At 32.7% G+C, this 134185-nt stretch overlaps 3 protein-coding genes across 3 annotated transcripts in view; all 3 read left to right on the top strand.

The window, feature by feature from the left end:
• Positions 1 to 35903: 35903 nt before the first annotated feature.
• LOC134689849 (uncharacterized) lies at positions 35904 to 37442 on the top strand. Its single transcript, XM_063549818.1, has one exon. It carries the CDS (start codon positions 35904 to 35906, stop codon positions 37440 to 37442), a length of 1539 nt encoding a protein of 512 aa, XP_063405888.1.
• A 3633-nt stretch (positions 37443 to 41075) lies between these two features.
• On the top strand, positions 41076 to 118767 carry LOC134689848 (uncharacterized). The gene is made up of 4 exons (XM_063549817.1): positions 41076 to 41166; positions 42508 to 42852; positions 45024 to 45998; positions 118628 to 118767. Exons 2-4 carry the CDS (start codon positions 42522 to 42524, stop codon positions 118765 to 118767), a joined length of 1446 nt encoding a protein of 481 aa, XP_063405887.1. The 5' UTR covers positions 41076 to 41166; positions 42508 to 42521.
• Positions 118768 to 132606: 13839 nt separating this feature from the next.
• Positions 132607 to 134185, top strand: part of LOC134689847 (uncharacterized) — a 2775-nt gene continuing 1196 nt past the window's right edge. The window contains exon 1 of the mRNA XM_063549816.1: positions 132607 to 134185. This exon is cut by the window's right edge and continues 1196 nt beyond it. Within this exon, the coding sequence (XP_063405886.1) occupies positions 132607 to 134185 (1579 nt within the window).

The following is a 134185-nucleotide window of genomic DNA, read 5'->3' as shown; positions in this document are numbered from 1 at the left end:
GTAACACGCTGTGCGGACTACAGTGAAGAAGTTACGAATAACTACAGAAAGCATGTACATCCTATAGCTACAATGACACTGAATGAAAAGATGAGAATAGCAACTGTTAGTAACGTGGAGTACAGCAAACAATCATCATTAATACCAGATGAACTCCAGCTTGAGGTGGAAAAGCTCGAAATGACAATACCGCATACTGTTATGTCTCACTGTCTTAGATTTCTATGCTTTCATCATCTTGGTGATATGTCCAACAGAAAACAAGTATTATATGATTTGAGCGTATCTGTGGACGATAGACATTCTGTTGCACAGAATACCTTATCTAATTCAATAACAATACTTGGAGTTTGCTATGAGATATCCGGTGATAAGGATACAGCCTATCAATGTTACGATGAAGCTTTACAATGTAATGGTTATATATGCCCATCAGCAGAAGCGAGAAAATCCAAACTTCTAGAAATATGATATTATAAAATTGAGTATGGAAATGGGGAATGTGTCAAAGCGACAACAACCCGACCATAGAGCAGACAACAGCCGAAGGCCACCAATGGGTCTTCAATGTAGCGAGTAGGTGTCCTTCAGCTGGCACCTAAAAAATATGTAAACTAGTACAGTGATAATGGACGTCATACTAAACTCCGTATTATACACAAGAAAACTAAAATTTAAAAATCATACAAGACTAACAAAGGCAAGAGGCTCCTGACTTAGGACAGGCGCAAAATTGCGGCGGGGTTAAACATGTTTATGAGATCTCAACCCTCCCCGTATACCTCTAGCCAATGTAGAAAAGTAAACGCAGAACAATACGCACATTAAAATTCAGTTCAAGAGAAGTCCGAATCCGATGTCAAAAGATGTAACAAAAAAAATGAATAAAATGACAATAATACATAAATAACAACAGACTACTAGCAGTTAACTGACATGCCAGCTCCAGACCTCAATTCAACTGATTGAAAGAGTATGTCTCTATCATATGAATATCAAGCAAATCCCTCCCGTTAGGGGTTTAGTATCATACTATCATAAAATATATGAGAAGAACATAACCCATGTCATGCCAACAACTGCTTTTTTTTTAATAAAAAATTAACAACTATAGTTTGTCATTTTCAACAGTATTTGGAACTTGTTATAGATTATTAGTCACTAAGGATACTGGGAATGCTACCAGTAGATAATATGTTTATTCTGATTCATCTATGGTTCCGACTGATACGGTGGGTACTGGTAATTCTAGATACCATGCTTATTATTCAGTGGTTGTCGTTTATGTGTTACATATTTGTGTTTCGTTCATTTTTTTTTTACATACATGAGGCAGTTAGTTTTCTCGTTTGAATTGTTTTACATTGTCTTATCGGAGCCTTTTATAGCTGACTATGCGGTATGGGCTTTGCTCATTGTTGAAGGCCGTACGGTGACATATAGTTGTTAATGTCTGTGTCATTTTGGTCTCTTTTGGATAGTTTTCTTATTGGCAATCATATCACATCTTCTTTTTATATTATCCTGATTTATATACGATTTTGACTGAAACGTTGATTGAAGGCATTTTCATGAGCACTTTGCATACTCTGCACTCATCAGTTATACTAAAGGTTTTATAACTGCAGGTAGAAAATACATGTAGAAACATTAATGTAAATCAAAGTGTACGTAATTAACTACCTTATAGAACATTTTTGTATATTTTATATGTGGATTCCGCTTGTAAAATGACATCTGAAAATAAAGTAAAAAAGGGGAGTAACCGTTTTTGTTTTCCAGATACTAGCTGATGAAATAAAAACCATGAAACGCCAAAATTACAAAGGATATATTAAGAAAAATCATAAAAAGGACATATAAGGAAAATCATTATAAAGGCAGATATTTTTACTTTATCATGATTTTCTTATTTTTTTTGGTCCACAGAATTGTTTTAAAAAAGTTAATGCAATTCCAAATAAACGACAAATTCATTGGTGCAAATAAAGTCTTTTGCAACCGTGCTAGCGTTCCAGCTATATCCTCTGACAATTTGATCATAGGCAGAAAACTTTAAAATATTCGGCGACGTTATTAATGTATATTGTAATGTCACCATTTCCACTCTATAACGCTATTATACCGTATAGTAAGGTAACACAGTAAGTGTATTGCCAATGCTTAAGTGTAAAAGATTGATACGGAAATAAACGGACCAAGTTGTAAGGATATTTCTGCTGCTTACAAAAAGGATAATTAGAAAACACTTATACTGCAAGTGAAAGAAAGTAACTGTATAGACTTTAAGTCCATCTTTTATATACTTAGTATTTTGTTCAACATCCTTTGAAACGTGTGTATTGTTCTAAAAATTATGGATCAAATATGAAGTTTGAATTGTCCAGAGTAGTACGGAGTTGGCAGAAGGCATAATTAAGGCATAATTAAGGCATAGATCTAACAACGCCGTGCTACTATGGACATATCTTAAAATTCGGTTATGATATTTGGATCGCGTATGCATGTATTTTTGAGAATTGTTTTTTGTGTCTTTGTATTTTTAAAATGTATAAATATTATTGTGCATCTTTGTATCATCACTACTTCTAACATGTCTAACGCTATTCAATATATTGCGTACAAAACCAATTATGTGTGTCACGTTCATATATGTTGACATGACAAGAGAGAGGGTTAGCGCTATAGAACCAGGTTTAATCCACCATTTTCTACATTTGAAAATGCCTGTACCAAGTCTACAAGTTTTTAAAAAAAAATGTCACGTCTCAATTGCCTTCTTTAACTACACGACAAAACATGATATAATGTTTGCTCTGAGAATGTTCGTTGGAGTTTCGGTAACAAAGAAATGATTTCTTGACCGTTATTTGTTGAATATCCACGTGTGCGGCTCAAAAACATAAGATATATGCATATTTTCTTGAGATTGTGTATGATTATAATAAGGTCAAATAAGATCCGCAATATGAATTTTAGATGAAATAAAATAGTCGGAGTTTTTCTATATAACTTTCCATTGCACAGCATTGGCTGTGTTATGACTATGCATTGTGTATATTGTAAAGCTCTAGCCGTATTGTAAATATTCGAAAGCCTTGTGTAAGTAATGGAATATCCAAGGAAAATTCAAATCAGAAAATCCGTAATGAAATGGTATACATGTAAATGGTACCAACGACAAGGTAGAAATGGAAAGGACAAGGTTTTTTTTCAAAAAAAAGGTAGATATACTAACCGTTGTAATGTTTTTTTAATAAAAGCCCAAAACTTTAGTTTGATAAAATGCCAGAGTAAGATGGTCCGTTTACAAAGCTTCTGTTTTTGAGGACCACTTGGAACATTAATCTTTTGTTTTATTATTTGTTTTTAATGGATACACGCCTTGGTAAGTTAACAGAATCGGTTTCAATAGGAAAAGTCCGGTTATTTGTAGGTACATGTACTTATTTGAAAAGGTTATAGGTCAGTTAAACCAATTGCTTATACATCAATTATTTAGTCTAACACAGTAACAGGGTCACTAGTTACGAGATATATTAAAACATTAAAGTATTATTTGTTTTTAATGGATACATGCCTTGGTAAGTTTACAAAATCGGTTTCAATAGGAATATCCAGGATGTTTGTAGGTACTTATTTGGAAAGGTTATTGGGCAATCAAACTAACTACTTATACATCAACTATTTATTATAACACAGTTACAGGGTCACTAGCTACGAGATATATTGAACAATCAAAGTATGATTTTTTTTGGTTAAGTTTTAATTAAAGTAAAGTAATGAAATAATGATTCGTGTTGTCAAATTCAAAAAGAGGGAAAAAGATACTATAAGGACAATCAAACTAATGGATCAAAAATAGAATGACAAAGACATGGCTGAAAAAGAAAAAAGAAAAACAGACAAATAATAGTACAGAAAACAACATAGAAATGTAAAGACTAAGCAACACGAACCCAACCAAACACTGAGGGTGGTTTCATGTGCTCCGGAAGGGTAATCAGATCTTGCTCCACATTGAATATGAATAATTCGACCTCATTGAATCCGTATTGCTGTGAACTTCAATTAAACCCCATAGCTAGATCTGGATAACGCATGAAAAGTATTTGTTTTCGGTTATTTATTAGTTTTCTTGTGAGGAAATCATGAACGGAAATGCAAGCACGGGTATATTGTATCAAATGGGATATATAATCTCAGTATGCAGTCGCTGCTGGAATGTGGCTAAATATATATGGAAAATTTACAATTGGTAAGGTGATACATACATGACATGAGGAGTAATTTGTGAAATATCATGCGATATATATTCAGACTATCACTGTTAATACACAGACGAAATATGGCACAACTATAGTATACATTCTTGGATATTTTAATGAGGCCCGTATACATTTCAAAGTCTGTAATACTGGTCAAACATGTCTTTAATGGCACAAGAAAACACCAAAGGACATTACAATCTCAGAGGCCAATATTACAGACTGAGAAAATTTTAACACATATTATACATGTTATAAAGACTACCCTTTTTAATACATTAATTAAATGATTCAGTAGCCGAAATTTCATTCTCAACAACTTATGTATATAAACTACTGTTACAAAGACTCTATAAATACAAACGTTTTCAGCTATCATTTCGGATCTTAAAATCCTCATAAATACGGCAAATAATAATATCATATTTCACAATTGGAAGGATACATTTTGAATTTAGACAATAACATACATTGTACATACATGACACAGTTAATTAGATGCCTCATTTTGAAATACTATTACAATTTTTTTTCATTCATATAATGTGCAGCCGTCTTTTTTCTCCTCCTTTAATTAAATCATATACATATATTAAACTGATTGAATTAAAAGCTATCTAGTACGACCGTTAATTGTTTTACGTTTATTGTACAGCAAAGAGTTACAATAGAAAATAAAAAGTGTCAGCCCCAGAATATGTTCAAGTGCCTTTCCCTAGACAGGCCCCTTGCAGCAATGCCATGTTATACCTAAATGATATTTTTTATTCATGGTTATTATTTTATTGCATTCGTGATTTCGGATTCTCTATAATTAAACCCTATAGAAAATAATATGATTATTCTTTTTATTTGATTCACTACCTGCATTAAATGTCCATATATGGTACTTCTTATTCGGTGAAGTTTCCCTTTCTCTTTTGAACTATTGAATCATCCATCTTACAAGACTTTATAAAGTGAAATGATACAAAAATACCAAACTCCAAGGACAATAGAAAATAGGAAGCCCACGAACAATTGGCAAAATCAAAAGCCTAAACACATCAAGTGAATGGAAAGGAACTGTCATATTCCTGGCAACTCTTTATGTAGACATGCTGTATAAAAACAGGTTTTAAAGCTCGTTGAATCTCTCACTTGACAGTTGCATACAATTCTTAAATTTTAAGAACAATATGGAAATAATAAAACACACATAAAATGGTCATAAATAAGGGTACAACAGTCGACTTTGTACTCTCAGATGTGTACCAAGTGTCTTTTTGTTGTTGGTATGTACAAGTACCCGTCCACGTCCACCTGTATTTTTATCCATCTGATGAGTTAAGCCTTTTTCAACTGATTTTGTTTTGTGCTTTCTTATGCTGTACTGTTATACCACTATCTCAGGTTAGGGAAGGATTCGGATCCCGCTTACGTGTTTAATCCTGCCACATTCTGGATGAATGTGCCTGTCCCAAGTCAGTAGCCTGTAATTCAGTGGTTGTCGTGTGTTTATGTGTTTCGTATTTGTTTTTCCTTTTTTTGTGCATAAATAAGGCCGTTAGTTTTCTCGTTTGAATAAATATACATCTTCATTTCGTAGCCTTTTATATCTGACTATGAGGTATGTTTTTTGCTAATTGTTGAAGACCGTACGTAAAGTTGTAAATTATTTGTCATGTTGGTCTCTTGTGGAGAGTTGTCTCATTGGCAACCATATACTAATCACATTAAAACAAACAAAATGTCAACAAAAAAAACAAAAAAAACAAAAACGGCATATAGACTAAAGACAAAAGCAAAATTGGAAGCCAATTTAACAAATAAGAGCACAGCACATGAACACAATGGCTGGGTGTAAAGGTGCCGAGCAATGCAGATAGGAGTTTACCAAAAATTTACCAACCAGTATAGGTTATAATTACTGGTGCTGAAATGGCCGCTTGAATCAGATTTCAGGTATCAGTCTAAGAAAAAGACGTAAGAAATCGTGTCTGTTGTCTCTTTAATTTCTATTCTTGAAGGATATATTTATGGAACCCAATCAGAAACATTTCGAATGTTATTGGAAAGAACATTATCAATATATCTGAATGTGATATTAAATCCTCTGCTTTCTTTGAACTTTTTGTTGCTAAAGGAACTCTGACTCATACGATAAACCGAAATGGTCGACAAGAAGAGGCGCATAAATCTTTCCTATAGAAATGCCAACAATGTAACGAAATAGGCTACCTCAAAATTCACAAAAAATGTTTGAGAATAAGCATACTGAGCATTGTTCCTATGGGTAACATGTTTTACTTTTTTGTTCGTGTTGGTTTTGTACGTTGGATTACCTGAGTGCTTATTTATTCTGATTTCTTATACCAGTCACTGGTATTATTAGGATTTACTTACAAGCATTACTATTTAAAGCTTTGTATGCTGGAACAACAACATATTTATCTTGAAGACATGACAGACAGTTCACATCCTCTTCGTCTTCAAAATCGACCTTTGGTCGACTATTCACACAGGTTTTGGACTGATGAATTCGGCGTATTATCAGAGACTAGCTCGGTTTGACCCATTCTGACAACGAGTTCTCTTCAATTTTTTTACTGTTTAGAGTAACTGTAGGGTACAATAAGGACAGACTTAAACATAAAGTAGAGTTTTAGATGTTACGTGATGACAAATGTAGCTTATGTTTATTGCATCAAATCCTTTATTTGAAAACTGAACATAAAGGAATTTCAGCTTTTAATCATGTAAAGGCTTTTATCTTACTGGTGAGAAAAGACTGAAAAGAGCCACATAAAAAATTATACTGACGAGTCTGTTAATTGTGCTAAATATGTTTATGTGTCCCTTATCAAGAACATCACCGAAGCCGATGACGGAGACCTTACATTTGGCCGTAATGGTAATGTTTTTCTATGACGACGCTGGTGTCTAAAAGTCGCTTTAAGGTAACAATACAAAGATTTCATAACTCCAACTCCCAAGTTTTAAAATGCTGTAACTTTCTTAATAATGCTTGATCATTTATAAAAAACGCCAGCAAGTAATTCTTTCAAGTTAATGCAATGTTAGTATTTTTAAACAATCATGTTACCCATTATAATGTTGACTGTGTCTAAAATATTTTTCACAAAATTTCCACTTTCAAATGAAATTAGCTTCTGCATAGGTATTCCAAGAGGGTTGATTTTTGTATATGTTGTTTCTATGGCCATTATCTACAGTTTCTCAGATTTCAGATAGAATGTATAGAACAAATTGTACACCTAATCAAATATTATCTTCTTGTATGAGGTAAGGATGTTTACACCAATTAGAGATTAATGAGAGAATGGATTACCATAGGGACAATTTGAGAAACCCTTTTGAAGCCCATGATGTGTTGATTAAGATTTCGTTAAAACATTCTGTCTACAGATGAGTGCGGTCCTCACCGTGACAAAAGTTAACTTGGAGCAGACTTGTGGACTGCTTTCTAAGTTAACCTGAGAATTTTTAAGCAGATTTTGTCTTCCAATATTATTGCTTGTGGTTCTACTAAAATGTGAACAAGAGCACCAGGACAAGACATAAGCGGTGCCAAGTCAAATTGATCCCAACATTAAAAAAAAACCTTCTGATTTATAATGCAGCCATATAAATTTACAAATTAAAGTGCACATAAGGTCAGTTTTGGTCAATGCGGTCACATAATTTTGTTGTTCAAGTCAGCAGGATGTATAAAAACAACTGGAATTTTGTTACGTATCAATAGTTTGAATGAAAGGAGGACCCTTAATTTATGCGAACAAAAATTTGTCCATTGTATTATACATAGAATCCTGAACAAAACAAATATGGCTTATTAATCATGCAGGTATATAGATTTACAAATGTAAGTGCACATATGGTCAGTTTGGGTCAATGCGGTCAAATAATTGTTCAAGTCAGTGTGAGGTATAAACACTACTGAAATTTTGTTACGTATCAATATATTTAATGAAAGGAGAACATGCTGGCACCCTAAATTTATGTGAAGAAAAAATTTTTGTTTTTGTATTGCAATATTGCTGTCCAGTGTACAAATGTATTGTACATTGAATCCTGACACAAACATACGGCTGATTATTATGCGGGTATACATGGTATATAGAGTTACAAATTTAAGTAGACATATGGTCAGTTTTGGTCAATGCGGTCAAAAAATTTTGTTCTACAAGTCAGCATGAGGTAACAAAACTACTGAAATTTTGTTACATATCAATATTTTGAATAAAAGGAGGTCATTCTGGAACCCTAAATTTATGCGAACAAAAATATGTTGTTAGTGCATTGCAATATTGCTGTCCATTGTACAAATGTATTATACATTGAATCCTGACATAAAAAATATGGCTGATTTACTATGCGGGTGTACATGGTATATAGATTTACAAATTAAAGTGCACATATGGTCAGTTTTGGTGGAAGCAGTCAAATAATTTTGTTGTACAAGTTAAAATGAGGTATCAAGACTACTGAAATTTTGTTACGTATCCATATTTTAAATAAAAGGAGGACATTCTGGAACACTAAATTTATGCGAACAAAAATATGTTGTTATTGTATTGCAATATTGCTGTCCATTGTATTATACACTGAATCATGACATAACAAATATGGCTGATTAGCTATGCAGGTATATAGATTTACAAATTAAAGTGCACACACGTCATATGGTCAGTTTTGGTGAAAGCGGTCAAATAATTTTGTGGTACAAGTCAGCAGGAGGTATATAAAATACTTAAATTTTGTTACGTATCAATATTTTGAATAAAAGGGGGAGATGCTGGCACCCTAAATTTATGCGAACAAAAATGTGTTGTTCATGTTGTTATTGTATTGCAATATAGCTGTTTCTTGTATTATACATTGAATCCTGACAGAACAAAATATGGCTGATTTACTATGAGGGTATATAGATTTACAAATTTAAGTGCACATATTACATATCAATATATTGAACAAAATGAGGACCTCCTGGGACTCTCAATTTGTGCAGACAAAATTTTGTAGTCATGTGATTTAATGGTGCTTTCATTTTGTGTAATAAATTCCCTCCTGTAATTAAAATATTGCTGATTGTAGCTTCATAGATCAAGGACGTATAACTAACATCTAATATACGTCCTTGCATAGATATACATAATAAAGTGCAAATATGGTTGAATATGAAAGGTGTTGGAATAGATATTCAGTGCCCGTTATCATTGTAACCAAGATATTTTTTTTTAATTAATAGATTGGCAGATCACAGATATATTTGTGTAATAAGCAACATTTTATGCGTACTTTATTTTCAAATATTTGTATTTAATATTGTCAATATAACGGAAGTATTAATTTTACTTTATTTTCGATTTTTATACTAAGAAACAAAGATATTAGAAAATATTTAAAAAAAATCGATGTAGAGCGGTCCTGGCTATAAGTTAACTTAGTGTTGAGCAGACCAGTCAAAAGTTAACTTGGGAACAGGTCTGGTTGCGATAGGATTTGTCAAAGCAAAGGTTACCTTATGTTAAATTTGTGGCAAGACTGGTTTCGAAGTTTACTTGTGTTAACTTTACGACAGGACGGGTTTCGAAGTTAACTTCTGTTAACTTATGACAGGACTGGTTCGAAGTTAACTTATATCAATAGCGGACCTGTTATAAAGTTAACTTTGTGGCAGACATAAAAACAGTCCTAGGACCAAGTCCGCTTTTCAAGTTAACTAGATTTTGGTCCCAGGACTGGTCAGAGCAGTCCTAAATCCGGTCACAGGTTAACTTTGACCAGTCCAAACGACTGGTTATCAAGTTAACTTGCTGTACAGGTTAGGACTGCACCCATCTATAGTGAAAGAGATGATAGAGCTAAATTCATTCAGGTGAACTGACTGAGATTTTGCCACTAATTACATAATAATTAGTTACATAATGATTGCATAACACAAATATTGCGTTCATTTAAAAAAAAATATCTTTTATCTATCTATGTATACCTCGTTTACTGTGTTTTATGCATTCATAAGAAAGTTACAGTATTTTAAAGGTTAGTAATTGGAAGTAAAAAGATCTTTGTATTGTGCTACCTTAATTTAACTTATTACATTAATATCAGTACAGGCTAGACTTGATTGTTCATTAAACCTTGTGAAGGTGCTCCTTGTTAGCGCCATGATCTGTAAAATGTCGTATTTGACCGATATATGGTTACATGTGGATATTGTAAACCAACTTTGTTTCCCGGATACTATATTTCGCGTTAAGTCTTATCATGCCAATTTCGCAAGATTTTAAGATTATCTTGATTTAGTTCAATAAGGAAATATCTAATTTCAAAAATTTCGCAACGATTTATATTCGCCTAATTTGTCTACTCGCGAAAGTTGCGAAATAAATCGCTTGCAAACATTAGTTGGTTTACAGTATTTGATGCACATAGCATATTCGTTACCTGAAATCGAAATATTTCTACGATGAATCCTTTTGTTTTGACTATTCCTTTAAATCAAGAACTTGAATAGTAAACAATCATATGTGTTTAAACAACAAACATGTCAAAACCAGTTACAGTGATTTCATCATATTAGGTTAGATCCATAACAAAGTCTTTCTTTAACAATTATTAGAATGTAAAAACCATATAAAACAATAACCTAAATGGGACTACAAACATTTTATTTTTGGATTTACGATTCTATTATACTCGGTATTTTATTGACGTATGAATTAAAACAAAATATCTCTTACATTTTCATTCAACATTTGATAATAACAGGGACGTATTTAGTTTAATTTTTTTTTATATATTTCCTTGTGACGTATTTAGACTGACAAAAGAAGAACGTTTCTAGGATTGTTAGTCTGGAATTTGTTTGCCTTTGCTGAGGTCATTAATGGAGGGTATTCATAAATACTAGAACACACCCGTGAAATCGCTGGTCCGTGACTGAATCAAAGTATATAACTATGTGTAAGCCTTATTTTAGCCTGGATATTTAGCATTGATATTTTCATCTGATAAAGTCATGCTGATTACAAGATGCACAGTTTTCTCTATTTTCAAAATCTTTCTGTTTGAAACCGTCGACCTGGAACTTATCAATTATTGGTAATATTAACTATTTGAAAAACAAAAGGGCCTGGAATGGAGTATTTTTTTATCAACAGCATTGTCCAATATTAGTTATCAATAAAATTGAATTCTTTGTTTCACTGTTTTGCTTCATGCCGGCTAACAAATTGGAAACTGTACCTATACGCCTTATTTTAAGTATTCGTATTGTCATCTTTTAAAGTCATACTGATTAAAATACTACAATAGGATACATGTGACAATGATATAATTTAGTAGTGTCAACCCTGTGATTATGACCCGTGTATATAGCAAATCCTAAATACACCGTTTGGTGGTGCGCCTGTAAGATGTGGAACGTACAGATAAGGTATAGGTAACTTGTGATTATACTATTGATATCGGTATCGGTTTCGATCCGGAACTTGTTTATTATTGGCAATATTAATTATGTGGAAAACAAAAGGGTCTGGAGTGGTGTAATTTTAATCAACACCATTCTCCTATATTAGCTATATATAAAGTTGAATTCTTTTCTTTGTCGTTCTTACCTGATGACAGCTGATAAATCGGACCTCGTTATTTTATTATTATAGATGCATCATCATTGGAAATGTTAAGGAATTTTCAATTGTAACACTAAGTTTGATACCCGTTTCAATTTTGTTTTGACACGACTAATATACAGATTGGATGTTTCGTGATCTACATGTATAGTACATTCCTTCACTGTTATTGAGAAAATAGTTAAACTATTTTCTCTAATTCTAACAAATTACTCTAATAAATTGTCAACGTTTAATCTTACAGGGCGATGTATCATGTAATGATACTGTAAACTACAAACTATAATATATAACAAGTCAAAAAGGGTATATATCTATATGTGGATACCCATTTACAACCAAAACTAAAATTATGTTCCGGGTGGATAGAAATAAATGAAATATTACATTATTTTTTTCAAATCATGTAATTAATCTTATTTCAAAATATGTAAAATAAAATGCATTGTTTTTAAATTATAATATTTGACATCTTAACGATTTAACACTTCTATATGGAAAAGTAGAAACATAGACAGTAGGTAAAATACGGATAATGTAATTTACTTTATTGGACGGTTAAACCGTGTATATGTCACGCACGTTCCGAAACTTGAATCTAAAATAATCATGCATCTGAAGTTTTACAATTTAGCTGTAAATATTTCCTATATAGTTTCAATGACGTATGGATATTGGAAGTGATATCTGGCATTTGCATTCAATTTTTGTCAATAACAGGGACAAATTAATTTGTAACATAAAACACACATCAAGATGTCCTTGTTCTCAAGTTATAGATTGACTGACTGCAGAAGAACGCAATTAGGTTTGTGAGTTTTAAATGTATCTTATTTAGCCAATAATACACATTGTCTTAATTCTATACCAGGACCCCTTGTATTCCGACTTACCAAATTGATCTGATGTATTTTACTCATTTAAGGTTTAAGTATTAAATGAAGAAATGTATTGTTCTACAACGTTGTATGAGTTTTTTTTTTCAAACACTTGTGAGCTTCCTACCGTCGATGAGTTTTTCGATCAACGTTCTTTATGAATGTAGATCAACATTAGAAATGCACAGGAATCTCTAGTTTGGGTCTATGACTTTATTATAAATTGCTATTATGACTTGAAATAATTGATATATATACCATAAAGAAGTTTTGGGCGCTAACTATATAGTGCATTCCACAACATTTTATCGAGAAAAGGATTAAACAATTGTCCCTCATTTTGTAATTAAAATTTTACCAACATCAGTGACGCTTCTATATATATATTAAAAACTAATCCTCCCTCCAACAACAAATCATTTCCTGTAATGCAATATTAGATAGATAGACAGAGGAATTGCACTTTATTTATTTTTTCTTGTAAATCTATTTTTGAATGCAAAATATGTACATTTTACAACAGTGTGATAGTGCTTATTTAATTAATCAGAGAACTGAACGTCAAAGCAAACAAATATTATAACCTTGCAAGACGATAGTGGTTTCTTCCGAAATTCAGTTATTAACTATATGATAAAAAGGCACTGGAGGTAAAGCAATCATAGTTCGGGAGAACCAATGTGAATACAATCATATGCATCTAAATAGCTATATATAAAAAAGAAGATGTGGTATAATTGCCAATGAGACAACTGTCGACAAGAATGACAAAATATTTGTTTCAGATGATTTTCTTTGCTATCAAATATTTGTTAAGCAACCAGTTAGACCAGGGAATTAGATAAGGATTATGTGTCTGATTCAAAAAAGGCATATTTTTAGTTAACAATCTATGACATTGTAACGATTCAACACTTCTATATAGAAAAGTTGAATCGTTACAATGTCAGAAAAACAAATGCTTTCATTCGGATATTCACATTTACTTTATTTGACGGTACTTGAAATGCAAATATGTAATTTGTGTTACACAACTGGAATATAAAATAACTATGCATCTGAAGTTTAACGATTTTATTGCAAATATTTCCTATTTAGTATCACCCTTTTCAATGACGTATGGATATTCTTTTCGACCTCCGACATTTGCATTTAATTATTGTCAATAACAAGGACTCATTTATTTGTTAAATCACACTTTAATATTTCCTTGTTATCCAGTAATAGATTGACAGAAGTATAATGCAATACGTTTTGTGAGTTTTTAATGTATTCTAATTCATTTTAAAAGACAATATTATTTTTAGCAATTTCACACTTTTAGCGAAAGTTTTACGTTGTTGTATTTCAATATCAGGACCTCTAACATTCCGACTAACCAAAATGATCTGGTATAATTTACCCATTTAACTTTCAATTGTGTAAATGAATAAATGTGGTGTTCTACAATGTTTCATATATGTATATGTGTATATTAATTTATTCAAGATAATTATAAGGTCCGTACCTTTGATAAGGTTTTCGATCGGCGGTCTTAATGAGTAGGCATCATCATAAAAAATGTACAGAAATCTCCAGTTTAAAACCCTGATATTATTATAAATCGCGATTATGAGATGACATGTCTGATAGATTTTGACGCCTATTATATAGTGCATTCCACTATTTTTTTTTCGAGATAACGATTAAAAAATTGTCCCTCACATTTTCATTTAAATTTTTCCAATAGCAGTGATTCGTCTATATATACTAAAACTGATCCTCCTTCCCCAAAACAAATCTTTAATCGTAATGCAATATTTTATTGAAAGATAAAGGAATCGCAACTATATTTATTATATGTTCGTGATTTTTTTTTCTTGCAAAACAAGTATAAGAGTTCAAAACTAAATAGTGTGCTCAATTCAAAAAGGTAAATTTTTCCATTAATAATTTATGAAATTGTTACAATGAAACACTTCTATATTGTTTAGAAGAAATATAAACAATACTTCAATTGGGAATTCTAAATAACTTTTTTCGGACGTTTCTTGAACTGCTGTCACATAATGCACGTTACAAAACTGGAATTGAAAATAACAATGCATTGGAAAATTTACGATTTTGTTGTAAATATTTCCTTTCTAGTATTACCATTTTTAATGACGTATGGATTTTAGAAGTGATCTTTGATATTTGCATTCAATGTTTGTCAATAGCACGGACACATTTGTTGATTGAAAAAAAAATACACTTTAATATTTCCTTGTAATCTATTTACAGATAGACTGACCGAAGAAGAAGAACGCATTAACGTGTGTGAGTTTTCAAATTATGTTAACTTATTTCAAAAAGATTTTTTTTCTCTGCAATATTACACATTTAACGAAAGTTTTACATTGATATATCTCTACTATGGGACCTGATATATTCTGACTTATCAAAATATTCTGATATATTTTACCCATTTAACTTTAAGTATCTAAATGAATATATATGTAGTTCTACAACGTTTTTATATATTTTTTAATTCAAATATATCTAAACTTCGTCCCTTAGGTCCGAGTAAACAGTTATTTCATAGAAAAAAATACCACCTGCGCTATAATAAAAATTTACAGTGCTATGTACTACTTTTGGGACAAATTATATCAAAATTTTAGAAGACTTCATCGGCTCTAACTTTAAATATGGACAATTTTATGTTCAGAGGGTCTTGAAATCTTTTGACAGCTTCCGAAATACTTATTTTCAACCTTTTTCATCTGGACAAAATCACGACTTTACTTTGAAAGTCACAGTGTAATTTTATCCCCATACTTGCTATTAGAGGCATACAACAGGTAAAAATAAATTTGGAAGGAGTACAAGTAACACAGTCCACACCAGGTGCTAACTGTATACTCAGACTCCTTAGGTTAATTTATCAGCGACCTTTTTTTAGTATGTATCAGCATTACAAATCCACAAAAATGTCCAGTTTGGAACCCTGGTTTTATTATAAATGTCTATTATGACTTGAAATTTCTGATAGATGGGAGTTTTTGGCGCTTCCAATATAGTGCATTCCACTAATTTTATCGAGAAAAATAATAAACAGTTATTCCTTACATTACCATTTAAATTGTAACAATGGCAGTAACTCTCCAACAATATTGAAAACTGATATTCCCTCACAAAACAAACCTTTTCCTGTAATTCAATATTAAAAAGATAGACGGAGGAACTGCAACGTTATTTATTTGAATTTTTTGTAGGGCCACAATGGCCTAAAATGGCCCCAGATTTACAAGATAATAAAAATTCTAACAGAGCAGATTTTTCTCCATAAATTTTAAGAATATGAGTCAATGATTAAAAAAACTGTTTTGAAAATCCAGTACGATTGTTTTGTAGTAAAGGTAAGGTTGTCTTATCATTAATAGAATTTTAAAAATCATTTGGGGCTAAAACGCCTTGATTTTTTGGGTTGATTTTTTAATCATATCATAATGTTACAACTAATAATGTAATGAGAAAAATTTGTTATGAATTGTTTTTGTTTGTACCCACGAGCCTCCTTAAACAGTAATATTCTAAAACATTAAATTACATATTACTTTGATATCATGAATGAAACGTTATTTCTTTGTCTATATTTTTTTTGCTATGCTGCTGTCCGTTGTACTCTTTTTGCGTTTGACAACATTTACCCTCGTAAATCCGAATGAACAAAAGTAAATATTATGACGAAATAATGATCTTTCTGTTTTGTATCCAAATAATTCTCAGCATTTAGAAATATTACAATAATGTTATTAATTTTGATACAGTTAACCTGCGTTTTGACAACTTTACACAGAATGTTTGTTGTAATGTGTCATAATCATATTTTTATAAAGTATTTTTTTTAAAAGTAGAAGTGTAATAGAGCGATACAAATAGAAGACTTGATTTACTACGTAAATTAGTGATGGAAGTTAATTTTGATATCGAAAGTAAATATTCCTGTTTGACTTGATTTAAGCGTCAATTTGTACAGATAGCTTTACCTAGCTCTTGAATGAAAGTGACAAAATTCAATTAAAATGAAAGCAATGTGTGACAAAACCAACAGACATAAAACAATGTAGGTAAAATGTAAAAAAATAGGATAAGAGTTGTAAACATTGTGATATAATCTTAATCACCATAAAACAGTTATGTCAACAAAGAATAACATAATGGTTTATAGACAATGCAGATAACCTAAATGAGTAACAATAATACAAAAAATGACAAACGCACAATCCATTAATGGATGAATATATAAGAACCGAGACGCACCAAAAGGAATTTACCAAAACAATAAATTAAACAGTCAAAGTTTATAGTTTTAAAAAAGTAAATAACACGACACTGTGATTTATAATTCATATATACTTCATTCTGAAGATGAATATTATATATTCACAGTATGCACTATAGATTAAATTCACATAATTTACAGCCAATCACGAACCGAAACTCGAGAAAAGATGAAATAGATAACGATCAGAATGTTCATAGATTGAGGAAAATAACGTACTGGGAATAATATGGCGTCAAACGTTTTCCTTACTGTGGAAGTCGCAGATACTCACCATGTGTTTACCAATCAGAAGACAGAGGGATCATTATCTCAAATGACGTTTTCGGATTAACCATTAGACAATTTGAACGAAGGTAAAAAACGTGTTTAAAAAGAAGAAAATCACAAGAACAATATAAACTGAACCTAAGTTATCCTGACAAAACATTAACCGAATATATGGAATACTTAGAGAACAGTAAATATTGCCAAGGTATAATTGCGACTTTATATACAACAGTAGTTGTTTGTACGAGTTTTATTTCATACAAATTAAAAAACAAGACAAAAGTTAAAATGCCACATGTTAAGAATGACAGTAAACATAAATTCGTTACACAGTGTGCTAATGAACTAATACGATATATGCGAGGTCAGTTAATTCAATATGAGGTTCAAGTTTGGCTTTAACCCAATATATCGTAATATGAAACTAGTACATTGTGTTACTATCAGAAAGGGGACATTTAAAGACGTATCGTATCCGTTTCTGATACCACTGGTATTAAAGAGATAATAGTAACTGCAATTACGATTATCCCAATATGGCGACGGCAGATATAGGTAAAATCTTTACAGTCATTTTACTCAAATGTAGCATGCTTTTGTCACTAGTTACTCAGCTGCATGGTTTTTCTATACCATAACATCATATTTGAATCGTAACGGTGCACTGGAATTGTGTAAGCGCTATGAAAATTGCCGTTGAAAAATTCGGGATGATAATCGTTACTCTGAAAAAAAGATAATCGTAATTATGGTATTAAAAATTGCGAAGATAATCGTAACTGGATAGTGTTCTATTGATATTGACACTTAAAACGTATATCTGATAGCACATGATGAAATTATGGTGATGAATTAATCACGTTTCAACATCTTATGGCATATCTTTTTGTGCATATATTATTAATGGTTCTAATGCCGAAAAACAGCTACATACTAATATATCATAAAATTAGAAGGGTGACCATTCTTTAAGAAAATTTGGGAAAAACACGAACTATCTTAAAATACAGAAACTCCCAAGAACTAGGAATGTCACAAATATGGGAATGAGCGATGAGGCAATTTTATAGGAAGTTATGATATATAGCAATACTTGTCAGGGGAAACGAATGTGTCACCCTACATCAGATTTGTGATTATTAAAATAGAGAATGGAAATTGGGAATGTATCACAGAGACAACAACCTGATTATAGAAAAAACAACAACAGAAGGTCACCAATAGGTCTTTAATGTCGCGAGAAATTCCCGCACCCGGAGGCGTCCTTCAGCTGGTCCTAAGACTGTTAAAGAACATTGATTTATCCTGAATAATTTTAAATCATTTAATGCAGATGGCTATGTGTGGTACTTCTTCCCCCAGGAAGCGACTGCTGGTTCAATTCTAGTCCATACCCGTTATGCCATAATGAAGTAATGAAAGACGTTTAGTATTCGCCAGAGACAGCTTGACGAGAAATAAAAAACAACAGTTTTGCACTTTTGGGATTTGGGATAATGCTAATCCCCCTCCATTTTCTCCAAAACAAAACCCACCTTAAACGCGCACATAACATTGAAAATTTCAAAACAATAAGAATATCTACTTACCACAATACCTGACCCGACAGCTGCTTCGTTGTCAATATATTGAACAAGTACGTAGATATAGGAAGATGCGGTGTGAGTACCAATGAGACAACTCTCCATCCAAATAACAATTTAAAAAAGTAAACCATTATAGGTTAATGTACGGCCTTCAACATGTATACATAAAAAGTTAATGCATATTGTTGTCAATTAAAAGGGCATTTTTCAATAAAAGTGCGAATTTCAGACCTAACAAAATTAAAAATCAACTTGTCGAAATTTTTATTTCTAGAGTTATTTTGAATACCTCTATTGTAGACCTGTTTGTAAATAAAAAGTGCAATCTTAAATACTCTTTTAAATGATATCATTTTCATAATGTATGTACTGTTTCGCAGGGGACATTTGTCCACTACGAAACCGCTTTTAAACACATCTTATTGCATTTTAATGTCTCCTATAGACATTCCAGTTTGTTTTACTTTATAAACTAGAAAGATCTCATTTTATTCTCAATGTGAGAACCATTTTTTATTGATAAATATTAGACAGTACTTCACATATGAACGTACAACTTATGTTACGTAGTGGACATTTTCATGAGTGTCAAGTGGGAAAAAAACGTTTGGATCGTAGTGGACAAAACGTTTCGTAGTTGACATCAACCCTATACTATGCTGATAACATTCTGAAAATTACATGAAACCCTTGCTATTTGTTTTGCACGAATAGAATTGAAAAAAAAAAAATCTTCAATACTTGATTCGTAGGTGACCGTTTTGTAGTTGACATTTGTACATGTTTTTTCCCCACAATCTTCATATTGCAATAGTAACAAGAATGATTATATTCATCAAAACACGTATTAAGCTGTACACTGATTTTGTCTCATAATTTTAAAACCGGATACTGTTTGAGATTTGAACCGTTTCGAAGTGGACATTAACAAAAATACGATATCACTCTGGACTATTTGATGTGCCTTATTTGTCAACAATTAAAGTGCCGTTATTAAAACATCATTTCTTTTGTAAGACCCTTATGTTTATATCTCTTGGAAACATTGAGCATGAATGTTGAATAGGGCGTCTAGGGAAATGCCAGGAATCCATAGCTTATTAGTCCCTCTAAAAGTAGTATGTTTCTTTGCTTAAAAATGTTAAATCTAATTCCATGTACTGAATGCACAAAACATTACTTGTAAAGATCAAAAACCTTTTTTTAAAGGGCTGGGACAAAAAAAATACGGTTTTGTAAAAAAAAACGCCAATAAATCGAGAGATATATAAGTAAATTTGTTTTAAATATTAACCTGCAAGTTTCTTCATTTGTTTTTATTCAGTTCCGTTAATGTCATCAATTGACTGTACATTTGCATTTTAATACATACAATACCATTGAAATGCTGAAAGACGCATTTAATTTTTCAGTTACTATTATCCGATAAAGAAATTACGATTATCAAACAAGAAAAATTCCATAGAGTTACGATTATCATCCCGAATTTTTCAACGGCAATTTATAAAGCGCTTAGACAATTCCAGTGCACCGTTACGATTCAAATATGATGTAATGGTATAGAAAAACCTTGCAGCTAAGTAACTAGTGACAAAAACATGCTACATTTGAGTAAAATGACTGTAAATATTTTATCTATATCTGCCGTCGCCATATTGGGATAATCGTAATTGCAGTTACTTTTATCTCTTTAATACCAGTGTGATACGTTGACTTATGAAAGATATCTATGTGTTATTGTTTAATTTTGCATGACAGTTTTTAATTTATGATTACTTGTTTATATCTAAACACTCGATATTTAAATCATCAGCACTTACGTCAGTTATGAATTTAAGATGTATGAGTCCTTCTGTAGTCTTCATTACGAAATGTTTGAAAATCGAAACAGCAAAGATTTAATAGACATTTGCCATATATTGCATATTTACAGGGGAAACTTCGTTCTGAAAATCGGGACTTTGTGGTCAATATAGTTATAATCTACCGAGTTGATGACAAAGAGATTTTTATTAAAAAATTGATGTGCTAGCCTAACATTTATTGTTAACAAAAAGTCATTAACAACTGTTCAAAAACAAAACTCGTATCAATTCACCAAGGTTAAGCGCACCCTAGAAGGTGAACTTTGCTTCATGTTTGAAAAAGGATTGCCTGCTAATTTCTAAACTTATTATTATCGGTATCAGTAATCAATTCGATTCATATGATGTGGATGATTCAATTTTCCCTTTTATTAGCAACTTTAAAGTATGAGACTGTATACTAGTGTTATCATTACCTTTATAACTTCCCACCTGGGTAGTTTTCATGATTTAAATATCAAGGTTTAAAACATATACAAGTATAAAGTAGGGATGGCAACGAGTACCCGAGTACTCGGGTACTCGATCGGAAGACCGAGTACTCGAGTACAGTTTTAGTACTGGGATACTCGTTTGCTTGTTAAAAATCTTCAGATTCATGTTGTTCTCTTCAAATTTCCACTCACTTAAGTTCTGTTGAAATTTCCCCTTCGTAATACTAAATAAGATCTATTTACAATAAACATATGTTTAACTTTATCATGAGATGTCTAGTAGTACCTACGGGGCGCCGAATGGGACTCTTGTGGTTTTGTACAAAATTCAATTCTGTCATAACAAAATCATTTTTGTCTTACAAAACTATGTGCTACAGACTTGTTTTGTGAGAACTTCAATTTTGTGATGACAAAATTCATTTGTGTAGACAAAATTCATTTTTGTCATGACAAAATTCATTTTTGTAGACAAAATTCATTTTTGTCAATTTTGTCTCACAAAAGTCAATTTTGTGTAACAAAAGTCGATTTTGTATGCAAATTAGTTCACAGAAACCAAACTAATTTAAATACAAAATTCACTTTTGTCGCCCAATTTTCAAATAAGGTAACAAAATTCAAGTCTGTGTAACAAAAATGAATTTTGTCATGACAAAAGTGACTTTTGTCCGCTGTTAGATAATTTTGTATGACAAAATTTTAAATTAGTAGTTTGATACAAATTTTGTTAAACTGAACTCATTTTTGTTGAACAAAAGTCACTTTTGTCCGTACAAAATCGAATTTTGAGTACAAAACCACAAGAGTCCCATTCGGCGCCCCGTAGTACCAGCAACGTCCTTTCCTTACGAGGGAATGTTTTCATGTGCACAACTTGTAACAAAAACTAGAAAGGCAAACAGTCTTTTGTCTGAAATTGTTGACCAGATCATATTTCTAAACAAGAACAAAATAACCTGCAACTGATTAAAGACATTTCCAACGGTGTTTGTACACGGATTAACACTTTCCGGGATTAATAATTAACTTATCACAAGCCGTTAAAACTTACTTTTGTTTGTTGATCAAAACTTTTATGTAATCGTAATTGGTATGAGATGTACATTTATCTTAATTTAAATACTCTGCATTTGAAACTTAACTATAATTGTTTAATTTACAATTCTAATATCGGCGAAAATACGAGAGTGATATTCAAACCCAAAAAGATGAAATAACTGACAATGTCATGGTTAATAAAAAACGAAAATCGGATAACGATAGTGCAAAAAAAAAAAACACAGAAAAAGTACAGGTACAAGTAAATTGAAGTCCAATATTGTTGTTATTACCAACTACTCAGGAACAGATGAAACATATATTGTCTACTTTAAATTGTCGGACTTTTCATGAAAATATTCTTGAAGTAATTGGAATTTTGTTCTTGAACACGTACACAAACAAAAATTGCTATTATGATAGGTTATTGCAAAAACGGCTGTCGTTTATTCATTGTTTAATTGACACAACAAAAACCAGAGGAGCAAGCAATGTTTGTAAATCGTTTGTCTTTCGTTAACATGTTTAAGAAAGGTGATAACAAAAACCCACCGAAAATCTAAACTTTCAATAGACGTTTAAGATTCATCCGAGTACTCGCGAGTACTCGAGTATCATGACCGAGTATCCGAGTATTTAATTTCCGATCTTTTGACATCCCTAGTATAAAGATTGACAAGAAAATCATCTGATAGTTATATGTGTGTAAATATAAGCTTCTGCTGTCGTCCATGCAATATTTTCATAATTGTATCTAAAGACTTGATAAAGTAAAAACATCACTTTTAGGGCAATACATATAATTGAGTCCAGATTTTGACATACAAGTAACAAGTATGCAAACACAATTAATACAAGAATTATACAATTGATTAACATTATAAAACGAACAATATATATATATATTAAAAATGAAAGAGATCAAAAATTTGCATCACCCTTTCTCCTTTCTTTTCCTCTTTTTCTCGATTAGTTAACATGGTTAATAAGCACGTAATTAATCTGTTAAATGAAAAACCCATATATATGTAGGACTAAAATCTATGGCGGGTTTCCAAATCTATGGCAGGTTCCTAATCTATGGTAAATGTGACGTTACAATTGCCAAACAACTCAAATCTATGGCAGATTTTTGGTTTTCTCCAAATATATGGCAGATATGGAGGAGAGTTAACATATAACGTCACAATTGAATAAATCCATATTACATCTTCGCCACCGCTAACGATGGCGGAACCCATAGATTTGAACACCATTCAAGATGAAGTTATTTTCCTGACAAAAATTGTCGGTGGTTTAAAGGAAGATGTGACGTACTACTCCGAAGAGGGACACGTTGTGCTGTACAGGTCAATACCCGCAATGAATAAGGACACCGCTATTTTCAGTATTGCATATTTTTGAAAAGAAGTTTTTGTAGTAGTCTATATAAAGTGAAAGATCAAATTACCAGATACAAATTTGATTAACATCCACATAAAACAGATATCGGGCACAGATTAAAACATGTTTATTTTTTACAGAGCACATCATTTGATCTTGAAGTCTATATTAAGGTTTATGAATTTTACAATTTATGACTTTTTTTGGTTGACCATTATCTAATATTTATTCACAAATGATTATAAACATGTTCCCGTTGTCGTATATTTCCTCCTTTTTAAGACAAGTCATTTGTCGAAAATATACCGCATTGTTTTCAATTTGAAAAAAAATTGCAATAGATTTGAAAACAATTAAAATCCGCCTTAGACATGTTAGATAAGGAAACTACAACACTTTCAATAGATAAGGATTGTAAAAAAGCTGCCATAGATTTGGGATGGCATGACGTCACATTTACCATATATTTGGAATCTGCACTAGATTAGGAAACCACCATAGATTTTAGTCTACATATATATATATAGTTAAAATACATCAACGTATTAGATACGGATACGTTACGTCTTTAAATGTCCCACTTCTATCAAACCTGTTAGACAAATCACTATTGATGATTATTGATAGTCGCTAGTCTTTAATTGTTTTATTATGAAATTTAAAATGTACTGTTGCAAATCTTCGATGCTACATAAGAAATATTATGGGTTTTTAAAAAAAAAGTGTGTTTAAATAATACGATTGTTAATTATTTTACAATATTCACGACGAATCAACCTATGCAATATGTTGCTGTTACTATTCCTCTGGCTTGAAGGTTATCATCCATATAATATAAAAAAAGAAGATGTTGTATGATTGCATAAAAGACAACTGTCTACAAGAGACCAAAATGTCACAGAAATTAACAACTATAGGTCACCGTACGGCCTTCATCATTCCGCACAGTCACTTTAAAAGACTTCGAAATGACAATGTAAATAATTCAAAGGAGAAAACTAACGGACTTAATTATATAAAAATTGAACGAAAAACAAATATGTAACACATAAATAAACGACATACATACATAATGTGGCGGGTTTAAACATGTTAACGGGATTCCAACCCTCCCCTTACCTGGAGCAGCGGTCTAAAAGTACAACATAAGAACGAACTATAAAAATCGTGTGAAAAAGGCTAAACTTATCAGAGGGACAAAAATACAAGTGGACGTATATAACATACTTTGACATGTTTGATAACTGTTCGATATTCTTGGTAGACAAGTGTCAAGTTTTGTATGAACTAGTATGTGACAATGTACAGTGACATCCCCACAGACAATGAATTTGAAGTTTTGAAATATTCCGTGGCTGCAATTTACAATCATACAACATATATTGACCGGCTATATGGAAATGTAAAAACAAAAGTATTGAGATATACATGATATAATAATATTGAGTTCTCTTAAGGAAGTACAAGGCTGATCTTAGGAAATGATAATGATAATAAAACTGGACTAAATATTTTATGAAGTAAAATTGAAATTGAACTTTCTGTTGAAAGATAAAAGTAATAGTTGTAATGCATCTGTTCAAAAGTTGCAAATGAATTGAAAAAAAAACATTGGTTACAAACTAATACTTATCAAAGGTATCAGGATAATAATTTAATACGCTAGACGCGCGTTTTGCCTAAATAATACTCTTAAGTGACCCTCAGATCAAAACAGTTATAATGCCAAACAAGTACATAGTTCAAGAGCTTTGAGGACACAACATTCCCCCAAAAAGGTGTGCCAAATACAGCTAAAACCGAGGAAAACTCATTGACTAGACAATGTAAGAGGAAAACAACGGATCGACAAAATTATTGAAGTGCAACCAAAAAAAAAGCCAATGCAACATTTATAAAACCAACTATTTGAATTTTCCTTTTGACTAGAGACTTCCTTTGGAGTTTAGTATTTTTGTAATATAACCTCTTTGATAACAACTGCTATATTCCTGTCTACCATATGACAATTTAAGACAAAGTGGTGGGTTGAACGTTGGTTTCTTGGCTGGCCAAACATCCAGCTTTTATGTCAATGGTAAAAATATAGCTATAATGACAACAATACGTGACAGAAATACAGTACAAATACAATAGTAGAGCACTCAGGACAGAGCATCACATTAGTCGATAAAAAACCTCGAAAATTTAAATTGGTCTATGTGTATTTGATTATTTCTGACACATTCAAAATATCAAAATGACTTTTCGATTTGTTTCAATTCAAAGTATTCTGCCTCTTAGATATTAATCCACAAAGAAACATGAACAACATGTATCAACATGATTAACATTTATTTGATGATATTTGTTTTCGCAAATGTAGGAAATGATTTTTGGCAATTATTAACATTTAAAACAACTGTCTCCAAGAACAACAACTGAACACAATCTACAAAACCATATACAATGTATATCATTCGGTTTTTTAGGACTATATGATCTATATTTCAGATACGTTTGATCAGACTCCCGTTTCCATAGTCCTTCCTTTATGATGCCATTCCCACCAACAGAATTATACTAGGAAAGACAAGTAAAATCACTCTGTACTTTTCATCATCCCAAACCATCTTTACCATGCGTATGTGTTTAAAATAACTAACAACATTTCTACCACGTCTTAGATTGTGATTTTCCTTTTACGTGGTCGTATCTTTTCAGTTTTCAATATGACAATATTCACGAATATAACTGTTTAGCTGAGTGCCAATTCAAATTACTATTAGACGCGTCTCTGTATCTGCACACCCAATATTAGGTATTACGTATGTTTTATTCCATTTGTATATAGTTTTATGTCTAGTCGGCTGTGTTTTTATTTTAGTCTTATTTACTCTATATATTTGTAAAAGAAAACAAGATTATTCACCTAGTTCATTTGTATGATTTCTATTGTAAAACAACTATATGCAAAAAATGATGCAGGTTATTTATTTGTATAGACACAGTTTAATTTAGAAGAATAACAGACATGGTTAGAAAATACAATTACAAAATGTAATTACACCAAAGGAAACGATGATACAAATGATACTATTTGTTCGTGTCACTCAAAAACATGTACAATAGACTTTTTTGTCGATAGTTGTTGTACGTCATTTCATAAGTTTTTAATTTATAATTTTCTGTTCTTCCTTACTTTTCATATTTTTGTCTGTCCTAACATGCCTAAGTATTTAACCCTTTGCTGTTGCATCGCACATGCTACAACATGAATGACAGGTTTTAATATCTTCTTTGGAAAAAATCGTAAATACAAAATGTATTCCTGATATCTATGATGAGTTCATTAATTTCTTACCGCTGACGTTATATACCTTTCAGCGCAATAAATATTGATATGACACTTTACCGAGAACGTTTGACGATTTTTTTAGGTCAAATACTGATCAAGGCTATAACGAAACGAGGTTATAAAACTATCATTCAAAGGATATCAATTTCACATTCACATGAAGTAAAAAGTGGACTATAAACATAAAAAAGATCCAATCGATATTGCTGGCATTTTTTGAAAAGAATTGCTTAAACCTCCATTTTCGTTTTAAATAGGGGAAAGTTATTGAGTCATATCATGCATATAGAGATATTATGATTTCCCCGACCTTCATAAGCCTCAAAATATTGTTTAAAATGAATAGAATTCGATTTCTAATACTCAGATAGTTTTGTATCGTGTCAATTGATGCATTACGACTTAAGGGAGAATTCTGTATAATCTTACAAAAATGATCACATTTATTTGAACAGGTTTAAAACTTAAATCTTTCTTACTTAAAGGGTTTTGTTATAAAAAAGAAGAATTTACTTTAAATTCGCGGTTTTCTTAAACAGTAAATATTATGTTGTGATTATATATTGACTGCGGTTTTTCTTTCTGTTTTTCTCTTTTGACAAGTTGATGTTTGTTTTCCGTCATCTTTTCCGAATGCATTAAAAAAAAGTTACACATCGTACGATTCAGCCTTAGGACGAAACGGTATTGATTGAACAAATAAACTCTCATGTCTTGTTTTACCTAAATTTATTTGTATGATTGAATATCTAATCATAGAAGTTTAACATAGCAATAATAATATAAACTTTAAATTACTATTAACCTTTGAATGTCTCAGTGAGTGATAGGGTTAATTTGTATAACAAAAGTTGAAATTCCTGTTGTATTCGATCCAAGCGTGCATTTTTTTTAAATACCGGTAAGCATATATTAAGACAAAGGTAATTTTACTGTATTTTTCACACAATGAACAACATACATTGTAACTCATATTGAAAACAATTTGATTTAAAGTTTGATATATCTAAATCCGTCATACCGAAACAAATTTCAAACAAAAGTAAAACAAAACTCCAGGGCAACTTAGATAAGAGATGTCTAATAAAACTTACAAAACCTTAGACTGTATGATTCAACGAAACAAATGAAAATAAATTGTAGTTATTCTGACTGCTTCAGATTTGTATGATTGTGTTAAGAAAACCAATTTGTACTACGGCAAGACTTTTGCATCATAAACATGAAAAATTAGCGTTTATTTGTTTTCAATTAATCATTTATTAGTTTTATACTAGTGTTATATTTGAAAACAGGATGAAAACATTAAGATGAAATACGAATTGTTCGTTTCAAACAGTTATCATAACCATAAATGTATTACAATATGAAATATTAAATTGTATTTCTTTTGTCGTTCTTACTTTTGCTGCCGTTTTATATCGACTTCTCCTAAAATTAGGTTATTCAAAGTGTACAACGTTTGAACAACATTATGACAACATAATGTTTTTTTGTTTTCCTATCGGCGAATCTTTATATCTAAATAAGTAAATGTTATTATCATGATTATATATGGACTGTTGTTTCTCTTTCTGGGTTTTTTTTCTGATGATATGTTGAAATTAGTTGTTCGCCCTCTTGTTGTGTTTGATCTTAATAAATGCATTAATACCAATCTGTATTAACAGAGCGAACAAGCCTTCGTTTTTTCCTCTTCTAAATTAATAAGTATGATTCATTTTTAAAAATAGAAGTGTAACATAGCAATTATGATATAAACTTTAAATAACAATGTGATTGTGTTAATTTGTATAACGAAGTGGACATTCCTGTTGGATTCGATCGAAGTGTTCATTTTTTTTTAAATACCAGTTAGATTATATTGAGTCAAAGGTAAGTTTCTTTTTTATTTACCATATTTTACAAAATGGACATAATCTAAATAAAAAAATCTATTCAGTACGGATCAGCCTTATGAAGAAGCAGTACTTTGTTTTACGTTCACATTCGAGTGCGTTTTTATTTCTCTCAAATTATTTGTATGATTCAAAATCTAAAAATAGCAGTGTAACATAGCAATGGTGATAATTATAAACTTAAATTACAATAAAAGACTAGATGGGTACATTTAGATAACGAAAGAGGAAATTCCTGGATTCGATCCAAGCGTCCATTTGTTTTTAAATACCAGTTGGATTATATTTAAGCAAAGGTAGGATTCAATTTTATTGAATATTCTTCACAAAATCGACATGAGTAATATCGTAAAAAATTACTTCTTACTTTTAATATATAAAACTGAAACGATTTCCACAATAATTTAACACAAACATACCGAACCCCGAGATATCCAAAGAGGTTTATAAATACTGTCAAATTAAACGTTTTACTTTATGATCGAGCGATAACGAATTGTCATAACCATGACGTCATCATGTTTATATGATAATGTTGAAGAAATCAATACTAATTTCTGTAAGACTCTTGTAACATTGCAGAGGGTCTCTTCTATTTAATTAATCATTTATCAAAAAGAAGAAAACATAAGTTTTATATAAATTCTGGTTCTGAGAACAAGAAAAAGGAATAGGAGATAAAATAAGAAACGCTCGTTTTAAGCAGTAATCTATAACAAAGTGCAAGGTACATTATGGGCTGTTGTTGGCCCCCTATTTTCTCATATTTCAAATTCTAAATTTGAAAAAGCTACGTATTATGTTGAAATAATCCCTGAAGTTTGAAGTTTGTTTGGATGAACTTCAAAACCACTAGTTTTAGCATCTGGGTGCGGTGAAAGTAGGGAGGAAGCTTTTTTGTGATTATTCATACAAATTATTGTAATTATTATTCACTTTGCAGATACTTAGTACAATGCATTTTTAGTTTTTTAAAGCCTGCGCCAATGTGACCCCGTTCTATTTTATTCCAATGTCATGAGAACTGTTTTTGCTGTCTAAACCGACATATTTTTCCTGGTCAAGTAGGCGCACGCTATTAAATTTTAAGAAACAAATTTTCTGATGCCCTTTTAACCCCCTAATCTGACCCATTTTCTCAAATTAACGGTTTTGAACTTCATCCTAAAAAACTTCAAACCTTAGTAACTTTCCAAAACAAAATTGGAAAAATGAGAAAATAGGGGGCCAAAGACGGGCATTATCGTATTTTGTTCTTTGTTACTTTTGTATCATAATTGAAATTGTATCTATACTTTGCCATGCTGCTGTTCATTGGTCAGTGTCTTTTTATTGTGATTGATATCATTATCTTATTCTTTACACAAAGTGTACACCGAATGAACACTATAGTTAATTTTGAGACGAAATAATGTTCTGTTTGTTTTCATATCGTCGAATTTTAAGTCTAAATATTTTTCAGCCATAGACACTGTTTCAAAATTATTCCTTTTTTAAACGGTTAACACGCATTTCAAAAGCTTCATTTAAAACAGTTATTTTCGTCTCAATACGTCATACACATTAAGAAATTTTTTGCTTGATCACATATATAAAAGTAGTAATTATAGAAGTGTTATATTGCGAAAAAAAAAAATTATTTAGAATTACAGCGACCTTTAAACCTTTTAATACGTAATCTAATAGTGCTGTTAATCTAATATCGAAAATGGACATTTCTGTTTGACTTGATCATTATATAAGTTTTCATTTGATTTTAAAAAGAGTAGCAAAATACTAATCTTATAGTTTGGGTAAGATGTTTTGTAATACTATGTATTTCTACAAGAATGAACATTATCTATATCATATCTTTATCAGAAAGAAAGTAACAATTAAGGAAAATTCAAATTCTGTTTATAGCTATCACTTTAGGAAAGTCTCATAAAATTTAGTTAAAATTTAAAGCAATATGTAAACAGAGTAAACCTGACATAATATGGAAAAATGTCAACAATGGGCACGGAGGTCCACATTGTGATCACAATAAAAAACTAATATGTGAACAAAGGAAACACAATAGTATCAACATAGTGAAAGCAAAAAATCAAAATGAAAGACAGGAATACAAAAAAATGACCAAAACAAAATGACCAAATAGCGGGTTGTATAATTATAACCAAAAGGATATACTAGTAACAAAGAACTAACCAATCAGTCAAGGTTAATAGTATACAAAGACACATGAAAGAAAGCGTCAATATTATACTGCATTTGTACTTTAATCGGAAGGAAAATATCAGACATTCATAGTATGGACTTTAGATTCAATTTATCCTTTACAGCCAATCATGAACAGAAACTCAAGAAACGATCAAGACGATGATGTTTTCGGATTGACTATTTTACAGTTTGAATGCACGTATAATGCGTGTTTAGACAGACGAAAAGCACACGAGCAGTACATACTTAATATAAGATATCCTGACAAAACATCCAACGAATATATTGAATACTTACAAGATAGTACAGATTTCAAAAAAGGTAATTGCATTGCTATATCAGTAACTCTATAAACAATGATTGTTCTTTAAAACACCATCATTTAATGCAAATTAAGAAACGGAACTAAAAGGTTCTGCATCTGAAATCCAAATTAAGTAGCCAATGACAGGTACACAACACTATACAGGTGTCGTGCCATTATTGATTTACCCTAATTAGTTTTTTGTTAAATTTGCACTTCTAAAAGTGTCATGAGTGAAATTTTATCCTGCCCACTACTAGTGTCAGAATTTCACATAACATTTCACTGTATATAAGAAAATAAATATCAGTGGAATGTAACCAATAATTTTTTTTAAATATTCTATAGAAACACCAATTAAAAAATAGTGCCCTGACACACCAGAGATAACTGTTTATGACCAAGAATTATTTAGCAATCGGATGTGACGTTTTATGATTTGGTTGCATTAAACCTAAAGAAAACTTGTTTATCGAATGAACTGAATTTAATCCTTTTCCCTTTGTTATACTTACTGCTTATTTCAAGCATAACTGTCAAATATTTATGATAATTAGTTCATTGGTTTGAAAAAAAGTCTAGTTTAATGTAAGATGACATCTACAGCGATTCAAGAACAATCGAGACATTCAATTCGAGCCGCATCATGACAAAAAATAGTGTGGACCAATAAAGGATTACTGTTTTATCTGCCTAAAAACAGTTATATATACGACGGCTTTATGATGAGAAATACCAATAATTGACTTCTTTGTCTTTATGATGAGGTGCACTTTGGTCAATTTACTCAAAATGTCAGCTGTTCAGACAAATAAATTAAATTATGGTAACTTAAACTGATTTAGAATACATGTGTAATTCAAGTAGTAAAGCCAACTGAACAGTCCATATAATTATAACTGACTCCAAGAATATTTCTATATCATGCTTATATAGTGAAGATATCTTGTTACTAGTGACCAGCATAATAAAATAAAACTTTACGACAAAAGAGATGATTTCAGCTTTCCAATTGTGAACTTTCCATTTCTAAGTAGCAACATTCCAGCAGCACCTACAAACGGGGTATATATCTCCAAATTGATACGATATTCCCGTGCTTGCATTTCCTATCATGATTTTCTTGATAGAGGGTTACTGCTGACAAAAAAGGTATTAAACCAAGAGTTCCAAATGGTGAAGTTGAAATCATCCTTTCGTATTTTTTCGGACGCCATCATGAGTTGGTTGACCGTTATGGAATAACCGTTTCACAAATTATATCGGATATGTTCCTTACGTCGTAACTACAAACCCCTTCCTTTTTGTGAATGTGACCTACCTAATTAGACTATTTACCGGCTTTGTAATCACATAAGCAACACGACGGGTGCCACATGTGGAGCAGGATCTGCTTACCCTTCCAGAGCACATGAGATCACACCTAGTTTTTGGTTGGGTTCGTGTTGTTTATTCTTTAGTTTTCTTTTTTAGTGTCATGTGTCTATTGTTTTTCTGTTTGTCTTTTTCATTTTTAGCCATGACGTTGCCAGTTTGTTTTAGATTTATGAGTTTAACTGTTCCTTTGGTATCTTTCGTCCCTCTTTTATCTGTGCTTATATCTCAAATATGCCAATCAACTATTGACATTACAGAAAAAGAAGGTCTGCTCTATATTTTAATCTTTCGAGAGATATTTGTAAACACCACCGTGCAGAACGCCACATCCGGGCCGTCGGCTATGTGTGACACCGGGTGGCAATTTCGAAGCAAAATTCAAGTATCAACATTTCTTTTTTATAATTCTTTATAGAACCATATAATGTGCTGCACGGAAGGAACTGAAAGACAATCTATTTCCTGCAATCAAAATCAGTCGTTTTCAGTGCTCTGTTTTCTGAAACACCTCCCCATTGTTTTCCGTGTTGCAGATTTTGAGGCTTCATATGTAAATTTATGGATAAAAAACTACTTGAGACGACTTCCCTCCGCATCATTTATATAGAATCAAATCCCTATTAATGAATTGAACCAAATACCAGCTTCTTACTTAAAACTAATTCTTTTTAAAACTAGAATGACTGGAGAACGTTAGAACCAAGATATCTAAAGAAGAGGTCAGACTTTGTGATATCAATGACCATGGCGATGTGGTCAGATAGTATGTTTTTTGCTTGGAAATGCAAAATTAATACCTGCATCTTGGAATCGCTCATTCCGCGCTCACACACGTTTTCGATAATGTATCCAATACTTTTTGGTCCACCCATAAAATATAGAATTTACCGTAAAGAGTATGTAGCCAGCTTTCCAAAACCTCTTACTAGTTGTTTCCCGATACCACATTTCCGATGTTATTTTTTTACATGAATCTAACCGTCTTCAAGAAAAGACGAAGAGAAATATTGTCGAAAGGATACTTATTTGCTTTTACCATTCAGAAAAAAGATCAAAATCAACAGCCATATATTTTTTTTAAAGATTTTGAATCGCTTTTTAAAATTGTCGAGAATTGTAGTGTCACCATCTTCCGGACACCTTTAAGCTGTATTGTCATTTGCGGATAACGATGCCGGTGAGTGTTTCAATAGTGAGAGTAATCGATTTCGTTTCAGAGTGTGTGCTTTTTGCAGCGTACACCAGTGCTTTTGAGAGGAAACTGGAGAGGAACTGTGATGCCAATGATGGAATTTGACTGTTGGTTGTTTCTGCAAAATCTTATATGGGGGTCTGCTCTATGATTTTCCTCCATGTTTCGGTGCATTGAACCACAACAGTGACATCTTTCTGACCATGATAGTGACTGAAAAGGAAAAAAATACATTTTGAGTCATTTTTACTATTTATGAAATCAAAAGCACTTGTCTTATATGACTACAAAACAGTCAAAATTAACTATTTTAAGCTTTTAGTATTTTAATTTAATATATTAGGTGTGTTTAAATTAAAAAGTATCAGATACAGACCGATTTACATGATTTATAAACAAATCTTTTCGTTTTTTGATTGGAAGCCTCTATCCCTTGAGATGCAAAATCTGACACCCCGAACCACACTTTATATTTAGTTTTTAAACCAATTAATTTTAAGTAAGAAGCTGGTATTTGGCTATATTCAATAATAGAAATTTATTTCCATATGAATGATGAATGATGCGGAGGAGAGTCATGTAAAGTCATGTAAAGACGTTTTTTATCCAATAATTTGCATATGAAGCCTCAAAATCTGCAACACGGAAAACTAAGGCAAGGTGTTTAAGAAAACAGAGCACTGAAAACGACTACTGCTGCTTGCAGGTAATAGATTGTGTTGCAGTTCCTTTCGTGCAATACATTGTTTGGTACTAAGAATTATAAAGAAAGAAATGTTGATGCTTGAACTTACCTTGCTAGTTTTTCTTCGCTTAGTAATTGCCACCCCGTGTCAAACATCGCCTACACCCCGCATTTGGCGTTCTCAACGATAACATACGGAAAACTTCAAGAAATCACTTGATATATACTCCTTCCAACGACTTTTACATATTTAAGTTAACAGGACACGCTCCTGCAGATTCGTTCTGGGTCGACTCCATTAAAAATGCTTAAGCGTCAAACAAAGCACCTGTTAAAACATTTATGAGTGTACTTTGAATTGCATCGATTCAACACACGTTCGTAAAATCAAAACTGGTTGACAGGTAAGCTGTGTAGATATCGCAATTCACTAGTAAATTCTTTTTGAGGTACATCTTGAAATATCAGGGTACGGATTGGAACACTATAATTGAATGCAGATTCCTATCGCTGCTGATGCATGCATACATGTAACAGAAGACACTAACCCCGTGTCAGAATGACCCAGTCTCACCATTTGAAGTTCGTTGACATCCTCATATTTTGTTTTTACCTTGATGTGTATCATTGATAATCATTTTCCAGATTTTAACATATATACGCTATTGTTGCTATTATTACAAATAAAAACCCTAGGCGCCTATTCTGTATACATTAAACACACATTTGGGGATGTTATCAGAAAGAGGGTCGGATAAACATATGAAGGATAATTTCTATAATTTTGATAGATATGTATTTTGCAGTTAACTGCAATGGACATGATTTAAAAGACATATACTTATACGAGCATCTAGTAAACGCAGCTGGTACTGAAATAGACATGCGTAAAAGACAACAATTGTTTATCATAAAAGATATGATAATTAATAAACTGACGTCAGCATATACATATATTTCGAGCGGGAGTTTAGCAGAAGGAATGGATTTACCAGGAAGCGATATAGATATAATGTACGTCATTACAAACGTCAACGTAAAAGAACATATTAGAAATATGAAAAAAAAAGTACAATGTGCAACACTGCTTATGGAGACTGATAACGCTCATCCTGGATTTACTAGACTTCGATTGTTAAAAGGGAAATATAGGGGAAACAAATTAATAACACACAAATGTTGTGAAAATACTGACAAAGGTTCATATTTATCAGTTAATAAATTTGTAAGTAGTATAAAAATGATGCACCCACATAAGCAGCAGCTTTCAACACATGGTCCATGTATATCAGATAAAGGTCAGAATTTGGATGTCGCAATCTGCCTAAGAAGTAAATATTTACCTTTCAATGCAAAACTATGGGCATCGCGTCCTCGACACCAATGGCCACCTCATTCCACAATTGACAAGATAAAAAAATATGGATGCTTGTTAGTACCTATTGGACCAAGGACTTTGCCAGATTGTAATATATTATGGAGATTATCTTTCTCTGTGGCAGAAAAACAACTTGTACATTCGTTTAACTTCACTCAACTGTTATGTTACTCTCTCCTCAAACTAACATTAGGACATATTGCTAGCACAAACAAAGATGTCGAAGGTTTACTGTGTTCTTACTTTCTGAAGACGGCTTTATTCTGGGTCTCAGAGGAGTTGGATATTGACACGTTTCAAGTATCGAAAATATTTGTTTGTTTTTCTCACTGCCTAGATAAATTGAAATTGTGGATAAAAAAGTGTAACTGTCCGAATTATTTTATACCTGAGCACAACATGTTCTTGGGAAAGATCAATTCAGATAATAATACGGTACTGCTAAATGTATTGGATGGCATAACACAAGATGGAATTGACGGATTAACAAAATATTTATTTCCAAACAACAATGAAATGTGTCGTTTATTCAGAAACGATAGTGAATCTTCGTTCGTCAGGCTTAACTTTCTTTTTTTGAGGACATGTTTCGTCGGTGTTATACCGAACATATCAAAATGTTTAGAGGCATTAAGGTTTACTGAATCTTTAATGAAGTCAAAATATTCTACATTTATTATTGGTGTATGTAAACACCATCACGCTGTCATAAGTCAATATACAGCACAATCACTTCCACTACCACCAATAACAACAGAAGCGAACAACATACACAAACGTTATCATAGACATTTGCAAGACGGTATCAATACAGATGATGTATCGGGTTGGTTGTTATACGCGTCGTTTTATTATGTAACAGGACAGTTTGATGTAACACTGAAACTGACGGATGATATTTTGTCAAGATGTCCACCTGTTATGTTGACAGCAGGAGGTGTAAAATTTGCTGAACCTGCTGAAAAGGACAAACGTAATTACAGAAGTCTTGTTCATTCTACAATGACATTGACCGAAAAGATGCGAATGGCTTTTAAAGGCCACGTAATCTTCTCTAAGAACTCATCATTAATACCAGCAGAGCTACAACTGGAGGTGAATAACCACAGCATGGTAATACCGTCAATAGTTATGTATTACTTTCTTAGATTTTTATGTTTTTATCATCTTTGTGAAATATCCAAAAAACAACAGGCTCTACATGATTTTGAATTAATAGTAAAAAAAAATAATTATATTTCTCCAAGTACTGTATCTGAATCATTAACAATACTTGGCGTGTGCTATGAAATATCCGGTGATAAGGACGCAGCCTATCAGTGTTATGATAACGCTTTGCAATGTGAAGATTTTGTATGTCTTTCAGCAAAAGAAAGGAGATCAAAACTTTTAGATATTTAATATAATCTGTTAGTATACTGAGTATTTGTCATTCTATTTAATATTAATCAACTGAGATACACCCATTCTATATAACCGTTATTATTATTTTATATCTCTTACAAAGCAAATATGGCACAGAAATACAATAAGAAAATGTTAAACAGCACTCATCAGAGACATAAGCAGAATCACTACCTGTAATGTTGGAAGTATCAGCAATAAAGTAAACATGGTATAAGTTCAATACAATTGGTATTGCATAATTTTTCTATTGAAAATGTATCTTCTTATATCATATCCAACGATACTATCTGAATCATAATGCCAATATGCAATGAAGCATTATCGGATTCATAAATTATATTTGAAGTGTTTTATGAGCTATCATACTAAAAACAAACTGCATCTGAATCATAGACAGTGTTAATGCCACCCTAGAAACATTCTTGGATTTGTAAACATAATCATGTTTTTTATTTTTTTTTTAAATTGATACGACTCAACTGATTCAATATGTTTCTGTAACATTAATCTGTGTTAAATATTATCCTACATAGCATATTCTTTCAAAATAATCACCGTAGATCAGTATCAACATGTGTGTGATAATGTAGAGTGCTCTACCCGCAGACAATATATTTGTTTTTATGTTGTTTTTTTTATTATTTACTGTAAGTTTAGTAAAATAATTCTATTTACATTGACCGCTGATAAAAACAATTCAATAGGTACAATAATAGTAATATAACAAAATTCAGTTTTATTTATTAAGAAACATGAAATTTGGGGGTAATGAAAGAGGTTGATCTGATGAAAAAGTAATGATAATAAAACAAAATTAAATAGATCTGAAAGTTTTAGATTAAAGCGACAGTTGTTTACCGCTGTTTACAATAATATAAATCGATTGAGCACAAACAAATCTCTTCCCCGAAAAAAACTTAAATCTGGGAAAACACAATAAATAATATAAGGAAAAAAACGACAGATCAACAGAAACGCTTTAGTGCAACAAAACAAACGCCAATAGAAACGAACTAGCAGGTACAAGCTGCCATATTCCTTACTTTGGACTAGACATATTAAGAACAAATGGTGGATTAAAAATGATTTTATGTCTTGCCAAATCTCGCTTTTATGGTAGCTAATGACAATACTACGTGACTGAATTACAGTACAAACATGAGAGAGAAATCCCGACAGATTGATATGTAAATAAATAATAGTGCATGTTGACAACAAAATAATGACGAAAACCTAAATTGAATTTACGACAGTACACAAATACAGCATACTGTAATTATGAACTGTGATCGAGGAACTGTGTGTCACACAAGAGTATCAACGCCACGAAAAAATGAAAAGATGTTCTGGATCAAGTTTGAAATGGTGTAATTTGATGTCTTTATAATTTACAATTGCAAGATTAGAATATTGATATATATGTATTATTTTGTTATCATGTTTTCTAGCTAATATGAAGGTTAGCTCCTACTCGAACTATGTAAAAACAAGTGCAAACAGATGTTTTAAACTTGAAATGATTGAGGTGATTAATTATCTTTATGTTGGCATACAAAAAAAAAGAAAAGTATCGAAACCACATACGACCAGATATAGAACAGTATTCAATTAGAATTTAAAAGAAACATAACAAAATCCATGAATACTGAATACAAAATACAAAGACAGCAATGCGTATTGTCACTTAGCAAAACAGTCATATTCGTGAACAGGTCATGTTCATTACTTAACAGACAGGACGACGTAGAGGGTAGGTCACAGTCTAAGACGTGATATACATGTCGTTAGTTAGTGTAAACACCGATGTATTGTAAACATCAACAAATTCGTGATGGTGTCCATAATAGTAACAGAGTGTCATGTATAGTCTTTCCTCCTCCTAACTCTGTTCAATTCTTGTTCTTGCAAACATTTGGCTAGAATGTTACTGATTATTAAAATAGTTAATTTTCTTTATTTGGGAAACAACCTTCATTGAACTAATGTTGATCGTTTCGGTGATCTGTTCATGTTTTATGTGGTATAATAACTATGCGGAAAACATGGTAAAACTTTTACGTTTAATTGAAATAGAAATGTTTTCTGTCGACAACTCGTGATGTAATGCGAATATGTCAGAAATAATGCAAGACAAATGGACCCATTGAGATATGTAACGTCTGTAACCGACTAAAGACAGATATACGAAGATGTGGTATAAGTGCCAATGATACAACTCTTAGTACAAGTCACAATTTTCAAAAGTAAACCAGCATAGATCAAAGTACGATCTTTAACATTGGGCCAGGTTTTTCTCCGAACTGCAAGCTGCAAAGGGCCTCAAAAACTACTGGTGTAAAATCATTCTAACGGGAGCACCAACGGTCTAATTAATGTAAAAGCAAGAAACAAAAACACTCTTATGAGTTTGAATATCTATGTTGGGTTGATCACCTTTTTCTTGTTCAGTCTCAGCATAAGATAATGTGTTATGTTAACTTAAGACATATCAAAGGGCAAGAACAACAGTGAAAGCTCGTTCAGATATTGAAGCTTAATATTGCAAATATTGGAAATAAGGGATTGTGTCATAAAGACAACATCAACAACAAAGTGCACAGAACAGCAAAGGACAACCAGTGAGTCTTCAATACTGTACAAAAATTCAGCACCCGCCTCAGCTGGCCCCTTAACAAAAAATGTATTAGTTGATTGAAAGTGGACGTCAAACTAATCATCAAAACATTTGTAAATTAGCTAAAACTGAAAAGTCAAATAATGCTCCAGGCTTGGAGCATGTGCAAAAATGCCTGCTGCGGGGTATATGTCTGAATGTCGCCACTGTCACACGCACTTTTATCAAATTTAAACTCTACGAAATTTGACATCAGTCATTCATTATATTATGCATGTAGATGCAAGCTAAAGCATTGAATTTGGTTATAATATACTTAAAACTATTTAACTATGCTATCAGCCTTTTGATAGTATATGATTGTTATGTACGAATTACCTTCACTAAGTATGTAAAAATAAAGTACGCAAAAAGAAATTGCAGACTAATTCGATCCTGTAAAATTAGCCATAAAAGTCACAGAAACGATTTATTGTGTTTATTGTGTCTCTCTAACAATGCTAACAACAACAAGAATATTTGTTAAGTGTTAATTAAAATCATTGTTATCTCTTTCGAATGTTGATGTTCGTCTTTTTGCTACTTTTCTGCTGATTTTTTATTGTTGTCTTTTCTTTTTATCTAATCTCAAGCATCTGAACAAGGTAGGCTTCTATATGAATGACAAATGTCCATATGTGTAATCAGGGATTGATATATACGTATCAGCTCAGTACATATTTATATGACATTTTACAAAGTACGTTTGAAGAAATACTTATAGTTATCAAAACACGATGTTGTTATACTATATGTAAAAGCGATGATATCAATTTCACATTCACACTGTTTAACATTACGTAAATAGAACCATTGATATAGAATGAATTGAAACCAGTTTTTCTGGTTAATATGATGATATTTCAATTGTTTAAAATGATACGGTATCTAAACATAGGAGTGCAACAAAGCGATTGAGATTTAAAAATTAAATTGAAAAGAATTTGTTTATACCTGGACGACTGGTTTGTTAAATTTTGATGACGATAGTGGTGTTTTCTGTTTGATTTAATTCAGTCGTCCATTTGTTTCTTCACAAAACCAGCAAAATGAGTTGAACAAAAGGTAAGAATTTTTTTAACAAACAAGAAATAAACACAACTTATTGTATAAATAATCATACTGAACTTCAATACATTGTTCTACGTCATACTAAAACAAATAATCGGAAGAACACAAAGTTTAACAAAATAACAAAACTCGAGGTAATTTAAAGATAGGGCTCTGAAAAAAACCCCAACGTTAATCTTTTTCGTCCATCGTTATTGTTATCTTCATGAAATCATCAAATGTTTATGACTATGCTAATAAAAATAATCCTTTCTACTGTAAGACTCTTGAAAGATGAAAGAGCATGTCGTTGGTCAATTGATCATGTATCAGACAAAAAACTCGTACTACTTCGCATAAACAACACTTTGACAAAAGAATCTGCGATTTGTTTTCCAATCGCCTAGTTTTGTATCAAAATATGATTCTTTTTTCAAACGGTTAATATGCATTTTGACAACTTTATCTAGAACGGTCCATTTTTTGTCAATAAGTAAGTCATGTAAATCAATTTGTTGTTTGGATAAAATATCTAAAAATAGAAGTGTATCATAGCGTTAAGTAAGCTTTATAACTAAGTTGGTATGAGCGTCACTGATGAGTCTTATGTACCCGAAACGCGCGTCTGACGTATTACCTTATAATCCTGGTACCTTTGATAATTAATCAAACACTTTTAGTAGTACACGGACCCCTTACACTGTCACTTTTTTTCATCACTCCAACATGCTCAGTGAGTTATTTGGCACTTCAAATTTCAATTAGATTTGAACTTTTTATTTCACCGACATAGTTTGGTTCCATTCTTTCTTATTTAGATATTTACGTTGACATCAGTAACTATATTTTCAAGTTGAACAGTTCAAGTACATTAATATTCATATCAGTACATTACAGGGATTGATAATTTAACTTCAAAAACTCTCGTGTTAAAGGAAGTGAATGAACCAAAAAGTTTTTTTAAACTTACACTTACACTAACTGGTATTTGTTTTCTTTCAATCGATTGATGAACACCGGTACTAGTATATTATCGTTGCCTTTAGTTTCACATTGTCATTGAAGTTTTTGATCTGTTGAATTTTGCTACATCTTCTAACTAAAAAATGTACTTCTTCTTTCTTAAAATGTCAATAAGTTAGCTACAAGACAAAGTAAAAAAAAACCAAAAAAAAACATAAAACAGGCCGGAAACAGACTGCCCTATAATTCTTCTGCATGCATGTTTACTGTCGGGTTGTTGTCCCTTTGACACATTCTTATTTCAATTCTCTATTGTATACTACATTTGTACTTCATTCTGCAGCTAAATATTAGACATTCGAAATAAGGACAATTATTTTTTTCTGTATACAGCTGATATAGCAAACATGAACAGAAACGCAAGAAACCATAAAAAGACTGACGATCAAAATGTACCTGGATTGGGAAAAGTAAACTTCTGGGAAAAATACGGCGCCAAACGTTTTCCTTATCGTTGGAGACGCAGATACTCACCATTTGTTTACCGATCTGAAGACGGAGGGATCGTTATCTCAAATGACGTTTTTGGGCTGACAATCAGACAGTTTGAACGCACGTATAATGCGTGTTTAGACAGAAGAAAAGCACACGAACAGCAAATCCTTAATATTAGATATCCTGACAAAACATCAGACAGATATATGGAATACTTAGAGAACAGTAGATATAACAATACAGGTAATTACATTGTATATTTGTAACTCCATAAACAACAATAACTGTTTATAACAGTTTGTTTTATTACAAATTGGAAATCAGGACAAAAAGGTCAACTGAAATAAGTGTTAAATTCGGCTGCTCTGGAATATAATAATTCCTGCTCTTCTATAGTATGTGCTGCTCATGACAAGATATATTATCTCATATATGAAAACTCTTATTTGTATAATTAGTTGGTCATGTTTTCTTAAAACAGGTCGGGTACTCAACCTTATACAATTATCCAAGATTCAATTGTTTTATGTACATGAACATTTAAAACACAAAATTATTAAAATGATCGCTTCGTAGATCAAAATCGATTGTTTAAGTATGTGTAAAATAACCGCGAGCACGCGTACTCAATTTGGCCTTTTAAACATTATTTTTTATGCGAGCGTCATCGATGAATGTTTTAAAAAACGAAACGTGCGCCCGGCGATAATATTTAATTTCAATCCTGGTATCTATGATTATAGTTGTAGTTTATTTTAATATCAAAAAGACAATTTTTAAATGATCACAGGAAATAAATTTCTTCAGTCTCATATTTTTTTTTAATTTTGTCGGTATGTTTATTTAACTCATAAACAGTTTACCATATAACCCTGGAATGTTTTTATTTGAGTCCCCTAGGTCCTAACTAAGAAAATGAGGTCAATGTCAAATGTCAAGGTCAAGTTACCAATTGTGACTTTTGCTTGTTTTTGCATTTTCTCCGACACCTTGGAAGATACATATTAAAGAACAAGTGCAAAATGTCAGCTTTATTGTAATGAAAATATGCTACATTTAGTCTTATACAAATTAATGGCAATTTATAGGAGTTGTTGCCCCTGAAATGTCTTGATATGAGGTTATTTGGTTATAACATCAACTAAGTTCATTATAAAGGCATTTGACCTTGTTCAAAAGGTTAGCTGACAAATAACCTCGAAAAAGGACTACCGGGAGTGACCTTGAGAAAACCGGAAGTAGCTATTTTTGCATTTTTTTCATCTGAAAGTACTCAGAATCCATATATATCTCATATAGATACATAAAGTGATTTCTGAACACTAACCATGACTTCCAATAAACCGGAAATGGCCAATTATTTCCCCTTTTACATTCAAAAGTATATAGAAACTATATATTTTTGGAATCAGTGTGAAAGAACATATCATATGAGACCAGAGGTGACATTCATTTCACCGGAAGTAGCATATTATCTCCCTCGAATCAATCTAAAATATAATAAAACGATTATTTATCGCATCAGTATGAAAAAAACAATCTTCTTCTCAAAATTTCTTTTGGTGCGGAAAGACTTTCAATTGTTCTCTGAACAATTGATTTTTAATTATATTAAGGTCTAGTTCTATATCAGATTGACTAATTATTGTGTCTGTCTGTAAATGATTTTTGTATTGGGCATACACCATATTCCTCACTGTGGTGTGTGGTTGTCGGATAGATATGTTTTTGCAAACAATTGAGAATCTTTAATTCATAAGATCTGTAGAACCAAAACAAAAACGGTAGAATTGTTATTGGAGATTACTCTACATAATATATTTCTTTATCGTAAAAATTCTATTCTGATGTTTTGAGAACAAGCATTTAATAAATCAAACTTTGTTTTAAGAATACACTTCTTTTTATTGTACTTAAGGAAAAGTTATTTACAGTAAACGATCATATCATTGGGTTTTTAGTGTATTGATATTAAAGACTAAGCATATGATACATCGGTATGAAACAGGCAACATGACTAGAAGTTATGCATTGTTTGCTTAATGCCATTGTTATAGACATATGTTTTTCATAATCTATAATTTCATTTAATTTGGATGTATATGACGGATGATGCATGCATTATATGAGCAGCTTACTCTTCGCACTGACTCTTCGAACCAACCTGATCATTTTGAAATTCATGCAATTGTCACAACTTTTGTTTGTCTGTTGTATCTTTACTAACCATATTACAGATTTTAACATCGATAAGCTACGGGAAGGCTATTCTTTGTACTAGAATATCAAGCACATTGTTCGCGGTTGATTCAGAACAATCAGAATTAAAACAATAATAAAAACAGTATTGTATACACAAAATTTTATGTAACACGATTTTATATAGATAATTGAATAAATATATTCTTTTATAGATAACTTGTCCTGGACTAGAAGTGATTTGAAGGTGAAATTATTGTTCGAAAACTTAGTGCATATAGCTGGAAATGAAATAGACATGCGTAAAAGACAACAACTATTTATCATTAAAGATATGATAACTAATATACCTGAGTCGGGAATAACAAACATATCAAGCGGAAGTTTAGCAGAAGGTATTGATTTACCAGGTAGTGACATGGATATAATGTTCGTCATTAAAGAAGTAGACATAATACGGGATGTAAGGAATATAAAACATCCACTTCAAAATACAACACTTGTGATGGAGACTGATAATGATAATCCTGGATTTGCTAAGCTTAAATTGATCGAAGGAGGGGATGGACGTTTCATAACACCTGAGTCATTTAACAGCAGTGTACAAGGTTTATACTTATCGGTTAACCAATTTGTTAGTAATTTAAATAATTTTTTGCCAAATCAGTTTTCATTACATGGCCCCTGTATATCAGACGAAGTGAAAAACGTTGATTTGGCTTACTGTCTGCGAAGTAAATATTTACCTTACAGTACAATACCATGGGCATCGCGTTATCGACAGCAATGGCCACCTAATTCCGCAATTGACAAGATTAAAAAATACGGATGCTTGCTCGTACCTATTGGGCCAAGACATATGACATATTGTGATGTATTATGGAGATTATCTTTCTCTGTGGCAGAAAAACATCTTGTACATTCGTTTAATTTCACTCAACTTTTATGCTACTGTCTCCTCAAACTAACATTAAAACGTATCGTTAACACTAACAAACGTGTCGAAGATTTATTATGTTCTTACTTTCTGAAGACAGCTTTATTCTGGGTCTCGGAAGAAATAGATATTGAAACCTTTCAACTGACTAAATTATTTGTTTGCTTTTCGAAATGCCTCGATAAGTTGTTATTATGGGTACAGAAGTGTTACTGCCCGAACTATTTTATACCTGAGCACAACATGTTCCTAGGTTAGGTCAATTCAGATAACAATATAATACTGCTAAAAGTTTTGAATGTCATTAAATGCGATGGAATCGACAGATTAACAAACCAAATATTTCCGTACAACGTTGGAAGTCTTCGTTCACGAAGAACAAGTGAATATTCGTCTAGTATGTTAGACTTTCTCTTTTACAGAATAGATAATTTAGATATTGTATCGGACATGTCACAATGTTTAAAGGCACTAATGTTTACCGAGTATTTAATCAAGTCCAAATATTCTGCATTTATAATTGATGTATGTAAACAGTATCATTCTAGCATAAGTCAATATGCAGCACAATTATTACATGTACCATCAAGATCAATAACGACGGAAACGTACAACATACATAAACGTTATCATAAACATCTACAAGACGGTATCAAGACAGACAGTGTATCGGGGTGGTTGTTATACGCGTCGTTTTATTATGTAACAGGACAGTTCGAAGTTACACTTAGACTAACGGATTATGTTCTGTCAAGATGTTCACCTGATATGTTGACAATTGGATGTCCAAACTATAGTGACGAAGATTTGAATAATTACAGAAGTCATGTTCATCATTCAATGACGCTGCGCGACAGGTCAAGAAATGCAACTGTTTGCCGTGTTAAGTACCACCAGAATTCGTCATTAATACCACGGGAACTACGACTAGAGGTGAAGGGCGGTGTCCAAATGATACCACCTACTGTTATGTCTCATTGTCTTAGATTTCTGTGCTATCATCATCTTGGTGATATATCCAACAGACAACAGTCCTTACATGATTTAAACAGAGAAAATCAAAACTACGATTTTAATATTACCGTATAGCGGGTTATTTTCGCGGGTCTAAAATTTCGCGATTTTCATTGAATAAGGTATACGAAAAATTTTGGCGGTTATTATTTTGGCGGATTCAACATTTTCAACATTACCTTTGCATGTACACTTTTAAATTGGCGGAATTTATTTTGGCGATTTTGTTCTATCCGCGAAAATAAGCGAAAATTAACACCCCGCGAAAATAACCCGCTATACGGTATTAGCCAGTTTCAACATTATTTGGAGCATGCTATTTACTTAGTCAATAAACGGTATTGGTAATTCTAGATAATATGTTTATTCTGATTTATTTACGATTCCAATTATTGTAAGTTTCTGCAGGCATGCCCATGCACATGCGCACTCATCAGTTATACTAAAAGAACAATAAATCAAGGGTGTGAAAAGACACACCCTTTTTACCACTTGCAGTTTTCCCTTACTCAATCTTTATGATAGATAAGATTAGCTTTGTGACATATTCAATTAACAATAAATATGCGAAAAGTGATTTATATTCAAAATAGTAGAATGTTATTTGTTTTCGTTTTTCTGACGGGCATTCTTTTTAGTCTATAACTTTCTTTCAGGAATAACTTTTTCTTGTTATTATTTTTCAAATTAATGAATATTTGGGAACGTTCCAATTCCTTCACATGCTACTGACCGTTTTAGTATTTGTTCACATCTCTGCTCATAAACGGTTCTGGTGTGTTTGGTGAAGTTACAGTCATATGAAACGACTGAGTGGTGAAAAACAATGTTTGTCCAATTCTTGAACCAATGCATGTATACATCATAAAATTAGTTCTCTGTGCACGATTTTATCATTATTTTCGCAAATATATCATATAATCGTCTTTTTTCTCTCTCTGTTTGTTATGATAAATAACAAATATGGCTGCTCATTAAATGCCGTGTTTTGATACCGAGTTTTACCGATTGTCACCTTATACATGTTATAGTAAACGAATCACAAAAGCATGGGTATTGAGCACGTGTTTAACATGTATAATCAGATATTTGTTTATTTCAATGACAGATCCATGCGTATTGTGGTCACCGGATTTTTACGATGAGGGTTACGCTCGGGTCACTCTGCATACGGAAAATATGTCGGCGAATTGCTTCCTGGAAGCAAGCAATTAGAAATAAGTAAACTTCGTCTACATGTGGACAAATTAAAGAATTTTCCTTAGAAAAAAGTATGTGTACAAAAGTTGTATAATGAAAACTATCCATTTAGTTATAAAAAACATATGCGTATTTTTTTTAATTTGAGGTTTCTTATGACTTTAATTTGCTTGTTCGATATTGTGATACACTTGTTACTGCCTTACTGTATGTTCAAAGTGTCATTTTTGTTGTCGTTAAATTCATTTCTCCTCTTTTGCTATTTGAGTACTGTTATGTATTTGCGAAGATTGGAATATAGTAGAAGTATCGTATGAGCTTAAAAGCAACAGATGCATATTTTGATTTATTGACAATACTTGGAGTATTTAAATTAAATGAAAAACTAGAATCAGGCAAAATACATATTATTTGACATTACAAGTATAAATTATGAGATATTCTGCGACGTATATATAAACAGACTATTAGTGTTAACAAATAAGGAAATACTATAATATACATTATTTTATGTTTTCATAATGGCTCGGATTTATTTCCCACGTCTGTAATAATGGTCAAAGATAACTGTAATGGAAAAAGACAACGTCAAAAGATATATCAACCTCAGTGGCCAATAATGCTTACCGAGATCATATAACAGGACCATTATGAAGTCACCCGTTTTTTAAAACATTTGTATCAAATAAATAGCTGAAATATTTGTACTTCCTTTAAAAATGTTTATTGGAATGAGACGTACTTTATACATTAACCATTCGTGTTTTGAGACATGCGTTTATCATCTTGCAATTCCTGTCCGTAAACAAAAAGAATATTCGACAATTGAAAAATGGGACACCTTTCTGGTTGCAATACCAAAATTGATGATATAGGTTTTATACCTAGTCCTTCATGTAACTCGGTAAATGTGATGACTATTTTCAACAGAACAGTCATGGTTGTGATCATCTTCATTAAACACCACAAATTCGCCTAAATATCTATCTTAATAAACTGTCGTTATTTATACAACAGATATTCATCACATTACCACAAGGCGTTATTCAATATCCCTTTCAAAACTTTACTTTCAGTACAACTTAGTCTTAGTTGTCTGTCCCAACTTTTTTACGGGTTGTGAAAGTCAAAACATGCTACCAACAGTCATTTAAGAACTGTCGCAGTGGTTTCTGGCGTTGTCAAAGTCAAAATATATTTATTACAATATTTGCAATAGTTGTGGCAGTTGCATAATGTCTGTCCCAACCTTTTAATTGTTGTGACAGTAAACATGTGTTTGTGTCAACTTTTCAAACGTTGCTTCAGTCAAAAAATGTTTGCCACAACGTTTTTAGAGTTGGGACAGTCGATAAATGTTTGTTACAACTTTCCAAAGGTTGTCACAGTCATAATGTTTATTACGACTTTTAAAAGGTTGACACAGTCGTAAAATATTAAAAACAAACATTTCATGGGTTGTTATAGTCGGTCAGTGTCGTTAATTTTTAGTGCAAATATTTGAGTGTGACATTGCAAAATTTGATAAAGGATAAATGGATAAATGTATTTTATTTCAGTGCCACGTATTGATGATACAGTTGTAGAATAACCCATAAATTATATGATCATCTTCTGTTGTTGTTCTTAAATTAATTACTTTGCGATCGGTTAATGCCGTTAATGTTTAAAACAAATATTTGAGTGTGACGGTTGCGAAAGTTAAAACAATGTGTACGCGTCTCACGTGCACCTTCTCGAAATTTTATAAAGGATGAATGAATAAATGTATCTTATTTCAGGGCCACGTATTGATAATGCAGGTGTAAAATTACCCATAATTTTTGTTTCTTGAATAATTAATTTGCGATCGTTTTATGTCTTTTGTGTATTCCGTTTATTGCATCGTCTTTTCATTTGTGGCGGACCTTTGCGTTTTATTTTCCATCTTTGTTTTTGTTTTTTGTCTATTCAAGAGTATTTTATAACTTGTTTTATACTAAAAGCTTCGTTTAAAAATAGAGATTTAAATATTATTGAAGATTGCTTTAATTGTCTTAATTGTGAAGCCTATGAATTCATTGAAATTTATACTAGTACTTTGAAATTGTTTTGATAAATAATCACGTAGACGTCGGTGTAACAGAAGTAAATTTTAAAAAAAACATGATTAAATTACATATATTATACAGCATAATAAAGCTGATTAATTTTAATTAATATCCATAAGGGACATTGTATGACGATAATTAATCAACTCTGTTTTATTAAAAACGGAAATCACATTCTTCACCCGTAAACGATTTGTCGTTATTGTACCCTCGGCAATTAATGTCGGCAGAAATAGCGGGTCTGCAAACTATATTTTACAAAAAAAATTAGACATGCCATCAAAGAAGTCAAACCACATACAATCTAACGGATGAACTGGAAACTGCAATCGGTGAGTAGAAATGAAAAAATCTTAGAGCATGTATCAGAATAATCAGGGATCGAAGATTTTGAAGGGAAAATATGCACATTTGTGCCCGACCTCATGATTCAGGTATGAGTCGACGTTTTATATCACCTCACTTGGTCATTTCAAGACTCTCTTCATAACCATATAAACGGTAATCTTCAGAAGATTTGTAGGACCTCAACTTATTACGATCATAGTTTAAAGTGTTATACCACAGATAGTTAAAACATCATACAGTGACACATTCGGAATATTGGAAAAGTCCTTTGTGAAGCTTTGTAGAGGAGACATGTTGCCAATCCCGTTGCTTTTCAGCAATTCTGCTACAGTGTTTGTGACCCGATCCGTACACATATCTGGGTTAAGTGGAAGATTTAGCCCTTCAACAGCAGTGCACAACCTTACTAATTCATTCCTTTTCATGGTGGTTATATCTATCCCCCTAAATCTCAGATATTCTTTCAGTTCGGTAACTTTCATTGACGCGCAATCCATATCGTTTACTTAGCTGTCTTGGTGCTATGATGTCGGGTATCACGTGACTACGATATTAAAAGACGGAACCGACTATCGGAAGGGAAATGTATATGCAAATGGAGTATTCCATTTGAAAGGGTACATTTAGTTTGAACTCCCCTTTATCCTAGGTTGGGACCCCCATTTTTTTTAAATGGCTGCATCCGACCCTGTTCTTCATCCTCTTACTGTGTTTAACCCTGCATGATAATGTGGAGTATTCACAATGGTTTGGTTTTGCAGGATGGCCTACTAAAAGATATATATATCTTAAGTTTGCTCGAAATATTTCTTTACTGGATTTTATTTTTTAAATTGAGAAAATTCAAGTTGAATATTACTACAAAGCAAATATTTACAGATATATTTATAATTGATACAGACGCTAGTAATTTCGGTATTGGCGCCGTTCTCTCCAATCAGGAATTTAAAGTGTTTTAAAATAAGAAAATGGCATTCGATTAAGGTCAGCAATGGCCTACTTTACAGAATTATGAAAACAAGGATACAGGTCCGCATTTTCAACTAGTTACACCACGTACAATGAGACGCGAAATCATGCACCAGTTGCATAACGTCCGGACAGCAGGACACTTAGGACGTGAGAACACGTTGAATAGGATATGGACCAGATTCTACTGGCCAGAAATGACCGACAACGTCTCCCGATGGTGCCAATCTTGCATGTCGTGTCAGAAAAGGAAACCTGGTCCAGGTCTGGGCAAATCACCTATGTAGCACTGTACTGTGTATGGACCCATGGAGTGCATAGCAATCGGCATGTTAGGTCCATTACCGATAACGGACGACGGAAATCGGTATAGCATGGTTGTCGGGAACTACTTTTCCAAATGGAGCGAGGCGAATGCCTTACGACAACATACCTCCTAGACAGTCGCAGACAAACTAGTTACGGAATTTATTTGTCGCTTCGGTACCCCGACACGAAATCGTACCGACCAAGGATCAGAATTTGAATCTTACTTTTTCTTAAGAATGTGTAAGCTTCTCGATATAGAAAAAAATCAAGAACGACGCCATACCACCCTCAGTCGGACGGAATGGTGGATTGCTACAACCGTGCTTTGGCAATGCTGCTAGCAATGTTTGTCGGAAAACAAGAATGATTGGGATGATCATCTTCCTTCCTCGTGTACGGCTTAAAGAGCATGTATACATGACAGCACAAAATGTAGTCCAAATCTCTTAATGCTAGGAAGGGAGATTTCTCTTCCAATCAACGTAATGACTGGAAACACTATATTCACACCCGAACTGAATTGTCCAAATATATATATCGAATGGGTACGAGAATCAATGCAGCGTTCGTTTGACTTTGCATACGGAAATTTGCAAAACAGTTTTTGTCGACAAAAGCGGTATTATGACACCAAACTTAAAAGTCGAGATTACAAGGTGACAGTTTAGAGTTCGATGCTACCAACCAGAAGGTAACCAAAAGCTGGGACTCGGAAATTCTAACATAAACATGATTAACTATTCATATACATATTTATTTCGTCAAACATTTGTACATTGATAATTCTGAATCCTGTTATTCATCATGTTTGTGTCGTGTGTCTTATATTTATGATTAACTGTTTATTTCAAATGTGTTAATAATTACTATATTTGATTTTACTTACCGGTTACACTTAGGACGTTGGATAGTGATGAACTGAGTATGAAGAGATCGATAGAACATTGGATTTTCTTTTATTGATGAACATTAATTTTAATACCAGTGTTTAATTTTAATTGTTGAGTACATGTTTTTAAATTATATTTTGTACCTTCTTGTGAACTTATATGCATTGGCTGTTGCCCAATAGGTCTTTATAAAGGGGGAGTGTAGTGGCTGACGTTCTAACTATTATATTGTATTTCCTGTCAGGACACTTTCTTTTGTCCCGAGCCCAGTCAGGTCTTCACATGGGCACACTAACAACTGCGCATAGTCTCGAGATAGCCCGGATTGAATACGCTATACTGACGTCATAAGATTAATGGTAAGAACGTCGACCACTGAATAATATGTAAAGTGTATGAAACACGTTCTCATCTAAAATTAGAAATTCTCATATGCCACTTAACTTATTTTTGTGTGAAAAGGCTACACAATTTTGGATTATTGATATATTTCGCGTAAAAAACTCACTGTATAGCATTAACAATATTTGTTTGTCATCTTTTGTGATGATCTGTGATCTTTCTTTGTAAATGCGAACCAAAATTTCATTATTTTATCATAAACCTTTTTTATAGGATGCTAGAATGAATTATTTTAACACCAAGGAAATAGTTCAAGTAAATAAACATTAAAAAGATACTCATTCTGCATTTTTGTTACACTTTTATGTCAGTTTTGAAATATATATGTTACAGTAAATAGGTGAAATTAGAAATTACACGTAATTACTGAAAATTTCAGTAAATACCTGTAATTACTAGCCAATTTAGTAATTACATGTATTTACTAGATGTTTCAGTGATTACTGGTAATTACTGATTTTTTTTGTCATTTTTACAGCTATTTACTAACTTGATGTTTTTGTTTTAAAATTATAACCATAACTCAAGATACCAAATAAGAAAGTAAAGGGGTAAGGATTTTAAGGGAGCATACTTGAGGATGTAGGAATATAAGGCACATCAAAAGTGCATACTCTTTAGTGTTTGTGAATTGAAACTGGAAAATGGTTGTTTTATAGGTCTTGAAACTCTGTAAATATATGCATGCAAGACAATGATATCAATCCAAAATTGATTTTCATAATTTTGTTAAACTAAAATCTCAATCATGCACTGTGGTTTAAAACTTTAACATAACTTTCTCTCAAACTTTGTCAGAAGCTAAATGTTTATGATCACAAGATAATATCCAAAAGCAAAGATTGTAAAAAAAAAACTTTTTTTCCTATATTACTTATAAACATGATAAATGGACTAGTTTTTTTTCCAGTTAACATTACAAACACTCTGCAGTTAAAGTTTTTTAAAACATTAGATTTTATATTTTTATTACCATCCTTGATTTTTACCCAATTTTGACATAAGCTTCTTATAGCATGTATAGTACTAGTCAAAAGATAGTATCTGGAGGAAAATTTTAATATTTTTTCCTCATTTTTGTTGAGCCTGCGATTAACAGTAAAAGTAGGCGAGACTATTTGTTCTGCAAAACCCTTACAATTTTAATAGCTTAATACATCGATAATCCATCTTCAGCTAGGGGTTGAATTGAAGGTGAGATGAATACTTATTAATTGAGGTCCAAATATTCACTGGCAAGTGCACAACTCATCAACCTTGTTTCTCAGCTAATTTAATAAAATAGAACTAGATTGGCTACTAACAGTGAATTATAATTTCACTATATCATTTTTATGCCCCTCCTACGAATGTAGAGGGGCATTAAGTTTTCTGGTCTGTGCGTCTGTTCGTCCGTCTGTCTGTCTGTCTGTTCGTCCATCTGTCCCGCTTCCGGTTAAAGTTTTTGGTCAAGGTAGTTTTTGATGAAGTTGAAGTCCAATCAACTTGAAACTTAGTATACATGTTCCCTTTGATAAAATCATTCTAATTTTAATGCCAAATTAGATAATTTATTCCAATTTCACAGTCCACTAAACAAAGAAATTGATAGTGCGAGTGGGGTATATGTGTACTGTGGACACAATCTTGTTATTAATGATTTAACAAAACAAAAAGATATTTTTTTTTTTCTATATCTCGAAGCTAATGCACATAACAGTTCATTCCAGTTCTTAACCTTCACAACGTTATCTGATCTTTATATGGTAATAAGTCTAAATATTCGTCAAACTCAAAGTTTTTTTGGGAAAAAAGTTAAAACATAATGCTTTGGGAGAGTTTTCCATTTCTGATTTCTATGTCTGCTTAAATTGGTCAAAAATTATCTGTATAATGCTCAACTCGAACCATTTTGGATTAAAACTAAAGTTACTCTGATTTAACCAAATATTTGAAAGTCAAAATTTATTCAAGATATTTTGAATACAAATCAACCATTCAATATTTTAAGAGTACTAACTGATTTAGTTAGTATTACCATAACTTTTGATCATCTGACCATAATTCCAAATTGTTTTAGCAGTCAGTAAATAGGTGTAAAAACTCATTTTAAAATTAGTAATTACTGGTAATAACTGGGCAGTTTCAGGAATGACTTGTATTAACTAAGTGCACCGGGAATTACCTGTAATTCCTAAATTTTAGTAATTACATGTAATTCCTAATTTCACCTATTTACTGTAACATATACATAACATAGCATTTACTCATCTTTTTTTCAGATGTTGCAATGAAAAGAATGCTAAATAAAGTCTTTTTTCTCTTACTTGTATTTGTCAGGTCTGTATGCCTGCATACCACCCTGGTGTATGCTAAAACCTCACTGTATGTTTAACTAGAATTTGTCAGGTCTGTATGCCAGCATACCGACCTGGTTAATGCTAAACTCTCACTCTATGCATATATACTTATATTTCAGGTCTGTATGCTAGCATACCGACCTGGTTAATGCTAAACTCTCACTCTATACATATACTAGCATTTTTGCAGGTCTGTATGCTAGCATACCGACCTGGTGTATGTTAAACTCTCACTCTATGCATATATACTAGTATTTGCCTGGTCTGTATGCTAGCATACCGACCTGGTGTATGTTAAACTCTCACTCTATGCATATACTAGTATTTGTCAGGTCTGTATGCTAGGATACCGACCTGGTGTATGTTAAACTCTCACTTTCTGCGTATATAACTATAAGTAGTTGTCAGGTCTGTATCCCTGCATTCAAATCTGGTGTATTTAGAACATTAATATATTTATTTTGACATAGTTAAGGTCTGTATGTCTGTATACGAACCTGGGATATGTAAATCGATTTTTTAAATTTATTTATGGTTTTTTTTCTGCTAGGTACTTGTATGCCTGCATGAATTCTAAAATGTTATTCTGGATTCATGTTTGTATTGGCAAGTCTGTATGCCTGAATGCTAAGTATTTACTGAGTTGTAACATTTCTTATTTAATTATGTTTGCATACCTACCTTAGAAAATAAGGAGATGTGTAATCTTTCAGTCAGTTTAATTGAAGTCTGTAGCTGGCATGTCAGTTAACTGCTAGTAGTCTGTTGTTATTTATGTATTATTGTCATTTTGTTTATTTTCTTTGGTTACATCTTCTGACATCAGAATCGGACTTCTGTTGAACTGAATTTTAATGTACGTATTGTTATGCGTTTACTTTTCTACATTGGTTAGAGGTATAGGTGGAGGGTTGAGATCTCACAAACAAGTTTAACCCCACCGCATGTTTGCGCCTGTCCCAAGTCAGGAGCCTCTGGCCTTTGTTAGTCTTGTATTATTTTGATTTTAGTTTCTTGTGTACAATTTGAAAATTAGTATGGCGTTCATTATCACTGAACTAGTATATATTTGTTTAGGGGCCGGCTGAAGGAATTTCTCGCTACATTGAAGACCTGTTGGTGACATTCTGCTGTTGTTTTTTTTATTTGGTCGGGTTGTTGTCTCTTTGACACATTCCCCATTTCCATTCTCAATTTTATTTTCATGATTGTGAAATGAAAAGGTCGATGTACATGGATGTAAGGAATTACTTATATATAGCCTTCAACTTCATTTGAATTTGAAAGAAAGCTCTTTTTAAAATTCTTAACTGCAACACTCAGGGGTTTATTCCCGTATACCAACCCGCTTTTCAATAAACTCTTGTTGATTATCGGCATACCAACATATAATCCTATACCCATTGGAACATAAAAGTTTTCATATTTGTTTGCCATTTTCAGTTCACGGTATTCTTGCATACACCACTGGTGTACGGTGAAAACTTATTTTTCTTGCATGGATACATACAAGCTTTAATTGCTTGTATACCAATCTATGTTTTATTGAATTGTAGTTTTACATACATTCTAGTATTGTCAAACCAAACTGGTGTTCAGTAAGTGTATGGTTTGCCCCCAGTCTTAAATGTCTGCATATACAAATTAAAGTACACAAGAAACAGCATAGAAAACAAACAAAGTCTGAGCAACACGAACCCTAACCAAAAACTGAGGATGATCTCAGGTGCTCCAGAAGGGTAAGCAGATACTGCTCCACATGTCCAACAGGAGCACCGACGGGTTGCTCATGTTTTTACAAACCCGATAACTAGCTTTATACAGTAAGCCAAATCCATGAAAAGGGAAGGGGATTGTAGTTATGACGTGAAAAACATATCAGCAATCATCTGTGAAACGGTTATTCCATAACGGTCAACCAAGTTGAACTATATATTATGGTAACAATTGTGTATACACTGGAGTTGTAAAAACAAATCCTTCAACCAGGAAAGCCAAAGAATTGATGCCTTTTCTAGTGAAGCCATGCATACATTATTAGCAGGAACAGCAAAAAGACTGGTGTTGTTAATTGGTGTCATACTTTTCTAGGAAGGCATTGGTTTAACCTCTCCAGTCACTAAGAAGTGTTACAATTAAATTCATAAGCAACACATAAATAGTTACATGAAAGGTATAGCCAATGTTTGAAAAATGCTGAAACGAGAAATGGAAACTACATATTATATTCATATATATATGCGAGTAAATATTTTACACTTCACAAATTTAACATTGATGTGGCGTGGTCAACTACATCAAAGATTTGATGGCCAGTACCACTTATACTTAATTTGTTGAATGATCTTTTATCATGATTATTAAATATGACAGTTTGTACGGTACATGAGTTGCACAGTAGAATTGTAATAACATTTGGACGTTTATCAAAGCAAGATTTAATCTAATTTAAGGACAGCGGTTCATAGCACGATTTTGTAAGAAACTTTTTGCATTGATCACGTATATTGGTGAAGTAGCTTGAAGTAACAATTAAGTTGCGATATAGATTATAATGAAGTAACATGTTGTTTTATAGAGTTGGAACTAAGTAACGTTTTGTATTGGAATTTATAACTGTGAACCTGAGCTGTGAACCTTTTAAATTTATCATATATAATACATGTACTTTAATATGATTAAACATGTGAACATTAAACAGACTTCGTTACTAGTATATAGACGGTAGTGAGCCTATATATATACGGTGAAATATTTAATAGCTATTTCCTTATGTAAACGGACAAGAAGGATTAGATCCCAGATATATCCAAAATAATGACTGTCCAAAATACACAGAACAAAGACCCATTAAGGGTTACATTTAAATCACAATTACTGATTTAAAAGTTTATATGAACTAAAGGTTCTTTATAGTGGATGAATTGAACTCGTTCCCTTGAAAAACAAATTGTCGCCATGCATGTGATTGATTGAAGATATGTCATTTCCTTAGTAACATTCATTTTTCCAATTTGAACACTCTTGAAATGTGCTGTTCATACATACGTTTTTTGATTGAGTTAAGTCTGCCAATTGATATTTTATCGAATGTTTTTCTATGTTGTGATGTTATGCTATTGTTTCAGAAAAAGGGAGAAGGTTTGGATCCATTAAAACGTTTAATCCCGCTGCAAATGTTTGCACCTGTCCTAAGTCAGTTTGTTTATGTAATATATACGTGTTTCTCGTTTCTCGTTTTGTTTATATAGATTAGATCGTTGGTTTTCCCGTTTGAATGGTTTTACACTAGTAGTTTTGTGGCCCTTTATAGCTTGTTGTTCGGTGTGAAGCAAGGCTCCGTGTTGAAGGCCGTACTTAAACCTATAATGGTTTACTTTTTTAATTGTTATTTGGATGGAGAGTTGTCTCATTGGCACTCACACCACATCTTCCTATATCTATTTTCTAATCCTTTTGGTATAAATCTATGTATATAAATTTGTTTGAATTACTTCTTTTAAAAAAAAACACTAAGAAGCTAAACAAAAAACGGTCGAAGTCGATGCTACGTTTTCATTTTCATTGTATACATTTAAATTGTAACTAAGGGAGCTAACATTTTATTTTTAAGGGGGGGGGGGGGGGGGGCGGGCTAGGATGAAATTTGAAAAAAATAGTTTTTAGTGAAAAAAATGCAGGGTGAGACACTTGCAAAAAAAAAGTCAGGACGACAATTTAGGTAAAAAAAAATCAGGATAAACTAAAAAAAAAAGGCAGGACTGAGCAGAGTGAAAAATAATAAAAAGGCAGGACAGAGATTACAGCTAAAAAAAAGTAGGACAATGTTGTTCATCCAAGCCCCCCCCCCCAATAAAAATCAAATGATAGCTCCCCAACACGTAATAATATGTAGATTTAATAAAAAGTTTGCTAATGAAATCTCCTTGATTTATTGGTCATTAACAATACAGGGATGAACCTTAGTGCTATTGTTGTAACATTAAGGGGCTTTATCACAACTATCTTCATAAATTACCTTGTTACAGTATTGATTTAAACAGTCTAGTGGCGGATTAGATATTTTCATAAAGGGGGAGGGGGTTCCTATATAATCAACCAAATGTTTCCCATAAAAGGGGGACAGGTACCTTTTGTATCCGCCTATGGGACCCAACAGCACGAAAAATAAGAAATAATAATGTATAGCAAAACAATTTACGAAAAAGAAAAACCGGAAAAATATGAACCAATGACAACTTCAACAGTCAAGACCCTGACTTGGGACAGGCATATACAGACTATATAGTGTGGCCGTTTTTAACATGTGAGTGCTCAGCTTCCCCCTTTTTGTATACCTGGAACAGTTGTTTCCCTAAATTGGCTAAAAGTTGTAAGAATAAGACATGGCTATGCAGAAGTTTCATAAGGGGGATTAGATAGGGAGGGCACTGCATGACTTCTTTAGAGATGGACGCTTCAGTACTGTTTCCCTCAATAAATCAATTTCCCCACAAAGCACTGGCATAGCACCCCCTTAGATTCTACCTCTTGCTACATGTGTTCATGTGTACATGTTCAAGCCGACCTCCAAAAAAGAGGGTGTTCAATGAAATCGTGAAAAATGTACAAAAACAGCTAGGTTTACTTACCATAAATATATCCGACATTCTGTTTTGCTTCTGGTTTATTCAAATCAAGATAACAGAGCGTATTTTTGTCCATTTTCTTCTCCGTGAGGGGAACTCCTTCATTGTTGATCATTGAAATTGTTTACAATTTAAATGACGTCATCTAGATGGAGTGCGTGACTCCGCAGATAAATAGTCCTTTTTTCTTTGACTTTTTAATCATTACCAATACCAAGTATGAACAAAACAGGTTGTTTTGTAATCAATTGCTTTTATTTTAATTAAATGTACTGGTAAAGTAACTTGTGTAAGTCAATGCTATCCGTCTATATCCCTCCGCCTTACGTCAGAAGGTCCCTGACGTCATATAAATTTTTGTCAACAACTTCGAACTTGGAACCTCGCCTCATTTTTCCGTAATTTTAATTTACAAACAAAACAGATACCTCTAGGTCAATAAAGCGATCATAGTCATGGAACTTGAGCATTGGTTTTCATTTATCGATTTACAACAGTGAACGCTTTACCGGTTTGCCTTGCAAATTGACGCTTTTCTGTTTACCAACGGGAGAAAATAAAGAGGTCAGTGGTAGGCTCACGGTAGGCTTTTAGTTTTAAAAAAAACTCGAAATCGGCAATAAAGTAAAACCACAACTATACTGACGTAAAGGATTTTTTTAAACACCCAGGTTCGTATGCTATCATACAGACCTCGTGAAATACAACATCTGATTCAATATTTGCTGTTCTGCATACACCAGGTGCGTATGCTAGCATACATACCTGAGAAATACAATGTATTAATTAAATGTAGACATTAGCATACACCAGGTACGTATGCTAGCATACAGGCCTGAGAAATGCAAGTTAATTTATTACAATTCAGTTCAGCATATACCAGGTGTTAAAATGCCAGATTCACGATTTTCAAGTGCTTGATAAAATAAAAATGTGTATTTTCCTTTATTTTTCTCTTTTATGCATAAGATTGTCTTATGAGCAATAATTCAACCTATTTGAGTACGAATTATGACAAATTACCGTTAATGAGAATTTCTAATTTTAGATGAGAACGTGTTATGAACATCAATAGTTTAATAAATCATCAGAACGTATATAAGGAATTAATTATTATCTGACTAATAATATCTCAGAACCAGGAAAATAGGAAAGAAGACGGAAAACTATATAGTTTTATATATATACGAACTAAACATCGCAACTTTCACTCCCGTTACAGATGTGTGGTGATTGATAATTTAGTGTTAGATGCATGATTTTTTTATTATTTGTTAGAGGCTAGCTGTCAGTTTAACTGCAAGTAATCTCAGATCAGTACTTAGTCTCTTTTTGTTGTTGGGGTATACAAGTAACCGGTCACGTCCACTCTGTGAAGTATTTATATTTGTATTCATCGGATGAGTTAAGCCTTTTTCAACTGATTTTTAAAGTTCTTATGTTGAACTTTTTACCACTATTAAGGGAAAGGTTTGGATTCCGCTTACATGTTTAACCCCGCCTAATTCTGTATGTATGTGCCTGACCGAAGTCTGGAGCCTGTATGTTGATGTATTTCATTGGTTGTCGTTTGTTGATGTGCTACATTTCTTTTTCGTTTATTTTTTCTATATAAATAAGGCCGGTAGTTTTCTCGTTTGTTTTACATTGTCTTATCAAGGCCTTTTATAGCTGACTATGCGGTATGGGCTTTGCTCATTGTTGAAGACCGTACGGTGACCTATATTTGGTAATGTCTGTGTCGTTTGGGTCTCTTGTGGACAGTTGTCTCATTGGCAATTATACCACATATTATTTTTTATACATATTTGTTTTTGTTCATTTTTTTGTACATGAATTAGGCCGTTAGTTTTTCCGCTCGAATTATTTTACATTTGTCATTTCGGGGCATTTTTATAGTTGACTATGTAGTATGGGTTTTGTTAATTGTTGAAGGCCATGCAGTGACCTGAAGTTGTTAATTCCAATGTCATTTAATCTCTTGTGAAGTGTTGTCTCATTAGCAATCATACCAAATTTTTTGTATCGACATTTTGTTTCTAGAATAGCTAAAATTCAGATATAAGTGACAACACATCAGTATATGTCTTTGTCCTTATGCGAATTTGTTATAACCGAGTCCAGTGTTTGGGTTTTGTTAGTTTTGTGGATTTCTATTCTCTAAATCGATTTATGACGTTCGAACGGGGTATACTAATTTGCTTTTATTTATGCACATTTTTTTTTCTTTAAATGTACCTTAGGCATGATATAGTTCCGTAGGGACACTTTCCCAGAATTTTCTTTCATGATTGCTTGCTATTGGTTCTTCATAATGAAGCAATGAACTGAGAGCCACTGATGGCAGTGTAGAATGATTACTTTTGAAAGTTTTATCGATGAACTCATCATTTGAGTAACCAGCCTCGTGTGAGACCGTCTTATTGTAATGAACTTGGTAACACGGCGAATGCCAATGCTAAAACAGATGAATGTACCATAATGATTATGGAATATGGGTTTAATCTGTTATTTGATTGATTTCGTAAATCTTAAGCGATGTTTTTACTGTCGCACTTTTAAGTTTTGTTTTTGGCCATGACAATATTTGATTTTCCCTTAGTTCATACTCCTGCTGAACATATGAAAATCAATAAAAAAGATTTTTTCCCGTTTATTAGTACTAGTAATTAAGCGGATTGAGATATGCACATCTAGTTCTGTTAGTTGTATGAGGAGTTCTCAGTGTCTTGTTAATGGATTACTAGGCTGTTAATGATTGAAAATTATTACATGCCTCTTTTTGTACATAATAAAAGTTCTGCTGTTTTCTTATCTTTTGTCTCTGTTGTCTCTTTGTCACATTCTTCATTTCCATTCTAGATTTTAAATCACCTAAATTTACACCAATTTGTGTTACATTTCAAGTTTAATCCAATTGTTAAAGAGAAATTATAATACAACAAAAAATAGTATATTATCTAAATTAGCATTACTACATTCAATATATTATTCTGTTTAGATGTTAACAACCAGTATTCGATATTGAAAAAAATGTATATATTTATCTTACCTCCTGTACATTTATAGAGAAGTGATTGGTTAAAGACTACACGTGGTAACTATGTATGTTTGATATAGGATGTCCTACAACATATAGGGTTAGTTATCATACATGATTAGTTATCATATGGGGTTAGTAAGGAGTTACTTTCCTTTTAAAACAAAAAAGATGCATCAATCCTTTATAAAAACATCACGGTGTTGATGAAAAATCTGAAAGGATTCAACAGAAGAAGAACTTGATTATGAAAGGTTTAAATAGGTTTATCAATCATAATTAAAGCTAACAATTAAGTTTTTATCGTACCCTTTCAAAACAAAAGAAGAAATCCGAAAGGTTTCAACAGACGAAGAGATTGATACATGTAATGTACGATTGAAATAAATTCATGAAACAAAGTAGTAGGGGCATTAAGGCCTGGTTTTGGCCCAAGAAAATAAAATGCTTGATTTCCTTTTCAAATTGCACATAGTGTTTCGAAATGTATAGGGTCAAGAAATATAATTGAAAAACATTAAGATTCTTATGTGATGACGTCATAATTACGTCTTAATATGTACGGTTTTCACAAAAACGATGAAAAATACAGAATTTATGATGTTTTCTATCATTATTTCTGTTGTGGAAACATCGTGCGCAGCCAAGAAACAACCAAATAATTTTACAGAAGCTTTATTTTAACTAATGACAAAATCTCATCAAATATAAAGGGTGTACATACTTTTTCAATCTAAAATATACTTAAACAGTCTAACCAATAAATTGCAAATCTGTTCCAAAATTTGCATATTTGGGCAAAAAACTAGACCAATTTTGTACTGGTATTGTACAATCCAAGATGGCGGTATACCATGAATCTACCTTAAATGATGAGGCTTTGCGATTGGTTTGTTCAATATGTTTATGAAAGTACGATGGACATCCATTTTTGATATACATGCTCGCATTTACAACCTAGATATATGTTAAGTGTGCTTAAAAGAGGAATGATATGTTGGGATGATACTGTGATCCCCTCGCTGTATATCTTGATAGCTATAAATGTTCCCGACGGATCGTCAGATAAATAATTCCGTTGAAAATCCCACCAATACAAGTAGCAAAAGTGACGATCTGATACATTAGTTTTGGTGGTTGTTCGTCGATAAATACCCATAATCCATGAACGGCAGGTGCTGTAAAGCGCAAAATGAACGCAAGAATGAAAAAGGACATATTTCTAGTAGCCACAATAATATGTTTTGATGACATGCTTTGGTTTCCTAGGGTTTTCTTTATTTTGTTGCCTTCTGTATAAATTTTGTACCGGATCAGGAAGTACAGAACAGATAGTACTATAAGAGTAATGGCAAGAAAAACGAAGATCAACACAAAGTTCCACAGTACTCCTGTACCTTCTTTTAGTCCACAGCTGCAATGTAAATTACAAAAAATATTTTGCGATTGAATAATACATGAGGAATAAAAAAGGACAAAATTAAAAGAAAATAATGTAAAGAATAGATTCCTCTTAAATACCAGGCCTAACTATTTCTACGCATGACGAATTGTTGTCTACAAAAGACTCATCATTGACGCTAGAGTCATAACAATTAAATATGCAAAAAAGAACAACGAGGACTTAAAATTCCAGTCGAGTTTTGAAAGTGATTATTTAACTTTAATTGACAATACCATTAGGTATTAGGGTCATTCGGGGAAAGTTACAACATTTTTAAATTTTAAAGTTAAGTATCAACACATATGACAAATCTATGATAATTGTTCTTGTTAGTGCTTTTCGTCATGTTTCAGGAACAGATGAAGGTTCAAAGAATTAAAAAAAAAAATCTTTTAAAATTTTGTATTTGTTATTTAACAAAATTTCTAAAAGCCTTCAAAATCTGTCTCACTCAGACAATTATACGAAAGATATTAGAGGGACAGTCAACCTCATAGATCGAAAACAAACTGACAACGCCATGGCCAAAAATAAAAAAAAGACAAACAGACAAATAATAGTATAGATGACACAACATAGAAAAGTAAAGACTAAGCAACACGAAACCTAAAACTTGGGGTGATACTCAATAAACGAAGTTTTAACAACATGTGTTATTAATTCATTTATTTTTGCTGAAATCAGTTAACAATCGTTGTTTTATTATTTTCTCCCGAAAGAAAAAATCTTACAAAATGGTCATCCTCGAGTATGTCAATTTGCACTAAAGTCTACCTTCTAATAAACAAACAAATACCAACCAAATATTCAAAATGGTACCGATCATGGCAAGAATTTGTACTAGGTTACGTTGTGTTTCGCTTATAGTTTTCGAGTCAGTGATTTGCAATGTATTGTAAGAATGTGTATATAAGATAGCCTCGTTCAACAGATCTACTGACGGTTCATTATCATACGACTATTAAATTCAGACAACAAACTCGCTTTCGAAAAAACACAACAAGCACTGTACTGGTCGGCATACAGTACTTCATTCATATCAAAGGACTTGGTATGGTTGTGTCATCACAATAAAGAAATATTGCACATTCATTCAAATCAGTAACAAAATAATTCACCTTTCAGCTTTTTCTGTACATGTAAATTTTCCCTTTCTTGTATTTCGTAATAAGTAAAGGTTCCCTAAAGGTCAATATTGAAATGACAAATATATTTTCAGTAATCTCAGACAACCTAAACATGCTAAAGCAGTGCTGCTGTAAAGGTTACTTCATTGTCATGCACCCTTATGACGAACATACTGATTTGACTATTTTGTTGTAAACAGTTAACAGTTTTTGTTGTAGACGGCATTTGTACCGATACATAGAGAGAAACGAAGGATACCAAGTGGAACATTCAAACTCATAAGTCGAAAATAAACTGACAACGCCTTGGATTGTTCTCCTGACGGGTAAAATATATGTAAAGATGTGTTATAAATTTTATTAGTCGAATAAGTCGAACCATGTTTTTTTTCAATTGAGGAATATTTATAAATGCATGTGGACACGACAACAATATAGTAAAAACAGAGAAAAAGTAGACAGAATTAAGATATAATACCAAACTTCATATGTAAGATTGTAAATCATTGTTTTATAATGTGTAATTATTAAAGTGGTAAATAATAGTTTGATATTTAATCCACTTACTATATACCATTAAACTCCGTTCCTCCATTGAAAGCAGCTATAATCAATAATATAGTTTGGTATGAAAACATGCCCAAAAACATCTTCCAATCATATTTCCCAAAATTTAAATTCCCTCGTTGTAGAATGCAAAAGCAAGCTGTAGTTGCAATGATCATGCTCAAATTACACTGAGCGTATGCAACCTCTAGTAAAGCAACAGCATAAATTGAACAAGTACTGGGTGAAGGCACCAATCCAGATATCGTTACGTCTGTTGCAAATGCAAGCTGTACTCCGTAAAACATGACATCGCAAGCTGCCGTGACAACAATAAAGCGTTGGGATGTTTTCCATTTGAAATATTCCTTTCCGTTTTTCTTAAATGCAAAAACGATTACAAGTAAACATATGAAAATGCTAGTTGATGTGAGAATGAACGAAATGTATCCATTTGTTTCCAGTAAATAAGTATTGTCAGGGTTTTGAATTCTGTCTCTAGCTGTAGCGTTATTGTATTCCAATGTCGTCGCATTAACAGTTACATTTGTTAGGTTTTGACTGGCCGTCGAAACAGTTACATTACTGATGATCGATGCCATGATTTTTTTCTAGACGAAATTATTTTTGATACTATAAAATTAGAATAAATATATCATTTAGAAAATATATCGTCTATTCAGATCACCAAGGCGTTGATTAAATACCCGAGTTAATATATTTGTGTCCATTATATATGACCAACGTCACGTGTTTATAGATATACGTCAAGAACATCAAATGATTATTATATATAAACACATATGTTGCTGGCAGAGAAATCGTTTCTGTAAGTAGATATAAAACATTAAGATACAACATTTAAGCAATGCAAATAAACTGTAATAAGGGACAATTATTTAAAAACTTACTTAATCATTTCATAGATACAAATCAAGGCAACAGTAGTATACCGCTGTTCAAACAAAATCGGGGTAACAAACTAAAACTGAGGGAAACGCATTAAATGTAAGAGGAGAACAACGACACAACACTACAATGAAACACACAGAAACGGACCAAGCATCAGTTACAAAGAATTTGTTTGGCAGTTTGGCTGTTTATGTAGAAAAACTTATTTCAAACGGGATAGCACATCCTAATTTTTTGACGGAAACGTTGTTCACCAAGCTTGAAAATTTAGATATGATCCGGGTAAACTTATCGATCCTTTGAATAAAATTTGATCTTAAAGGTTAACAATTCAGCACTGTAATTAAATCTGTGATATTTGTTTTTATTTGGTATAAATATTGATTTGTTTATCAGTAAATTAAAACCATACTAAAAAGTATTGTTATATAGTTATGTACATTCATGGTTCTACAATATGTCGTTACCTGGGACTTGGCATTGCGCAAGGTCGTGTTTTAATGTTAAAGAAGTCGTTACACTAAATCCTTGCCCCAAACTGAAAATAATAAAGATAGCTTGCTTCGTCATTGAATGCTGCTTTTCAAGAATATGTTATTTTATCATTTTGGGGCTTCTGCCCGAAAATATACAAGCTTGCCAATATAAAATCTATACACATTTCATTCAAGTATAAAGTGGAAAAAAGAGAATAAAACAGATTTTCTCTTTTTCAAATAGAAATCGTTAAAACTAGAACAAAAGAGTCGATGTTAGATCCTCATTGTTTATTTTGCTTTTTTGGTCGGCGATGTTCCTTTCACCATTTATTACGGTATGCATATTTCCCAACTCGTTCGCTGATCTTAATTCTAGAGTTACGTTTTAGATTTCAATGAACGAAATTTATGTATAAATGGTAAATTATTAGATCAGAGATTTCGTTACATGAATGGCTAAATCTTTTACTAAATTCTTTCATAAATACAAAGATTTGGTTTTAAAGTTTGGCTGTAAATGTCTTATCAAAAACGTGATATCAAATTCTAATTTTCGATTTTGTTTATAAAGCACGATACAACATTTAAACACGATCAATGTAAACTTTAATTACCTGAAAGTACTCTTATATCGGTAGCAACATGACAAAACAAACCATCAAAAAATTAAAGCCAATACACACACATTGACAAGATGTATAAGTACCGAGCCACGTCAAACGAAATTACATAAAACCATTCATCAGTAAAAGTAATATTAATAATAGAACAAAGACAAATGAAAGAACAGTAAAACATGTTGTTAAGATGATAAACAACATCAGTACGCAGAATCTATACATCAAGACCATCGTGTATTATTTGAGAAGTTGATACGGAATATTTATCAACAAGGTCTTGGTACCTTCCGATGAACTTTTTTAGAAAAAGGACGAGACGTTCTTTGACATACCCCTGGTTCATCAGCTTTCTACTCATACACTGATGACGTTTTACAAAGTCTGAGTAGGAGCAACTGAACTTTGTCATTATATAATTTGTGCCTTGTATTCCCAATGTTGTTTAATTGAAAGATCCGTTGAAACCGGACGACATATGTTATTTTTTTCACGATTTCTGTCAAAGACTTTTGTGTATTGCTTTTTAATTATATATATTTTGTATTTTTTGTATACTAATTGGTTAATATCAGAAATTGAAACAAATTGGTATTTTTAGACCTACTAAATAGTAAAAGTAGTCAAACTTTGATAAAATAGTGTTCATTTAAGGGTTGTTTATTAGAAATGTATAGGATATATTTTAGGATAATTGAATATAACATATAAAAGTAAAGTAGTAAAATATTGAAAACAACACGTTATTAATTTCTTGCGTCCGAAGCGCTTTTCTGGATTTACCTTCATCTGGAACGCTCAAAGCCAAACATTTGAAATCCGAAGATGTATAAGTACCGAAACCGTTGAAGAGCTGTATGTCAAAAAATACCTAAAATAAATAGCCAAATTCATCTAAAGCCAACTTTGCCTGAGGGAGTTGAAACCTTAGTTTCTTAATAATTTATAAATTTATAAACGGACAATTTTAGTAAAGTTTGTTATATCATGTCAGTACCGAAATACTGACTACCGAGCTGATGATACCCTCGGGTAGGACGCCAATTGTTCATGAAGAAATGTTTTTTTTCCAGCTACACATGAAATACAACTAATTGTTCATGTTTGATATTTATTCAGATAGGTACATATTCATGATATCTGAAACTACAAGAACCCGTTGCTAGTAAGTTGAGACATATACCTAACGTATCAGTCAACCAATTCATTGGGAATTGTAGTTCAAGCGTAGAAAAAAAGTTCTGATATATCTGCTGAATCTTCAAAGGCTAAGAAATCCGTGTACACTTTGTTTGTCGTAGATTAAAAATTCGGTTCAAAACAAATGAAAAAAGAGATTTTGCTCTATTTTGATAGATTCGCCATTTTTATTCGTTTAGCTCACACTTTAGCCTTTTTCTGGCATAATCTACAATTGTATTCATAAGTTAATTCAATTTCTTCTTCCAGTTGATGACTTTGGGTATACTGTATTTGTAAGTAACGATTATATAAGCTGTCAACTGTTATAACTAATGCCGAGATCTCTTAATCAAGGATGATATTTTCAATTCGAATTTGAATTTCATATTTGGTCATGGTAATGTTTCAGTGTCCGTTCAGTTTATACTTCTGTTGTCAATTTTATCAGATAAATATCAATATTAACCATAAGCGAGTCTGCTTTTGTTTTGTAAGTAGTAATACGTTGATATAGAAATCGGATTGAGATATGCACATTAAGTTAAGTTACTAGCCTGTTGAGTTCTCAATGTCTTGCGCATACTGCATGGACTTTTTTGTGTACAGTTGAACAATACCCAATTTCTCTTTTAATTCATGCTCATAAGCAATGTCTGTAAATTTGTTTTAACTAATGTCAATTTTGAAGTTTAAAATAGTAAAATGATGTGTAGACTAACACTACTAGTTGCTCCGACATTTAATCTGTTTAAATGTAAGCAATCAGTGCCTGAAATAAAAAAAAAGTATGTATCGATACACTTCTGGTGCACATAATATCACCGTCGGTTTTTTGGTTGGGTTCATGTTGCTCAGTGTTTAGTTTTTATGTTATGAATTGTATTGTGTTTTTTTTTGTAGATTTTTTTCCATTTTTTCAATGGCCTTGTTAGTTCGTTTTCGACTAATGAGTTTGATTATTCCTTTGGTATTCTTTGTATCTTTTGTCATGTCTTTTTAAGTAGTGTCCAGCGGTTTCATATTCTTATAATTAAATATGACCTTTATCTTTCCAAATAGCTTAAAATTCAATCACAACCGACTGCTTAATTGTCACGTGTGTGTCTTAATTAAGTATCTTTTGTTTCAGATAAAGGATATTAAAGTAAACAATATCTTAAAAACATAACAAAGTAATATTTAATGAAATCAGAGTTCCGGATATGATTATTTCCATACATACTTAAATTGGTAAACAATTCTTAATTCAAATCTGTTGGTTCCGACAACTGAAAACAAATCTCATCAAATCTTTTCAGCAAAATAAAACTCATAATATAAAAGATATGAACAAATATTAATTGAAGGAATATCATCTGGTAACATAAACATACAGTGCAGGTCTTTAATCTAAGATTGCCTTTGCTATTCAGTATTTGTAGACACGCCAAATGCAGCGACATATATTAGACTTATTCATTAAATTGTTTCAACTCTTTGGGGGTGTAAAAGTATAACAAAAATGTAAAACTCCAAGGTTAATTCAAAAAGGGGAAAGTTAATAAAAACTAACTTAATCAACTGTTAGACTTCACCAAATACCACTGAATGCCAATGGTAATTCTTCAGCGGAGTTTTGAATAAATAAAGATCGTTAAGGAAAAGTAACAATGTAAAACAAAATCTCAATTTTCAAGAGTTTTAACCTGGACAAAAGGAGGATGAAATATATAATAAACAACTAATATATAGGGTTATACGTCATCAAATGAAATGGATACATATATATTATTGTATATTTTCCTCTCTTGAATTCAAACTGCAACTAATTTTTTCGTATACTTTCCTTTTTTACACGCTGTTTAGATACATTTGTCCATCGCATGGAATAACATTTCTTTTTTCATTCAAAATGTTGATCAATTTATCAGTTTATCAGTTTAACAGATATATATAGATCTTACTAATATTTCATGATTGAATAATGATGCTATACATATTTGTTTTTCACATCTTATTCTATAATATCTTATTGAAAACACATTCAGTTCTAGCTTATTTTATTTGTATACTTCGGGGATGGAATAATCGTAAACTGTAATAGTAATCGATTGTAATTAATGAGTTTTCAAGCAGTCGATGGTCATCAAATACCGTAATTTAATCGATTACAGCAAAAAAAATGATGTAATCAGCGATTACTTTTCGATTACATTTCGATTACTTTAGTAAAAAAAGTTTGATGAAATATAACCTATTTCAAATAAAAAAAGACAACTGCATGTATACAATAGTTTATAGTACAGATCAAGAAGTATATTTTGATATGACTTGAGAGTTTATCAAATGCCTTATTCAGATCTGTTGCCTCAAGCTGCATTATGATCAACCAGAACTCCTATCAATTTTTTACTGTATTGAAAATAAGAAAATAGATTAAAAATAAGAAAAGTGTATAAATTTAATTTCTCGAAGTGTCGAAGTTGAAATTATTTCTTCGTGAATGTTATGAACGCCATTACGAGTCGACTGACCTTCTTCACTAATGACGACATACATATCTGACTGACGTAACTACATTCCCGTCCCCTTTCTCCTAACGTGACTCATCGGGCTAATAGGGATTTTTAAAATTTTTTACTTGAAGCAAGAAAACAAGCTCGGTGACACCATGTTTTCTTTTTGTTTTCTTAAAACATATTATGAAACCTTTCTTCTCACAATTTATTTCAAAATTCTATCTCATAGAATTTTGTATGCACACTAATGTTGAATAGAGGCTCGATACTAAGTCTTCTTTTGTTATCAAGTTGTTTTGTGTTGTTGATATTATTGCCTTACACATCGCGTTGCACTTGGTCAATGCATGTTCATAGATATGATGCATTACAACTTAATTATAGCAAAACAGGAATGCATATTCAATAATTGCTTCAGAATAGCGTTTTTCATTGCATGTAACACAAGCTGTTCCAGTACGTAGTACAAATGTGTTGTCAATTAACTTCAACTGACAACATTCATCTGATAATTTAGACAACAAGTTTCCTTTCGTACAATTGAAATATATTCAAATATTATTAAATCTGTCTACACTACGAGAGATCAATCTACATATTATGATAGAGAACCAAAGATTGCAAAAAAAAATACTAACGTGTGTTGCTTTTATTTTGTGTAAAACAAAATTTCTCCGCCGACTGTCACAAGTAGCATTGTCTTTGATGACATATCGTAATGCATGCAAGATATTTCCTTAGATTGTAATAACACGGGAGTGCGTGTACCTTCATTGTACGCTTTGTACAAATTCTTTTTATCAAGGAAGAGTAAACTATCATCATCATCTATTGATAATCCAAAATGAGCTGTCCCTACACTCTGCTTTAGAGAAACATGTACTGGATATTGGCTTGAACTTTGATTTGTATACTCTACATCAATTTTGATACTATATATTCTATTATATTGTGTACTCTGACAAAACATGACAAAGATATGCCCGTCATCAGCAATTTGTCCACAGATACCCGAAGGTTCGAACTGAAGTGGAAATACAGTTTGTTTCATATCTTCCGAAAGAGACAACACTTTTAATGTTCTATTTTCACATCCTAGAAAGAAATAACCTTTTTTGTACAAAATACTACAGCATTTTCCTTCAAATTTTATCGGTTTCTTTTGTTTTCCATTGTTGAAATCAATTACAACAATGCCTTCATTAGGTACAGTCACACATACCGTAGTGTCGTCTATTATATCTAATGACGTTGGTCCTCCATCTAATTCTATTGAACGCAAGAGTTGTCTTTTACCCCTGAAATGCATTAATTGGTGCCAGTTTTTATCAGCAATGACTACCCGTCCATCTTTAAAACTTTTGACATCAACGATACATTCGGCAATCCTCGGTAGAATCCGCTACTCTCCGGAAGCGGCCGAGTTGAGACGAATGCAATGACTACCCGTCCATCTTTAAAACTTTTAATATCAACGATATTTAGGTTAGGATGATTAGCGGCTTTGAACATGAACCTGAAATGTGTTCTTTAGGTGAAACCTGAAAGAAATTTTACGAATCAGCACTGTGTAGAATTTTAAAGATAAATTCAAGGACTGTTAAGGTATATATTAGTAGATTGCATGTTTTATATTAACTAACTAAACATTCAAACAAGTTCAAAGCGTTTGACCATGACTTAATTTTCAAACTTTTTCACTAGATCTGAATTACAAGATTTTTTCATTGCTCCATTTACATGGAACAAAGAAACCGGGAAAGTAACAAGTAGAAGTGAGAGAATACTGTCAATAGCAACATTATCTCTGCAGAGCACGCATGAAAACAATATATGGATTGATATTGCCTGTTATAATTTCGCCAGATTTACACTTAATGATTGTCTACGCGTTCATATGTTCAAATGTTTTCAGTTTAGACTATAGAAGCTTCCAAATTGGTCTTAAAAAAGCGCACTCTTAACAATTTTTTGTACATATTTTCTTTTTCGTCTACTGTAGAAAGCAAAGAATCCTAAACCTCTCTATTAGCATGCGTGTCTAAAAGGATATTAATGAGAAAAGGAGGATGGGCATTATATCAATGGGAACAGTCATGGCTTACTTTAAGGTATATTCATGGTGAACCGGCATCTTTGATTGACAATAAAAGTACAAAATCGGTCTAGTTATTTGCATAAATCTGCAAAATTGGAGACAAATTTGCAATTCAATGGTTAGACTGGTTTGTTTTTCTATTATTAGAAAACATGTTAATTAATCGTATTATACAAAATATTTTAACACATTTCATTTGTTTTTGGTTTAAAATAATTTTTTCCAAATGAGCCTTTTAAGGGGAGATAACTCTTTTAGTACAAAATTTATACTGGGCTAATAGGGATTTTTTAAATTTTTTACTTGAAGCAAGAAAACAAGCTCGGTGACACCATGTTTTCTTTTTGTTTTCTTAAAACATATTATGAAACCTTTCTTCTCACAATTTATTTCAAAATTCTATCTCATAGAATTTTGTATGCACACTAATGTGTTTTTTCATGAACAAACTAACCAAATTTTGGCAATTTTCAACGACCCATAGCTTGAAAAATAGCACGGTGACCTATACTTTTTATTTAATTTTTGAAAAGAGCATAGTAAAATCTTTATTTTGGCAAATTATAAAAAAAATCGGTCTCAAAAAATATATACTTAAATGGGTAACTATTGCTTATACTTTTCGCTTCAACGCTGTTTGTTTGGTTACCTCATGCGAATTATCACCTTTGCATGTATTACCTGCTCTGTCATTAATTGCATAACTAAAAGGCGCTAATGAATGACGAGTCAGAGTCCACCTTATCAGAGCAGATTTCTGATAGTAATATGTACGGTTGGTAATGTAAAAATAGGGCAGCATTCTGGATGAAGACATTAAATGTTCCGACCAACTACCTTCTTGTTCTCCTCGTACATTTGACGACATAGTTTGAACGGCAACTAGGACCACGTCCCAATATTTGAAAGTAGTTGATGTATCGTGTCCCCATTCTTTAAACATACCGATAAGAGGCTTTACAATGTCTCCAAACAACTTTTCTAGTCTAGTTTTAATGTCTGAGGCTTGGTCTCTTTGATCACATATACTTGTATGGAACTCTAACAACACATTCAAGAAAGCAGATGGTATCTGATCTAGGTAATCAAAGGTTCTGTACCAGCGGATAAATGCTGAGATAAAAAAACTTGAACTCTCTCTGTCAAAGGTAAGGAATGGCATAGGTCAATGATGTTGTTGTATCATCTATAGCCAAATTTCTCTCAATTCCTTGCTTAATTCCTTCTAAAGCAGAGTTATGAACGCCAGCTGAATTAGTTTGAATTTCCATACACATGCCCTCACAGAAGAAGTTTGAAAAAAAAAATTATTTGTCAGTTAGGCTTTTGATAGCATTTGCAAATTGAAGGTGCATTTCTGCTATTGTATCTCTAAGACCTTTCTGAAGTTTTCACACATCTAAACGCTGTTCTAGTAATCGAAAATATTTTTTATAACTGTTTGTATGTTCTGCGTTGACTAGTGTTCCTTGTAGTTTGACATAGAAAAAGTCTTTTTGAAGCCACATACCAATCTGTGTTGAGAAAGTTTATTTTCATTTAGCGTGTAAACTTAGGATAGGGTTGCTATCCTAAGTTTACATAACTTAATTGTTTAACTTATTTTGGGCAATACAAGATATTTATCTTAAAGCAGGCATGTTTTTTCGTATTTTACATTCATTTTTTGGTGGTTTGGATGCTTGTAATAATGATTGTTTCGAAAAAGTACTTGTTGTTTAAGTTAAAATTCACCCCCCCTTTTGAAAAAAAAATCATTTTATCGATACAGTTTATTTTACGATGTTTTCTTATTTTTTCTATGAAAAATTGGAAGTAAAAAACAGAATCCATGCTGTTTTGCTAAAAGAAATATGCGATAAGGTTTTTTAGTTGTTATCTAATATCTATTGCAAATATGCATGGAAAATGATGGTTGACCTTTGATGCCAATTTCTGAAAAAACTGCACCATATTTAGTTTTATCGACCAACTTAATGTCAAAGAACATATATGTTCGAATCGGATGATATATGATACAGCCATAAACCATTTTTGACGATAAATGTTTTTAAATATTCACTGCGGTCACCGTACTCAGTCGTACGCAACCAAAGTAAACCCACACATTACCCACACCTAGTATTTCTATAGATTCTGATATTACAACTCATTGGTGCCTTTCGGCTATGGTCTGCTCTATGGTCGGGTTGTTGTCGTTTAAACACATTCCCCATTTCCTTTCTAATTTTATTGTGTAATGCAATTCTTCAATAATTCACGCGAAGTTCGGCTACTATACGATTGGCATATTGCGAATCGTGTTCTCCTTTTTTTCCTAATTGGGTATTTAGCTTAACTATAAATTAAGCAAAGCTATGCGTTTTACTTAAACAGTGTAAATAAGTTGTGTTACCCACTGTACTGTATAGTTGTGAAATGTGGACTTATTCAAAGTCAAACAATAACAACAATTGTTATCAAAGGTAACAGGATTATAATTCAATACGCCAGACGAGCGTTTCGTCTACATAAGACGCATTAGTGACGCTAATAGTTATATAAGGTTATACATGTACCAAGTTGAAGTGCATTGAGGACCGTGAATTGCAAAAAGGTGTGCCAAATACGACAAATTGGTAATCTCTTCCTGACTTGCTATACGTGTTGAAGAGAAATAAGTAAAACTTTGACTAAAAAATTCTCGATTCAGTAAATTAAAGACAAATCCTTTTATTCAGATCTACCAATAATATCTTCTTTAAATTTTATTTTTACTTTAGGCTAGGTAAAAACTTTAAAATAAGCAAATAAAAAAAAATGGGGTCACCGACCTCGTTTACGATTTAAAACGCCATCTTTTTCACGGAATTTGGAAATAAGAACTTCTAGTCAATAGCAGTGTAATATTTTTTTTAAAGTCCGTATCCAAAAAAAACTTGTCGGTTTTGTTAACCTAGTTTTTAATAAAAACTATTTTACTAATATCACCATTTTCTGAGTTGAAAATAATAACGATAAGTTGCTAAAATAGTTTTCCCGCCTTTTTTATTGTGAAATATCTATAAAAAATCAAGTTTAAAAAAATTGACCAATAATATCTCCATGAGTCTTCAATATAATATGCGTTGTTTATATCTTAATAAAATAAGGAAATAAAAAGATAGGGTCACCGTAATGGAAAAAGAGATATTTCTTAAAAGGGGTGAACAAATTGAATTGGCGGGAACACATTGCGCCAATTCTAAAAACAACGTCGAAAGACGTTCGGCCGGTTTAGGTTATATTCTTACAAATTAGGGACAACCCAGTTCTCGTCATTTGCTGTTTTGTTGTTTGCTTGCTTTAAACTACGATAAATTCACATTAATTTACAACATGATAGTGCTTAGTTTTCAGTCAGTATCACAGACACGTAATATAAATGCGGTGGTTGGAAAACAATGCGTTGTACACATGTACTCACGAATGCTTCTATGAACATTTCATTTCAGGTTATTCATAGTGATTATGTGTTGAACAGAAATTCTTTTTTAAATAGTGAAGAGATTTTTATATAACATCATTGTTCAATCAAAGTATATCTGAAAGACAAGACAGAATTTTGCTTCCGGTATCATGTATTTTAATTTCGTTTAAGAATGTTGTGCCTTTTTATTTTTATGATAATTGCTTTAAATCATTAGAAATCTAAGACTTCGTTTCCACTAACAATAAAGATCGATCATTTCTGAGATCGCCGATCTCTAGTATTGCAAAAATAAGAAAGATCGATCTTCAATCGGACATAAACATTCCATCTCCAGATGTAGTTTTAAAAGACCGATTTTTTTTTATGAACCGATTGTTCTTCAAGTGAAAACGCTTTAGATTCATCGCGATCGACTTTTCAATCAATCAATCGATATAACATTCGATCCAAGTGTTTTATGTAGATGTGAAAATAAATCTGCGCATGGTCAGTTTAAAAATGTTCTTTAAAAAGCTGATTTTAGTGTTTATTCTCAAATGATTTGACAGAACGTGCCATGGCGATAACAAAAACCAAATAAATATATTCGACGTTTTTGCGTCATTCTTCTCAAAATATATTAATAAAAAAGAAGATGTGGTATGATTGCAAATAACACAATTCTCAAATGACCAATTGACACAGGAAATTATTAACTATGGGTCACCGTACGGCCTACAACAATGAGCAATAAAAGGTATCTAAAGGACAAATGTAACACAATTCAAACTAGAAAATAACAAAAAAGAAATTAATGAAAAACAAATATGTAACTATTTTACAAACAACATCCTCTTAATTACAGACTCCTGAGTTGAGACAGGATCCGTTTCAGCGCTCGACTGATATCGTAACTTATTCGTTCCTTATTTGCTTATACGTTGAAATACATTGCACCTATAACAAAACAAATCTTTTCCATTGTTTTCTTGTCTCTGGTGTAAGCTATGGGTTCTTAAAAGTGAAACATACATATTAGCGCGTATTATCCAGTTTTAGCGCTAGACCTATGACCTGCTACGTATTCGGTTACAATACGTTTGTTATAGGTCGCACCTTTTTAAACAATTTTTTTCCATTTTTTTTTTCTTGCCTCTGATGCTATATATTGGTTCTAAGAGGTAAAATAACACTATACTAAGGCGTAAATACTCGTTTCAGTACTCGACTGATGCCCTGTTACTTATTCGTTCCATATTCGCTTACTATACGTGTGTTATTCGGTGCACCTTTTAAAAAAATATCTTTTCAATGGTATTCATTATTTTTTTTTTTTCTGTAAATTACTTATGAACAGCGGTATACTACTGTTGCCTTTATTTATCTTCAAACGAAATGACCGTTATAAGTATTTTTTTCTGACAATTCTTTGTTTTTAATTACTTATAACATGTTAATCAAAAATAGAATTAATAAATGCAGAAGCATATAATTATCTAAGAACCAAATATTTCCTTATTCAATTTTTTACGATTTTTTGTTAACGAAATGGTTAGACCGATTTTTTTTAGATCTGCAATAAAATTTAAAATTGAAATGGGGAATGTATAAAATCGACAACAACCCGACTATAGAAAAAACAACAGCAGAAGGTCACCAACAGGTCTTCAATGTAACGAGAAATTCCAGCACCCAGAGGCGTCCTTCAGAAGGTATACTAAATGTAAATGCATAAGTTCTTATAAGATCAAAAATGCAAGATGCTTTTCAGAGATCGATTTAATTTCAATTCCGTGCAAGTGTTAACGGGTTGTAATTAACATCATTTCTGTTTTGATCAATCATCCTTCGTCATCTAAAAATATCTAATTATTCCGTAATAGAAACTCAGTCTAAGTATACTCATACAGCTGTCATACCGTTAGTATGAATAAAACCTCTTGTCTCAGTCTTTTTTTAATTGATTTTTTTCCATATGCATTCCTCTGTAATTCTTTATTCCGACAACTTTTTAACACAGACACGATTATTTTTTTCTTTATACAAAAATTGCGCACCGAATACATTAATATCAAATTTGGTAAATCAGAACAAACTCGATATGGTAATATGAAAAAAACCTGCAATGTTAGAAGGCATCGCTTATATGTTAACTTCTCTAGATGTACTTTTTTTTACATGTATGCGTCGTTAGGGTACTGTTTTTTTGGTGTTTATCAGAAATCAGAAATATTATATTCATGTAAAAATGTAAGTGCCGTACACATACTAAAAATGTAAGTGCAATTTGCCATAGCCATATATAGGTAAGTAATACGTATGAACTAGTATATAATTGTTTAGGGGCCAGCTGAAAGACGCCTCCGGGTGCGGGAATTTCTCGCTACATTGAAGACCTGTTGGTGACCTTCTGCGGTTGTTTTTTTATTTGGTCGGGTGGTTGTCTCTTTGACACATTCCCCATTTCCATTCTCAATTTTAAGTAATGTACCTATTGCTAAAGATACATTGAATTTTGAGGACATGACCAGAATAAAATTGTTGGGCTGATGTTTAGACGAATTATATATATAGCGTTGTATCACCATCATTGTTGGTGATCAGCTGGAATAAATCTGCCGAGGAGCTGTCTCTGGTTCAGACTTACTTATAATTTTTTTATAAATTATTTCTGTGACCTTATCTTGCATTAATTTGAAGGATCCTTTACAACATATAGTTCAGCTGATCAGTAACAATTCCATCTTCATGCATTATATATCATGTACTATATTACGACGCTAGATTAAAACTGTCGCGGAAAGGTAACACCCGGCAACCGAAAGCTTTAGTATTGTGAAGCCAATCAGTCCAGTATTATTTTTTTTTACTAAAAGAGTTATCTCCCCTTAAATGGCTTATTTGAAAAAAATGATTCTAAAAACACTAAATTTGATATTTGTTTTAATATTTTGAGTTATACAATAAATCACCAAGTTTTCTTTATATAAATAAACAGTCTAACCAATAAATTGCAAATCTGTCCCCAAATTTGCAGATTTGGGCAAAAAACTTGACCAATTTTGTACTGGGAATGTACAATCCAAGATGGTGGTATACCATGAATCTACCTTAAATGATGAGGCTATGCGATTGTTTTGTCCAATATCCATTTTTTATATCCATGTTCGCATTTACGACCTAGATATATGTAAAGTGTACTTAAAAGAGAAATGATATGTTTGGATGATACTGTGATTCCCTCGCTGTATATCTTGATAGTTATAAATGTTCCCGACGAATCGTCAAATAAATAATTCCGTTGAAAATTCCACCAATACAGGTAGCAAAAGTGACGATCTGATACATTAGTTTTGGTGGTTGTTCGTCGATAAATACCCATAATCCATGAACGGCAGGTGCTGTAAAGCGCAAAATGAACGCAAGAATGAAAAAGGACATATTTCTAGTAGCAACAATAATATGTTTTGATGCCATGCTTTGGTTTCCTCAGGATTTCTTTATTTTGTTGCCTTCTGTATAAATTTTGTACCAGATCAGGAAGTACAAAACAGATAGTACTATAAGAGTAATGGCAAGAAAAACGAAGATCAACACAAAGTTCCACAGTACTCCCGTACCTTCTTTTAGTCCACAGCTGCAATGTAAATTACAAAAAATATTTATCAATTGAATGATTAGGATTATAAAGTCAAAATTAAAAGAAAATAATATAAAGAATAGATTCCTCATACATACCAGGCCTAAATATTTCTACGCAAGACGAACTATTTGTCTACAAAAGACTCATCATTGACGCTAGAGTCATAACAATTAAATATGCAAAAAAGAACATCGAGGACGAAAAATTCCAATCGAGTTTTGAAAGTGATTATTTCACTTTAATTGACAATACCATTAGGTATTCGGGTCATTCGGCGAAAATAACCATTGTGTTACAACATTTTTAAATCTTAAAGTTAAGTAACAACAAATATGACAAATGTATCATACTAGTTCTTGTTAGTGTCTTTCGTCATGTTTATGGAGCAAATGAAGGTTCAAAGAATTAAAAAAGATAATTTTGTATTTGTTATTAATACAATTTCAAAACGTCTTCAAAGTCTGTCTCACTCAGACAATTATACATATGGCGTACATCATTTTGTGCCTTTGAACCTATGACGAGGCTAATCATTTAGTTATTTTTAGTTTTATGCCATGACATTGTCAGTTTGTTTTAAACTTAGGAGCTTTACTATCACTTTGTTATATCCTGCTCCTCGTTTATTTATATACGAAATTTAATTAACAAATTTGCATATGTTGAAAGGCCATCACTCATTCATGTATATGTGTCAAAGACTACAACGAGATTTCGACGGATTTTTCCTTCACTAAAATAGAGACGAAAGATACCAGAGGGACAGTCAAACTCATAGATCGAAATCAAGCCGACAACGCCATAGTCAAAAATAAAAAGACAAACAGACAAATAATAGTACAGATGACACAACATAGACAATTAAAGACTAAGTAACACGGAACCTACCAAATACTGGGGGTGATACTCCATAAACAAGGCTGTAACAACATGTTTTATTATTTGTTGCTGAAATCAGTAAACATTGAAAACAATCGTTGTTTCATTATTTTCTCCCGAAAGAAAAAAAAACTTACAAAATGGTCATCCTCGAGTATTTCAATTTGCGCCTAAGTCTACCATCTAATCAACAAACAAATATCAACCAAATATTCAAAATGGTACCGACCATGGCATGAACTTGTACTAGGTTGCGTTGTGTTTCGCTTATAGTTTTCAAGTCAGTGATTTGCAATATATTGTAAAAGTTTGTAAATAAGATAACCTCGTTCAACAGATCTAATGACGGTTCATTATCATACGACTATCAAAATCAGCCACCAGACTCGCTTTAAAAAACACAACATGCACTCATTTAAATATTAAGTACTGATCGCTATTTAGTACTACTTCCATTTTAGTCCATCAGCTAGTTCTCAAAAGCGCTCTAGTTAAGGAGTTTGTGTTACACCCCAGGGTACCGCGATTTTTTTTGATAGAATTCAACTTCATTATCTTATTGATAAAATACAAGGTGTTAGACTAAAAAAAAAGTGTCCAAAAGAGGTTTAAAAACGTCCCTTTCAATAGTCCCCTCATTTAGCAATCACGACTAAGTAATTTTTAATTAAATTTTTTGATATAAAGCGACTAAAAAAAATTAAAGTATAGGTGTAAACAACTAAAACAGATACAAAACTATCATATTTAATGTTACTCTGAAGATTTTTTGTTTTAAAAAAAGGGTTTTTTTACCATACAAACAATCCGATTTTTTGGGTTAAAATTAAAGCATATTTTTTCCTTTCATAAAGAAATTCGTTATACATTTACCCGTTTAAGTTAATTAAACTTTAGAATTAATCATTATACAATGTTTCAATCATTTGCAGTATTTATATATCGTCTAAAACATGAAATATTTGATAAAATATATGTACGTGCAAATACTCGTTAAATTACGGAAATCATCAAATTACCGTCTTTGATTCAGTATACAACATGTACAATGCATTCACACATAAGCATTATCAATTTGCAACTGAAAACACACATTTACATGTCGATTTATGATGTTTTGGTGAGACAAATTATTTTATAAGGTGAATGTGTAACAAAATATTACTGAAAAAGTACAAATTCAGGTGGGTTTTTTTGCGTTCAGAAAAGGTGCACTCTATCGAACTCAATAAAAGTGTGCTTGATTAAATTTTGTGGTTTAGCTATGTAATGATTGAATTAAGATTATTAAGTCATTCAATCAACAAACATCGCTTTGAATGAACGTCAAATAGTCAGTTATGAGAATTGGCCATTTACGTTCTTAGTTTTCTAAGAGATACAAAAAAAAATTGGCTTTGTTGTTTTCAGTTTAAATAAAGATTCTGCTAAGCGTTGGTTGTTAAATGTACATGAATTGAAACTGTTATCAAAGGTACCAAAATTATAATTTAGTATGCCAGACGCGCGTTTCGTCTACATAAGACTCATCAGTGACGCTCATATCAAAATATTTGTAAAGCCAAACAAGTACAAAGTTGAAGAGCATTGAGAATCCAAAATTCCAAAAAAATGCCAAATACGCCTAAGGTAGTCTATGTTTGGGATAAGAACATCCTTAGTTTTTCGAACAAATCAACGTTTTATAAACAGGAAATTTATATAAATGACCGCATTATTGATATTCATGTCAACACAGATTGTTGACTACTGGGCTGGTGATACCCACGGGGACGAAACGTCCACCAGCAGTGATAAGAGCTTCAATATCCTAAAAATTTGAGATTTGGTAGGAATGGGTAACCCTGAAACATCCACACAAAAAAACTTTAAAAAACTCAAATGAAGAGGGACAAAACTGATGTTATGAAATTGTTTCAGACACTGCAAAGCTAGCCAAATCCATTTGAAACATCTGAGCAGTTATATGGCTTGTTCTCGGGTTCTGTTGCTTCTTCGGAATTAATGTGCAACCTTCTAAACGCGTAGGAAAAGGGAAAGTTTGCCTCAACAATTTTCATTAATGAACGGCTTAAACAAAAGTCAACCGATATCTTCAAAACAATTAAAAGATTATCATTGCTTACATTTTTAAAAAAGGAAATAAAAGACAAGCAGTTAATGGCTGATAAGAACAACAAAACATTGAGAGCAGATGAAAAGAAATGTCGCCTGCTTGTCATAGCCCAGACAAGATAGTTGGTTATGCGATAGGCTCTCCAGTTTGAATTAGGTCCTCTTCCAATGTATCTTGCAAACTTTGATGGTACACATGTAATGAAAATTAAAATATGTCCTGGATGGTTTTTTAGAAAATGGTCATTATTTAGGAAAGCATGTGGATATTTGATGACATGGCAGTTATTCAACCCATTACTAGGATACCAAGCACTTTTTTTTTATTTGGCAATTGTTATTTTAAAAACCATCCTTTTAGTTTCGAAAAGAGATCCTAAATTGATTTTGTCACTGATTAGTATCCCACAATATCCATAAAAAAAATTAAAACAGCAGGTCCTTGGGAGGGCAAATCCTTTCGGTAAGTTCTAGACCATCACAATCGTGTTCTTGGGAATGGAAGAAATGTTTGTTTGTTGGGGGAAAAAAGTTGCTCTTCTTGAATTCTTTGGTTTGGAAAAGGGTAAATAATCCTATAGATTTACACTTGAATGTATTGATTTATGTGTATCACATGGAAGTATATGCCACAAAAGAAATGTTGGAAAAGAAATAGCGTAGAATAGTTTTATCTTATAATCAAACAGGAAGAAGCCGATTACAAAATGTTTCTTAAAGCAAAAATATGCAGCTGACAAAAGTTACGACTCCATTGTTATAAAACCTTCTGACATTGATGTGGAAGTATTGGCTTACTATTTTCAAAGTTGGCTTGCATATCAATTCTAACATTGTTAGATTGGTGAGAATGTTTGTAGAAAACGGCCAAGATTTCACGGCAATACAGTACAGGTTGTGATTCAGTAAGTGTTTTATCTAGTGAAGGAAAAAAATAAAAGTATTCGGTTTTTTGACACGTTATGTGTTTTTGGAAGGTCTATTCCATTGTGATGAAACCTTTGAAGAAGTTGACGAAGAGTTGGCAAAACACTCGAGAGGTTTTCGTGTTCTATATATGGCTACGAAATAAAAATACCGAGGAATAAAGATCAGAACGTTTTGAAATGCAACCAAAAAAAAGATTTATTGTCATCTACTGCCCCCAACAAAAGATGCAATGTTAAAGCACATTAAACCATCCAACTTTCAGACGAAGATTTGGAAATCTGCTCTTAAACAAAACACTGGTCTGTTGCTAAACAACTATAGTTGGATTGTTTAGAACGATTTGATCAGTATCAATTGGCTAGACCAACCACCAGCGTTAGATGCTTTAATAATTCTGAAGTGCTGTTCATTTAAAGCTGGTTGTGCCAACAACAGATGTTCATGTGTTCAACAAGGTTTATCCTGAACAGATACCTGTATGAACATGCTCGAAAGCTTGTAGATATAAGGATTATCAAAACGTTGATATTGCTAACGATGACGACGAATATGATGGAAATGATGATAATGATAATTCGGTAGATGCAGGTGACCAAACTGATGATGATTCTATGGATTGACCTTCTGCGTGACCTTAAAATGTAGTGATTTGTTGTTAAAAAAAAAATTAAAGATAGAAATCTAGAAACCCTGACAGTTTTGTGTGTTTTAATATGTAAGTTATTTCATGAATATGATGTAAAAATTTATGACAGAATCGTGCATTTCTAGTTGCCTATGTTTGTGTCTGTCGTTGATTCTATGTTTTTGTTTCTTACCTTTTAATGTTTTTTTTGAACAGCCTTTACATTGTAGTTACATTATGCTCTATGTTTCAATATAAAAAATATACCATTTTAACAAGAAAATTAGTACTTTTGCTTCTTTTCATTCAAAATCATGAATTTTGGAAATTACCCTCCCCCTTTTTTCTTGGTCCTCTACGATTTAAAAATTAATTGAAAATTAGCCTGCGTTTGAATAAGATATGATTTGTTCCATTTAATAAAAAGAAAAGTACTGAATTATTGGTTATTTTTACATTTTTCTATAAATATGTGCAAAACAAAATTTTTGATATACCCTTAAATAAGTCCCCTTTTTACCCCTTTTGGACACTTTTTCCAAAGTCTAACACCTCTTAAAATATTCTCCATATATTACTCTTTAAATTTATACCAAAAAATTGCGGTACCCTGGGGTGTAACACAGAAATGAAATTTTGCCCTACCAGCTGATGGACTATTTCTAAGGACTTGTTATGGTTGTGTCATATCAATAAAGAAATAGTGCACACTCATTCAAATCAGTAACAAAATATTCACCTTTCAGCTTTTTCTGTACTTGTAAATTTTCCTTTTCTGGTATGTCACAAAAAGTAAAGGTTCCCTAAAGGTCAATATTGAAATGACAAATATAATTTCAGTAATCTCAGACAACCTAAACATGCTAAAGCAGTGCTGCTGTAATGGTTACTTCATTGTCATGCACCCTTATGACGAAAATACTGATTTGACTATTTTGTTGTAAACAGTTAATAGTTTTTGTTGCAGACGGCATTTGTACCGATACATAGAGAGAAACGAATGATACCAAGAGGAACATTCAAAAACATAAGTAAAACAAAACTGACAACACCTTGGCTAAAAAAGAAAATGACAAACAAACAAACAACAGTACACAAAACAACATAGAAAACCAAATACTGATCAACACGAGCCCCATCAAAAATCTTCACGTGTAACAATTTATGTAAAGATGTGTAATAAATTTTATCAGTCGAATTAGTAGAACCATGTTTTTTCAATTGAGGAATGTTTATAAATGCATGTGACCACGAACGACAACAATATAGTAAAAACAGGGAAAAAAGTAGACAGAATTAAGATATATTATACCTAACTTCATATGTTAGATTGTAAATCATTGTTTCATAATGTGTAATTATTAAAGAGTTAAATAATAGTTTGATATTTAATCCACTTACTATATACCATTGAAACCCGTTCCTCCATTGAAAGCAGCTATAACTAATAATATAGCTTGGAATGAAAACATGCTCGAAAACATCTTCCAATCATATTTCCCAAAATTTAAATTCCCTCGTTGTAGAATGCAAAGGCAAGCTGTAGTAGCAATGATAATGCTCAAATTACACTGAGCGAATGCAAACTCCAGTAAAACAACAGCATAAATTGAACAAGTACTGGGTGAAGGCACAAATCCAGATATCGTTACATCTGTTGCAAATGCAAGCTGTACTCCGTAAAACATGATATCACAAGCTGCCGTGACAACAATAAATCGCTGAGATGTTTTCCATTTGAAATATTCTTTTCCGTTTTTCTTAAATGCAAAAATGATAACAAGTAAACATATGAAAATGCTAGTTGATGTGAGAATGAACGAAATGTATCCATTTGCTTCCAGTAAATAAGTATTGTCAGGGTTTTGAATGCTGTCTCTAGCTGTAGCGTTATTGTATTCCGATTGCGTCGCATTAACAGTTACATTTGTTAGGTTTTGACTGGACGTCGAAACAGTTACATTACTGGTCATTAATGCCATGAACTTTTTCTAGACGAAATTATTTTTGATACTATAAAATTAGAATAAATATATCATTAAGAAAATATATCGTCTATTCAGATCACCAAGGCGTTGATTAAATACCCGAGTTAATATATTTGTGTCCATTATATATGACCAACGTCACGTGTTTATAGATATACGCCAAGAACATCAAATGATAAATATATAAACACATATTTTGCTGGCAGAGAAATAGTTTCAGTAAATAGATATAAAACATTAAGATACACCATTTAAGCAATGCAAAGAAACTGTAATAAGGGACATTTATTTCAAAACTTACTTAATCATTTCAAAGATACAAAGAATTTGTTTGGCAGTTTGGCTGTTTCTGTAGAAAAACTTATTTCAAACGGGATAGCACATCCTAATTTTTTGACGGAAACGTTGTTCACCAAGCTCGGAAATTTAGATATGATCCGGGTAAACTTATCAATCCTTTGAATAAAATTTGATATAAAAGGTTAACAATTCAGCGCTGTAATTAAATATGTGGTATTTGGTTTTTTTCGGTATAAATATTGATTTGTTTATCAGTAAATTAAAACCAAACTAAAAAGAATTGTTATATTGTCTACTTTTTAGGTGTCTGTGAAGGTTTTTTTCATCCAAGTTAAAGGAGGGACATTTGCATCGTCCTGCGATAGATAAGACGGATTTAAACACTGGTGTCGTATAGATTTTTAAGTTTCTCATTCTTATTTCCATGGTGATGTAAACTCCTATACTCCAGGAGGATACCTTTTAAAGCTCCATCTTAAAATGAAAAAGGAAAGGAAATAAAAATTGACATTATTTATTAGAAAGATGTAAAAATAATTGTAAAAAAAAGCAGGTGAGTGAATGAATATATGCTTAAGAAAAGCTAATAATGTTTTGTCTGATAAATAAGTTTAAGTTGATCGATCAATTAATGAAGTAATAAATAATCCCCAGACAATCGAGCAATGTCTTACAAAATAAAAGAAAACAAACAAGATTATAGAATTAAAAGACAAATAAAAACAGAATCGCTTTTTGTACAACTGCCAGTTTTAAAGTAAAACAAGAATATGTGGAATGAATCTCAGTGAGAAAATAAGGCACAAGAGACTTAACGTGGATGTGAGCAACTACAGGTCACCACACATTCTTCAACAATGAAAAAAACCCAAACCGGAAAAGTATATTTTTAAAAGGCCTCTGTATGACCAAATGTAAAGCATTTTCAAATGAGAAAACTTACGACTTAATACATGTTAAAGCAATAAACGAAAAATAAATATGACAAAAAGCAATTAACACAAAACCGTAAATTTCTGATTCTAAACAGGCACATAAATAATGTGGCGGGGTTAAAACTATTTGTGAGCGGCTCAACTCTGTCCTTGACCTTGGATAATCATGTGACAGCAACACATAATAACAAACTGGAAAAGTATATTGAATAGAGCTTGACTCCTCCGATAGGCACAAAGCAGACTAAACCTACGAATAAAAAGAGAAAAGATATTAAGAAACGATCAGTCAGTTTTGACAAATTTGACCTTACATTTCAACTGTGTCATAAAATACACTCGTGTTCTTAAATACTATTTCAAGCGCTTAAAGGCATAGTAAAACAAATCTTTCCATAAGTCAGCACAGTTTGGATATCTTATCAAATATGATGAGTTTCTGCAATTATTGTACTAGTGCCTAAAAGCTTCCGAAACACCTAACCCGCCACCTTCATTTACGACTCCAAAATGTTCTGTTATCAAAAAGATGCTAATATTTTTTATTCAATCTCTAGTTCGCACAACTTTCGGGGTCAGGGGTTGTCAACAAGGTTATCTATGCGAAAATATGCTTTAAATCATGAAAAACGGAACGAAATGTGACGGTGCAACATTTATAATGCATAACTGAAGGATCATATCAATTACTGTGTAAGTTAAAAAAAGATCTGCAAACCAGCATGTATTTTGTAGTACTACTTATATCCCGACAATTTCTAATAAAAGGAGGCATTATTATAAGAGCTATTGTACGGTTCCTGAAAATACAAACAATAGTAAATGTATTCAAGTTCAATTGTATTCATACTTTAAAAAATCGTTGCTTTAATTAGATAGTTTAAGTGCCTAAAGGTCACTTGTGGTGTCACAATGACGTTATACAAATGTAGAAATTAACGTTTAAGACCAAAAGATTGAAGCCCAATTGCCAATATGTGCGACAACTTTCACAAATGTAAATACTGATGTCCGACAGATTAATGTCTTATAAAAATCTGAAGGATTAATAATACTTTTTCGTTTTCGAATTCAAGTAGCCAAACACACCGGCCTTATAATATCTTCGCCTGTAAAGAACTTTAGCTAGATTATAAAAAAAACATCAAAATATCAGGGCCAATTTTAACTCTTTGTGAAACTTTCCCTTTTGAATCAATGTCAAATAAGTTAAGATTTGAAGTAACTTGTGGTAACGAAATCCCTCATTCAATATTTTACCAGTCATGCATAGATTGAAATATAAAACGTCTTTACAACTATGGGCATATTGAATACTCGGGGAAATATGCTAACCGTAAAACTGAAATATCCATATTAAAGAAATGACAATTATTGGTAAGCGAACAGTGTTATGAAATTTTAATTAATCACAAAAACTATCTGGTCAAGAAAACCATTTGCATCTTAACTAATTTCCTCACAGAGCAAATACGCGTATTAATACTATGATAAGGACATGTGTGATGATTGCAAATGGGACAACTATCTATCAGAGACAAAAGGACGAGAATACACACAACTACATCTTAATTTAGGGCAATCGGAAGGGAAACGATACCCCCCAAAAATGCCAACCATTTACCAATATCGCATGTCAGAGGAAAAACTCTGAAACATTCTTATTCAGGGTACAAAGAATATTGTAACCTTTCCATCATATGTAACATGTAAAATAGCACACAAGAAATATAACATTTGTAATGCATTCCTTTCTTCTTGTTATATCAACATTTATTAGGGGCAGTTGTTATAATAATCAAACTTGTGACACCTGTTAGCCATATAAAACGCTGTGGTACTCTAGTCGCCTGTATGTGTATTTACATGTAAACATCAAAACTTTTTAGAGAAAAAAATATCTTGATTTATACATGTTGAAATAATTGTTATGATAACAATTTTCTATATACCTAAAATAATCAATATCATTATTCCGTAGAACTAAATTAGTATTTTTTTTATGTCAATAGTTACTTTTAAACACATACCATTATCATAATTTTTATAACTGAATCATGCTAAAAATAATTTCCCCCATCAACAATATTTTTTCTAGAGTTGACAGCTATGTCTGCCAAAAGAACCATGTAAATTCTAATCAACCAGACTTTGCCAGTATTTACCACTTGAGGAGTATTGATCGAGACGATACATACCGGTAAATAATAGAAATATCGTATAAACTAATAGAGATATCTTATTAACTTATGATGATATCTTATATATTGAATAAGATATCTTTATAACCAATTAAATAAGATATCTTTATAACCAATTAAATAAGATATCTCTATAAGTTAAAAAGATATCTCTAAAAATTTATAAGATATCTCTATTAGTTTATAAGATATCTCTATAAGTTAATAAGATATCTCTATAAGTAAATAAATTATCTCTAAAAGTTTAAAAGATATCTTTATTAGTTTATAAAATATATATATAAGTTAATAAGATATCTCTATTAATTAATAAGATATCTTATAAAGTATATAAGATATCTTACTTCTTTATAAAGATATCTTTTAAATACATACTTTATAAGATATCTTATTAATTAATAGAGATATCTTATTAAACTAATAGAGATATCTTATTAATTAATAGATATATCTTATAAACTAATAGAGATATATTATTAATAAATAGAGATATCTTATAAACTAATAGAGATATCTTATTTATTAATAGAGATATCTTATAAACTAATAGAGATAATAGAGATATCTTATAAACTTATATATATATCTTATTAATTAATAGAGATATCTTATAAACTAATAGAGATATCTTTTAACTTATGGAGATATCTTATCAAGTAAATAAGATATCTATATTATAAACTATATAAAAGATATCTTATATAGTTAATAAGATATCTCTATTACTAACTATATAAAAGATATCTTATATAGTTAATAAGATATCTTATAAATTAATAGAGATATCTTATAGTTTAAATAAGATATCTTATTTAATATATAAGATATCTTATTTAATAAATCAGTTACTCAATTAATATATATGATATCTCATCTTGTTATTAAGATATCTCAACTAGTTTATAAGATATCTTATTTAACTAAATAAGATATCTCGAAATTGAATAAATATAATAACGGCGTGCCATAAACGTACACTATGATTTGGGATAACGTAGGAACCGATGAAGATTACCTGTGTATACTTTGTTGATTTTTGTTTTAAAAATATATTCGCCTCGATCATCACTTAAATTATATTAATTGATAAGATGCGCTTCTGGTGCGTTACAATTGATTTCACAATTTGAAGCAATCAGTACGTAAAAAAATAATCCACAAGTTAATTGTATTCAACATATGGATAACGCTTTCAAGTTAACAACAGCAAAAAAATGAGGACAAGGTTTGTATGTCTGTCGTATCAGAATAGCCGAGTGTATTGGGTCGGTTTCGCTTGCTGCATTGTCTAATATCTAATCGTGCCATTTATATTACCTGTGTATTGTTTAGTGTATGTGAAGCTTATTCATTTAATTAGAGCTTTTGAAATATATTATTATATTTACTATACTTGTGATGAATACCTGTGTAAACAGTTAGGTCGTAATGAATTTGTGGCTTTTGTGATTTACGGTTTAACAACTTAACACTTATTTATATATTACTGTTTGGTTTAAGCAATATATATTTCGAATGATATTGGTAAGGAGATCAAATGTTAATGAAGCAGCGATATTGGTTTTTTTTCAACAAAAGCCTTAAAAATTAGTGTAATTGATTCTGGTGAAGTAATCAAATGGTCGAAACATAATAGTTTTCATTGATTCTGAGTTAGTACGCATTATTTATATTCGGTTGATATAATGATCTTACTACACATAGGTTGTGTATGTATGGAATATGGAACGCCGGAACTGTCTTATAGTGTAAATATTTAATGTGTTCTGTCGCTTTGCCGTTACGTCCTGTCATTTCTTTTTTATGTTATGTGCAGATGCCTTTATATTCTGACACGGCACCTCTGTGTTATGTCAAATTAGTAATTCGTTTGGTCAAACAATTGTATGATATGTCATTGCTAAACTTTGTTGTGTAAAATATGCATTACATTATGCTTTAACTACTATATATTCTGTGAATACTTTGGAACTTTATGATCAACCACCTTTACATTCTCTCATATTTTATCCATGTTGTGTCTATTCTTCTTTTACGTAAGTCAGTTAATAATTGCGTCCTGTCTCAAGTGTTATTGTTATGTCAAATGGTCGAAACGTTTTGTTTTTATTCACCTTTGTTCTATGTAAATCTCATGATATTATAGTCTTTTGGCGTTATGTTGCGTTTATACATATGTATATCCAGTGAAAAACATAATGCATCATGGTATAATTCATATGCGTTTTGCTGTACAGTTGATACTCTCTGTGAGCATTCATTACGTCATGTGGAAATGCCTCTTACAGTATGTGCAAACAACTAATATGTTTTGGGCAAACCTCGTTTTCCTTATGTGCAAACATCGTTCACCCTTTGTGCAAACATCGTTTCCTTATGTGCAAGCACCTATAACGTTATGTGCAAATACCTATTAAGTTTTGTATAAAAACTACATCGTTATGTGCAAACACTATTACGTTATTCGCAAATACCGTTTTCATTATGTGCAAACACCGATTACGCTATGTGCAAATGCCTATTACATTATGTCCAAACATCTATTACGTTAGGTGCAAACTCCTATTACGTTATGTCCAAACACCAATTACGTTATGTGCAAACACCTATTACGTTATGGTAAACGCTTTTTTGACACAGATTAATACAAAACGCATCAGTGATATACACTTTGAAAATTAAGACAATATCCATTGGATGCTGAAAGTGAACTGAAGGTTATATGTGAGCATTGGGTTGTTGATTTAGTATTGGAAATGTAGTATTTTTATATATTAATTGATATAAAAATATTTTATAAATATTTAGATTTTTGTTCTACTTAAAGAGTGTGCGTTATACATCCATTCTTTTTATATTTTGTTCACTTTACTTGTTGAAAATTTAAATATTTACAAATATATAGACACGATTCTCGAGATGTGTCTCTCTGGAGGTGTGCCTAAATTGACAAAAGTCATGAAATACGTTTAATGCATTTTTTAAAACATTGTACAGGAACATTTTAAGCAAACAAATCGTACGACGTTACGCGCGATGTTCGTACCGTTTACGTTTTTGTATGTTCTGTGAATAAAAATGCGCTGCAGGTGCAGAAATAACGTATTTTAAGTAAAACAAAGATATCATTGTGCTTGATATAAATATCCTTTTTCAATTATGTCCATTAAAACATGCTAAAGCGCATTTCTTCGTGTTGTTGTGCATTTGATTCTGGATTTTGGAAAAATAATGGGCTGTCCCGGGTAATATTTGTTGACGAAAAATGAAGAATAAGCCTTCTTTTCAACTTTTTTTCGACGATTTTTATTATTTCGTTTGTTGCCGTGAATTGCCATGAAATGACAACCCACTATGATATAATTTTTTTTACGGCTAATGGCGTCTTATTCTGTTACGCCATGCAAATATGCAAAGTTTCCTAGTGTGCCATCTCCATTAATTTTCGAAACTACTTTAACGATTTAGGTTCGTGTTGTTTATTCTTTAGTTTTCTATGTTGTGTCATGTGTACTATTTTTTTTCTGTTTGTCTTTTTCATTTTTAGCCATGGCGTTGTCAGTTTGTTTTAGATTTACGAGTTTGACTGTCCCTTTGGTGTCTTTCGTCCCTCTTTTAACGAAAACAGTTAAAAAATACGGATAAATGATGTCATCAGGTGAGAAAATGGTATAGCTAGTTTAATGCTATTCTTTGGTAATTAATTAATTTCAAAGGCAAAATCGATCAAACACAAAAACAAAAAAGATCCTACATTTTTTAATTTGGTGAATAAAATGTCACGCGTTTATTTTTTACAAAAACGTTGCGTCCAGTCGAAATAAACGAAAATAATGATAAGTTTTGCACTTTATAGTCGACAATCAAAGTCTTATATAGACATGTTATTTTCTAATATTTTCAAAAAATCTATATTGATCTCCATAGCTTCGAACTGTCCGAGAAAACAATGTTTGAAAATTGGTGACTAGATGTCGCACGCATTAAATTTCTTACGGCGGCATCCTGACGTCGTTTTGAATAGCCAAAACAACAAAAAACGCAGTGCCATAAAAACACAGAGATCAAGCGCACAACTTAGTCGATTGTCGGTGCATATATTGTTCTATATATATAGAGAGATACTTTTTAAACTACGATTTGATTTAGCTATATGTTACTGATTTTTCTGATTATTTTTATCATTCTATGATATTGATAAGTGTTGCCCTCAACCCGGAACAGATTGAATGTTTTATTTTTTCTCGCAAATTTTATATTAAGTGCAGCACTTGCAAGTTTAAACGAGTAAAACTTGGGTGCGTAATTGTACGAACATTTTTCCCCCGTTTCTATCTTATAGCACTAAAGAGTCTTCTTTAAAATGTACGGACGAAGAATGTTTCGGATGATGCTCCCAATGTTTCTTTGAAAGGATACGAATATATTACTGTAAAAACTAAGAAAAAACTTACACTTGTCAGAAAATACACTAAACCGGGCAACATGTTGAATTACTTTAGAGAACTTTAAGACAAATTCGCTGGACATTAGACGGAGTAGAAAGTTTGCCTGATATGTCATGCATTATCAATTTATATTATCGGTTCAGTATAAGTCACGAAATTGTTTTTGAATGTTACTAAACCGACATTAGTTTCCAACACGAATATGAAATTTTTATCCGAAATTATTCTTCGAAACTTCGTGAAAGGGACATTAGGACGCAGCCGGGGGCTTTTTCAAGTAGACATTATCTTTTATTGCGGGAACGAAATAATACAATCTGCGGTAGATTTTTTTAAATATTGCGGAAAACATTTGAACGACACTAAGTTACTGTATTGTAAGCGCCGAATCGGGAGTATAGATCGTGACACAATATCTTTTAAATCGTTCCTAATATTTAAAATCTCTATCAAGTTTTTTTTCTTATTTGAATGATGCTTATTTGACAGTTACGTATCTGTCATGTTATTCTTGTGAAAACTATTTGTTTGGTACTTACAAAGACTGCATAAATAATTCCATTTGAAGTATAAAGCCCCCATACCGACAATTGTCGAGAACAAATGAAGCCGTAATTGGGGGTCCCGCAGAAGAGGTGGTATGATTACCAATGAGAAAATTAACTCTCCACAAGAGACCAAAATAACACAGATAATTATAGGTCACCGTACGGACTTCAACAATGAGTAAAGTCCATGCTGCATAGTCAGCTATAAAAGGCCCCGCAATGACAATGTAAAACAATTAAAACGGGAAAACTAAGAGCCGTATTTTATTTAAAAGGAACGAAATACAAATATGTAACACATAAACAACCGACAACCACTGAATTACGGGCTCCTGTCTACATGGACAAGGGACAGGCACATACATACATAGTGTGGCGGGGTTAAACATGTTAGCGGGATCCCCCCCTAACTAGACAGGTACATTAACTGTATTTATTCTAGAAGTCTTTTTGTAGCGTCTAAACCATGGAAAACGTTAGATTTTAGCGATAACGTATGTTACGCTTATAAGCACGAGCATCGCTCGTAACGTCTACATATTGCAGATTAGCAATGCAAGTAAAAACGTATTAATGATTGATATTGTATTTTTTTTAATTTCAGTGAGTATTTTATGCATAATAAAACGACCATAAATTAATAACATTTGATCTGAAATGTAATACACACAGTTAATTTTTCGGCATTTGATGTCCTCAGAAGACGTTACGCACGATATTGCGTCCCAATTGGTAACGTCAAAATTTGACGTTTTACGTCGGTAATCGAGTATACTTTGTTCGTTTTGATTGTAATCATTTTTGATCGATATGGATACTTCAAAGTCTTGAATATGTATGAAATATTTGCTACTGGTAGATACGCAAGCAAATGAACTTTTCGGACTTCCAATTCGGCTTGTGTTGTATTTTTCTTTATATTTATTGCAACTTTTATTTTTTTGCTCTTTTCTTTTTAGTTTCTTTATCTCTTTACAATATTTAATTCTCTCTGTCTCGGATATGAAATTCTTTTGTTCTGTAATTAATATTTTACCTATTTATTGACAAATTACCATATTTTTTTTTTCATTTTAGATAATTATTCATTTTCTATTTGATTATAACCAATTTTATATATTGCAGTTCTCATCGTGGTTTCTATGATTCTATCTAGTTTCGAAATTTGTAATTTGGTTATTTTGTTTTGTACTCTGATCTTAAAACATAAAATCGAGCCGTACTTGTTCTTTAAAAACAATGAAATATCGTTCATATATCATATGATAATACGAACTGATTTCAAATTCGATGGCGATTAGCCTAATGAGTTCATATAAAGTGATAATGGTAAATTTTAGATACGCTCGTGGCGAGATTTGTTCGACTCCGATCCTAATCGACAGTTATTGCAACTATTTTAACTTCAGGTCGCCTGATGTCCGGCTTCTCCTACCTATGATGACAGGTCAATAAAATAAAACAAATGTCGCTTATACATGATGTGGTGTTCAACATCAAAACAAAGAACAAAATTTTAGAAATAATTTGAAAACACATATATGTATAGCGTCCCAAATCGAAAACGTTCAAAACGTAAGAAAATGGCTCAGTGGACAAAATTGCAAGACATTTGATTTGTTTAAAAACGAAGTCATTTCGACTTAACAGCTTATCAAAAAGTATGTTATACGGTATTGTGGGTTGAAAGCACAATTACGAAAAAGCACTGTTTTATATGCTACAAATTGAATATTTAATACAATGACGTTGAAACTGACAGTGTTTTTGTAAAAAGCGGCGAAATTCGACATTGGACAATCTTGCAAGACATTTGCCCGAGGTTTTTATTTGTGGTGCGAGTGCTGTAAAATTCCGGAATTGAAATGGTCTATCTGAGCACATTTGTAGGAATAATTTATAAAAACAAAATTTTATATCATCTGATATTTCAAAAAGCGATAAATTTTGATAACTTACCATTTTCAAAAACCTGACCATGGCGAGGATTATTCATTTTTAAAAAAAAAAAATTTTTACAGTTCGATCAACACAACAAACAGCAATGGTGTCATAAACTATATTAGACGTTTATCATTCATGCCAATTTTCGCAGATTTTAAACTTTTTATTAGACCACAAAAATTCCCGCAAAAGTTATTTTGCGAATAATTTGTTACGTCTGACACGCATATTTTTGACGTTTTGGTAATGTTTGTATCATTATTTGAAACTATTGTGAAAAGTTAAAGAATATTTTTAATATTTTTGGAAACAGTAATACCTGCCTTATCTATGGATATGAATTTGATAAAGCTGAACTAGTTAGTTTTCATAGAAGATCTATTTATCAAATTACTCTGTCGCATTTCACGGCATTGACGCAATAACGTGCTTAACGTCAGAAGAGAACTGTCTGTAAATATTTATCTCATTTAAGCTAATAGTTGTTGCTGAATTTCAGCCACATCATGAAGCAACCAAACATAATTTATATGTGAAAAGTAATTATTTCAAGATGGCGTGTGTATCGACGGAAACTAAAAGCTCTGCCCTGTTATTCGAAGCAAAAAAAGCTACATGTAAAAAACAAAATGCAACCTAATTTCTTTACGGAAAATGTGAACGGAAAATAAGTTGATATAAAAAAAAGAAGACGTGGTATGACTGCCAATGAGACTACTTTCCACAAGAGACAAAAATGACACAGGAATTTACAATTTTAGGTCACCGTACGGCCTTCAACATTGAGCAAAGCCCATACAACATAGTCAACAATAAAAGGCCCCGAAAAGAATATGTAAAACAATTCAAACGAGAGCACTAACGGCCTTATATAATGTAATGTTCTTTTCCATCTGCACCAAGCGGGTCATTTCATAGGTCGCCATATCTTGCATACATAACTATAACATATGGGTTTGAAAGGCGCCAAATTACATTTATGAATTAAAGACTTTTGACAAGGTCAACAGATTATATATGCGTCTATTTAGATTATATTGACTGAGGACGAAGATATTTTCTTGCCACCTCTTTTCTTGTATTTTTTTAATTAGCAGGGAGTTTTGGCAAAGCTGAGTACCGAGTCCCCTCTTAATCAAACTGTTTATAGAACCAACAAACTCAGCTCCATCATTTTCAAACATTCTAGTTCCGCCACTGGTTATTGATTGACAAATCAAAATGAGAAAAAAAATAGTTTTTTTTTTTACATAAATTAATAATATGAAAATTTCGTTTAACTCGTTAGAAACATTAATAAAGTAAAAACATCTTTAATATTTGGACACACGTACAGAAAAGTGTGTTACCGCATGCGGAGGAATATCTCAAGAACGTTTGCGATATCCCATGCAGAGTTATCTGTCTTTGCTTATTCTCTGCGTGGGACATTGAATGTTTTGCTGAAAAATATGAGTCCCCACTCACATGCAATCTATTAGAAAAACCGAAATATTACAGAAGAGTATCCACCATGCACTTGCACAGCACTATAATTAATATAGTGCAATAGAATGATATACAAATGGATGAAAATTATATATACATGTAACTGTAATTTATAAGTATCAAGATATTGTATAACAAAAAAAACAGAGTTTACCAATTTGTATCACTTCTACGATGAGGGTGAATTTATCATCCACGCACAGAAAAAAAAATGTCTGTACTTTAACGTCACTTTCAGGTAACGAGATGTGATTTTGTTTTCTGAGACAAGTGCTTGTGACCGTCCACAAGAACTTGCGGTCACCCGATGTTCAGTATTTCAGTACTTTGATTCATATCTTTAACATAAAGATGTTCTCAAATGGTAATAAAACATAACAAGGGTTTTATATTTTTTTACAAATGTCTTTTTGTCCTTATATTATCCTGATTCATTTAAAGAACTCAAATCGTATCAATGACATACTGCACATTTAAAGATTTTTGAAACTGGGAGTTAGCTGGCAATTGTTTCATGGCGCTTTAAACGGATGAACAAGAGGATTCCGAAATTCAAATAATACAAATCATGACAAGTGAACGTTCTTAAGTTATAATCAGTAGCATGACAATTACAAATGAATTTTAGACTTCCTTTTCGTGTTAAAGTCTGTCACAGTTTTCTTTTCGTTATATTGGTGATTTTTGTTTAAAGAATTCTAAATATGTTACGTCGATTTCAAGGCGGACAAGATTGCACCAATTCAAGATTGTTTCCGCACTTTGAGAATAATTTGGATTGAATCATATGAACTTCATGCCTCGCTAGACATTTATAAAAAAAACGTCTCGCTTTAACAGTAGCCGAGAAAAGGGGGACCGATATATCTAAAAATTCGTAAGGGTTCAGCGGAACCCAGTGTCTGGACTACTTTTACTGTTCATCGCAGGCTCAACAAAAATGAGGAAAAAAGTCTATAAAAATACTCCTTTTGTTACGATCTTTGATTGTAAGAAGCTTCTGTCCAGGTTTGTTAAAAATACAGGCTAGTTTATGAATCTAATAAATGTTTTAAAAAAATGAACTTCAGACTGGAAGTCCATTCATAAGTACAACACAGGTACAAAATCATAACAAAATTTCTTTCTAGATACTAGCTTTTGATCACAAACCAGCTTCTATCCAAGTTTGGTACAAATCCAAAAGAGTATAAGAAAGTTATTAAAATTCTAAAAAATATATACATTATAACCACAGAGTGAATATGTTGTTTCACAGAGTGAATGTAATATTTTCTGGCAGAAAAAAATAGTTTATTTATAAGTAAAATACGGAAAAATGGAATTTTATTTTTTACAAATTTTAAATTTGGATACTACATGTAGCTTATGATCATAAACAAGCTTCTGTCCAAGTTTTGTAGAAATCCAGTATAGTTTAAGAAAGTTATTACAATTTCAAGAACTTTAACCACAGAGTGAATATTTGTGGACGCCGCCGCCGACGACAATGACGACACCGACGACGACGGAATGTAGGATCGCTATGTCTCGCTTTTTCGACTAAAGTCGAAGGCTCGACAAAAATGGCAATATTTAACGGAAACTGTCAAACCATATTTTAGATTGATAACATTTAGATCCAATAGAATGTATTTGTATGATTTTTTTATATTTTTTAAAATAAGATTTGTCAGAATAATGATGTGCAGACTAGCAAATTCCTTTTATGAACATATGGCTTAATTGTGTATTTGGCTATATTTATCGAACCATTCGCGTTCATAACTAAACGCATCGAAGATTACCGTTTATACCGTATATCCAGTAATAATATTCATTGAATTTATGACTCTCCGTTCGGAAAATAAGTTTATGTTTCTAATTTATACGACGATATTCGTTGAAATATTGAACACAAAAATATATTCATATCAACAACTGTGGAATAATGTATTAAACTAAATGTACTTTGTCGGTAAACGTAAAATTTATTTGTGCGAGCTTTATAAACAGGACAAAAAGCGAGGCTTGCCGAATTTTCTCCTGTTTCGCAGCGAGAACTAATACATTTTTTATTTATGACAATGTATATATATTGTTTACAATTTACACCTGGTATTTGAGAATAAGTTGTTAAATCTTAACCATTGTCTTTGATTTTTTACAACTATTGAAACGCGGATTCGAAGAAAACCCAAACATACTAATACCAGAAAGAAATCCATATTACCGATTGATCAACATGCAAGCGGGTAGCAGGAAAATATATTTGTATTTGTACAAAGTTAACAAAGCAAAAAAATGTTGTTTAGCTGTTATTTGTATACAACAACTAGCTAATAGCAGGATAAAAGCGAATTACTTAACTGTAACAATTTTTTTTAAACTTGGGAAAAAACTAAATGGGCTAATTTTTTTTTTAGATTAGCTAATAATGCTATATGGGTTTTTGTTAAAGGCCATACGGGGATCGATTGTTATTTATTTCTTTGTCAGTTTGGTCTTTCGTGGAGAATTTTCTCATTGGCATGCATACCACATCTTTTTTTTTTATAGATAGTCAGTATTTTCTGAAATTCAAAGGGAAAATTATGCTATGATGAACATTTTAGCAACGAAATTATTTATTCATTCTTATAGACAACAAAGGAAACTATATACACATCACTTATAAAACAAAGAATAGAAGAAAACAATAACAATTTACTAGATAATGTTTTTTTTTTTGTATCGTTCTTGATGACACGATTCGAAAAGTTACTAGACCAAATATGGATAAATGAAAGTCATTATCTGGAGTTTCAAGTTGCGGGATTTAATTTCGAGTATGGCCAGTGAAGGTGAAAAAAGGCTGATAACCCTTTCATCCAGAATAATATATGTATGCGTCATTTTTGTGGATTACAGGATAAGGCAGTTTTTAATATGAAAAAAAATAGGGTTTTTTTTTAAGAGAAAATGCAGCTTTTTGTTAAACCCGTCTACCTGCCTGACTCAAAATCGGATCAAATTTTTCCAACATCCCTGTGAGTTTAAAAAAAAATAATTGTCAGAAAACAGGACAGGGTCACCTGACCATCCCTTTACAGGACATCCACCTTTTCAACACGCCTTGTCAGGGACGGAGGAAATAATAAGTCTTAGGAAGGTTAATTAGAATAATATTCACTGTTATTAAGGAAATGAACGAAAATAAAATCTTAAACATGTAGGATTCCTTAGCTACTACGTGAATCGTGGGAGACGTCATTATATTTGTAGCATTAATCTAGTTCATATGAAAACCATACTGGGAGGGTAATAACAAATCATCCTGGTCTCTTTTGTAGAGTTGTCAAATTGTCATTCCGCCGTCGTACCACATCTTCTATTTTATATCGTTTTGTTCCTTTCAGTTGCATCTCTTGGAAACTTAGAGTCGTGTCTGTATATTTGTTAAAATTTTCCACAAGTAAAGTGAACAAATTTTCAAATAAAATTAAGTATCGAAATGGGAAATGTGACAAAGAGAAAACAACCCGACCATAGAAAAAACAACAGCATGGATGCATAATGTACACTTTTAAAGTGAGGCAAAATAATTTCCCATAAAACTAGATACATTGTATGTATATAGCAGTTTTACATCAATCAATATAATTATAAAAATCCACAGTTTGTATTAAGAAAGGTAAATATTTTAATTTTCTTCATTTTCAAAATGCATGTCACTGATGCGTTTTGTTTTTAAATCTATGTCAAAAAAACGTTTACCAGAACGTAATAGGTGTTTGCACATAACGTAATTGGTGTTTGGACATAACGTAATAGGTGTTTGCACATAACGTAATGGATGTTTGGACATAATGTAATGGGCATTTTCACATAACTTCCATGGTGTTTGCACATAATGTAAGCGGTATTTGCACATAAAGTAATAGTGTTTGCACATAACGATGTAGTTTTTATACAAAACTTAATAGGTATGTGCACATAACGTTATAGGTGCTTGCACATAAGGAAACGATGTTTGCACATAGGGTGAACGATGTATACACATAAGGTAAACGAGGTTTGCACAAAACGTATTAGTTGTTTACACATCATGTAAAAGGCATTTGCACATGACGTAATGAATGCTCACAGAGAGTATCTACTGTACGGCAAAACGCATATGCATTATGATGTATTATGTTTTTCACTGGATATACATATGTATAAACGCAACATAACGCCAAAAGACTATACTATCATGAGATTTACATAGAACAAAGGTGAATAAAAACAAAATGTTTAGATCATTTGACATTACAATAACACTTGAGACAGGACGCAATTATTAACTGACTTACGTAAAAGAAGAATAGACACAACATAGATAAAATATGAGAGAATGTAAAGGTGTATGATCATAAAGTTCCGAAGTATTCACAGAATATATAGTAGTTAAAGCATAATGTAATGCATATTTTACACAACAAAGTTTAGCAATGACATATCATACAATTGTTTGACATAACACAGAGATGCCGTGTCAGGATATAAAGGCATCTGCACATAACATAAAAAAAAAATGACAGGACGTAACGGCAAAGCGACAGAACACATTAAATATTTACACATAATGGAACGCCAACGCTGTCTTATGTGATAGTATTTATGTGATGGTGGGTTTTGTATTATATGTTGTGGGTTTGTTATTATAATAATAAAGAAGAGTGATCATAATAAAGAAGAGTTATCATAATAAAGAAGAGTGATTACTAGTATAAAGAAAAAGCGTAAAATGACGTTACCACAGCATATAATAAAAAAAACACAGCATATAATAACAAACCCACAGCATAAAATAACAAACCCACAGCATATAATAACTAACCCACAGCATATAAAAACAAACCCGCAGCATATAATGATAAACCCACAGCACATAATTACGGAACCACATCACATAATGACGTAACCACAGCATATAATGACAAACCCACAGCATATAATGACAAACCCACATCATATAATAACAAACCCACTTCATATAATGCAAAACCCACCATCACATAATAAATACTATCACATAAGACAGCTATGACGTTCCATATGTATGCATATTTTCCTCATTCGTGATCATATCTCATCAAATCGTCTTATTTTCGTGCTTTCATTACTTATGTCCTTACACAAATCACTTTTATAAAAAACGACTGATATAAAACATCTCTTTGTTCAGATAACTTTTAATATACAAAACGAAAACAGATGATACATAATTTATTTGACATGTTTACATAGTATGACCACTGCAAAACGTATGTATCAAAAGTGAAAAAAAATATATTTTAAACTTTTTTTTCATCTAAGTACATTTATACAAATGTTTACACTATAATAAGTCATTTTCGATTTGTTTCATATTAATTCGAACGTAATTATATTTCCATAACAAGTACTTTTCAATTCGTGTGCATGTTGTAGGAAGGTTTTTTTTTCTTTGTTTAAGTTTCGCTTTACTACCATTAGTACTATTATTCGAAAGTATAACAATATGGCAAACATGGTTTTCAAGGCTGCATTCATTTGTTCCAGGTACAATATTTCTGATATAAACAAGTTGTTTTTGTTAAATAGATCTCTTATCGATTGATTGAAATGCGTTCAGTTTTTTATTCACAAATTAATTCATATCTTCACCTCGAAAGTGACCTACTGATTTAATCTTATCACTAGATTTGTATTTACATGAGCAACACAAAGGATGACACATGTACAGCAGGATCTATTTAACCTTCCGGATAACCTGAGATCCCCCACAGTTTTTGGTGGAGATTGTGTTGCATAGTCTTTATTTCTATGAGGTCCTACATGTCAAATATTCCAGTGAACTTGATATTAAGGATACAACCAAAAGTAGAAGGTCTGTTTCATATGTTGATCTTTTGGTCGATATGTGTACAGACGGACGACTTCAATACCAGAATCTTTTCCAAACATGATGAATTAAACTTTCTAATTTTCGCTTTCCCAATGCGTAGGAATCACTTGCAATCTGATCCTTCAAATGACTTTTTCACATCATAATTAATACGTTACGTTCGCGCAGATTCACAATGAGTGAAATCAATTAACATGGGAGTGCTTTCCTCACTAAAACTGCTTCGAAGCAGTTATTCGGAAAAACGAATGACATCGATCCAACATATGTATAACATCCCCACAAATTGATTGACCGATACACTGTGTCCGTATCTCAACTCACTAACGAGTGGTTTTCCATGTCTAAGGTATTAAAAATAAAATTTGTCTCCTGATCTGTAATCTTACCGATTGTGACATTTCCATTGAATATTCATGTGCATGGCGTATGATGCATTCATAGCAGGAAACGCTTACCCTGTCGATCAACCTGTTCTAGCTCCTTTTAAAATTCAGGAAATTTCCTCAGTTTGTGTTTGTTCTTTTGAATTTATTTTCGAGATTTGAACATCAATAATCTACTGTTGCCTTAATTTACAATTCACGACGCTTAACACCTATTGTGTATAAAGGCAACAGTAGTATACCGCTGTTCGAAACTCATAAATCGATAGAAAAAAACAAAATTCGGGTTACATACTAAAACTGAGGGAAACGCGTTAAATAGGAGAACAACGGCACAACATTAAAATGTAACACACACAATAACGAACTAAGCATTAGACAAAATCCGATGAGAATAACAAATATAACATCAAAACAAAATACATGATTTTGGGATAGAAAAGTACCATGACACGTCTTGTATAATTAAACACAGTATTCGTGGGGGAAGGAGAACGATCACTAACAATACATATCAAGGAGAAAGCCTGCTACACACGATTTTCAAATAAATCCTTGCATAAATATATATTTTATAGGTTACTTTTTCAGGAGCGGAAATGATTTGAAGGACAAATTTTTATACGAAAACTTAGTGCATACAGTTGGAACTGAAATAGACATGCGTTAAAGACAACAAATTTTTATCATAAAAGATACGATCAATAATACAGTTCAGTCGAAAGTTACAACAATATCGAGGGGAAGTTTAGCAGAAGGACTCAATTTACCAGGTAGTGACATATATATGATGTGTGTCATCTTATATTTAGATGTAGTATGGGATGTAAGGAATATCAAACACCCAGTAAACCGTACAACACTTCTTATAGAGACGGATAATGACCATCCTGGATTTAGTAGACTCCGATTGATAGCAGGAGGGGATGGGAAAAATGAGTTTATAACAAATTAATATTTTGAAAGTACTAGAAACGGTATACATTTATCAGTGAACGAATTTGTTGGTAATATAAATAAGATGATTCCACAGCATCAACTATCACCACACGGACACTGTTTATCAGATCAAGGCCGGATCATTGATTATGCATTCTGCCTTCGAAGTAAATATTTATCTTACAATACAATACCAAGGGCATCGCGTTATTGACAGCAATGGCCACCTAATTCCGCAATTGACAGGATTAAGAAATACGGATATTTGTTAGTACCTATTGGACCAAGGAATGTGTCAGATTGTAATGTCTGTGGCAGAAAAACAACTTGCACATTCGTCAAATTTCACTCAACGTTTTTGTTACTGTCTTCTCAAACTAACGTTAAAGCATATCGTCAACACAAAACAAACATGTTGACGGTTTATTGTGTTCTTACTTTCTGAAAACGGCTTTATTCCGGGTCTCAGAGGAAGTAGATATCGAAACATTTCAACTGTCTAAATTATTTTTTTGTTTTTTCCTAATTGCCTAGATAAATTTATAGTATGGGTAAAGAAGTGTTACTGTCCGAAATATTCTATACCTGAACACAACATGTTTCTAGGAAAGATCGATCTAGATAACAATAAGATTTTAATAAATGTATTGGATAGCATTAAGTGTGATGGAATTGAGGGATTGACAACACAATTATTTCCGCACGACAATGGAAATTATCGTTTACTAAAAACATATAGTGAATCGTCGTTCGTTATGTTAGACTTGCTTTTTTATAGGATATACGGATGTCATGATGTAACAGACATATCACGAAGCTTGAGGAACTGAAGTTTACTGAATATTCACTTAAGTCCAAATCGTCTACATTCATAACTGACGTTTGTAAATGCTATCAAGCTGTAATAAGTCAGAATGTAGCCCAATTACTACCACCAACAACAATAACGACTGAAAAATACAACATACACAAACGTTATCATAGACATTTATAAGACGGTACGAAGACATATGCTGTATCGGGTTGGTTGTTATACGCGTCGTTTTATTATGTAACGGGACAGTTCAATGTTACACTAAAACTAAATACAAAACTCGTGTACATTCTGCAAAGACACTGAATGAAAAGATGCGAATAGATACTGTAGACAAACACTCATCATTAATACCAGGGGAACTACAGCTGGAGGTAAATGACCAAACCACGAGGATAACACCTGTTGTTATGTCTCACTGTCTTAGATTTTTATTTTTTCATCATCTTGGTGATATTTTAAACAGACAACCGGCTTTACCTGATATATACTTAACAGTGAAGAATAAGTACTTTTTACCATTAATACCTTATCTTGGCCAACAACAATACTTGAAATATCAAGTGATAAGAACGCGGCTTATCAGTGTTGTGATGAGGCTTTGCAATGCGATGGCGGTATATGTCATTCAGCAGAAGCAAGGAAATACATTTTTTTTAAAGATTTAATATAATATCTCAGTATCAAGTATTTAGCGAATGTCAAACAATATCAGTCAAAAAAGACACTATAAAGGCAGTACTATACCCATGAACCCCTATTTTTTGACATATTTACCTATTGTGTCTGTTTGTTTTGTTTACGCATCGGTGACAATATAATGATATTTGATGCGACTGTCATACAAGTGAGAGGTTTAGCTAGCTATAGAACCAGGTTCAATCCACCATTTTCTACATTAGAAAATGTCTATACCAAGTCAGGAATGTGACAGTTGTTATCCATTCGTTTGATATGTTTGAACTTTTGATTTTGCCATTTGATTGGGGACTTTTCTTTTTGAATTTTTCTTTGGAGTTCAGTATTTTTGTAATTTTACTTCTTACATGATTTAATCTTTAAAAAACCTGAGCTGTACGACTTTTAATCTTTTCTTTCTCATAAACAATAGTTTTGATTGCTGAAAGTCAGAGTTCCGGTGATGATATGCTACGATGAAGTGTTCATTTTATATCCTCATAATTATCATACGGCATATAACAATCTCATAATTCATATTTTGAAGGATGAATTTTGATTTTCGACAGTAACATACATAAATGACGTAGTTTATATGCCTCATTCTGAAATACTTTTATGAAAATTTTTCGTTCATATTAAATGTTCATTGTCTTTTTTTTTCTCCTCTTTCAAATAAAACAGATTTATTCTACTGATTAACATATATGCTATCTAGTACCACCTTTTTTTCCACGTTTATTGTACATTATTTAATGCGAGTTTTGTTATCCTCTTCACAAATTAAACGGCGATGAATTGTAATAGAAAAACTGTTTAGCCCTTGAAGGTGTTCATGTGCCTGCCCATAGTCAGGAACCTTGTAGAAATACCATGTTATGCCTAAATGAGTTTTTCTATTCACGGTTATTGGTGTTTATTGGATTTGTGATTTCGAATACTTTTATATTAAACCCTACGGAAAATAATATTATTTTTCTTTTTATCTGAATCATGATCTTTAGTAAATGTCCATTAATGGTGCTGGTAATTCGGGGAAGTTTGCCTTTCTCTTTTGTACATTAAAACTATTGAATAGTTCATCTTACAAGACTTTGGTTTGTGTTGTTTTGTAAAGTAAAATAATAAAAATACCAAACTCCAAGAAAATAGAAAAGAGGAAGTCCACTAACAATTGGCAAAATCGAAAAAGCCCAAACACACCAAATGAGTGGAAACAACTGTCATACTCCTGGCTTGGTACAGGCAACTCCGTTTGTAAATAATAGTGGATTTAACCAGGTTTTAAAGCTAACTAAACCTCTCACTTGTATGACAGTTGCATACAATTCCAATATTTTGACAACAATATGGTAACAACAAAACACACATTATAGGTAAAAATGTCAAAAATAAAGGTACAGCAGTCAACATAGTGTTATCATCCTAATCACTGTAAAACAAACAAATATGTCAATAAAGGAAAAATAAACGGCATATAGACTAAACACATAAACAAAAATGAAAGCCAAGAATACAAAAAATGATTACAGCACATTAAAACAATGGCGGGATGTAAAAATAACAATACCAATAGGATTTTTTAAAAAAATAACCAAACAGTAAAGGTAATACTTATCAAAGACAAATAAACGAACACTATAACACGCAATTAAAATAATAAACAACATCAGTACCTAGAATATATACATCAAGACTATTATGTATTATTTTAAAAGTTGATAAGGAGTATTTATCAACAAGGTCTTGGGTTTTCCGATGATCTTTTTTTTAGGAAAGGGTGAGACGTATTTGGCATAATCCTGGTTCATCAACGTACTCAAATACTGGTGACGTTTTATAAAGTATGAGCAGCAGCTACAAGCTCTTGAGTACAATATGAATTGGGAAATGTATATCCCATATGCAGGTGAAGTATATCGCTACTAAGATTGTGAAAATTGATAATTTCAAAATTAAAAGCGTCTCGTTGGTCATAGATTCTGGTAGTGAGATGACCACTTATATTAAATTCGAGGTATAAGTCTCAAAATGAGACAGAGGAAGCCATGACTGTTGTTTCTTTAATTTCTTGTTCAGAATGATATATTAATGGAACCCAATCAGAAACATGTTAATAGAAAAAACATCATCGATATATTTGAATGTGAAATTAAATTATCTGGATTCTTTGAACTGTTTGTTGTTGACAAGTGTCTAAAGGAACTCCGACTCATTCGAAAATGATAAGAGGTCGACAAGAAGAGGCGTAAAGTTCGTTCCCATAGGAATGCCGACAATTTGTCGACATAGGATAACTCACATTCATCAAATCTGTTGTCAATAAGAAACTCCAGCATACTGATAATTGTTCCTCTGTGTATTATGTTTTCCTTTTTGTTCGCGTTGTTTTGTAAGTTGTATTACCTGAGTACTCATTTATTTCAAATTATTTTACAAGACATCTTCTTTGTCTCTAAAAACGTACTTTGGTCGATCATTCACCCAGTGTTTCGTATTATACGTATTATCAGGGGCCTGATTTTTTTTAACCATTCGGACAAAGTATCCTGTTCAACTTCTTACTTATCGTGTAGCCCATGATCTGGCGAAGTCCTCAAAGAAATCAATAATTTTGAAGTTATGGTTCGAATTTCTTGTTAGGGTTCTCTGAACTTAGGACCATGATATATCATCTTTCGGAGATGTTCAGTTTGAGTAATGTTTGGATCCCCAGTAATAACATGGCAAGAGGGGCTTTAAATATAAGGCAAGTTGAAACAGTCACGTGTCAGATGATTTGTTAGATATTCTTCTAAATCAAAGTCCTGATCATTGTTCCTCTGTGTAGCATGATTTCCTTGTTATTTGCATGGCTTTTGTAGGTGGGATTACTTGAGTATTCATTTATTTCAAATTCTTTTACAAGACTCTGGAAGAAGTACGATTTACATAAAAGCAATACTATTTGAAGCTGTGTCCGCAGGAACAACAACATATTTATCGTTAAGAGTTGATAGACATTTCACATCTTCTTTGTCTCTGAAAACGTACTTTGGTCGATCATTCACACAGTGTTTCGACTTATGAATTACACGTATTATCAGGGGCCTGATTGTTTTGACCTTTTCCGACAAAGTGTCCTGTTCAACTTCTTACTTATCGTGAAGCCCATGATCTGGCGAAGTCCTCAATGAAATCAATAACTTTGAAGTTATGGTTCGAATTTCTTGTTGGGGTTCTCTGAACTTAGGACCATGATATATCATCTTTCGGAGATGTTCAGTTTGAGTAATGTTTGGATCCCAAGTAATAACATGGCAAGAGGGGCTTTAAATATAAGGCGAGTTGAAACAGTCACGTGTCAGATGATTGTTTAGATATTCTTCTAAATCAAAGTCCTGCAATGCTTGCTTATAGTTAAATACTTTAGAAGCAATGGTTTTGGTGTTACTGTAAGATACAATAAGGACAGACTTATTTTGAAATAAAGTGGACTTTTAGATGTTACATCCTTGTGATGAAAAATGTTGCTGATGTTGATTGCATCAAATCCCTTATTTGAAAACTGAACATGAAGGAATTTCAGCTTTTAAAGGCTCTTATCTTACTGGTGAAAAAAGACGGAAAAGAGCCACATCACAAATTATACTGATAAGTCTGTTTATTGGAGAAAATATATTTATGCATCCCATATCAAAAGAATAATCCCTCAAATATTTTAGAAAATAAACAGGCAGTGCAAAACGAATAGTTATAATGTGATATAACCCAAGTGGATGGAGAAGATGTGAAAGAATGTCATCAAAGCTCACAGAGGTCGATCTAGTTTTGGAAGATTTTTTTGGGCCGATGCTAATGTTTTTTTCCCATGACTACGCTGGTGTCTTAAAGTCGTATTAAATAAACTCATTCATTTACATCAGTACAGGCTAGACTTGACAAATCAAGTGTCCACTAATCCTTGTGAAGGTGATCTTATTAGGGCCATGATCTGTAAAATGTCTTATATGACCGATATATGGTATCATGTGGATATCTGATGCAAATACATTTTCTTTACCTGAAAACGAAATATTTCTACGATGTATACTTTTGTTTTGACTATTTCCTGTCTGAGTGTGCACCATGGGTACAAAACATATTGATGTCGAATATGGTAGACTGAATGTTCATTAGAAAATTAACTCTCACATTTTCATTCAAAATTTATAATAGCAATGTGACATCTATTTATTATGAATCCCTCACAAATATGTCTTTGTAGATAAGTATTGGATAAGAAGGAGAACGAGTTTTTTTCTAAATTAATTTTATTGCAAAAATATAACGAAAGGTGGATTTCGTTTGCATTATCACTTCAACTTTCAGCAAAGAACTTGGAGATAACACAATCATATTTGTAAAAACAATAAACGGGTTAAAACCAGTTGCAGCAATATGATCATATTAGGTTAAATAGACATTTACGGAAACTAGGTCTACACCTAGGATTATACCTTAGACTTACAATTTCAGTTAAAAAAAACAAAGGGTCGTCTCAAAATGAAAAAAAAAGAAAAACAAATACAGATACATAGTAAAATGATTTTTTTTATTATGTAGATAAGTCTTTAAGGCGGCAAACAAAGGCAGAGCATATGGTCACAACAGATGTTAATCGCTGTCTTGGATGCTCCACAAATTCCCCATAACTTTATGATTTTTTTAACTCTCCGATTTCGTGTTCAATCTTAACAATATAGTGGGGTATCAGTCTATTTAACTTTCTACATTTTCTCTGCATATTAATCAGAATTTTAAACAAACTCGCGTTGGATGTGTTGCTATCAAAAAATATATCATGGTTTTGATAATTTTTACAATTTCTTGTTTAATATTTTTTTTAATTATTGGACCTTTTTTTGCATGACCCTCAATTTCTTAAACGGAAAAAGATAATCGTCGCAGTATCTGACCAGGAGTATATATTACTTATGCTGAGGGCATATTAGACACACCGGTGTTCGTGGCACAAAATAACTTTAAAACACAGTAAAGGAAAACATCCATATTCTGACAACCGATTCACAAGATCTCTACAATAGTTGCATAAAAAAATTAAAAAAACAAATCATCAAAATGTCCCTAACCAATTAACTGCAATATCCAATATCCTCTGTAGATGATAATAACGGGCCAGTTAATCCAGAGCCAAAAAAAAAAACCCAAAATACTTCTCCAGTACAAAACATATATAGAGCAGGAGGAACCAAAAGAACAAGACAACGAATTCGAATGAGGAGGAAATTGAGCAACTGCAAGCTGCCAAGAGGGCCAAGCTGCAAAAACTAAAACCCCAAAAAATGCCGCTCATGAATTTGATTAGAAAAAATCATGAGGCCTACAGCAAGTTTATTACGAAAAAGGTTCCGAAGTTCCTACGTAGTCTTGGTGTCTCTTCATCAGAGTCTGACGATGATGAATTATAGTTCAAATTCTATATTTAAAAGATCGACATAAATATAATCACGAAAAAATGGGTTGTGTTGGTTTTTTTCGTATACTTTTGAATGTTTATTGATAGAGGAAACGTAAACAAACTGTTTGCTCGATTGAGATAAAGTTAAAGATTATAAAAATTTACCGAAAGGGACATGTTGAATCTCAACTCTCCATCCAAATAACAATTTCTAAAAGTAAACCATTATAGGTCAATGTACGGCCTTCAACATATGGCATACTTGAACTATAGTTTAACTCAACCATCAATATTAAATATGTAAATTCTAGTTACATGTTTTGCTTGAAAACTCAAATGTACATCATTTAAAATCATCATAAAAGAGATAGCATTGGTTTGGAACGACAGTTTGTATTTACACTTTGAGACGACCAAGGTTTAAATGTTACCTGTAAGTGTAATCGTAATCCTAATCGTAGGTGTATGCGAGTTTTCGCAAATGTCTATTAAGCACATCTATATGGTTAAGTAATTCTAATTAAGAAAATCTTTCATTCGTTTACCTTTAATGCCTTTCTTTAACGGTTATTAAAATTTAAAAAATATAATATAAATAACCTAATTGGGATTTAAAAAAAATATATATTCAAAGATGTACGATTCTATTCATCATGTTTATACTATTTCCTTTAAAAAAAACGATCTCTTACATTTTCATTCAACACTTGGTAATAACAGGAACGCATTTAGTTTATAAAAAAACATACATTTATATTTCCATGTAACGTGTACAGATTGACAATAGAAGAACGTTTATAGGTTTGTGAGTCTGGAAGTCATGTTATTTCATCATATAGTTTGGAATATCACTTATTTACCCCCCCCCCCCCAAAAAAAAAAACAAAAAAAAACACACAACATTGTTTTCCGTCCAATCTGAAAACTCTTCTCTTCCCCTTTACGCCGATTGTTCTTATATATTTTACCCACTTCACTTATAAATAATATAGATGAAAAAATAAATGCTTTTATTTCAACTTTTTTCAAATATATATAAGCTTTGTACTGCGGTTATCGATCTACGGTGTTTAGAAATATGAATCAAACATTGTAAATGCACACACATCTTCAATTTGGCGCATTGAGTTTGATATACATTACAATATATAATTGACACGTACATTACAATATATAATTGACAAGTACATTACAATATATAATTGACAAGTACATTACAATATATAATTGACAAGTACATTACAATATATAATTGACAAGTACATTTCAATAATTGTATTGACAAGAGGATTGAAAAAAGTATCTCTCTCATTTTCATTTAAATTGGGCAATAAAAGTGATGCATCTATGTATTAGACCTCCCCTCTTTTCCCTAAAATAAACACAACATCGTTCTGCATGATGCAGTATTGGGTAGATATATAAAAAGGTGAACGTATTTATGTGTCAATACCTGCACAATTCTTTAATATTGCAAAATATGTAGATATAACAAAAAGTAGATAGTGATCGAAGTACAAGAGCAAGATTTCTTTTAAATTCAAAATTTCAAAAATACGCAAAACAAACAATATTGGAGGTAAAACAATCATATTTGCAAACACATGAAGTATAAGTTGCATGGATATAGTTTTTTTTTGGCATCGCATATTTAATCTGTCAATCGTTTTCTATGCGCCCAGTTAGACCAGAAACATTGGATGTGGAATTTGTCCTCGACTTGAAATGTTTAATTTTTTTTAGAATCGCTATTTAACACTTACCCAATTGAGAGTGGAAATAATAAAGAAATGATTGCGCATCTTGATTGGTTCTTTGCCTTCAAATATAAGATGCGAGTTACATAATTGGGACCTAGGATACACGTGATTTTCCTCAACTTTGAGTACTCCTATATTCATCTTATCCCAAACGTTCTGATACATTTTACCAACTTCACTTGAAATGTATATAGATGAAGAAATACATAGTTCTTCAACGTTTGTATAAATTTCGGATTTTCAAAAATATATCAGCTCTATATCTTTGAGGAGGTAATCGATCGACGGTGTTAATGAATATGCATCAACATCGGAAATACAAAGAAGTCTCTAATGTGGAACACTGATCTTAATACACTTTTCTATTTAGGATTGAGATGACTGAGATACAGATAAATATATGTGGGTATATGTAATGCAAGTTTCCAAACTTGGATCTGAAATAACTATGCATCTGAGGGTTTACGATTTTATTGTTTATATGTCCTTCATATTATCATCTGCATTTTAATGACATATGGGTTTAAAAACATTATCTCTGACATGTGCATTTTTTTTCAATAGCATGGACGCATTCATTTATTAAAAGAACCATACTTCAATATGTCATTGTTATACAGTAATAGATAGATTGACAGTCGAAGCGCGTTATACGATTGCTCTTAACACAAAATGTTTTGATGCATTTTACCCACTTCTCTATTAAATTATGTAAATACAGCAATGTAAAGTCCTTCAACGTTTTTGTAAGTTTCGGTTTTGCAAATATTTATAAGCTTTTTCTTATGATGAGGTTTTTGATGGACGTGTTTATAAATATGCATCAACATTTGAAATGCAAAGAAATCTCCAATTTCAATCTTTGAGTTTTATAAACATGTCTACTTGCTGTTGACATAACTGATTTACAGTTGGGATGTTTCTTACTTTAAAAATATAGTACGTTGAGTAAAAAATTAAACAATTATCTCTCACACTTTTATTCAAATTTTGACAAAAGCAGTAACGCATTTATATATTCGATACCCCTTTTTCCCCTAAACAAATGATATTTCCCTGTAATGCAGTATTGGATTGATAGACAAAAGAAAATCATATTAGTTTTGTTTTTTCAATTCATGTAAATTAATTTTATTGCAAAATATATATATTTTACAAAAGATAGATAGTACTGATTTCAATTATCAAAGAAAGAAAACGATTTTTTTGTAATCCCAACTATGAATTATATGCAATAAGACATTTCAGGGAGGTAAAACAATCGTATTTGCAAGAAAATCAAAGACATTAAAACCAGATGCATCGAACAAGTTATCATTGTTTTGCATCCCATATTTCATCTGTCATACATTTTCTCTGCCCCCAGTTAAACCAGGTGAATAAGATAAGGAATCTGTACCTGATTTATAAGATTTATACTTAGTTAATAATCTATGACATCGTAACGATTAAAAAATGCTATATATATAAGTAGAACTATAAAAAAATGGCCTTATTCGTATACTTTAATAACCTTTATTGGACGGTTCTTGAAATACGAATATGTAATGCAAGTTACCAAACTGAAACCTAAAATAACTATGCATCTGAAGATTTACGATTTCATTGTTAATACTTCCTTTCTATTATGATCTGCATTTTAATGACGTATAGATTTAAACAGAGATTCTGACATTTGTATTCAATTTCAGTCAATAATAAGGACGCATTTATTTATTTAAAAAACACACTATATTATTCCCTTGTAATCCATTTATAGATAGACTGACAGAAGAAGAGCGCAATTAGGTTTGTTAGTTTTCAATTTATGTTAACTTATTTTAAAAGACAATTATTTCAGCAATATCACACATTTAGCGAAAGTTTGACATTGTTTTATCTCACTCCGGGACCTCTTATATTCCGACTAACAAAAACGGTCTGATATATTTTACCCATTTAACTTTTAATTGTGTGAATGAAGACATGTACAGTTCTTATTCATATTTCGCCTTCGGTCTCAAGTAATGAATTAGCTTTACTTCTCTATGAGGGGTGAAGCTTACATATAATATCTCTGTTTAAAGAAACAAACTATACCCATGAGACCATAGCTGGCCAGTGACCTTGACCCTAGTATATAAGCACCTGTTCCATAATAACTTGTCATTATTTTTCTAGAGGGTGTGAAGTGAACACTTCACGTGAGTTCTTTTTAGTTATTTTATTTTTATCTTAAATTTGGGAGAAAGTTGTTACAGTTACATTAACTTGTCTACGATGTACGACAAGTTCTAATGTTATTTTGCTATTTACAAATAAAAATTCCTCAATTGTCTACGGTGTTTGACAAGTGTTGATGGAAATGAATTAAAAAATTTCTTGTCTACAATGTATGACAAGTGTTCATGGAAATTAATTAAATATTTTATTGTCTACGATGTATGACAATTTTATATATTCATTAAGTTTTTGCCTTAGTACGATGTACGGCACATTTGTTACTTAATTCTTTCTCCTATTTGTTAAACAGGTAGATATTTAAATGTATTTTATTTCGTTTGAAATAGGGTTTTTCCCGTTTGCTATTTGTAGTTAATATTGACAGATGGGAACTAGTATAACTAGTTCGGATACTGGTTTTGTAACAGTATGTACTGTTTTTAAGTTTGATGTTATGTGCAGGAGGCACGAGGAAAGTTTTGGCGGTTTTTATGGCTGGGGTTTAAAGGTACTATATAAAGTTTGGGATTTAAATGTATCAGTATCGAAGGTGCTCGCAGTTACGTCGGATTGAAGTTGGTCACATAGTTATATGTGCAGTTGCTGCTATGTTTATTGTACGTACAGGCGTTGAAGGCATTAGCCGGGGGAAAAGAAACGATGCGAAAGAGGAACATGTTTTCACATGACGGAGTTGAGTATAATGTTGACTTTATTTACATTCTGAAATCATGCCTGGAGATCGTATTATTAAGTTAGAAGCGAATATCAATATATGTTTGTTCTTTTTAAAAACCCTTTTACAGGTTTATGATTTTATTTTAAAATAGTACAGAATTTGGTTATATATTTCCATTCAATACTGAACCATGTGAACCATGTTGAGTTCATTAATATGAAAAACAAATCAGCTTTTAAGCATGCAACTTTTATTTAAAAGTTGATAGATGAAATGCTCACTAAATATTACAGTGTCCACCTTTTGTATAAAATCTGATTACTGTTTCAGTACAAAGTTCAGGTAAAGAATTTGTAAGACTTGTACTAGATTTGAGACATGGAAACAACATATGTTTAAATCTTCTCGCAGTGAGATGATTTTGTCACGAAGAGTGATACGAGTTACAGATGAGTATACAATGGTATGTATGAAATTTATTTTATTAGATCGCTGGGAGCGATGTGATTGGTTGCACAGTGTAGTGCACCATGGAATGTTGTCGCTGGGAGCGATGTTATTGGTTGCACAGTGTAGTGCACCATGGAATGTTGTCGCTGGGAGCGATGGGATTGGTTACACAGTGTAGTGCACCATGGAATGTTGTCGCTGGGAGCGATGTGATTGGTTGCACAATGCACCATGGGATATTGTATAGTTAAATTAATATACAGAAAACAAAAGATTAAATATGAAGGCATTAACTTTTGTACATAATTAAATATATGCATACAATTGATTTGAAGATGAGACTTGTAATAATCATCAGTTTTATATGTTTTTTCATTAAATACCACAATTTTGATTTTATTTTATCAGCAGGTCGCATTTACTATAAAACGATCAGAGTTTTAGTAACATATTGGAGACCTTATGTATGTGCTAATTATTTCCCGGATGCCACAAATATGCAGGTGTATGTATAAAAAGTAGCCCGTTTTCATGTGAGATAAATCGTACAGTACCAGAGTTCAACTTCGAGAGATTTTAAAACGGTAAGCAGTAATATTTTACAGTCCGTACACATGGTACATAAAATATTGAGTGGAAAACTTGTTTAATTTAAGATCGATACTAAAAATGTAAAAAGGATAATAAGAAACCTTGTACAAAGTCAGAGCTTCAGACATAGCTGTAGACTTTGTTTTTTGTTGTTGTTGATATAATAGATATATATATATATATATGTTTAGATTTTTATGAATGTAACAAAAGGATCACACAGTGTGATATGAAGTTGATGTATGTAGATCTGAGATGCATATATGTTTAGACTTTCATGAGCTATGTTGCATTGTGTAACATAAAGAATCACACAGTATGATTAGAAGTTGATGTATATAGATATGAAATATGTATATATAAATCTATAGCGTTTAATGTTTATCTGATTAAGATACAAGTACATGTATGTATGAAGTTTTGATTGTGTTCTTCTATTTACATAATCAAGGAAAACAGTTAAGTTGAGAAATTATCCATCGATTCAAGATTTGCAGAACATTTGTCTGCATAACCATCTATTGCGGAAGCTTCCGGTTCAAAATGTCAATTTTGAGCAATATCTCATAAGACTTTTTATATCAGCATCTTATTCTGAACTGTTTCATTTCCTTTGTTTCGATGTTACTGCGAGCAACTAATCCTATATCTGTGTTTGTCTTGTTTATAGCCTATTGAATTAGAGATTAAATGCTTTAAATTCGGACGAGCAGGGCGAGGGAGAATTTAAATGTATTTTATTTCGTTTGAAATAGGGTTTTCCCGTTTGCTATTTGTAGTTAATATTGACAGATGGGAACTAGTATAACTAGTTCGGATACTGGTTTTGTAACAGTATGTACTGTTTTTAAGTTGATGTTAGGTGCAGGAGGCACGAGGAAAGTTTTGGCGGTTTTTATGGCTGGGGTTTAAAGGTACTATATAACGTTTGGGATTTAAATGTATTAGTATCGAAGGTGCTCGCAGTTACGTCGGATTGAAGTTGGTCACATAGTTATATGTGCAGTTGCTGCTATGTTTATTGTACGTACAGGCGTTTGAGGAATTAGGGGGGGAGAAGAAACGATGCGAAAGAGGAACAATGTTATATGTCATGTGTTTATATAATGTTTCGATTGAAGAAATATGTACAATTCAGTAAAATAAAATATTGTATCGCAAGAGAAAATAAGATGTTACTGCGAGCAACTAATCCTATATCTGTGTTTGTCTTGTTTATAGCCTATTGAATTAGAGATTAAATGCTTTAAATTCGGACGAGCAGGGCGAGGGAGAATTTAAAAGTATTTCTATTCACCTGAGGGTCGTGAGTACTCTTCACAATTTACACGTGTTTTACCTGCACAGGTACACATTTTTGTATTACAATGGCTGAATTTGTTTATGCAATTGTATTGTTTTTGCAAGATGTTTAGAATGATATTTACACTTACAAGGGTGATGGTTATGATTTTCATCACCTCTGGAATGTTTTAGAAATTAAAGATGATAAATTTAATAGGAAAACAAGAGGTATTTTGAATAAGTCCTCTTCTTGAACAGTTATAAAACCTAGTAGTTTTATAATAGATCATAATGGCATGGCATGGAAATAATTGACAAAGCAACAGAACCTGTAAAAAGTAAGTTTTAAAATCTAGTGCTACTTGTATAACTTCAAAATCTACTTGATTTGTGAATGTTTCTCACGAAAGTGCTGTTGAGATTTAAGATAGGCATGTATATTTATACATTTACTCATTATTATTAATGTAGTAAAGAACCTGTATGAATCATGAGGTTTGAGACAGTTTCACTGCCTTCAACATTAGCAGAGTTTGTAGAGAAACCTGCTGCTATATTTGAATGTTTGCCATTAGAGGCTTACTTTAATGACGATTTAGTTCTAAATTTTGATCTGATATACTGAAATGATACGGTGTATGTACCTCCTTTTGGAGTTTGTGCCATGGCTGATGATAGTCCAGCCGGAGTTGAATTTGATACGTCTTTTGATCCTGCATTAAGGTTTTCAGAAGCCTTTAAGGCTTCTTTTAATGAGATTAATGGTCCATTATCTCATCCTGTTTGTTGAACAGTTTAATCATGATTTTGATAAAATCAGGTATATATACAGTTCATAGAGGAAATACTATCACACTGAGAACTGTGACAATCCTAGTGTGTCTAGGATAAATAAAAAATCGAAATGACACTGCCTAGACAGGCCCACTCTGTGGTTTCAAAGATGCAGGAAACCCAGAGATACTTTATTAAGGGGTTGATCATCACCCCTATTGTTGAGTTGGCTATTTCGTGTTGTAAGAATGAGCCATTGGATCTTGATAATACAAGGATTTTATTGTAAAATTCTATTTGTTTGTTTGACCATGTGTTTCTGGTCAAACCCATAGGAGATGCTCAGAAATATTTAGATGATAAAACTTATTTGTAATTTTATACAAAGATTCTAAAGCAAATTATAGATTCCTTGGAAGAGGTTCCAGGTCTAGCAATTGATTTACTCCCAGCTGTTATGGGAAATGCAATATCAGTTTTTTAACTGCAGTGGCTCTGTTGGTCAACAGGGCGACTATACTAGTAGGCAATTAATTCCCTTCATTGAGAGGGAGAGGTTTCCAAAAAGGGAACAGAGAATCTCGAAGAGGTCACATTTCTCAACCAGTTGCTATATATACAGTAGATACCTTAAATATTATGATTTGGAAAATGTTACTAATGATCTATTGATATTAGATTTATTCAGAAATGGTTATAAAATTATTTTAATGATGTACCACAAGGTTTATCATTTTTGAATTAAATACATTTCACCTTTCATAAGGATGAATTAATTTCAGAAGTCCTAAAATTGATAGCTTCAAGGGAGCTATTTAAGAGGTTGATCGATCAATGGAAAATCCGTTTATTTCCTATATTTTCTTAGTTCCTAAGAAAGATTGGTCTTCAAGGCCTGTATCTATTTGAAAAATTCAAACAAACTTAGCTTGTGGCTAATCAGCATTTGGAGCAGGACCATTTATCTTTTGTTTAGATGTAATTTTTTAGGATAATTATCTATATAGAGGGAGCTAACATCTATAGATCTCACAGATGCATATTTAAGTATCATTTATGATTAAATCACAATTTCCTGATTCATGTGGAAAATACATTGATATGATATTTATGTTTTTTGTTTTGGATTGGCTTCTGCATCAAGAGTTTTTACTAAGGTTTTAAAACCTGTCTTATGTATTTATGAAATAATGTCATTTGAAGTATATACATGCTATAGTTTATAAATTGATGATTCTTTTATTATGGATCAGAGATTAGATGATTGTATTGTGAATACAGAAGAAGTGGTGCAAATGCTTGATAAGCTGTGCTTCGGAATAAATTTTGAAAAGTTGGTACTCATCATTCCTTGGAAGCACATTGTTTTCCTTTGTCTCATTATTGATACTGAGCTATTTAAGTTTTTTTCTGACAGATGAGAAATGGTAAAATTATCTCCCTTGGGAAATTCTTCTTAAATAGAATTGTGTAACTGTATTATAGATGATTTACATCATTTATTGGTCTTGTGACGAATGCTTTTAATGCAGTATCTGTGGGAATGTTACATTGCAGAACCATGGCGAGAAATGATGTTGAAACACTGTGTAGTTGTTACAGTGTTTATTATCATCAATGATATTTTTTTTAACAATCTAAAATCAGAAATTTAAAATTTGATTTATAGACCCATCCAAATAAGTTTTTGGATTGGACCAGATTCCTCTGACATAAGAAGGATTTGAGACCCAAATTTGAAAAAAAATATTCTGTTGGTAGATGGAGCTTCTTTAAGAGTATGCACTTATTTCATATAGATTTCATAGTATTGTTGGCTATATTTTTCTTTTGGAGAAAAAGTTTTAGTCACAGAGAGTTATACAATCAGAAAATATAATTTCAGTAGCTTTTATTATGCAATAGGAGGTGTAACCTCTTTGTCACTTAACATGCTTACTACAAATATTTCATTATTTGGGCTTGGTGTTCAAGAAAGAACATTTTTATCACAGCTCTTTATATTCCGAGTAAGAAAATTTTGATGCTTATCATACATGTATGTCTAAAAAATTTACAGATTCAAAAGGATGGCAATTGAAAGAAGATATATTTGTTTTGTTTTTATCACGTTTTCATTTTCAAATCTGTAGATAATTACCTCGTTGTCTTTTGACCAACAAGCTCCTTTCAGAGATGTTTGTAATTTTCATGATCAGAATTAAGACCTTATATTTTCCCATCTTTTTCATTGTTGGGGATAATTATAAAGAAATTATTAGTGACAAAGTTCAGAAGGCTCTTTTGATTATCCTTTTTGGCTTGCTCAGAGTTGGTTTTCTTTGCAAAGACCAATTTTAGTTTATTTGCCAGTTAAACTGCTAAGCATAAATATTAGTAACAATGTTGCATACTGAAGATAATGTATTTCCGTCAGGAAGAGACTTATTTTAACTGTATATTGTAAAAAATATAAGTGAACCAACACCGGAAGGGTTGATTGTGCAGTAGGGTAAAAACGTGTGTATTATACTCAGAAATCACTTTAATATAAACCGGATATTTCAGAATCATTTGTACAATATATTTACACTTCATCTTGGAGACCTTGCATCTATAATCAAGCATTTTCATTATTTTTTGAGAAATTTCATTAGTTGGTGTGTTCAATTAGAGAACCAATTCCTTATCACCATCTAAAAAGGATGTTATTGATTATTGAAATTTTTGGAAAACACAAGCTTTTCATATTCAGCATGTTTAATGTGAATTTTCCTTTTTCTATGTTGAAACAGACTTTATCCTTTTAGAAATAGATGTTACTTAATTTGTTTGTTTACTACATGTATTTTTGGAAGGTTGCTTAAACCTGAATCTGCAAGCCAATTGAAGAGTTAGATACTCTTTCACTTGGGAGATGAATTTAGTGCTATCTTTTTTAAGTTCTTAATATTCATTGGAGTATTTAACATTGAAGACTGTCTTTTATACTTGTGTCTTTATTTGCCTTGACTACATCTGCCTTAAAGTACTATCTTTATCAGCTGTAGATTTACATTCTATGTCTTTCATTCAGAGACATGGCACTTTATTTTTTCATATACATGAGTTTTTGAAAAATACTAGATCTGTTAGTTAGTTTACCTAATGAGGTGATCAAAGGTTTTGATAAACCAAAACTTTGTGTTGTTAAGACAAAGATTTATCATGTTTTGTGTACAAAATAGGTGAGAGAATTCATCTAAGTCTTTTCGTAAAGTTTAGATAGTTAGAGAGAGTTCTAATTTTATCCGAGGTGGATTGAAGACAATAGTTTTGTTTAGTTTTTATAAGTATGATTGTTTTTTAGTTAGGATATTTAATAGAGTAGAAATCGGTTTTTATTAATTGCACTTTTAATTTTTGCAAGTTTATTTTTAGTGTTAATTTTCTATATAATTATGTTGAAATAAAGCTACATTTTCGTCTGCTAAGATAACAGTATTTTCCAAAGAATGTATTACTGTTGTAGTATTCGTAGGGTTAGTTTTAGGTCATCAGACAGACCATCGAGAGATGTCCGAAGAACTACCCAGAAAGCATCCTCTTCCGGTTGAAACTACTAATGGCGACAGACGCTAATATTCACTAGAAGAGCAATCGGCCGTTCCTGACTCCAGGAACGACCATCCAAGGTATTTATCGGTCTCGAGATATACTCGGGGTCACAACATTGGCGCTGCGAGCACTTATTTGCGTGGTGCATTGCAAGTAATTGCTTATATTGTGATTTGAGGCGACGTTCGCTTCAACAGTGTTTCCCGCGGAAAAGGATTCGGGGGAAACCTTTACCGATCGTTTTTTGTTGTGTAATACTCTGGTGGAGAATATTACATAACATTACAGGGGTTTTGCAGCGCGGTAGAACCCCTGTTTATTGTGTGGCATTGAGTATTCGTTGTTTTTTCGTATTTTCAAGACGACTTGGATCACGTGACCTGGGAGGAACGGGGAACCAGTCGTGTTGTTAATTGTTCTGTTTACCTCTGATAACTGCAGACCAGAAGGACGGGTTACCAGTAGTGTTATTGTTCTGTTCTGTTTGCTTCCGCTAATAACCGCAGACCAGAAGGACGGGTTACCCTATAAAGCGGAAGTTTTGTTATTCAATAAAAATAAAATAAAATAAAAACATCTGTATTATTAAAAGAGTTGGTTGTTGTTGTTTATTGATAAATAAATAAACTTGGTACAAAAACAGTGTTGATTGTTTACAGTTACAATGTCCATCATAAACATAAACACTTGTAGCTTTCAAGAGTTACTCCAGCTCCCAGGTATAGGAATAAAAACTGGGGAGAAAATTATGGACATAAGGGAGGGTAAGGGTTTTGTGACTGAGTCAGATCTAGCCACAATATCCCATCTTCGAGTGACAATGGCCCTCCTGTCTAGGCTAGACTTTAATCAAAATGGGGGTGGCCAAAATAATGGACCACCACCTGAAGCCCAAGGCAGGCACAATGAAATGTTAAGCAGGGTTAACACATTAATAGGTGGGGGACACGTTGCCTCACAAGGCACCCCAGCACGGGTACATGCCCAATCAGAATTTAAGCAAGAGGCATGGCATCAGGGGCAAAGTCCTGGACCCTGGAATGGTCCTAGTCAGATGGACTCTGCCTTTCTTGAGTGTAGCCCATATTCCGGGGATGCGGGAGCTAGACCTAAGACCCCAGGAAATTGGGATGGGGGATACAGGGAACAAATTACAAAAAATGAGTGGAGTCAACCCATGATGGGTGACCCAAACCAAAGTAACCCCCAACATCAAGGGAGTAGTATCAATGCCAAACAGCACTGGCCAGGGGAAGCCAGTGCATGGGACAAAACCGTTCCAACTAAAAGGGGCGCACCTTCATACCCCATGGGTCACACAAGCAACTATGCAGGTCAAGGGTCAGCACCCTGTACCCAACCAGCTCACACTGGTGGGGGACAGTATGAAACACCCCGCAGTAGGTATGGCAAGTGGCAAGACAATAGGGGCGAGGACTCCAGGCAAGGACCTGCCCCGACGTATGAAGAAAGACCAAACAACAGGGGTGAGGACCCAAGGCGGACCCCTGCCCGTGCCTATGGGGATAGACAATCCCAAACTCAGTACAACCAAGGGTATACACCGGTGCCCCCACAAGGGGTCACCACTGGGGGGAGCTACGAGCAACATGCTTACCCAATGCCACACAATGAGGGTAGGCCCAGGGAAAACATAAGGGGACCTGACAGCAGAGGTGGGGCACGAGCAACTTCAGGTGCAGTCTCTAAAGTTAGCAATGCCCCAAAAAATATCAAGTATGACGGGAAGGGCAACTGGCAGGCCTTTTTCACAAAATTTGCTAGATACGCAGAGGTTTGTGAATGGGGTCCCCAGGAATGTAAAGACCAACTTTGCTGGTGCCTTGAGGGGAAGGCCAGCGAATATTATGCCCTCATAACGGAAAGGGACAGGGAGGTAAGTTATAGGGAGCTTGTGGAAAAGCTTCACAAGCGCTTTGGTTTCAAGTTACTCCCTGAGACTGCCCAGGTCCAGTTTAACAATGCCCGGCAAGCCCCTGAGGAGTCTCTTGAGGACTGGGCTGATCGGGTGTTGTCCTTGGCCACCAGGGCATTTAGAAACCTCCCTGATGACTATATGTATGAGCAAGCCGTAATGCGGCTGTGCCAGGGTATTGAAAACAAACAGTTGGGAGTGCAAGTCTCTAACCTTCAGCCCCAAAGTATTGAGGAGGCCGTAGATAAAATACGGATGTTCCAACACAACACACAGGCAATATATGGCAAGCCAAACAGGCGTGAGGTTAGGCAAGTAACTGATGGGCAGTATGAAGCCCACCATGAGGCCTTCCACGAGTATCAGGGGCCCCATGTAAGGGATACAATTGCCCTCGAGGGGGCCCCAGCCAGTACATGGAAAGTGGAGTTAGAAAAGTCTAATAAGAAGTTTGAAAACAAACTTAGTCAAGTCAACGAAAAATTAGACGACATGATGGACCAATTCAAGCAACTCCTTACAAGCCCCATTGCAGGAAGTTGTTCACCTGGCAGACAGTCAGGGACAGAAAGTTGCCACCACTGTGGGGAGAGGGGCCATTCCAAAATGGAATGCCCAAACTTAAGAGGTAAGTCCGTCTCAGGGAGTCCCTCCACTGATAGAGGGCCTCCATTGGAGGGAGTGTGCTACCACGGTTTAAAGCCTGGACATGTTAGGAAGGACTGTCTTTATTTACAGGGGAGGGATAAAACTGTTTCCTTTATAAATCAGTCAAGCAGAACTGCAACAGTACCATTAAACTTAAACGGGACTACTCAGGAGGCCAGAGTGAGTCCCTGCAAATGAAGTTAGGCCTCTCGGTAGTTGAGTCTGTACCCCAAGGCAGAGTAGTGGAGGTAGCTATAGGGAGCCCAGGGGTATGTGCAAGGGACAGAGAGGGAAACGGAGAACCCCATGTGTCGGTACAGGTTAAAGCAGAGATTGAGTCAGAGCAGTGCTCCGATTCTGACAAAGAGGCAACTCCTGCAGGCGGCTTGGACTGCTACTTATTAAGATGTCTCACGAACATATTGAGGCATTGTGCACCAGAGTTTAACCACAGCTTTCTTCCAGGTGGGTATTTGTTGGTAGAGGAAATCCTTAAAAGGGACCCAGGCTTTGCGAAGTACTCCTTACTTGATATTCATCAACTGATTAAGGTTGATGTGGACAGTAGGTTCACTTTAATAAAGGACACAGACAGTGACTGTTGGAAAATAAGGGTCAACCAGGGGTATTCCTTGATGGTGGATATCCCAGCTACACCATCAGTAGAGAAATACGAGGTACCCCAAGGCAATTTAGTTGCTCCAGCATTGCTCACATCGGACCAAGAGGGTTCAGTGGCCAATATAATTAGAAAACCCATAGGAGCTGCTATTTTGGCCATTGAGAATAATAGTGACATTCAAAAGGTTGCTGTCCCAACAGAGACAACGTTGGTAAGTGATGCGGAGGCCCAAGAAAGTTGGGACTCCACCTCCGACGGTGAGGCTCCTACCACTTTGGTAGAAGGGGCCAGTAATGAGAAGATAGTCACAGTTTTCCCTACTCCTGTTGTTGACGGAGGAATGACTGACAATACTGAAAACAGTCATACATCCCTCACTTTTGATGACCCTTCCTCAACAGGAGGAACTGACAGAAAAGTCGCAACAGAAAGCAACAGTTGGCTCAACAATGAAAAAGTTATAACTTTCAAATCATCTGTCAACCAGGAATCTGTATACATTAATCCAGAAAGCCCTGATTCGGGATTAGGGCTACTTTTTAAAACAGATAATGTTGGCACTAGGTATTTCAATCTGCAGCAGCCACCACCAGTAGACAGTGGGACATCAGCCTTTTGTGTGAGCACAGTTAGATCGGGTCCCAACAGAAGACAATGGGATCCTGGAATTCCCTACCCAAACAAAGGTATAAATTCATTGCAAGTGAGGAAAAATGAAACAAGACTCTTCACGACGGAGAATGGATCAGCACAACCTCCTGGGTCCAACTATGTAGTGGACACGCAGCTTCTAAATGGCCTGTTTCTAGTTGGTATAAAGATGGTGAAAAGTTGGCATACGGTCCAGACTAGAACAATTCACAGTTTTCTGGGTTCCCAATTTGTAGGGAACCCATTGTACTAAATTTTAGTTAATCAGTAGACCCATGGATACAAAGGGTCGTTTTGGGGGATAGGTTTTATACTTTTTAAAAATTGTTAGGGGGATAGGGTGTATACTTTAAAATCGATGCTTATTTTTTCAAAATTTGGTATTATTTCAGTATTTTATTGATTTTGGGCGAAAAACACAGGGCCCCCATCATTAGAGGGGGCCTTATTAATAAAACTGGGGGGAGTGTAGTATTCGTAGGGTTAGTTTTAGGTCATCAGACAGACCATCGAGAGATGTCCGAAGAACTACCCAGAAAGCATCCTCTTCCGGTTGAAACTACTAATGGCGACAGACGCTAATATTCACTAGAAGAGCAATCGGCCGTTCCTGACTCCAGGAACGACCATCCAAGGTATTTATCGGTCTCGAGATATACTCGGGGTCACAACACTGTGTAGAAAGTTAACGGTTAATCTTAACGGTATTCCTAAATTTTATGACACCTTCAGTAGGTCAGTCTAGTCATTTAGAGTTCAAGTACAAATCGTCTGCACGTGCAGCTGTGGCTATTTAATTTAATTACTTTGTTTTGATCATCTCTGGGAATCAGGTTAAGTTAGTGTGAAATTTTATGTCTACTGGTCAGACGTAAACAGATCGTCTTTATCATGCGATAAGTTAACATCGAAAACAATGTTGTGAAATTGTATTACGAAAATGATTGTATATATTGTAAATATTGGATTAAAACGTAGTTATTAGCAAACATTCGTTAGTTATATGATATGGATATAATAATGCTATTGGTATAACGTTATCGTCGAACTCCCAAATCCCAAATCGTCGAACTTTATATGAAACAATTTATTCCACTGCACATTTCAAATCGTCTCCGCAACGTTTTGGTAGCAGAGCGTGGTTCAAGGAACTTTAATCGTAATCATATTTTGAGAAAATGAGTAATTGGGATTTGAAAATCGAAGCAGCGGCAAGCGAGGGAGACAAAATGGACGAAACTGTAATTGCTAAACCGGACGAAAGTTTACAATTAGAAGATCTGACGAAGGAAAAAGCGAAATCGAAATCGGCATTCACAAAAACTAGACATTCATTATTGCAAATGCTTGAAGAAGATTTTCCGGATCGTGAAGAAATAAAAGTAATTCAAGAGAAACTTATAAATGCAGAAGAAAAAGCGATGGATATTATGGGGAATTTATACGATAAATACAAGCATAGAAATGACATTCAAAATGTGATGAAAACAACAAAAGAAATGGAAAAAATCGAAGAAGAATTCACAGAAGCAGAAAATGAGTGTCGTGACTATTTGATCGAGAGCAAAGTTGCGTCAAGCGTTGGATCCAGTGTATCTAGAATCTCAAAACGAGATAATGTGAATTCCGTAAATAAAGTGGAAAGTAAACATGTTACTGAAGAAAAGGAAGTTAAACCAGAATTCGAACAAACTACGAAAGAAGAAAATAAAAACAAGCAGTTGAAGTCTGAATTAGGAAGCGACATGTGGAAACAATTAAAAAGAGTTTCAATACCGATATTTAATGGAAATAAAAGAAACTACCAGAGCTGGAAAGCTGCATTTCTAGCATGTATCGATCAAGCACCGGCGACAAAGGAATATAAATTATTACAACTTAGACAATATGTGGAAGGTGAAGCGTTACAAGTTATCGAAAATTTAGGACATTCAGCAGTTGCGTATGATGCCGCAAAGGAGCGCTTAGAAAGAAAGTATGGAGGACAACGAAGACAGATAACCCTGTATATAGAAGAACTTGAAAACTTTAAACCTATGAGAGAAGGTATCGCTAAAGACATAGAACATTTTGCAGATTTACTGGATATAGCAGTTGTGAACTTAAAAGAAGCAGGTCGTTTCGAGGAGCTAAAGAATGGTTCTTTGTACAACAAATTGCAGCGAAAGATGACAGAATCTATGTTGTCGAGGTATCATCGTTGGATATTCGAAAGCGGAAAAACAGAGTCAGTCGAATGTCTACGTGAGTGGATTTTACAGGAAGCAGAGTTTCAAACTATAGCATCAGAAACAATACATGGATTAAGTGCGAACACTAGTAGCTATTCACAGCGGAATTATAAAGGAAATCGTAAGGATGGATTTAGAACATTTTTTGGAGAATCGCAAATGAAAGCTATTCCGGAAATAGGATGTGCAAGTGTTGTAACGGTAATCATGGAGTCTGGAAGTGTGATGAATTTCGGAAATTAACCGTTAACAAGAGATGGGATACCGCGAAACGTTTACAGTTGTGTTATCGTTGCTTAGGACATGATCACGTAGGCAGACAGTGTCCGAGAAGTAGAGCATGTAACTTGGATGGATGCAAAGAAGTGCACAACAGACTTTTACATAGAGATAAACAATCGTTCAGTGAGCCAAAAGTTCCAGTGAGAACCGAATCGAAAACAAAACAGAACTATGCTGCTGAAAAGAAGGAAAATACAGACGCTGTCACTGAGAGGGAGAGTTGGGATCGAACAATGATTGGCCGAGACAGAAAATCAAACTTCGTTACGCTTAGAACAGTACCCGTAATATTGAAAAATGGAAACCGTGCCGTTAGTGTTAATGCATTACTGGATGACACAAGTACGAAAACATATATCAACGCTGATGTTGCCGCCGAATTGGGACTTCAAGGACAAATTCAGAAAGTGACAGTTAATGTGTTAAATGACAATGTTGAAACATTTGAAAATATGCCAGTCGAGGTAAGACTTCAAAGTCACAATGGTCAGACAGACGCCAAAGTAGTCGCATTCACTACAAACCGTGTAACCGGAAGTTTACAGCCAGTTGACTGGAAACAACACGCTCGAAAATGGGACCATCTTGCAGGGATTAAATTTCCGAATCTAGGAAAGAGACCTACCGTTGATATGTTGATCGGACTGGACTATCCGGATCTACATTATTCTTATAGAGATATACGTGGTAAGCCTGGAGAGTCAATTGCTAGACTAACACCGTTAAGTTGGACGTGCATCGGAGATCCGAATAGCGGACAGGATCAGACATTATTTAACCGAACTTATTTTGCTCGTGGACAAGAGAATCGAAATAATTTAGATAACATTGTTAGGAAATTTTGGGAAATCGAAAATGTCAAAACACCAAGCGAAAACGTATTTCTAAGCAGTGATGAGAAAAAAGCGTTGTCAAAGGTAGAGCAATCGTTGGAATTTAAGGATGGACACTACGAAGTTAAAGTACCGTGGAAAGACGACACACCTTCATTACCGATCAATTATAATATGGCATTAAGTAGATTAGCAAATACAGAAAAAAGATTAAACAAAGACCCGAGAATTGCTAAAGTTTATACACAAACAATAGAGAAATATATTGAGAAAGGATATGTTCGCAGTTCGCAAAGTGTCGACAAAGGAGACTGTTGCAGGAAAATGGTATTTGCCACATTTTCCAGTGATTAGACCGGACAAGGAAACAACTAAAACTAGGATTGTATTTGATGCGTCCGCAAAATTTCAGGGGATTTCGCTAAATGACACTATTCATCAAGGTCCAAAGTTACAGCAAGATTTATTCGATGTACTATTACGCGTCAGAAAGTACCCCGTTGCACTTGTTTGTGACATCGCTGAAATGTATTTGAGAATTAAAATTGCACCAGACGACAGGCCGTATCACAGATTTTAATGGCGCGCAATGAACACTGAACAAGTACCAGAGGAATATGAATTCAATAGTGTTGTTTTTGGAGTAAATTCGTCTCCATTTCAAGCTCAGTTTGTTTCTAGAAAACATGCCGAAATGACAAAAGATTCATATCCACGAGCCGCCGAAACAGTTCTAAAATCTACATACATGGACGACAGTATGGACTCCGTAATCAACGATGAACAAGGCATCGAACTTTATAATCAGCTATCTCAGTTATGGGCAAAGGCAGGGATGAATGCACGGAAATGGCTATCGAATTCAAAGGCAGTTTTACAATGCATTCCAGAAGAAGATCGCGCGTCACAAGTCGATCTCGATGAGGGATATTTACCGTCAGTGAAAGCACTAGGAGTTATATGGCAGGCAGACAATGACATATTCACGTTTAAAGCTAACCCACCGGCCGAGGATTTTAAATTTACTAAACGAAACATTCTAAGCAAAGTTGCTACGTTATTCGATCCGTTGGGATTTATTGCGCCGTACACAATAAGAGGAAAACTGCTACTACAAGAGATGTGGACAGCAGGACTAGACTGGGACGACCAGTTAGACGAAGAACTGGTTGAAAAATCTAGAGAGTGGTTCCGAGAACTTGATGAACTATGTTGTATTGAAATACCGAGATGTTTGCAGTTAAACGAAGACATTGTTTCGACGAGTTTACACACATTTAGTGACGCTTCTCAAGAGGCTTATGGCTCAGTAATATATGCTAGAAACGAGCATACTAGTGGAATGATATCTACTAGATTAATAGCAGCGATATCGAGAGTTGCTCCTTTAACATCAGTCAGCATTCCAAGACTTGAGTTAATGGCCGCAGTTTTAGGATTAAGATTAGCACTTTCGGTTAAAAACGCATTAGAAGTGCTAGAGGATAATATGACATTCTGGTCAGACAGTATGAACGTTTTGCATTGGATTAGAGGCAGAAGTAGAGAATATAAGCCATTTGTAGCGAATAGAATTGGTGAAATTCATACGTCATCGCATCCTAATCAATGGCGACATGTGCCAACAAAAGTTAATCCGGCAGATTTAGTATCGAGAGGAAGAACCGTAAAACAGTTACAGTCGGACGTAATTTGGTGGAATGGACCGGAATTCCTACAAGATGAAGAACCGCAATGGCCGGACACTAATATTCAGATAGAAAACAAACGTGATACCGAACTTAGATGTCAAAAGAAAACAAGCGATAACTTAACTAATTGTACTACACTGAAAAGTATTCATACTAGTGATTCAGATTGGCGTCTAGATCCCGTACGTTATTCGAGTTTTTTAAGACTAGTTCGTGTACAAGCGTATGTGCACAGATTTATTGACAATTGCAGACTAAAGCAAAAACAACGTCGTCAAGGAAGTTTATCTACAGTCGAGTATGCAGATGCCGAATCGGAAATAATAAAAAATGCACAAAGAGAGGCATTTTCAGACGAATACAACGCTCTTATGAAAAGTAAAGATTTACCGAAAACAAGCAAATTATTAGGATTACAACCGCGAATTGATGAGAATGGATTACTAAAATGCGATGGACGTTTAGAGTTCGCCGATT

The sequence above is a fragment of the Mytilus trossulus genome, chromosome 11, assembly GCF_036588685.1.
Source record: "Mytilus trossulus isolate FHL-02 chromosome 11, PNRI_Mtr1.1.1.hap1, whole genome shotgun sequence".
In the NCBI taxonomy this organism is placed as follows: Eukaryota; Metazoa; Mollusca; class Bivalvia; order Mytilida; family Mytilidae; genus Mytilus; species Mytilus trossulus.
Note: the sequence above shows the minus strand (reverse complement) of the source record. Positions and strands in the feature narration are given on the sequence as shown.

Bases quoted from the DNA above. Each gene is read 5' to 3' on its own strand.
- LOC134689849 (XM_063549818.1), top strand. From the start codon at position 35,904: ATGATGCACCCACATAAGCAGCAGCTTTCAACACATGGTCCATGTATA.
- LOC134689848 (XM_063549817.1), top strand. From the start codon at position 42,522: ATGAACAGAAACGCAAGAAACCATAAAAAGACTGACGATCAAAATGTA. The intron at 42,853-45,023 runs GTAATTACATTG...ATTCTTTTATAG, and splicing joins CAGTAGATATAACAATACAG to ATAACTTGTCCTGGACTAGA. The intron at 45,999-118,627 runs GTTAGGTCAATT...TTATTTTATTAG, and splicing joins TGAGCACAACATGTTCCTAG to ATCGCTGGGAGCGATGTGAT.